Genomic DNA, 144179 nt, shown 5'->3' with positions numbered 1-144179 from the left:
ATCTTTTTCCCTCTCTCTCCTTCCCCCCTGCCACACTATATTAAGGAAGGAAAAATATAATAGGTGTACAATGCCTGTCTAATGAAGCTGTCAGGAAGCACCCTGGATTTTCTGTATGTGTGTCTTTCCTTCCTCGACCTAATAAAATCTATTTATATATAAACAGATATTACAAAAGCCACCACATGTCTGTAGCCCTCTCTAATTTAGAATAATAATAAGATCTGTAGTGCTGAAAGAGGTTAATCACCAAAGGGTGGGCACCAAGGGCCCATTCACCCTACACAATTATAATACTGTTATTCCACTTTTATTGTGATCCTTCCATTCCATGGATTCATGGCACTTTGTAGTTGAGTGAGACTCTAGGTCACTTTAGCTGAGAATTTTAAATGCCCCTTTTCCCTAAAGTGCCGATCCCAAGATTCCATATGATGCAGCCATAGTAGTTAAAGCAGAATAATCACACTGTAATTTTGCAGTGTGGCTGGGCCTTAAGTGATGAATCAGACACATGTAACTATGAACACTATGACAGTGTAGAATAGTTGTAATCTGGACCAGTTGAAGGACAACAAAAAACAGTGGTCTTATGGTTCTTCACAGTAATCAAGCTATATATTTGATATGAATATACTATATCTTTCTTCTATTACTGAGCTTGTGGGAATATTCCCAAGCTAGCCTAAAACAATGAGGACCACAGATCCCATCATTCCCACTCAGAAGAGCCCATGGTAAAGGGTATGAGAGAGGAAAACAAAAGCAATCAATTTGGCCACTAACCATATCTATACCTGCTTAGATTTAGTGACATAACTACACCAGATGTGTTCAGAAGCCATGCCATGTACCCATTAAAGAGGAAGCACCCAAGGCCTTTTCGGCCTTTCCTAGTCTTGATATTTTGTTTTAGGTTTTTTCTTTTACAAAATGCTCTACAGTGTTGATAATTTCTTAATAATCCCAAAGAATAACTTCTTTGAAGAAATTAAATCAATTCTTATTGTTTGTGGTGGACCACACTTGGGCAAAATCATAACTATGTGTACTCAGCTTTTTATTGCTTGCACCTACTGTAGTTTAATTTCTGATTCAATTACAATTTAATTTCATTTCATTTAACTCCAATTTTTAACGCGGTCTTTGGTTCTGTGCATTTACATCTGCCAAAGACCTGCTTCCTGATTTATAATTTAAATGTGCTCCTTTTGAAGACCATGATAAAAATGCTCTCAAGGTACAGCCCAAATCCTCTTTTGAATAATAAGTTTGCGGCTTTGCCTTAACTATAATTCAGGCGTCTAACATGATTTTCACCTTGAATTACCACAATCTCTTTGTTAATGAACCAAAGGACAGTGATGTGAGTTAAGTGTCCCAACATTTTCCCAAAATGACTGCCATGCTCTCTGTTTCCCATTAGGTGTCAGTGTAGCCCAATGCAGTAGAATGAGAGTTGACTAAGGGTGGTTTCAGCTGAAGCTGCTTTTCTGTTCTATAAAAATACATCCTGGCAGACTTTATGAATGATGGCTAGTGAAGTGTCTATTATTATGTCTGAGGGGGAGAGAGGGAAAAGTGAGTGCCTATGCAGTGCAAGCAATAGTATCATAGAATCATAGGAGTTTATCGATTGTAGTTTTCACGCCGATCTGGACATGGGACGGGATTGGGCTGGAACGGGCCAAAACTGATTTTACCATATGCAAAATTGCTGCTGTGCTCCTGACCATCACCCATCCTCCAGCAGTGCTCTGGCGGCCGATTTTGGAATTATGTAAAGTTACATTAGCCTGTTGAGTCTGTAGAGTTGGGGGCTGGGGGGCTGCAGCCTGTGGCTTACCATATATACTTGACTATACGTCGAGAAATTTATGCCCCAAAATTGCCCCTAAAATCTTGGGTAGACTTATAGAAGGGTCAGTGCACCAGTAGTGCTTAGAAAGGACCTATAGCAAGCAAGCCCAGTCCTCCAATCTCCACTTAATTTCTTCCCCTTCCAGTCCATTTGCAAGCCTTTGCTTCCTATCCTATCAGAAAACTCCCCTTTGAAAAGCACTTGCCTGGTCCGTTTGCAAGCCTTTGCTTCCAATGGGGAAAACTCCCCATTGAAAAGCACTTGCCTGGTCCATTTGCAAGCCCTTACTTCCAATGGGGAAAACTCCCGATTGAAAAGCACTTGCCTGGTCCGTTTGCAAGCCTTTGCTTCCCTGGTCCTTTTGCAAGCCTTTGCTTCCAATGGGGAAAACTCCCCATTGAAAAGCACTTGCCTGGTCCGTTTGCAAGCCTTTGCTTCCCTGGTCCTTTTGCAAGCCTTTGCTTCCAATGGGGAAAACTCCCCATTGAAAAGCACTTGCCTGGTCCATTTGCAAGCCCTTACTTCCAATGGGGAAAACTCCCCATTGAAAAGCACTTGCCTGGTCTGTTTGCAAGCCTTTGCTTCCCTGGTCCTTTTGCAAGCCTTTGCTTCCAATGGGGAAAACTCCCCATTGAAAAGCACTTGCCTGGTCCATTTGCAAGCCCTTACTTCCTATGGGGAAAACTCCCCATTGAAAAGCACTTTCTTGGTTCGTTTTGCAAGTCTTTGCTTCGTATGGCGGAAACTCTCCATTTAAAACCATCTCTCCAATCCCTTTTGCAAGACCTTGCTTTCTATGGAAACAACGCTCCATTTAAATCCACTTGCTTCCTAGAGGTCCAGAGAAGGAGACCGAGGGACAGGAGTGGGATTTCCCTCTTTCCATCCTTCCTTATGCCCCCCTAAGTTTTACCCTCGACTTATCCATGGGTCATATCAAAATCCAGGATTTTGACCCTGAAACCTTCCCTCAACTTATACATGAGGTTGACTTATACACAAGTATATACAGTAAATCCTACATACATGTGTAGCTCCACACATGCAGATCTGTGTTGCCCCACTGTCCAGAAACTGTCCAGAAGCCACAAGCACACCTCCTGCTGCTGTCACTTATTGGGAAAGAGAGGGAGTGGGAGGGCAATTTAGTCCATGACGAAGTAGCTGGTCTTGGATCAGTGGAGGAGGGAAATGAGAGCGCACTCTCCAATGCCTTTTTCTTCCTCCAGGAGCTCAAAGCAACTGGATTTTCATAGTCTGATGACTTTATTGCACACGTATTTTTAACAGTTTGGGGAACTGTAGGAGGAGCTTGTGTGCGTGCGCGTCCAGCAGAACACAGAGTTTATTGCACACGAATACGTCCTCCAACAGGCCCCATTCCATCCCCCAGCGTACACCCATTCCTGTCCAGTCCTGACGGGCGCCAGTTTTGCCTGATGGAGCCCCTTCCGTCAGGCAAAAATGGCACCTGTCAGTACTGGATGAGAATGGCTGCATGCTGGGGGATGGAACGGGGCCCGCTGGGGTACGTATTTGTGTGCGATAAACTCCGTTTTCTGCCAGACACGCGCACACACAAGCATCCTCCTACAGTTCCCCAAACGTTTAAAAATATGTGTGTGATAAGGTTCTGAATAAGTTCCCTCCCTTCCTTACTGGTACATGAGAGCAGCAGGGGCCTCTCCCAGAAACTGACAGGTGTTGAGCACTGGGAGGCTTTTGGCTGGAGCATAAGAGTGAGCAAATAGCGCTCTGCACCCTGTGCAGATGTACATAAGCATAAGCTGCATTTACATGGATGTAAGTCACTAATACTATGCCAACCTACAACTGCATTTGGTAGATTCAGTTTTCACCCTCTTGCAACTCTCGTGTGAATTGTGACCCATTTATTTTATACCACTGAATGAGTAATGTTGAGACTATGCTTTCTCCTTTATGCACATTTCTAACCTTTCATGTGAAGACCCACCAGAGATTTTTGGCTATATTAGTACATAAGCAACCAGAGTCTAGAAAAGCTACCTCTTTTTTACTACAACTCCTGGAATCCCTAGCCATGTTGGCCAGGTGGTTTTGGGCACTGTTGTCCAAAAGGAAACTTTTCCAAGAGAACAGCAAGAAACATTTGAAACCCAGGAATAGCGACGCCAATGTCACCTCGTTGTTTTGCTGGGGACCACTTTCAAATTGTGTGATAATGGATCCCAACTACCTACACCCCCACAAAGTTTCATTACTATTGCAGTCAGTGGTGACTGGAGAATTCCATGCCAGATGGGTGAGAAATGCACTCTGAGGCCCATTCCCACTCGCTCATTTGCTCTGGATAGAACTGGGCAGATCCGGTTGCCCCCACACCAAATCTCATCGGAAAGAAGTTCCGACTACCCTTTACCTCGATCAATGCAATTTGCCCCTCTGAAGTTCACATTTGCAGTACGGCTTTAAAATGGAGCCTCCTTTGTTGTCAATCAAATTCACTTCTGCTTTCGTCATAGGTGACATATCCTACAACCATTGGCCAACTGAATGGGTGCTTTCCCCCCTCCTTTTTAAAAAAACTGGCGGTATTGTGCGCATATTCTGTCAACTTGTCAAATTTAAAAACCTCCAGGTGCGTGTGTGTGTTGTGTGTATTTGGGTGATTACAGATTATGGCAACCCTAAAAGGACCCCATCCTGGGATTTTCTTGGCAAGATTGGTTCCGAGGAGATTTGTCATTGTCTTTCCCCTGAGGCTGAGAAAGTGTGACTCCCTCAAAGTCATGGGTTTCCACAGCCTTCCTTCCCTCTGAATACCAGCCTCTATCTTCTCCTTTGCTTCCAGCCCAGCATTTCCTCCTCTTTGGAACCTCTTCCTTTCCCTTCAAGCCCAATGCCACCTTCAAAGCCCTTGCCTCCCCCCCCCCATGCCAGCCTCTTCCCTTCCCTTCCAGCCCAAAGCATGAGCATAATCTGTCACAATAATAATAATAATAATAATAATAATAATACCTCGCCTCAGGTTGCCATCTCTGCATCCTCTTTCTTTGCTTTCTCTGAGATTGCCACCCCAGAATGCCTTACTTACAGTACATATATACATAAGTAGCAAAAGCTTTCACGCATTGTATCAATTTGCCAAATTTAAAAGGAAACACAAGCATTCACATATTCTGTCACTCACACACACACACACACACACACACACACACACACACACAATTTTTAAAATATGCCACTTGCAAAGTGATGTGCCATGCCAGCAGCAAGCAAATGAAAGGGAAATGTAGCACAAGCAGACAGATTCTATCAATATGTATCAACTTGTAGAACAAGCATTCGCATAATCTGTCACAAATAAAATTACAAAAAGAGAGAGAGAGAGAGAAAGCTGCCTGCAAGAGGGGAGGCATGTTCCACCCTCTGCCCTCCCTCTGCCTGAAATCTCTCCATTTGATGGTTCCCATTCCCTACGCATGCAGAAGATAAAGGTAAAAGTGGTGGAGTGTGGTGGCAATTCCAGAGCCCCTCTTGATTATTTCAACTATTAGAAAGAATCCCAAATAATTCTATGTGCTGTATCCATGGTGTTCAAACTGTGTTAAATGGAAGCTTAGGATTCTTTGCAAACTTACCTGAAGATCCCCACTGAGACGACCAATACAGATAGGCACCTTGCTTGCCATTATTGATGTATGTAGTTACCACAAGAAGCTGGGGTTCTGAATCTTTGGTCTCCAGATATTTTGGACTTTGCGTCCCAGAAGCGACAGCCAGTATCACTAATGCTAATAGATTCTCAGATCTGAAGTCCAAAATATCTGAGGAACCAACTGTTCAAACCACTCATCAGAACCATAGTTGTTATGAAGAGAAGGCAAAAATGAGGCCTTTAAAACCCGGTCTAATGGCTTGCCTCAGCTGAACACAAACTCTTGAATATTGGACCCAGGAGTTTTCTGCACCACACAGAGGGCCATCACAAATAGGGAATCCTCAGTAGTCAGTTGAGAAGTGGCAATAAATCCTTGATAGCAGAAGGTTAGACAACTCCTGGATTGTGTAATATGTAACCCTTTCCTTCTTTTAGCCCAATAGAAGAGGGGGAAGAATCAGTGTCATAGGATGCATTGATGAGATGGTGATTTTCAAGATGCCTACGTTGTCACGGGTACCTTGGCATTTACAGATATGCAAGCTGTGAATGAAGTGATGAGCTGATCTGACAGGAAATTTGCAGTTCATCAGGAAGGGTAAATAAATGTTCCACTCTTGATGTGTGGTTGTCCCTGCACCTACTACTACTACTGATGATGATGATGATGATGATATTAAAAACATATCTGTGTGTGTGTCTGTGTGCCTGTATGTGTCTGTAGAAGTAGGCAGGAATGAGAATGTTAAAACAATGTCAGGCTGCCTCCTTTCACAAGCAAATAAAAGCCAATTAATTTTAAGAAAAAGATGGGGGTAAAACCATGAAATGACTTGTGCAAAGACTGGATATATTTTATCACAAGGAATGATGAAGCTCCTGCATGGTCTGGCCTCCAGATTGCATGTCAAGGGGATAAAAAAGAGTAATAGTAACCTTTCAAAGCCATTAGTAAGTTGAATTGTCAAATCCAGCACTGCTGCCTTCACCCTCAGTGAGGAGACATTAAAGAAAGTGTTTTCATGTCTCCCTAGAAATGTATGTGAATTTGGCTTTTCAAAATAACACCCACCTAACCTTGTTGTTCTTGATGTGCCCCAAGAAACCATAAGTCCTGGATGCTGAAAGCATGAAATGAGTAATAGTTTGATGCATATTCAAGAGATAATTGTAGGGAGGAAATGGATGCAATACAAAGAAAGTGAGGTCCCTGCCCCTTATTCCACCACTATAGATGGATAGGGAAGTTGGCTGGGAGCACAGCAGTGAGTAAGAAGGGAGTGTTAGCTTACTCCTCTTTGCTTTTGTTTTTAGTAAAAGAAGATATGCAGAAAGCCTGAGGGGGAGGATGGAGATATCAGCAAACCCATTTAGCTCTTATCTTGGTATTACCTAGCTCCTTGACATGTCTTTGGGTCTATATGTCCTTCTTATGGTAAAGCTTCCTGGTGTTCCAAAGGTCATCATGACCTCTTAGGAACATGCCTGCCTCCAGATATGGAACTAGGAAAATATGGAAGCCGCATATACAAAACAGGATATGTCGGGTTTGCTAACAGCAGTGAATATCATGGCGGTACCAGAATCTTTGGCAGAGATATGGCGTATGCATCGTGGATGGTATCCTGTGCTACATAACAGAAGGAAAATAGCTGAAAGACACAAAAGACAAAAATTAAGTTGTACACATGTATTTTGCAACAAATATACAGTCACCCCTCTGTGTTCATGGACTTGGAGTCTGTGTTCCTTGTCCGTTCATGGGGGGCAAATGGAGGGGGACAAAATGGGGTGCACACTCATGGGCAGTTGTTGCTGTTCAAGCCATTGGGGCTTGAATATTGGTGATTTTCCATTTTAATGGGGGTGGAGGTGGTCCGGAATGGATCCTCCGTGAAAACTGAAGGGCAAATGTATACAGAATCAAAATAATTGTTAATTTGATGCCTTTGGATGTTTCTCCTGATCAAAAAGCAACAAAAAAAGAGGGAAAGGATGGAGGAAATTACATGTTCTTAAATAAAGATGGGGAACACCACAGGTGGGGAATGCTTTGGAAATCTAAGCACAATCTGGGAGAAACTTGAGGTTTAATAGTACAACACTGACCAGAAAAGAGGCAGAATAGATATAGCTTCAGAGCACTATCAAGAGGACAAGATAGAAATTAAGTTTGAATGGGTGTTTTTACTGTTTTAGAGAAGGGAAACAGGGGAGAAAGTTTCTCTTCTATTTAATAATAATAATAATAATAATAATAATAATAATAATAATTTGTTTGCAATTACTCAGAAAGTCATCATGAACACTGACTGGCTGCAATTCTTCCATGTAGTTGGCCCAATAAAGGTATCACTGTTTTGTGGATTTTAGATGATACTGTACTTTGCTATAGAGTGAGTCCTTACCTTATGTAGGTGATCTGTTCCCCCCTCCTGGTGTAAGGCAAAAAACGTGTATACTCGAGCCCAATTGAATATAAACGGGCTCGGGCTCGTGGTGTGGCACAGCATGCACACCATGGGCATATGCACCACTCTTTTAGTTACAGTGCAGCTTCAGCATAATCTGAAAGCCACATATGGTGCGGGCGCACTGTATGGCCAACATGGCTGCCTCTACATATGTTTCCTGGATGTGAAGATACCACATTTTAGCCATCCTAAAGAGAAAGTCAACGAACTGGGGCTTTACTATTTGAGTTTTCTACCTTGAACAAAGATAAAACTTTTTTTAAAAAATTGGACTATATTGGCATGGTTTACCTTAATACCTAAAGGTTTTCCTGATGCAAAACCATGGAGGCTTCCTGAGAAATTCAGTGTTCTTTTCCTAACAAAGGGGCTTGTGGCAAACTCGATCCCAAAAGCAGTAGCTTTTTTTGTTTTGCTAATGGAACTTAAATTTTATTTCCTGGACTGAATCTCCCAGTACCCACATGGCCAGAAGGAAGAGGGGCCCACCTGCATGAATACCCTTCCATACCACCTGAACTGAGGGCAACAGCCACATCGTCTTGACCAAATGCAGGGCTATGACTAAAATTATCAATTTTTCCCTTCCTGTATGATTTTTAACACCTTTGCCTGATGAAGAAGTCAGTGGAGCTTTGGAAGCTTGCAACATGTGTCATGTGCATTTTGGTTGGCCCAATAAAGCTATCACTGTTTTATTGATTTTGGATTACTGCATGGCCAACACAACTACCCCTGGATGTACAATTCCCTATGTTTCTGCTCACTTGTTCATAATGAGAATAAGTGGCTTGATTTAGAACAGGTCTACTCAAACTGCCAGTCCAAGAACCACTAGCTGCCAGTTCCTGCAGATTTTTAGAGAAAGAAAGAAACAGTTGTAGCCAATGGTCACAAATATAGCACAAATATCTGGTACACCGGGAAAAGGGGGGGGGGACTTCTGATCCACCACACCCAGATAGTTTGGGGAATACTGATTTAGACAACCATAGAGCACACTGCAGACTTTCTTCCTATTCCTTTTCATTCACGTGCAGTATTTCTACCCTTTGGTGAATCAATTCTGGCAGTCAACTCAAATACAAATAGTAGTCATTAGCTGATCTACATTAGCAGAGCCTGGGGAAAAAAATACTATGTTGGACTACAATTCCCAGAATGTCCAAAGAAATCAGTGAATTGTAGACCAACATTGTAACTTTTTTCTTCCTATATCCCTGGAATAAAAGAGAACCCTATGTGTGGTTTTCGCAGAGTCAGATAAGAGTATTCATTACAATGGCTTAATTATCTTTTTATCAATGACCACCTGGCTGGAAGTAGCCATAAGATGGAAGGATTCTGCTACCCTCTCAAAGGTTGATATAAAACAGGGGTGGGCAAGGTATGGCCCTGGGGTCATATGCTGTTCCCTAAAAGTTTGTACGTGTCTCCATCTCTCCAACAGCCGTTTTCTTGCCACCAGAGCAGCGTTGCCAATTTCCAGGGAATTTCTCAGAATCTGTGGAATTTAATTAGTTTCTTTCTGGGGATTTTGACTGAATATTCCAGTAAATATTGGTAATTCCAGGGATTTTCGTAAAACATTCTGGGGAATATTTTCAAGGCTTGTTAGCAACACTGCACCAGAGGTGAATTCTCTCTTCTTAAAGCCTCCAGGAGTAGCAATTTATTCTTTTTAAAAGGTATAGGACCACCACCACTCATGTTGTCTAACATGAAAAAATACTAATTTTTTTCAGACTAGAAATGAACTTCCAGCCACTTGTGGTTGGGCTTTGTTCAACGTTTGGTAGGACTGGTGGTTAATATAGCTCCCTGAGCAGAAAATGGGCCCCTGGCCTCACCAATGTTGCCCATCTTGGCGTAGCTGAGAATCTGATACAGAACAACAGACCAGCTGGAGGTGAATCAGATTCTGAAGCCTTTGTTATTTCTTGCTATGGCTTTATTAGTCATGCCAGCAACTCTTGCAAATGATGACTCTGGAAACTGCCTCCATCTTCCCATGGTTCAATGGAGAGGAATCCAAATATTCTGTCCAAGAAATTCAGAATTAATATAAAGCACAATACATCACTCTTTTAGCAAAAAGTGTGCATACCTTGCAAACAGGTCTCCTTGTTGTGTTTTACGTTCCTTCACTCTTTGTTTCATAATTTATTATGATTCCACTTTATACATGAGAATAATTATTTTCGATAAAGTATTATATAAACAGAGCCATTATGGTGTAGTGGTTGGAGCACTGGACTACATCTCTGGAGACCAGGGTTCAAATCCCAGCCCAACCCACACCCTCTCACCCTCAGAGGATGGCAATGACAAATCCCCTCCAAAGAAATGTGACAAGAAAACCCTTGATAGGTTTGTCTTAGGGTCACCTTAAGTAAAAATTGACTTGGTAGCACACAACAACAAAATTATATAATAAATGTTTTAAAGGTTTCTGAATGAAAATGGCCTTACCTTGGAATGAGGCCTCCCTCCAATTTGTCTGTCATGGAGACTGGGGATGAAGGACATTGTAGCCATACACATTTGAACAATAACACATTACCTGTGTAAATCCAATTGATTCCTGTCATGTAATGGCTGACTTAGCTCAGAAATCCAAATTCAGTGCAAAACAGCAAGTTTTATTCAGAAACCAAAGTAGTTCACTGTATGTTCACAAGGGTTGGGACAACAACAATTTCTGTTAATTTGTTTTGTTGTGTGCCTTCAAGTTGTTTGCAACTTCTGGCGACCCTAAACCTATCATGTGTTTTTTCTTGGCAAATTTTGTTCAGAGGAGGTTTGCCATCGCCTTCCCCTGAGGCTGAGAGAGTGTGACTTGTTCAAGGTCACCCACTGGGTTTCATGGCTGAGCTGGAAATCGAATCCTGGCCTCCAGAGTCACAGTCCAAAACTCAAACCACTGCATCATGCTGTACAGTTATACAGTACATTACAAGCACAATGCATTTCACACCTTTTGCATGCTCAATCCACATTTGTCCCTAAAGCAAAACATCCCTCTTCCCAGGACAGTTCCACTGTTTATTTTGTAGTAAGCCTTCCCAGAGTACCAACCTTGACAGATCGTGGTGCCTATTACCAGCCTTTACATCTGCTTCTTAACCAACTCCAGCATAGATAAATATTCTTTCCACCCAACAATACAACAGGTATGGCAATTCCCAGCATCCAGTAATACAAAGAAAAGCAGGTACAGCATAAAATGATTAACAAGCATGACAGAAACTCCAAGGGACTCAGATCCTGACAATTCCAGTTGATTCTATGGATAAATTCCCTGGTGTAGGAGGACATAGGAAAAGACTTTCTCTTAAAGACCCTCCTATTTCGAACTGCATTCCCCGAATGAAGTCCTAGATGGCCTCTCTCTCTTGCTGACGGCAATTTGGAGAGCTGACCGGGGGTTTTATGATTGTTTTTAAAATGTTTTACTGTATGTATTATTTGTATTATGTTGTTCACCGCCCTGATCAATGGAAGGGCGGTATATAAATAAAAGTTTTATTTATTTATTTATTTAACTGTTGCACCCCAGTTGTGAAATTCACTCCCCTTGGAGGTCTGACTGGCGCCAGTGTTGATTTCTTTCCAGTGCCAAGTCCAGATTTTACTTCTAATTAAAGCATTTAGACTCGAGTAGCTTTTAACTGTCGAAACCTTTGAAGTGTTTTCTCTTTCCGTCATGTTTAATGTGATTTGGTCATCTTTATAAAGTGTTTTATTGTTTTAATTTAGAATTGTTTTAAATGGTTTATTGTTTTGTCGGTAAGCCACCCTGAAGTCTCACAACAAAGGCTGAAACACAAATATTTAAATAAATAAAAACTCTAATTGGATCTATCAATAGGATTTTGGTCAGGGGTGGGAATCACATGTCCCTCCGGATGTTGGACTGCAACTTCCAGCAGCTCTACCCAGCATAGCCAATGCAAAGGAATGCAGTCCAGTAACATCTGGAGGAACATATGATGTGCATCTCTGGCTTCACTGGAACTGATAGGAAGATACATTTTAGAAAAGAAGAAGCATGAAGGACTAGAATAAACCTCCAAGAATGCTAAGATCTTCAGGGGAAGGCATTCTCTTGGTCCTGCCACAAGCAGAGGATCAACTTTCTCAGTGTCTGCTCCCATCCTTTCGAACTCCCTTCTTTTGGAGGCTAGGCTGGCAGGCTTTTAGTAGTTAAGGAGGGAAAGTTCATAGTTAAATGTGTGTTTTATTTCTTTGTAATGTTTGTATGTTTTTTAAATGATTTGATCATGTTAAATGTGTGGGGTTTTAATGGTTTTTTAAACTATTGTAAATGTCTTTAATTTGCTATTTCTGGAAGCCAACTTGGGTCAACTCTGAGAGAAAGGTGGCATATAAATGAAGTAACTAAATAAACACAATAAATAAAAAGATACGTCCGGCCTTTCCACATCCCACTGTTTGAATGTAGTAGATGATCCATTCCTTAATACAATCAATGTAGGTTTGCACTGTTAAATTGTTTAAACTTGCACCCCCAGATGTTGTTGAACTCCAGCTCCTAGAAGATGTTCTAGCCACCATGGCCTGAAGGTGTTTTGGTTTAACACATTCTTGACCCAAGTCTGGGAACCACTGACTGGTTCAAAGTCCACACATGCAGTTGGTTGCAGTGTTTTGAACAGGCAAAACATCATTTTTCCCTTCTTTTTCTTTTAACAAATGTTAATGTGTAGTTTATTTATACCATTGTGTCTGGATGTTCCCTGTTCTGGCCATGATCTGTTTGTTTCAGTTGTCAGGATGTCCAATCAATCAGCAGTTGTCTTGTTATTTCACTTTGCTTGTCAGCTTCTTCCTCTTTTGCTCAGATGGAAATATATACACACAACACTCCTTTTTACTGAAGGTCACTTGGGCTTCTTAATGGACATTTATCCTGCAAACAACACCGTGATCTTTGACCGTTTCTGCAGGCCATTGGCAAATCTGGCACATATTGAACCTTGCTGGACTCACAGTGACCAAACAGTCGGAAGGCACACAGTCCAGAGAGTACACAGCAGAGAGTGCAGCTTTCAGAGCCAGCACTGAAAATATTAGAAGAATTGCAGGAAAGAGAGAGGGGACAGATTATATAATCATAGAATCAGGGCTTTAATGAATTTACTGATCAATATTCTTTGCAATATTCCATAGCCTCATGGCAACAAACCTTGGTGATGTTTTTTTGTCAGTCTCTTTGGTTCCAACTCATTATGCTAGCCGGCTCATTAATTCTGTCATTTACTGGAGGTAAATAATGACCCAGCCTCCCTGAAAGCTATGAAAACTCAGTGGCCTATGAATTGTCCCCCCCCCCCCCATCCTTAGTATTTCCTATGTAATGGCAGAACCAAGCTTCTCTGTTGTGCAAAGATGATCCACTTCCCCAGGTTTTTGTCTGGCTTGATTGCTTGCCTAATCACCCTTGATAGCTGTTAGGCCTCTCTTATTCCACAAGGTGTTTAGGTTGGACTGGTTGAGCAGAATTTAAATGATCTTAATCAGCATCTCCCCATGATTTAACACTGCTGCTGGTGTTTGTGTGGCATCGCCCATGCCAACTGGTGGATTCTGAGTAGTCCAAAAAGTGCATTTCCTCAGTGGTGCCCTTGAGTCTCTCTATATGTGTTGTTTGTGTTGCTATGTGTTACTTTTATATTTTCATATTAAATTGTGTTTTGACTAATACCTTTTTAAACAAACGTGGAAACGAATAATGTGTGTGGGTGAATCCTCCTGACTTCTGAGAAATTTACTTGGCAGGGTTGTCAGTTCAGGATCATGCCAAGCCCCGACTGAGGTTTCTGGGCCAAAACATGAGACCTAGAGATAGGTAATGCATTAAGCACCGACTAATGCGCTCACAGCTTGCCAATAAAGCACACAGACAGAGAGAGTGCATTTTCTTGTTTGGAAATCAAGGCTGCAACTGCACTGCAGAAATAATGCCATTCGACACCGCTTTAATTGCCGTGGCTCAATCCTATGGAAATCTGGGATCTGTAGTTTTGTGAGATATTTAGTCTTCTCTGTCAGCTATCCCTGATGCCATAACAAATGACAAATCTCAGAATTCCATGGTACTGAGCCATGTCAGTTCAAGTTTAATGGCAGACTGCATTATTTCTGCAGTGCCAATGCAGCCCAAAACAGATATCTTATCTAAAGGAACTGCTTCCAGATCATGGTGAAATGAAGGGATTATTCTTCCTCACTCAGAGAGATAGCATGAGAAACATTTAATCTAGCCCACTTGCTTCTAGCCAGAAAGTGGATGCAGAGCAGAGCAGAGAGTAAGCCCTGACACTACAATGGCTGGGGGGAAAGGAGGAAGCTAACTATTTAGTTAGCTAAATAAACACATGACACCCCCCCTCCCCAAGCTTTGCAAGTTGTTGCCAGAAACCAATTAAGCCTTGCAAATTGTACTAAACTGGTGCTGTTATAGCTGAGCAGGAGATTTGCACACAGCTCTTTCCTTTTGCTTGAAGCTATGCACCTCCCTCCCCTCCAAAAACTAGAGAATTTACATCTTTGCCTGGAGATGACATCTGACAACTCTATTACTTAGGGATATTTCTATTGATGATTTTGCAAGATTTTAGCAGGGCTGTTAATAACAAGGTGTCTTGGAGAGCTCTCATTCATTCCCTCCTTAAATTAATCTCTCCTTAAATTGAAGCTGACTTATCAACTATGAACAACAATTTATTTAGCCAAGACTGTAGAAGAGTTCTGTCTGTCTGTCTGTCTACCTATCTGTCTGTCTGTCTATCCATCTATCTATCTATGAATGACCTGATGTCCCTCTGCCCCCCCCCCCCATGACATTTACAAGGTTGCCAAATCGACCCAAACTCGGGTGTCATGGCTGCAGTTAGAATTAAACCATGGGCAGAAAGCCATGGGTCAAGACTGAACAGTACATTAGAACTAATGGAAAAACAAAGAGGGAAAAATAGCAACCAGGAAATCTCCATTATGACTGGATTGAGTGCTACCAGAAATGCCCCCCACTCCAGCTACCAGTTGCCTCTATTGTGGGAAAGGATGCAGAGACCCTTCCTTTCAACCCAGCTATATGACTTGTAGGACTGAACTTACTACTTGCTGAGCTTCATAACCAATCCTGCCCGGGGTTTTTTTCTCCTCTCTCTCCCACAAGGTTTTAAACCTATGTATAGGGAATGTCTCATTTCTGATCTTTATAAGCAGATATGGGATCGTTGGGGTGAGGCTGAAGAACAGTGTAATTTTTTTAAATAAAATTAACCTGGAACAAGGAACAAGCCAGGAGGCAGGGCAAGTAAGAAATCAGGACAAATATGGATACAGGAGACACATGGGCCAGTTTCACATTAGTATAATTTTGCACTATGATTCCACTTTAATTTTCTTGTTGGCATCCCATGGAACCATGGAGCCTGTAGTGTCATGACAGTAGAGTTCCTTGGTTGAGAATTCTAACTATGGTACTCCCTCCACCTAAGTGGAAGTGTGATCCACTTGGCCTTTCCTGAATAGCTATCCTGGCCACCAACCAACTGAATTGCCCCTTGAATATGATATAGCCTTACTCACTCACTCTTGTTTTCATTAATGTATGACTTAATGGTTAATTGTTTAATTTGATGTTTTAGGGGAGAGTGGGAATTATTGGGACATGAGGGTTTGTATCTATCTTTTAATATGTAAGCCACCTCGATTTTCATGGATAGAGAGGCGAGATATACATTATTATTATTGGGCCCATATAGACAGGCCAAAATAAAGCTGCTTTGGGTTACTTTGGAGGTATGCTGTTTAGAGGATGCATGCATCCTAAGAGGCCAGAAGCCACGCCAAAGCCATGCTCCGGTCCTAAGGACTGGACCACAGCTATGGCACAGCTTCTGGTATCTTAGGACACATTCATCATTTAAACAGCATACCTCCAAAGTGACATGAAGCAGCCTTATTTTGGCCTGTCTGTAAGGGCCCATTATCATCATCATCATCATCATCATCATCATCATCATCATCATCATCCAGGGGGTACAGACTACACCAGGTGACACCCCAGACGGGTGGGACAGTATACCTAGAAGGACTGTCATGGCTACTTGGTACGTGAGAAATGTCTCTCTTTCTTGTTCACCCAGTAGGCTCACCAGACCCTAAATGGGTACTCCAGAGGTCACAGTGCTGCCCTACTCAGCAGTGGTGACTGCTGGGGACCCTGGTGTTTTTAGGGTCCTGCACAAACAGCCACACCAGACCCTGAAGCCCTTTCCAGGGGGCGGGGGCTGCCTCAAGGGGGGGCTGCCTTCAAAATTCAGTGCTGATGCATTCAAAAGGCCTTTCTGGGGGAAGCTGGCTGGAGTGTGTGGTGTGACTGCTCCTGACCTGCCTCCATTACTTGGCTCCCCATTTCCATGCCTCAATGGCTGTCTGCCTGGTGTATCTGCCATCTGAGGTCAGAATGAGGCACCCAATGATGGCTGGGAACCATCTGACCTCAGAACAAGTGATCCATGTTGGTGGCAGAGACATCAGGTGGCTCAGTGGGACACTCCTGAGTGCATAGAATCTGGAGCCTGAGTGCACTAGGTAACATTGTATGGGTTTGTATACCTGTCCTTTTTACTGGTGTCTAGTGCAGGATGAAGACCATCTGAGGAAAATGGAAGCAATATACTCTTCCCTTATTTCTACCCAAAATGAACTTTCTAACATTATTTCAAAAGTATCACGATGCATAAAAATGAGTTTTCTCTCTCTCTTTTCCATTTAGTTGGACTAGGATGGCCCTATGGTTCTATTTATTGATTTATTTGATTTATAACGCTCCTTTCTTCCAGTCTGATGCTTTCAAGGCAGCTTCTCATTTTCCCACATGCGATTTTACAGCTTAGTTTCAGAAATATAATCTCTCACTGGTTTGTGGATCCAGTGTCTCTTTTGTTCAATTTCAGTTTTACATCTTTCACAATTACCGAGTGTAAGTTGATGCTCCTGTGACCTCTTTGAGGAACTGAGACAGGGGAATGTAGTAAATGAAATGTAACTGCGATGTTTCAAAACAGGATCTAAAGATATACTCCCATCCATTAAATGTGTGTGTTGTTTCACCTTTCAAGTGGTTCCCAATTAATGGCAACCATAAAGTGAATGCACCACAGGGTTTTCTTGACAGGTTTCTTCAGCGTGGGTTTGCCATTGCCATCCTCTGAGGCTGAGGTTGCGTGGATTTGAACCCTGGTCTCCAGAGTCATAGTCCAATGCTCAAAACATTATGCCATGGTGGCTCCCATACACATACACACAATGCATATCATGAGACCTTGCCTCCAAGCATATGATAACCCATTGTCCTCAGGAGTACTGGAGGGAATATCTTCATTTTCAAGATTCAATGAGAATATGGTCTAACACAACTGTAGGGCATGAGGTCGAGAATGATTGATATGTATATCATATATTGGTGGGTTACAGATGGCCCTCTAGGGGCCGTTTTCCCGCCGTCGCCATTCGCTGCAGAGGGAAGCCCCAGCAGCCAGACCGCGAGGCTTCCCTCCGCAGTGCAAAAGGAGCGCTGAATTGGCGCTCCTTTTCGGAACGTGGAAGTGGCGCCGCGAGGGGCGGAGCGCGCCCTCGCGGCGTCACTTCCGCCGCGACACGTCTGGACGCACAGCGTCCAAGACGTCAAAATGGCGGTGCCCATGTGGATGGGCGCCGCCATTTACGACGTGCTCCGCGCATGTTGGGGCCAAGGCGGGTTAGGAAGGGGCAACTCTTCCTAACCCTAGGACACCCCTTTGTAACCCTAGCATGCACGGAGTGCGTCGGAAGTGGCGGTGTGTAACCCGCCATAGTTTGAATGATTACTTCATTTTCCCTTTATAGCATGTTTCCCTGCTTACTATATGTGGCAGTTTTACTTTGGGCTTAATTAATCTGTGGTTTCTCGTTACAAGGTCTGGATGGTACTGACTAGTGCCAGATACATCTTTTGAAAGTTTGTTAAAGACACCTACAAAATAATCATATGCAGTGTTATCTCCCAATCTGTCCTGTGAAATTACATGATTCAAACAGAAGTGGTTTGGGGTTTCTTCAAAATCTTCATTTTGGCTTTCGAAAATACTTGCAAATGTGCTTCCAATTTGACTTTAGATGAAATTGTGTGACATTCAAGGGTGGTTAAAAACACATGGTTTATACAAACAGAGAGTGTGAGCGAGAAAATTGCTAGTAGTCTTTTCTAAAATTAACTTTACAAAGTGGCTATTTTTCCTAAAGTGTATTCCCAGGATCCTCAGACCGCATACTCAGTGGGCTGTTTCTGGATTACTTTTTCTTGTCCTAAAATGTAACATTTCCAAGATTTTAATTTTTTCCTGAAGAACTCCCAAATTTGTTTCAAATTTCACTTTGTGAGAAATAGTGGCAGAAACCCTGTAGAAAACAGCTGGGAAAGGTAGGTGTTTTTTTTTTAAAGTGTATTACAGTAGCATTGTCTTTGACATGGCATCTATTCACTGTTCACATACAGGATGGAGTGGGGAAGATTGCACTTGAATATACACTTGATGTCAAATAGGAACTGTGCATTGGATGTACGACTATCCTTGTTGCTCCATCCAGTAGAACTAGTATTTCAAGGCCATTACTTATTAGGGAGGATTCCATAAATGACATGATTGCAGCAAGGAGGAGTGCAAACAGTGTTTGAGTACTGTTTGCTCAGTGTTTTAGCAGAACACTTTGTTGCTGGACTGGCTTATTCTAACTCAGTGGAGTCGTGGTATGGATCATTTATGTATCACGCATGAATAACTCATCAATTGCATTGTCTGGAAGTATCTTGGATGCTGATCAGTGATGCTTGCTTTTCACCTTTTATTTCTTACCTGCCACTGTTTTTGAAGCTTGGTGCATTCTAGAGCTAAAACCTCAGGCTGGCGGTGTGTCAGTGGTTGCAATAACAGACAAAGCAGCAAGTGAGAAGATGAAAGTTTTCCTGCAGATTTTGCTGGGTGAAATGAATTCAGGCCCTGCTCCAGCCGTGAATTCATGGAGTATGATTTAAGGCACATCTCAGGAAGAGGACTTTGATCGAGAAAAAAAAAATTAAAATACAAGTAAAGTTGTTTTTAAAAAATATCATTAATAATATAGCCCCATTAACATGTAACATTTCATGAAATATCCTCCAGATGGTTGAGGGATAGTTGATTATTGGCGCTGATTATTACCTGAAGTGTGTTTGTCGTCTGGATTACAATGAGACGGTAGACAAAGAACATTTGTCCTCGAAAGGAAACATGAGAGCAAGAACTGGGTATAACAACAGCAGATTAATACAAAATTTAAATATATGAAATTGCACTTTTTGCGTCTTCTTGTTCTTCTGCTGTCTTCAGCCATTTATCCAATTCTATCCAATTATGCACTGTAAAAATTGGAATGTGGACCTGTCTTTATTTCCGGAGGGTAAGCCAAGTAAGTCTGTTGCCAAAAAGAAAAGTTTTGTGGCATGATAAATACTAACACTGGTAGCATGGCATAAACCTTTGTGAGCTGGAGTTTTGTGATATACATGAAGTGTTGACTTGAGTTACAGATGTAGATACACTTCTTTGTAGGCAGTGAAGATTGTAGAGGGTGAGGTCACATGGAAGATGAATGGGTAGGATTTCAACACTATCTCCTAAAGAAGGAAAGACAAGACTAGTAGAAGACATTTAAAAGGGAGTGAAGAAATCAAACAAATAGTAAGTTTAGGCAAGGCTTGATAATTAACAGAATGAGGAATTAAAAAGGAAGAATTGGGATGACACCAAGCACTCATAGTTGGTGCAGGGCAGACTAAAGCCTTCTGAAAGTGAAAAGGGTAGATGATTGTTAAAAAAAACAAAACAAAATAAGCAAAGATAGAAATGCTATTCTAATCACATTTATTCTAGGAAACAAGCCATACTAAACTCCTGTGATGCTTATTTATAAACATATATGCTTATGATCCCATTGAGGAGCCCTTTACAATTACAGGTTGAGTTATTAAACAGTGCAATATGGGACAGAAAATATTTGGATAAAGAAATAAGTGATTGATGGAAAGGTCAGGAATGAGAACCCAGAATTTGGAGTCATTGATATGGTGATTAAAACAATGAGTATGAAAGACAGTACCACAGGTCAAATGAAGGACGACACAATAGTTTCCTTCACATCTAATCCCTAGTGTAAACTATGTGTAAACTGAAATCATTTCTATTTAAATGTAAATATTTGAATAATTTAAAGATGCTTCACACCCTGCTTCCATTCAAGCTTGCAGCTCTTGTATTTCAACTTATAGAGTAAGAAGGAATTGGACATGTGAAAGATCACCATGAAGTGATACTTCTGCATCATTTTTCTCTATCATTTTTCCAAAGAGAAAATTCCATTAGGATTGATGCAGAATGGTTACAATGTTACCACTGTTTTTCTTAGGATGCAATGAATAATTGCATTGCATTTGGGGCACATTCAGTGAAACTTCTGTACAATGAGTGAAGTAGGATAGCCCTCTGTCTAAACTGTCCACTCAGATTTGTTTTTACAAGACTGAATAATGGACATACATTTCTTTCCAGAAAAGAGATTGAGATAGTCTGATCATATGATAGTGTGTGCAGCATACAATCTATAGTAAAATATTGATATTTGCAAGGCTGGTGCTCATTGTAGATGCTCTAGCAGCAACATTCCTTCGCTGATGTACGCACACATTTGCGTTTTTCAGTAAGAGAGTTTCATTCCTCTCCCCACACACAATACTGATGGCAATAATATAAAGGCATACACTGCTGTTACATGAAATCCTGTTGAAATCATTATTCTTGGCCTGTTTCAGGGGTGGAGAAGGAAAAAAGGGGGAAAGGTCCAGTCCATATAGTCCCTATAGTCATCTCTGAAAGGATGCTTGCTTGTCCATGTCATTTATGCTCCTCTGGTGTTGTGCCCATGTCTGAACCTCAATCCTGTGGTAAATAAGACTTGTGTATTAGGAGATTCTATCTAGAAGCCAAAATGACAAGACTGATACGATCATTCTTTGGCCACATCACGAGATGACATGACTCACTGAGAAAGACAATAGTGCTCAATAAAGGTTAAAGCCCTAGAAAAAGAGGAAGTCTGCACTGCAGACGGACTGAATCGATCAGAGAAGCCACTGCCGTGAGTTTGCAAGACCTGAGCAGAGGATGACCAGAATTCTTGGAAGATTCTTGGAAGTTGCATTCACAGGGCTGCTATAAGCAAAAGCCAACATGACAGCAAATAACCACAATTTTGAGATGTTAGGCCAACAGCAGTTTCCATCTCCATCTGCTGTCAAAATCAGTTGGCTAGTACTTGCTATAATGCTTCAGCCATTAGCTGAGTGCTGCCACCAAAAGAAGCCCTCTTGTTCTTTGATTATTAGGTCAAAGTAATCTATAGCAAGATTAGTTCCCTTCAGCATACTTTGAGGATAATGTTCCTACTGCCAAATTAAAATGACTGTACAGGCTGATTAAGCAAAAGTACTAAGTAGAAGATTATACTAGATTCTAATTCTAATAATAAGAAACTTACGATTCAAACAATTGTTAACATATAAGCAGAGATAAGGAGTTATGACTCAGGTATTGTTTGCCTAAACTCTGCAGCATCCTTTGCCACTGTCTATGCTTGCTAGGGCTGATGGGAGCTGCAGTCCAACAATATCTCTAAGGCTGCAATTATTCAGCCATGCAATAAAGGCCACCAAACAAACATCCCTGTCTCCAGGTAATCTTGGTATAATGAAAAATGTGTTAGTCCACGAAGGACAAATCTGTGGTAGACATGGTAGAAAGGAGACCTGGTGGTTTGTTCCACATGCCTGAGGACAGGCAATATGGGTTGAGATTGTTTATACAGTCAGCCAGCCTTATCCATGGATTTTTTATCCACGGATTCAAGCATCCACGGCTTTAATTTTGTTTTTTAAAAAAGTATAAATTCCAAATAGCAAACCTTGACTTTCCATTTTATATAAGGGACACTATTTTGCTATGCTATTATATTTAATGGGACTTGAGCATCCACAGATTTTGTTATCCACTGGGGATCCTGGAACCAAACCCCAGGGATAACAATGTCCCACTGTATAACTTCACACCAGTTCCTGACCCCCAAATCTTATGACAGGACTGAAATCCCAGCCTTTGTTAAATCTAGTAAAATCTCTTTCTCTGGTGTTTAACAGCTCAATTACTTCAGCTGTTGTGATTCGAGATTCCTCATCAGACCCTTCTAAAGGGAATGTAGAGAGGTGCTGCTTCCCTTGCATTGTTCTCCCCTTAGAGAAGTGGTGTGAGTGCAATCATATATTTGGTCTCACATTATCTGCAATGATTTGTTGTTCTTTTATCCCTTCCCATCATCTTCAATTTATGGTGACCTCCATCATAGGGTTTTTCTTGACAAGATTTATCCTGGAGAGCTTTGTCACTGCCTTGCTCTGTGGCTGAGAGTATAACTTGCCCAAGTCACACAATGGGTTTCAATGGCTAAGTGGGAATGTGAACTTTGGTCTCTTGGAGCTCTAGTCTAACACTCAACACTATACAATGCTGGCTCTCTCCCATGAGAATCAAATTCATTTAATTAATTAAAAAAACATTAAGGGAGACAAACACTGAAAAACACTATGAAATTTTCATAGAATCATAGAATCATAGAGTTGGAAGAGACCGCAAGGGCCATCCAGTCCAACCCCATTCTGCCATGCAGGAAATCTAAATCAAAGCATCCCTGACAGATGGCCATCCAGCCTCTGTTTAAAGACCTCTAAGGAAGGAGACTCCATTACACTCCAAGGGAGTTTGTTCCACTGTTGAACAGCCCTTACTGTCAGGAAGTTCTTCCTAATGTTGAGGTGGAATCTCTTTTCCTGTAGCTTGCATCCATTGCTCTGGGTCCTAGTCTCTGGAGCAGCAGAAAACAAGTTAGCTCCCTCCTCAATATAGTGATCCTTTCAAGTATTTAAACAGGACTATCATATCACCTCTTAACCTTCTTTTCTCCAGGCTAAACATCCCCAGCTCCCTAAGTTGTTCCTATAGGGCATGGTTTCCAGACCCTTCACCATTTTAGTCACCCTCCTTTGGACACACTATAGTTTCTCAATGTCCCCTTTTTGAATTGTGGTGCTCAGAACTGGACACAATATTCCAGGTGGGGCCTGACCAAAGCAGAATAGAGTGGCACTATTACTTCCCTTGATCTAGACACTATACTTCTATTGAGGCAGCCTAAAATCGCATTGGCCTTATCTTTCAGTCAGTGCTGAACTAAGAATGATTTGACTGGAGCTGTTGTCGCTTAATGATGATTGCTTCAGTCTGCATCTGTCATCTTACTGCAGAAATCATCTTGTCTTTTCTGCTATTTAGGGGTCAAGCCAGCTTACAACAGTTAAAATAGATATAGTTAAAAATTCACAATATACAAAAGTTGAAAAACAAACTATCAGAAAATTAAAATGAGTTAGAAACAATTATAAAAAATAATTTTCAAAGGCCTGCTGGAATAATTTTTTTAAAAAGCTGTGTGTGTGTGTGTCTTCACTTGCTGCAGAAAGACAGCAAGGAAGGTGCCAGTCTAACATCTCTTGGAAGAGAGTTCCAGAGTCTCGGAGCAGTCACAGAGAAGGCCATCTGCCATGTTCTCACCAGGTTTAATCGTGATCGAACAGAGGGAAAGGCCTCTCTTGAAGATCACAAAACATAGGCCAGTTAGGATGGGAGAATATGATCTTTCAAATAACTTGATGTGAGCATTATAGAGCTGTGTATGTCATAACCAGCACTTTGAAACAAACTCAGTAGGTGGCCATAGGCAAGCCACTGTTCTCTCAGCATTAGCATTAATGCCAACAACATAGGGATTATAAACTGATGTATCTCAAAGGGTAAATGTAAAAATTATAGTTCTTTGGATATTTGAAACATGCAGCATAATAGCTAACTATTATTGTTTCCAGGTGCTTGTTCAATCCTACTTTATAAAGCTCTGAAAATCATGTTATGCATACAAGTGCTGTAAGCAGGCTAGACTTTATTTCCGTTTCATCATTAGTACTCTGAATACACTATCTTTTAATTAAATTCGATAGCACACAAACTCAATTTATTCCATGGAGGCAGGAGTGGGTCTTATACAGCAATATCTGTGTATGTATCTCATGTCAATTAAAAAAAACAACAACAGAAAAATGATAGGCCAAAAATCAAAATACACAAATATAAATGATTTGCATCAGGAACCACAATCTGGATATAATTAATTACATGCTCAATTCTACTTAGTCTACTGGACACTGGTTTGCTTACTGGAGACACAGTTTTTCTTCTTTCAGATCCTTCAGAGGTCATATTCATCGGGTCCCAACACAAGTGAGATTTATAGTAAGAATAAAGTTATACAAACCAATACGTGGGACAGGAGTATGATAAGCTATATAGAAGAGGAAAGAGGAAAATGTGGGTTTGTGCAGAATGAAAAAACATGTCACCACAGACTAAGAGTTACGATCTGCTCCTCTGTTCATTGCTTCCTGGTGCCTGTGGCAGGCCCCCACCTGAAACTAACCTTCTAAATAGGTACAATAACACCCCAAACCCACAAAATAGTGATTCCGTTATTGGGCCAACCAAAATGCACAACATACATGTTGCAATATACATACGTTCTGCATTTTGGCTGGCCCCAAAAAGGGCCCATTGTTTTGTGGATTTTAGATGTTATTGTATTTCGATATATGGTCAACGTGTCTACTCCTTGATATGTCTTCTAAACAGGATTATTGTGAGGGTAGAATGCTGCTTTAAGTTCTTTTCAGTAAGGGTAACATGTATAAAAGCAAAATTTAATGCAACCTGTCCCAGAGTAGTTTCAAGTAGACCTAGGAATCCAGTTTTAAACAGCTAAGAATCAGAAATGCCTCTCTCATGCCCAAATGAATATTTTTAGGCTTCCTGCAAATGACATAGGATAGTCTTATTTTTGTCATACACATCTTATTGGAGGTATAGTGCATAACTCAGATAAAACTCTCTCCTTGAAGACGTCATTCGTGTTATCATGATACTCACCACTTGCCACAGACTTTAAAACAAATATTCCTGCAGAAACTCCCAGGAAGAGTGTGTCCAGTTTTCAAGGCACAGAAGGCAAATGAAGACATGGGCCTGTTACATACGGGCTCTTCTGGTGCCCCCGTTACGTGCTAGGGGTTGGCCGAGGACCTAGCGTCCATACTGGCCTCACCCCTAGCACGTGATGGGGGCATAAACATGGGGGCGCCTTATACACACGGGCACCGCCATCTTTACATGCTAGACGCGTCGCGTCCGCACATGTCACCCCGGAAATGACGCCGCAAATGCACCCATTGCACTTTGCGGCATCTTTTCCGGGGCGCGAGAAGGAGCGCGATTTCCGCGCTCCTTCTCGGCAGCGTCCGGGAGCCTCGCGGTGTGGCCACTATGGCTCCCGGACGCTGCAACCGGCGGCAGAGCCAGACCGCCGCTTTCAGGCAGTATGTAACCCGCCATAGAAACTTGGTTCTAAGGTTTTCCATTTTGAAGAACAAAGGCATGTTACAGACTGCCAAAATAAAGCTGCTTCGGGTCTCTTTGGAGGTATGGCATTTAAATGATGCATGGGTCCTAAGAGTCCGAAGCCATGCCAAACCCACGCTCCAGCCCTAAGGACTGGAGTGCAGCTTTGGCACAACTTCTGGCCTCTTAAGATGCATGTGTCATTTAAAGAGCATACCTCCAAAGAGACCTGAAGCAGCTTTATTTTGGCCTGTCTGTTTGGGCCCTTAGGATGCATGCATCATTTAAATAGCATACCTCCAAAGAGACCCGAAGCAGCTTTATTTTGGCAGTCTGTAACAGGCCTAAATTTGCAAGTGCATAGTTTATAACAACAACCACATCAACCATGGATTTATTTTATATTCTTTAACTCTCTCTCACTCTCTCTCTAGTTTAACTAGCCAAAGTTAAATTTCATTAAGTCTGTGTCTTAGTGAAGCTTGATCCTATACTTATGTGGATATTAAATTCCACAGAGTTAAGTAGATCTTATATTTATATTGCAGTACAAAACTTACCTGAGAGTAAGAACCTTTCAGCATGCAATGATATGGAAGTAGTGGCAAATAATGTCAGGCAGTAGCTTTCCTGGTGAATTCTCTGTGATTGAACACTTAATTTTTGATGGATTATGCTCACAGCAGAAAATACCAGGTACTCCCAGAGAGACAGATATTTTAGTTGGTTGCTATTTTAATGAGCTGTCCAGAGAACTTGAATATTTATTTATTTATTTATTTATTTATTTATTTATTTATATCCCGCTCTTTTCCCAGGACTGGGACTCAGAGCGGCTTTACAGCAATTAAAGAACAAACAAACAAACAAACAAAAAGTACAATTAAAACATTTTTAAAAATAAATAGATAAATGACATGCATTAAACAGAATGATTAAATTAAATTAAATTACGGAAAATCTATATAAATACACTCACAATACTGATAATTATTACTGTGTGGCATAGTGGTTTGAGTGTTGGACTACAACTTTGCAGACAAGGGTTCAATTCCCAGCTCAGCCATAAAACCTACTGGGTGATCTTGGACAAGACACATACTCCCAGCCTTAGAAGAAGGCAATGGCAAACCACCTCTAAACATATCTTGCCAGAAAACCCCATGATAGGTTTGCCTTAAGGTCGCCATAAGTTGGGAAAGACTTGAAAGGCACACAACGATGATAATAGAAAAGAAAATACAGGCCTGTTACAGACTGCCAAAATAAAGCTGCTTCGGGTCTCTTTGAAGGTATGCTATTTAAATGTTGCATGCATCCTAAGAATCCGGAAGCTGCACCAAAGCTGCACTCCAGTGCTTAGGAATGGAGTGTGGCTTTGGCGCAACCTCCAGACTCTTAGGACCCATGCATCATTTAAATAGCATACTTCCAAAGAGACCCGAAGCAGCTTTATTTTGGCAGTCTGTAACAGGCCACAGAAGATATTTTCTACATTTAATATTCAGTCTGTAGCAGAGAAGATAAGCAGTTAAATCACAGTGGGAAAGGATGTTGAAGAAGCAAACAGCCAGCATATTATTTTTCCTTATGTTGTTGTTAGCTGCCCTTGAGTCGAACTCATGGAGGATGATATACCTCCAAGGAGTTTATCGCACACGCGTTTTTAAACGATCCGAGGTCTGTACGGTAACGGAACGGAACGGATTTTATCGCACAGCCTCGTTAACGAAACATTTACAGTGCGTACCCGTTCCGTTCCGTTCGCGTAAAATGTCCCCAACGATTTGTTTCCGTCCTCCCTCTCCAGTAAACGTTATGAGAACGTAAAATCCCCCGTGTGCGATATCCTACGCGTTCCAATTCCATTCCTGTCCAGTCCCTACAGTAACGATGGTCCATCATGACATCTTTCCTATACCTGGTCCCCTTGCAAGATGTTTTAACGACTTTCATCAGTGAAAATTATAGAACATGTAGACATGTTTGTATATGGAAAAAAAAACAGGGAACTGTGTTTGATACCAGGTAACGATCTCGGGTAGGTATGTTAGGTTTTGAATAATTGTCCCGCTGCAACAAGACAACTGAAGACCTAAAGTAAGCCATGACTTTAGGACCTAAAATGTCCAACATTTTGTGCTTTAGTTTGGTGCTGCATTTGTCCTACTGTTTGTTCTACATTTTGTCCTACATTTATTCCCTGGCAATAGTGGACTATAATGGCAACATAATGGTAGCTTTGCCTGAAATATCCAATTAATTCAGGGACAAATGAAAGAACAAAGCTATGGAGAAAATCTACCTTGTTCTTATAACATTTAAAAAAAAATTTTAACATTGATAGCTATATTTTGTCCTACTGTATGCACTAGTTTTCCAAGGACATTTACAGCAGTTCTAGATGGAGGGACATCACGTAATAGATAAATATTTCCTTTCGTTACTGTTGTGGATTTTTTTATCAGTGATTACAACTCTGTAGTGGCATTACATAAAGAACTTTGAATTAATATTTCGTGTTTTGTTGTGGGATTGACAGTTTTAAGGAGTGGTATAGTGATTTCTCAGTCAGAGAACTTCCCTGCCTACGAATTCTATACACCCCTCCTTAAAACTGTCAACCCCATAACGTGACAGGAGGCGGCTGCAATGTCTCTTCCGCGTTTTTGCAGAGAGGGACAGCGAGTTTCCCAATATACCTAGAGTGTACAGGAAATGGCTGTACGTGTTTCCGGTACAATTAGCCAATAGGAATCCACCATCCTTATTGTGGCGGCGGATTTTCAAAGAGGTTTCCTGTGGAGCGTTGGTGATCTAAAGGGAAAAATGGAGGGAGACATGTCACAATCTCTGTCCGGGACGGACGTGCAAAACACCGTATGCAGTAATGAGAAAGTAACAAAGGGTGTCCCTTGGTGTCGAAACGAGATTTTGGACTTGCTTGATATTTGGGGGGCAGCGCGTTTCCAAGACAGACTGAGGGAATCTCATCGGAATCTGGACATATTCAAAGACATTGCCGAAGAGATGAAGAAGCGGAATCATGCTAGAACAGGGCAGGAGTGCAGAAACAAAACCAAACACATGCGTTTCGAATACAAAAAGGTGGTAAACTATAACAAAATGAGTGGGCGAGACCCCATTAGTTGCCCCTATTTTAAAGAACTAGATAACATTTTGCATGGAGACGCAAGTATTGTTGTGAATAGGTTGTCCAGGAGTATTGCTCTAACTAGAGGAAACCAGACTGCAAAGTCCAGACGTTCCGATCCCAGTGGAAAAAATAGGAAGGGTTTACAGAAATCAGTCCCATCCAACATCCCCATGGTACCTCCATGTGAGAGAAGGAACACAAACGGTGAGTATCAAGTAGTGTCAAGCTATCGTTGAATCATTACTGTTACTACAGGAACAGTACATTTACCCTTTTATTTTTTATGGTGCTTGAATGTGGTTGGCTGTGTGTGTGTGTGCGTGTGAGAGAGGGGGAGAGAGAGAGAGAGAGAGAGAGAGAAAATGAGAGAGAGAGAGTGCGTGGGAGGGAGGGAGGGAGGGAGAGTGGGTGTGTGTGTGTGTGTGTGTGAGAGAGAGAGAGTGGGAGTGTGTCCACGCGTGAGGGAGGGGGGGAGAGAGAGAGAGAGAGAGTGTGTGTGTGTGTGTGTGTGTGTGTGTGTGTATGTGCCAAGATTTCCATAGGTTACTGTTGAGGTAATGATTTGTCCAATGACATTTCGGCAAAGAATCATGGATAGTTATTATTCTGGTCCACCTAATATTTCATTGCTATATTTAAATATTGTCTAATTGCTAGATTACAGGCAACAGAACAGAAGTTGCGTTGGCCAAGTCATCTCATTCCTTTCTTGCCAATTCCATAACAATTGTGAATAGTGAATAGCTTTTCATTTCCACCAGGGTCTAAATTCATGTTCAACATTCCTGTGAATCTTTGACAAATCAAGTAAATTTTTCATAGAAAACTGTTTCTGAACCTAAAGTATTTATTTTCCTTTTATTTGAAACACTGAAAACAGCTTGCTACACAACTATGGACACAAGTGAAGGAGCCTTACGTCATGCTTCGGAGACTGGAAATAATTCATTCACCAACACAAGACCAGATAACAGTCCACAAGGTAATGCATGTATGTAGTGGTCTGCAGCTCCATTCATTGACAGAACTTGATATGTTACAGGTAATTCCTAAAAAAATAGCACAACAGTATGCAATGAGTCCTCCTCTACCCTCGGGACTCAAACATATCCTTAAAAGTAGATAGAGATATATGTGTAATGGAGAGCAGTATGAGTTTAAAACTAATATTTGTAGTATGTACTACTTAGTGTTTCTTTCAGAGAGCTGCTGTCCTGTTGTGTGTTTAACTTTGTTTTTTATTGTTTATCCAGCTGCAGATAACAATGATTCCAGCTGTAACTCACCAGAACAAGAGAACGAAATTTCGGATGGAAGAGAAGGTTAGTGTCCATCATCCGGTGACTATCACCTATTTCTTTCGGCATGTTGCGCTTGCTAAGAAATACAGGAATAATAATGTGTGGATAACGATCAATATTAATGAAAAGAAAGTCTTCCATTCCCCTATATATTTCTACGATTGTTTTGGTGTCTTCCGTTACAAGTGTCTATGCCATTGCAAATATGCGCGACGTGTGATACCCAGTATAGTGATTTCCGTACCTTGAGGAAACTTTCCAGTATTATTAGATGTTATGGGTATCTCTGATATAGAGAATGTGAACACTACATGGTCAATGGGATTAATAAGATGAAACTTGGGCACCAATATTATTTATCTAGGTCTTATTTTAAGAACACAAGGAAGCTGAATAGAAAATTTTCAAAAGAACATATAGAATGCTTGCTTAACAAAAATAGATCCTTACAGGTAATCCATTATCTGAAAGGGGTGCCTAATTTTAATCTCCCTGTTACACTTGCAAGAAATGGTTTATCAATGATATAAATGAACAATATTTCCTTTATCTCCCCTACAGAAAATCAAGAGGATGACATCTTTACAGTGGTGAACATGTCTCCAAATACACGTCTGCAAAGAATAAGGAACAGAAGTAGAAGAGCGGTGAGGGGTGAACTAATAGCGAGAACCATCATGGAAAATACCAACCAGCAAACGGAAATTAGTAGACAGCAGCGAGAGAATCTGCAGAAAGATATTTTACTAAGGATGGATGAAAGTGCCCGTAAGGAGAGCGAGTTGATAAATATAATGAAAGAGGATGTGCTTTTGAGCAAAGAGGACAGAAAACAATTACTTCGTTGCATGTCTACTATTGTTGATCTATTAAGTAAGAGCAGACCACCCACTAGCCTAAACATTGACAATTGCCATGCTGACAATTCAGGAGCTCATTCTCAAACCTCTGAAATCCTGGTTCCAGAAACTTTGCCACAGCTACAAGGAGGACCACATTCAAGCAAATATACAAGGATCAAAGAACATGTTAACTACCATAACAGTCGTCCTACTCTGGACTGACAATGTATAATAATAGCAGTGATAGTGAAACAGATGATGACCTAGTACCCCTACATAATAATGTAGACATTGAATATGCAGCACCAGAGAAAAATAGGAGCAGCACTGGTAAAGACCAAGATGATAATCAAATTCCAGAAAGCAGTATGTCGTCTGTCACGCATGTGGATTCTGTAATTCAGGGAAATTACTCACATCGGGAAATTGAACCACAAACACAAAGCCAATGGTTGTTAACCCAGTCAGAAGAATGTTCTCAGTTTGCTAATACACGATCTCGCAGATGTATTAAAAAAAGGCAAAGGCACCTTAGAACTGTGGGTTAGGGAAAGAATATTCCTCTTACACGTAATTCTGCACTGCTTTCCTGTGGCACCACATTTAAATGTTTGTCCCTATAGTTAATATTATATAATATTAATATGATATTAATATAGTTAATATATTAATATATTAATATAGTTAATATAATATCATGCATGCAGCAAGTAATAATATATAGAAATGATGGGCCATATCCCCTGGTTATAGGGATCTGTTTAAAAAGCTTACAATCAAATATATACGGTCAAGAGATATCAGAATAGAAATATGAAGGGTTTGCTATTTGTTGGTATTGTTTATATAGTTACATAATGTACTGACACATGTTGCCAGCATTTTTCCTATAATAACAAAGAAAAATGGATGTTTATCACACTGATCTTTTATTGTGCTACTATTCCACTGTGGCAGGTCAAGCTGCCTCCTGTTGCAATCTTGGATCGGAAGAGTTAAAGATTTTTTTTTGGAATTCCCAGGAAGACATCTTCTCTGCCTGAGAGTTCTACATTCCCCTCCCTAAACTAGCTAATCTTAGGCCTGTTACAGACTGCCAAAATAAAGCTGCTTCGGGTCTCTTTGGAGGTATGCTATTTAAATGATGCATGGGTCCAAAGAGTCCAGAGGTCGCACCAAAGTCACACCCCATTCCTAAGCACCGGAGTGCAGTTTTTGGTGCAGCTTGTGGATTCTAAGGATGCATGCATCATTTAAATAGCATACCTCCAAAGACACCCAAAGCAGCATTATTTTTGCAGTCTGTAACAGGCCCTAGTCTGCAACATGAGGTAGCAGGAGCACGCATAGTGGAATAGTAGCACTCCAAGATTATACCGTGACAAGCACCGTTATTGCAGTAACATGCATTACAACGTTGCCCGTATATGTTCTCGTTTGATAGTTGAATGTTCCCAATGTGGGATTTCTAAACTAATAAACTGCAGCTAACACAATCTCTGTGAAATCAAAAAATGAATCTAAGCAATCTAAGTGTTCGAGATATTTCAATGTTGTTCTATATAGAAATGGGTGGACTGCATGGTTGTCTATAGTAATGTAGTACAACAGGGCACTGGGTGTACCGTACTCTGTAGTACTAAATGTTGTTGTCCTTGATGTGAACAAGCGTGCATTACAAGCACTGCCGTGTGGATTGTTGAAGAACCATTCCTGTCTGATTGGTTTTAGAAAGTGCTTAACTGTACCGTCAGAATAGCTAGAAATGGAAATTTTTACTAAACCGGATCCCATGTTAATTTGGATAGGTATGGCAATTCTATACATATTCGCACCTTACAACGTGACCTAGCTGATGTAAAGGCTACGGAAAGTTAAAGGGAAAATGTGTGTAAGGTGTGTGTATGGAGATTAATCTGGGATGTTATTGTATATGTATCGCAAGGTAGGAGTCCGTCTCCAGGTAGTTCTTAAGTAATGTCAAGCCTATATACGATATGCAGAGTTTACGATATTAGCATGTGATCAGATACAAATCGTTAACCAATGATATTGTTCACAGACTTTGCAGTCTACCTTTTTTCTTTTTTAAAAAAAATGTTTCGATTACATTTTACTGCCATATTTCTAACTATGCTGTTTATCGCACCAATCTCTTAAACTGCAACTATTCCACTTTCATTCCTGTAGCTGCCTCATGTTGCATTCTTGGATTGGCAACTTTAAGGAGTAGTATTTTGAATTCTCATGAAGACATGTGGTCTGCCTGCGAATTCTAAATTCCCCTCCCTGGGACGGCTACTCCAAGAATGCAACAACAGGAGGCAGCTACAGCAGTCAAAGTGGGATTGTACCAAGTTAATAGTATTTTGAGAGAAACAGCGAATTATAAATGCATTCATTCCCCGTTTTCTAGGAAAAACTACATAGTTAATTCCTCAAAACCTTTATTGTTCTTTCATGTGGAGAACTAGAAATAAAAACATGTAATGTTCCAAATATACTGCTGCATATGTACACATGAACAGAGACATGCACTAACTGTTCTTTATTGTTGTTCTATTTTTTTAAATACATAACTGTTAATGGTTAACAATATCGTTGTGTTTGCTTTCTTTGACATAAACATATTTGTGTTGAACAATACAATAACCCTACAGAAACATATACATTTTCTGTAGCTGAAATAGATTGAACAGTAAGGTTCAGCAACGCTATTTACACTATGACAGGCTACCTGTCCCATATTATTCCAGGAATTAATTATTAGGAAATGTTGAGATCGCATCATGTGAAACGTAAAGAATGTTACATTTGAATATGAAAAGGGAGTAATGTCACAATAGGCACATTGATGACGATATTCTTTTTTCTTAGCTTCCAGTAGTAAAAACTTTATCGCCGCAAATTCGTAAACATCCATCCAGCAATTGCATTTCTTATCTGTTTGCCCTCCCTTTTCCTGTTAATATCATACTGTTTCTGATTGGCATGCATGGGTGGTAGAACAATAGGAGCTGGTGCCTCAATGTCATCATGCAGCACCTCTCCGTTAGTAACACAAATGTTGTGCAAAACAAAGCAAGCCGCAGTCACAGTAACAAAGTTTTCTTCTTTCACTGTGAGTCTGCCAGCAAGGCAGCCCCATCTGCTTTTCAAATGGCCAAAAGCTTTTTCCACAATGTTTCTTGCCCTCCTTAATAATTTGTTAAAGTACACCTGTTCAGGGCAGTTCGGAGCAGGAAACGGCCTCATGAGCCACGGCTGTATAGGGTATGCTCCATCCCCAATTATCAATGGTGGAACACACACATCAGCAATATTGATGGTGGGATTGCCAGGAACAAAGTATCCTTCATCCATGGCATGCCACAAAGCAGAGTGCCTGAAAATGTGGCTATCATGCGCTCTCCCAGTATGTCCCAGTTCCACGTCGATGAATCTTCCGCGATGGTCAACTGTCCCTTGTACCGTGATGGAGTATCCCTGCTTACGATCGAGGTATTCTTCCTCCCTTCCACGTGGTGGGCTAACTGGAATATGCGTTCCATCAATTGCCCCAATGCAATGAGGGAAGCCCTTGTTAAGGAAACCGTCCATTATCTGAGTGAACAATAAAGAAAAATAACCGTTGCTGTATGTTACGCTGTGATATACACGCGAAATAAACATTGCTGTTTTGGGGCAGCCAGTCATGCACATTACATGTCTAGTTGTCAGCTGCAGAACATGTGACATTAACATTTGTATACTATTGCTTTTAAAATTTAAATGTTATATAATCTTTCCAAAAAAATAGACATATAATCATGGAGTTGGAAGACACCCCAAGGGCTATCCAGTCCAACCCCCTGCCATGCAGGAAATCAAGATCTAAGCATCCCCCTACCAAAACTAGGGACAGGTTTCATGAAGTAACTGCAGCAATCAGTGTAAATTTTCTTTACACGTAAAATATAAAAACATTACCCTACAGCGTTCTATCTAAATCATTGATGTTATTGATGTTTGTGTGCATGTACAGGTGTATATATGGTTGTAATTAAATCACTGTATGCGTGTATGCATGTCTGTGCTGGGATGCAGCATACACAAAGCAACATACACCCCCTCACACTGGTGCTTACCAGCTGCACCTGAGCCCAAGGCTGCAGAGGACTCAGGCTGGGGATATAAAAACCCTGCCCAGGCACCATCTCCTCAGTGGGGAAGTGGGTGGTGCTTAGCAGGCCCAAGACTATTTCCCCAACACAGCAGCATTCTTGGCTCTGGATTAGGGTGTGCATTCTGTTCTTCCCCCTGTATTTCCCTCAGAGTGTTATTTTAAGGGAAAATTGGAGGTCTGAGTGTATTATTGTAAGACCTGAGGGGTTGTGGGTTGGATATATAGGATTATACCATCAGCCATAAAGTCCTTTGTCATCTGAGATGGGGTTAAAGGACTTGGTTTATCCTATGTCCCAATTACCCCATCTTGACAGTGGCTCTAATTCCTATTACCACACCTGAGGCCGGGAATGGGACGGGGGCGGCTATTGGAGTTGTGTTGGGGGATGGGAGGTATGGATGTAACAGAGGGAACAGATGTTACAAAAGAAGACGGGATCGCTGTTTGAAAGCTATCCCGCCTTCAGTTCCCCCTGTTTCCCAGAATGGCTTGGAGAGCAGACCAACCATTCCACAGAACCTCACCTTGCTTCTTTGCAATGCCAGGTCGGTGAAAAATAAGACCTATATCATCCAGGATCTACTCCTGGATGAGGATGCCGACCTGGCTTGCTTCACAGAGACCTGGCTGGGGGAGGACAGTGCTGTTATATGGGCGCAGGCCCTCCCAGCCGGGTACTCTGTTAGTGAGCAGGTGAGGGGAAGTGGGCGGGGGGGGGCGGAGTGGCTCTGGTTCATAAGAACACCTTAACCTTGACCAGGATACCTGTCCGGAATACAATCCATTTCGAGTGTATGTACCTTAGCCTGAAGACCAGGGATAGATTGGGGATTTTGCTAGTCTACCGGCCACCCCGTTGTCTAGCAGACTCCCTGACCGAGCTGACACAGCTGGTCTCTGAGCTGCTGTTGGAGACCCCCAGACTCTTAGTTTTGGGGGACTTCAACATCCCACTCGAGACCAGCTTAACAGGTGCGGCTCGGGAGTTCATGGATACCATGACAAACATGGGCCTATTCCAATTGGTCAACGGGCCTACACATTGTGCGGGTCATACACTCGATGCGGTGTTTTGTACCGAACAGGCATATCCGTGGGTGGAGGTGGTAAGCACCTCCGCATTGTCATGGATGGATCATTTCCTGGTCAAGACAGAACTCAGAGCCATTTTCTGCTCCTCCGGGGGTGGTGGACCCATTCGAATGGTCCGCCCTCGAAGGCTGATGGAGCCCATTGGATTCCAGAAAGCCTTAGAGGGTTTAATGGTTGGGAATGCCAGGGATCCTGTTGATGCTCTGGTCAATACCTGGAACACCGATCTTACCAGGGCTATCGACACGATCGCTCCCAAGTGCCCTTGCCATCCTGGTTCTAATCGGAGGTGTTGGTATACACCAGAGCTGAGGAGGATGAAGCGGTTTGGACAACGGCTAGAGCGCAGGTGGCGGAAGACTCGCCTCTTATCTGACAGAACTCGCCATAGGAACTTCCTTTGTTCCTATCGGGAGGCAATACGTGCAGCGAAGAGAGCTTTCTCCTCTGCACGTATTGCGTCTGCAGAGTCTCGTCCAGCAGAGCTGTTTAAGGTGGTGAGGGAGATGACATAGGTGTCCCCTGCGCCAAATCCCTTACTTAACCCGACGACGGCCTGCTGTGACCCATTTAACAACTTCTTTGCAGACAAAATCTCTCAGATAAGAGCCGACTTAGATGCCACCATTGAAACAGAGTCGATAGGTGAGGGGTCCAGTGACTCCGCCGATGTAGTTATACTGGATCAGTGGCAATCTGTGAGTACCGAGGACGTGGACAAGCTGCTTGGTAAGGTGAGGAAGACGACCTGCCCTCTCGACCCTTGCCCATCATGGCTGGCCGTTCAGGGCGGGGGGATGCATTGATGAGATTCCTCACGGATATCATCAATGCGTCCTTCAGGGAAGGACATGTTCCATCTTGTCTAAAGGAAGCGGCTGTTAGGCCGCTTCTGAAAAAACCTTCCCTGGACCCCCTGGATATGAGAAACTATAGGCTTGTGTCACTGCTGCCATTTTTGAGCAAGGTGGTTGAGAGGGCGGTTGCTCTTCAGCTCCAAGCTGTCTTGGATGAAGCCGATTATCTAGACCCATTTCAAACCGGTTTTAGGACAGGCTTTGGGGTTGAGACTGCCATGGTTGCCTTGACCGACGATCTGCGTCTGAGCATCGACAGGGGTAGTGTGACCCTGTTGGTGCTCCTAGACCTCTCAGCAGCTTTCGATACTATAGATCACGGCATCCTCTTGGACCGCCTGAGGGGGTTAGGTATCAGGGGCACTGCTTTGCAGTGGTTCCGGTCCTTCCTCTCGGGTCGGTCCCAGAGGGTGCTGCTTGGGGACTGTAGCTCCAGTAAGAGGAACCTCATTTGTGGGGTTCCTCAGGGGGCTATTCTGTCCCCGATGTTATTCAACATCTATATGAAGCCGCTGGGTGAGATAATACGGAGTTATGGTGCTGGGTGTTATCAGTACGCTGATGACACCCAAATCTATTTCTCCATGTCTCGTTTGTCGGCCCCGAATTCCAATGGCATCTCTTCTCTCAATGAATGTCTTCAGGCGGTAATGGGCTGGATGAGGAAAAACAGATTGAAACTGAATCCAGACAAGACGGAGGTGCTCATGGTAGCGGCCCCGAAACCAAGAATTGGGTTGCAACCTCCAGTCCTGGATGGGGTCACACTCTCCTCCAGTGACTGTGTTCGCAGTCTGGGGGTGCTCCTTGACTCGTCGCTCCTGATGACAAATCAGGTTAATGCGACGGTCAGGAGCGCCTGCTATCAGCTTCGGCTGATACGCCAGCTGCGCCCTTTTCTGGAAGTAAGGGACCTTGAAACTGTAGTGCACGCACTGGTAACCTCACGCCTGGACTTCTGTAATGCACTCTACTTGGGGCTACCCTTGTGCTTGGTTCGGAAGCTTCAGCTGGTACAAAATATGGCAGCCAGGCTTATTTCTGGTACATCTAGGAGGGACCACATTACTCCGGTTTTGAGGTCCCTCCACTGGCTGCCTATCAGCTTCCGGGCCCAGTACAAGGTGTTGGTTATCACCTTTAAAGCCCTAAATGGCTTGGGTCCAAGCTATCTCAGGGACCGCCTCCTCCCATACAATCCTCCCCGCGCTCTCCGCTCCTCTGGGAGGAATTTACTACAGCCTTTAAAATCTAGGCTTGCGTCGACCTCCCAGAGGGCGTTCTCTGCTGTCGCCCCCAAACTCTGGAACAACCTGCCAGATGAGATCCGTCAGTTGACATCATTAGACAGCTTTAAAAAAGCGGTCAAGACGGATCTCTTCCGGCAGGCCTTTCCAGATTAACCATCCCGGCCCGGGCTCCCTGATCCCCTCTTTCCTCTCGTGGCCCCATCTTTAGTGATGGTTGAGGATCTCCAGAGGGACACCAGGGTTTTTAGTTTGTTTTAATTATGCTTTATGTTTTGATATTGTGTTTTTAATCTGTCATATTTTTTAATACTTTCATAAGGAGGGGAGGGATTATAATGTTTTTAATTTTATATTTTACTCTGTGATATTTACTGTTGTCAACCGCCCGGATTGGTTCGCCACAGGGCGGTATACAAATAAATATATTATTATTATTATTATTATTATTATTATTATTATTATTATTATTACACAATATAATAATATCTTACTTCCAATATTACAAATGCAATGATTTCTAGTTTGATAAAAATGGAAATAATTACCATGTGATAATTTCCAAGCTGAATAGCTTTTTTTAGAAGTCTCTTTTCAATCACCAGACAAACCTCCACAGCAATCTCGGCAACCGATGATCTCCCAACTTCAAATCTGGATGCCACTTTACGGTACAAAAGAGGGCTCGACAACCACCACAACGTCATTGCCACCCTCTCTTCTACAGATATTGGCTTCCTCATTCTACTGCAGCTTCTCTCAAGGTCGGGCTGGAGCACTTGTACCAGTTCAAAAAAAATGGCACGTTTCATTCTGAAATGTGTCTCCCACATGTCATCAGCCCACATTGTCAGAACCTCCTCACGCCACCAATTCTTTTTAAGAATTGGACGTAACCACCATCTCTGCGGTGATGGGAAGGTAGATAGCCATTCCAGCAGATCTGTGGGGGGAACGTCCTCTGCATTCATGAGCTCAGCAAGGGCATGCCTGAGAGCTATTTTTCTAAAATGCAAGCAGTAAAACAGTGCCCTCCTTCTTCTCCGTTCCCGCTCCATAAACAGGTAATGGGCAATGGCATGGAGAAGAACCAATACATGGGAATCCATGTCGACAGGGAATAAGGAGGGAAAGAGAATAACCCAAGCTCCCTTTTGAAACCGCGCACCAATTTTTTCCTGAACTGCGCATGCGCAAAGACAGGGGGTGTTCGGGGCGTCATCGGGATGCGACCCGGCTGTGTGGTGAAATCCATTCACAGCGAGGTCCACAAACGACAACAGGTCGTTCTATTGAAAAGCGGAGTGCGATAGCGATCGTTCTTGTTGCGATCGCATAACGCTGACAACACTTAATGCGATAGCGTTCGTCGTCAGCCCGTTTCCTGATCTGTCTGGCTTGTAGACATGAACGGAACGGGAAAACTGTAAGTGCGATAAGGTCCCAAGACTCCTCTGCTCAGGTCCTGCAGGCCCAAGCCTGTGTCCTCCCTGATTGAGTCTATACATCTGTTGTTAAGTCTTTGTCTCTTTCTGCTACCTTCTGCCTTTCCTAGCATTATTTACTTTTCTAGTGACCCATGCCTTCTCATGATGGGGCCAAAGTACAACAGCCTCAATTTGATCAACTTGGCTTCCAGGAAGAGTTCAATCTTGATCTGCTCAAGGACCTATTTCTTTGTCTTCTTGGCTGTTCACTGTTCTTGAAAAGCTGCAGAATAAGCCCACCTGGCATCCAGGCTGTATAAGGGTTGCATTTGCCCGGTCACAGGTGAATGCAATAAGATCTGTTTTTAAAATTAAACGTGCCTCTTTCCCGTCTGGGATAAGGCTCTTTAAACGGAACGTGATAATCTCCTATAATGCTGTTTTTAAAATCAGTCAGTTTTGAGCTGTTGCATCTCTTCCAGCAAGCCATTCCACAGTCTGGCGCCAGCGGATGAAAAGGTTCTCTGGGGAACCATTGCCAGTCTAGTCTTGGATAGCCGGAGAAAGCATTTCTCAGAGGACCTGAGCATACAGATTGTATGGGAGAAGGCAATCCTGTAGGTAACTTGGACCTAAATATAAGGTGTGTGTGTGTGTGTGTGTGTATACATATGTCTTATATATAGTCAGCCCTTCTTATCCACTGTTTTTTAATCCATGGATTCAAGCATCCACGACTTGAAAGTATAAATTCCAAATAGCAAACTTTGATTTTGCCATTTGATATAAGGGACACCATTTTGCTATGCCATTGTATTTAATGGGACTTGAGCATCCACGGATTTTGTTATCCATGGGGGGCTCTGGAACCAAACCCCAGCGGATAACAAGGGCCCGCTGTATATACATTTGCCTTTCAGTCCAGAGTCAAAAACTGCAGCGCACAAGAGATGGTGTAGAGGTGACATGAAGGGGCATGATATTGAGGATGGAGCAAGCTTGTTTACTGTAGCTTCAGAGGATCGCATCCATAGCAATGGATTCAAGGTACAGGAACAGAGATTCCACCTCAACATTAGGAGGAACTTCCTGACAGTAAGAACTGTTTGACATTGGAACACACTCCCTCAGAGTGTGGAGCCTCCTTCTTTGAGGGTCTCTAAACAGAGGCTGGATGGCCATTTGTTGTGGGTGCTTTGATTGAGAGTTCCTTTATGGCAGGGAGATTGGACTGGATGGCTGTTGGGGTCTCTTCCAACTCTATGATTGTATGCCAGGGTGCTTTGTGTATTCCTGCATGGCAAGGGGTTGGATCATGCCCCCTTGGGGTCTCTTCCAACTCTATGATTCTATGTTGGAGATGTTTCAATTGTGTATTCCTGCATGGCAGGGGGGTTGGGTGACCCTTAGGGCAGTGGTTCTCAACCTTGGCTCCTCCAGGCATTTTAGACTTCAGCTCCCAGAATCCCTGATCATTTGGTCAAGCTGGGTGAGACTTCTCTTCCGTCACTGCGCTTCGCACACACTCCGCGCACACACATGCTTTGAGTTGAAGTCCTAAACATTAGCAGAGCCAAAGGTTGAGAACCACTGCGTTAGGGTCTCTTCCAACTGTATAGTTTTATGTTGAGGTGCTTTGAGTGTGAATTCCTGCATGGCAGGGGACTGGCTGGCCCCTTGGGGTCTCTTCCAACTGTATAGATTTATGTTGAGGTGGTTTGATTGTGAGTTCCTGCATGGCAGGGGGTTTGAACTGGATGGCATTTGGAGATCTCTACTAGCCATATTCCACTTCTACTGGTGTGTTGCATTCTGAGGTTTGTAGTCCAGTGAGGCCTAAGACCTCTCTGGCTGAGGATTCTAAACTACAAATCCCAGAATGCAACAGGAGGAGGAGGCAAGCGGAATAGCGTAAGTAGAACGGCAGCTCTGTAAAAGAGGGAAGTGACGTAATGCATGCTGAAAATGCCGGAAGGCATTCTGAGGCAGTGGAGGGGGGAGGTCAGTTGCCAAGGGGAGGCGGCGAGTCAGCGGAAGTGCTCCGGAAATTCCCGAAAGGACCCGAACGGAGGAGGAAGAGCGCCTGGACGACGACGACGCGCATGCGCACTAGGCAAATCCTTGCCCTGGACGCATGCGCGCCGCCGCCCGGCTTGTCGGTTGAGTAAGGCGGGCTGTGATTGGCCGAGGCGGCGCGGAGTGTGTGCGAAGCGCAGTGACGGAAGGGAAGGGAAAGGAAGCGAAGGAAGGAAGGGGAGAGAGAGCGAGAGAGAGGGGCAAATGGCGGAGAGATGGTCCAGGGCCCTGTGCAGAGCGCAGCCGCTGTAGGAGTAGTAGTAATAGCAGTCTCCCTCGCCCAAAGCGTCCGGAGGAAGCGGCGCCGCAGGAGGAGGCGGCGGCGGAGGAGGAGGTGGTGGAGGAGGAGGAGGCCCTCGACCAAGCCGGCGCCGTAAGCCCAAGGGAGGCCCGGGGGCGTCGCCCGGAGAGAGAGAGGCACGCAGGGCCCGGAAGGCAGCCCCTGAGCACCCACCTCCCACCCTCGAGTTGGTAGGCCAAGGAGGGGAAGGGCCCGACGGCTCCCGAAGGGACGTGCGGGGAGGACCGGGCCCGATGGCTGCGCGCTGGCCTCGGAGTCACAGGTCCAGGGAGGAGGGGGCTGGGTGGGGAGGCCTTGCTCCCTCCTTCGCCCGGGAGAACCAGACCGGGATCCCGACGCCTCCTCCTCCTCCTGCTTCTCCTTTGCCTTCTTCTGCTTCTCTTCCTTCTGCTGCTTTTCCTTTCCTCTTCCTTCCCCTCCTTCTTTCCTTCCTTCTTCCCCTCCTTCTTTCCTTCCTTCCTTCTTTCCTTCCTTCTTTCCCTCCTTCTTTTCCTTCTCCTCGTCTTTCTCCTCCTCCTCCTTGTCGCCCATCTCCTGCTCTTTCATTTCCTTCTCCTTTCCTCCTCCTCTTCCTCCTCCTTGTTCTTATCCTCCTCTCCCCCCTTTCCTCCTCCTCCTCCTCCATCTCATTTCTTTTCCTCCTCCTTTTCCTCCTCAAAGAAACCGCTTCTTCTCTATACACCTCTTCATACTGGGTGCCTCCTTCTCCCCCTCCATCTCCTCCTCCTTCTCTTCCTTTTCCTTCTCCTCCTTCTCTTCTTCCTCCTCCTCTATCTCCTTCTTCCAGTCCTCCATCTTCTCCTTCCCTTCTTCCTCCTCCTCCTCCTTTCTCTTCTCCTTCCCTTCCAGGCCCTTCCAATCCTGGGAGGCCGTGAAAGATCAGGTGGCTCGGTGTCATCCGGGGAGGGAGACGTCCTCGTCGCCGCCGCCGCCTTGGTTGGCAGAGCCATGGAGGGGCCTCCCTCCTTCCCTCGCCTCCTGTTCCCCGGCGGCTTCGGCTCTCGGGGCCTCTCCTTCCAAACCTTCTTTCGGAGGAGGAGGACAGTTGCGAAAGGCTCCCTCCCTGGGGCCCAATCCCTCATCGTTCTCCGCTCTGGGCCCCACAACAGACTGCAGCTCCCAGAATTCCACAGCAAAGAGCTAAAGCACTGCCAAACTGGGTTATTTCTCCAACACTGAGGCCAATTCCGGCCTCTTTATCATTCATTCCTCCGTTTCAATACCATTATAAAGTATCGGCAGTTGGAAGCACCCAGTGACCCTTATATAGGGCCAGTGCTGGAAAGTATTCGCCAGGGTTAGGGGCACAAAACCCCTGCGAATACGGGAAAAGACACAAATAACATAAACACCATGTTTTAGCCTCTCTGGGAATCTCTAGGTCCTCCGGCGCAAACTCTGTGGTCAGCGTCCGGCAGACACTGGCCATAGAACAGCATGGGAGGAGCTACGAATAAATGCCTAGCAGAGCATGCTCTATAGGAATCTCTAGGTCTCTCAGTGCAACTTGTAGTTAATGTTGACCATAGAGTTGCACCAGAGGACCTAGATACCCCTAGAGAGAACGCATTAATCAAATCCGTGAATAATCAAAGTCGCATTTATGGAGGGATGAGTGTGATAACTTACCTAAGGAGCGCTCTCTTTACAGTGATATGGGGAAATCAACTCTCGGTACAGGGTTTGAGGAAAGCGTCTAACTTTAGTGCTCAGTAGTGGTCATGGAGAGCCAGTGTGTAGTGGTTCAAGCGTTGGCTTACAACAGGAGGCCAGGGTTTGCATCTGTGCTCCAGCACTGGGGTAACCTTGGGCAGGTCACACTCTCTCAGCCTCAGGGGAAGGCAATGGCAAGCCTCTGAAGAAATCTTGCCAAGAAAACCCTATGACAGGTTCACATTAGGGTCACCATATCTCAGAAACAACTTCAACAAAACAACTGAAATTGCTTTAGTCCTAGCAACATTGCCACACAGAATAAAATCTGCTGTTTTGCACTGGAGTTTGCGTTTCTGAGCTTAAAGGCAGCCATTACCACCCTGTGATATCCTACAACACACACAGAGTGGCTGTAGTAAACTTTGGTTGTCTTTCAGTGCCCAGTTTCAACTGATAGACTTAGTTGCAAGCAGCATGGAAGAGTTAGGGCCTGAACAGACAGGCCAAAATAAGGCTGCTTCGGGTCACTTTGGAGGTATGCTGTTTAAATAATGCATGCATCCTAAGAGGCCAGAAGCTGTGCCAAAGCCACACTCCAGACCTAAGGACTGGAGCCCAGCTTTGGTGCAGTTTCTGGCCTCTTAAGACGTGTGTGTCATTTAAACCACATACCTCCAAAGTGAACCGAAGCAGCTTTATTTTGGCCTGTCTGTTCAGGTCCTTAGCCTTTAAAGTAGGAAGTAAAACTAAAACAGTCCATGATAAGTAGAAGATGCAAAAGAGAAGTTATCAAAATGAACAGTTTTCTTGATCATCAGCAACAATCATGATATGTTTACTCTTACATACAGGTTCAGGCTGACTGGCCTGTGTGAATCTTTACTGCAATCCCTGCTAAACTGTAGGGAGAATGTAATGCAGTAAAAAAAAAAAATTAAAACAAGGCAAGCTATTCTTTAAATAGGGAATAATGTATATTTTTGTAATGATAAAAAAGTGCAGCTCTGAAAATGGGTGCATCCTGTTGACTGTATTATTTTCCTTAGCCAGTGATATTATTAATAGCAATAACAAGTACATTTCTATACTGCTCATCAATGCAGTTAAGCACTCCCTAAGCAGTTTACAATGTGTAAGCCAATTGCCCCCAACAAGCTGGGTACTCATTTCAGGGACCTTGGAAGGATGCCAGGCTGAGTCAACCTTGACCCCGAGCCTCTGGTTGGTATCGAACTCACAACCTTGTGGTTTGTGAATCAGTGGCTGCAGTATAGGCATTTAATAACTGCACCACCAGGGCTCTTTATTATTATTTGTTACCCATCTTAAAATTGTGTTTGTAAGTGGCACCGATGCAGAGTTACCTTAACTTTTTCTGGTACAATTGGAACTAATAGACCGGTCTTTTTCTGTTGTTTCATAAAATATTGCAGTTAACATGCAAGTATATAAAAGTGATTATCTTATTACATTTATGTTTTTGTTCTTCTGTCAAACAGTGATTGTATATTGGAAAAATACGGATGTTTTTTTTTAAAAAAAATAATAACCCAGAAACTACATGTATTTGAATTGTGAAACCTTTTGATAAGGGTTAGTGTTTACACAGTACTTGTCCTGCAGTTTCAGATTTATCGTATGTTTCACTCTACACTGAGGAGGTACATTATCTTAAGATATTATTGACTAGTCACACTACAAAGAGCATCAGGTTTCTAGTTTCTAAGGGATGCTTTTCACACTTTCTACTTGGGGAAGTTTTTTACTCTCTCTTCATGGCAAACCAGCATTAAGTCATGATTTAAGTCCTATAATGCAGTGCCTTGGAGTTCTTACGTTTGTGGCTGTCATGGCAAATCACTGACTCAGCTTGTACCTTGTGTAGTTTATGGCAAACAACTAGTTTTTCTTGTCTTAAAATCAAAACAACAAATAACAAGATGGGATATAAAGATAAAAATATTTTTCAAACCATTCCATTGGGTGCAGAGGAAAAAAAATCATGCTGAAAAGAGAGAGAAATTCATGTACACTCATCCCTCCATATTTGCAGATTTGATATTTGCGGATTTGATTATTCACAGTTTTGATTAATATGTTCTCTAGGAATATCTAGGTCTTCCAGTGCAACTCTATGGTCAACTTTAACTAAAAGTAGCACTGAAAGACCTAGAGAGTCCAAGAGAGAATGCTCTGCTAGGTATTTGTAGCTCCTCCAGCGCAGTTCTATGGTCAGCATCTGTCGGACATTGAACACAGAGTTGCACCGGAGGACCTAGAGATCCCTAGAGAGATGTCCTCTCAGGTTAAAATATGGTGTTTTTGTTATTTCTGGTTTTTCCATATTCACGGGGGTCTTGAACCCCCAACCCTAGCGAATATGGAAGGGCAAGTGTACTTTAATATCATACATACACACACATACATATTTATCTTAGATACATATGTGTTGGTACTGGGGAAACGTTTGTTCCTTAATGCCTGTGCTGATAGTCCTGCAGTAGAGCCAAAAGAGCATCATCATCATAGCTGTGGTTCAGACCTCAAGGAGAATAGGCCTTCTGGTCAGCGATGACCAAAGCTGCATAGTTTGGACACGACAGTGAGGGAGCAAGTCTCTGATGTTACATACAGTCCGCCCTCTCCTTACGCGGGGGATCCGTTCCAGACCCCTCCTCGTAAGGCGAATTCCGCCTATGCTCAAGCCCAGTTGGAAACAATGGGGCTCGTGCGCGGCAGCATGGCAGTGTGGCGGCGCGTGGGGCACAACAGGCACGCACGCCCATTCAATTGAATGGGACGTGCCGCCCCTTCTGCCCTGCGCGCGCCCCGTGGCTTGAGCGCGTAAGCTGAAGACCGCGTAAAGCGCACCCACGTATGATGCGGGCGCACTGTATTTTAGAAGTGATTACAGCCAAAGAGAGATGTCTGTATATTTGTTATTAATCGGTTAATAACCAGTCTTTAACACTGCTAATATCTATTATTAATATTTATGTTAACCATAAATTGTTAAAGCACCATCATATGTTGCCCTTTTCAAAGAATAATTATGTCCATATTCTTAGGGGTTGCAATCTAAAACAGACACCGTGAAACAATAGAAGTAGGATGCCTAGGAGCCCCTTCACCATTATTTAACATTGGAATCACTTATGGATGGCTCAGGTTTAGGATTTTCAGACCTGGCTTGTTTAAGACTTGATTAAAATGTTCTAATATGTTTATTGTTATTAAAAAATATCCTGAGGAAAATCATTTAATAATTAAGGCAACTTTCCCTTATCTGGTGCCTTGTAAATATGTTATATTACAGTTTTTATCATCTTCAGTCGGCATAGTATATGAGTTGGTGGTACAGTCTGGAGTCCAGTAAAACTTGCAATGTTCTTCAAAACAGATTTACTTAGGCACAGTTCGGTGATGGAACCTGGGCTGAGGGAGAAATTAAATGACTAATTTATCTAATATTGGGCCTGAACAGACAGGCCAAAATAAAGCTGCTTTGGGTCACTTTGGAGGTATGCTTTTTAAATGCTGCATTCGTCATAAGAGGCCAGAAGCTGCACCAAAGCCATGCTCCAGTCCTAAGGACTAGAGTGGAGCTTTGGTGCAGCTTCTGGCCTCTTAAGATGTATGTGTCATTTAAACAGCATACCTCCAAAGTGACCTGACGCAGCTTTATTTTGGCCTGTCAGTTCAGACCCTATGTTTCTGTCACAATTGTTTACTTCAAATGTTTTATAAACGTGATCTGAGCATTTGTAATAATTGTTAAAACAGAAAGAAATTTGTGTATGCTATTCTGTTTTGATTTTTTTTTCTTGTCTATCTTCTAAAATATATTTTCTTTCAACAGAGAATATGAAACAGGTGTCAAAATGACATCCAGGTTTGGGAAGACGTATAGCAGAAAAGGGGGCAATGGCAGTTCAAAATTTGATGAAGTTTTTTCCAACAAACGGACCACCCTTAGTACAAAATGGGGAGAAACTACCTTTATGGCCAAGCTAGGACAGAAGAGGCCCAACATCAAGCCAGACATTTCTGAAATTCCTAAAAAACCCAAAGTAGAAGAGGAAGTAATAGAAGATCCATTTGGATTTGACAGCGATGAAGAATCGCTGCCAGTATCTTCAAAGAACGTGTCACAGGCTAAAGGTTCTTCCCAGTTGGAGTCTGTTGAAGCATCTCAGTCTGGAGACTTCACTTCTGCACTTGAATCAAATAGCAAAATTACTCAGTCCGTCAATGAAGACATGCTGTCCATCAAATGGATCATGGAGGATGGTAAAATCAAAGGCAACAGTGCTGTTCCTGTCATTGCAGGTATGCTTGGATAAAATAGTTGTGTTGAGAGTTAATAGTTAGCCTTCCAAACATTTTTCACCAGTTATAGTTGCTTACCTCTGACCCACAGCTTAAATTTCTCCATGTCCTGGGTGTTTGTGAGAGGGAAAGGGGAGAAACCTTTAGAAAACTCTTATATTTGAGTTAGAGTGTTTGATCAAATCTGTTTTCACTTTATTCACTTTATATGGTATTAATGACTATCTTAAAATCCAAACAACAAGGAGTTCTTTTATAAAACAAGCTTTTGTAAGTAAAATAAAATTAGTTATATCTGCAGATGAGACATAAAATGTGGGCTTCGTTGTTTATAGAACACAAATAGAACAAATAGATACTTTATAAATAAATTGCATGCAGTGATTCTGCACAGTGAGTAAAATACCAACAAACACTTTCACAGGCTTAAAGTCTCAGTCCTCATATTGGGGGAAAGGTGGGATATAAATAAAATGTTATGTATCATATATTTCAGGCTGGCATTCCAGTACAGGGCTACCTACAGCCTCCACAGCTGGTCCAACAATTTTTTGTGGTACTTACTTTTGTGTATAGAATTGAAAGAGGTAATGAGACACAGACACAACTGTGCCATCCTTGGAAATGTTTGTAATTCTTTTAATCCTAGTATCTTAAAGTTGCTGCTAAAAGTATCGGAAGCCATCTATTGAAAAGGGACACTTGTTTTCCTGTATTCTTGTACAGAATATAGCTTATTGACACTGTTTCTGCTCCTATTTCAGCCAGTTTAGAGAAATTCAGTGCCAAAAAGTCTGGTGCTGATTTTGGGAATAGCATCTCTGAGTCAATGTGACTTGCCCAAGCCCTTCCAATGGGTTTCCATGTGGTTATTTGTCTATTTCCCCTAAAAAAGAAAGAAAGAAAGAAAGTCATGTCTGTATTCCTTGTCCATCCAGCAACATCAACTTTCATTGGCTGCTGCTTGAGTTTTATCCCATTTGATATTTTTTCCCCACTTCTTTTTTTAAAAACCCTTGCAAACCTTTGGGGTTACTCCAAGCCTTCTGATACTTTTCTCATATGTGGATGGTGTTATTTTAGGAAAGTAAAGAGCCATGCTAGTAGAATGAATTTGTTATTGGTAAACAGGATGTAAGGCTTTCCCCGTTATTTGGATGTTTGGGAAATGTTTAAGAAATGATATTTTCTCAGAATATCACCAAACATTGTACCCACTCCTTTGTTCTTGACTACTGTATGTTTGTAAATATAGGTTTATTTCATTCACATGGTAGAATTCTAAGTATGCATTTAAATATTCAGCATTTATCTTTTGTATAAGGCACTTCATGTTCGCTATTTTAGCAGTCCTTATAGCAGTCCTGCAACGTAGTATATTCAGTGTACAATTTGGTAAATTGCTGAAAAAAGTTAATTTTTCAAAATACAGTATAATCATATAACAGTTTTTAAACTCTACTCACTTAATAAAAATATTTTTTTAAAAAATAAAACTCCACCAGCTTAATTATGATAATGTGAATATTAGTAGTTTGTTCAATTTTTAAAGACAAAGAAATGTGAATAGTCTCTCTTTTGAAAACACTTTTATCTGAAGAACCATTCTGCATATTCAGAGAAGCTGCAAATGCAGAAATATCATTGATGCAGACTGCTCCTGTCACATGCAAAGTGGGAACTTGTCTATCCTGCTTTTAAAAAGCTCTAGGAGTCACCTGAAACCTTTATGTTTCAGCTGTAGATGAATTCTGGGAGTCACTACTATTTGTGTTCATGTTGAAGCAAGGGAAACAGAGGCCTCACTTGCATGTGATTGCATAGTTTTGCTCAGCTGAGTAGTTGTTATAGTGAGTTTATGGCTTACACTTTTTTGTTTGTTTCATGTAACCAATTTATGAAACTCCTGTGCATAAAAGTTGAAGAAATATGGGCCTGTTACAGACTGCCAAAATAAAGCTGCTTCGGATCTCTTTGGAGGTATGCTGTTTAAATGTGCATGCACCCTAAGAATCTGGAAGCTGCACCAAAGCTGCACTCCAGTGCTTAGGAATGGAGTGTGGCTTTGGCGCAACCTCCGGACTCTTAGGACCCATGCATCATTTAAAATAGCATACCTCCAAAGAGACCCGAAGCAGCTTTATTTTGACAGTCTGTAACAGGCCTTAGTTACAATGGGAGAAATGTGTCAGATGAAAATCATAGGGTAGTAATATTATTCATTAGCAAAATCCACCTGCTCAAGAAAGGAAGAAAAACAGATCGTGTTTACCAGAAATCTCTGGTGAACTTAAATGGAATCCCACAGGGTAATACTTCATAACATAACAAGTGTTTGTTCACTAGGCACGTACCTTCATAGATAATCAAATTGAGTCTACATATATGTTTGCATGATTAAGTGGTTTCTCTAAATGTGATATTTTAAAGTTATGATTGAGGAAATGGTTGACAAGTTATTATCTTAAATAGATGGTTGGGCATCTTGAGGAACCTGACTCACTTCAGAAATGTAGCACCCTCAGCAATTTGAATTTCAGACAACTATGCTAATAACTTTTGAGTTCATTGGCTCTGCTGCTCTTTCCTTATAACTGGTATCAATGAGTTGGAATTTCAGAGGGGGCATTTTACTTGACTATTAAGAGTTGTATTTTTACATCACACTAAATCATAGTTTGGGCTGTGTTTGCACATTATACTGAAGCCTCACTTAGCTTGACACTGGAAATCATGGCATCCTCTAGATCAGTGGTTCCCAACCTGTGGGTCGGGACCCCTTTGGGGGTCGAACGACCCTTTCACAGGGGTCGCCTAAGACCATCGTAAAACACATATTTGCATGTAGCAATAAAAATAATTGTATGGTTGGGGGTCGCCACAACATGAGGAACTGTATTAAAGGGTCGCGGCATTAGAAAGGTTGGGAACCATTGCTCTAGATGTTATTGGCTACCAGCAGCTCTAGGCAACATAGCCAGTGGTGAAGCATGCTGGAGAGTTGCAGTTCATCAGCATTTGGCAAGGTGGATGATTCCCATCCCTTAGTGTGACATAACATAGGCCCCATATAGACAGGCCAAAATAAAGCTGCTTCGGGTCACTTTGGAGGTATGCTGTTTAAATGATGCATGCGTCCAAAGAGTCTGGCAGCCATGCCAGAGCCACAATCTAGTCCTAAGCACTGGAGCATGGCTTTGGTGCAGCTTCCAGACTCTTAAGATGCATGCATCATTTAAACAACATACCTCCAAAGTGACCCGAAGCAACTTTATTTTGGCCTGTCTTTATGGGGCCATAGACAGCCTTAAGTGTATGTTCTGTCCTTCCTGTACATGTGTTTTGCTTTATGAAGTTTTCTCCCCACTAACAAACTGTTAACATGTGTAGTATGCTTAGTTTCAAGCAAGCCAATTTCAAACCATAGTTAGAAGTAGGCTTATTTTAATTAACCACATTTAAGATTAATATCAGGTTCAGATGCAGATTATTCAGCTGGCTGTACTGTTGTTAATGGAAAGCAGAAACAAATACTTCTGAACTTAATGCAGAAGGACTGGCTATGAGACTTGCTATGGTTCATTCATGTGCAAAACTGTGGCTTAGGGTGATCTATGAAATTACTTTTTCTGTGAATACCTACAGTGTAATTGAGCCATGAGTAGAATGTTACCATAGTTCCTGTCATTTTCATGTTGAATAGCAACGTTGCTTGGTTAAGCAATTAAAGCTATTGTAGATGTTCTTTCTTAAAGATATATCAAGTTAATAGTTTATGCAACAATATAAAAACTGTTGTTTTGCTGAATATCAAGGCTCTGGAGAGATCAGCTTCTAAGAAATGCCAGAATGGGCTTTATCATGTCTTCTGGGTTGATAGTGCTTGGATGTGGCAGTTGGGAAGAGTCTACTTAAAATTTGCCTCCTGACAGAACTTGTTCTCTGTAGAAAAATATAATACTTTTCAATAATAATAATAATAATAATAATAATAATAATAAATTTTATTTCTACCCCGCCCTTCCATGGAAATGATCAGGGCGGCTTACAAAATTTATAAAAAACATTTCAATACAGATTAAAAATTCAATATAACAATTAAAACCATTACTACAAAAAACAGGAACAGGAAACAGTGGAATAGAAAAATACACATATCAGGGGCAGAGGAAGAATGCAAAAAGGTACATCGATCCAGGGTCAGAAGGGAAAAAGGGGCAGGGAGAATAGGAAAACAAATTAAGGTGGGAAGGCCAGCCGGAATAGATATGTTTTCAGCTGTTTTTTGAAAACAGCTAATGAGGCGGCGGAGCGAAGCTCTGCAGGGAACTTATTCCAAAGTAGAGGGGCAGCAGTAGTAAAAGCCCTCTGTGAGGTCTGAGTAAGGTTAGACCTAGGTACCTCCAACAATTTAGTCCCGGATGTTCTGAGTGTGCGGGGTGGATTATATGGGGAGAGGCGGTCCTCCAAGTACCCTGGGCCCAAGCCATTTAGGGCTTTATAGGTCAAAACCAACACCTTGTATTGACCTATCACCAGTACTTCCGTTTTCCCTGGATTCACACTGAGTTTGTTCTCCCTCATCCAGCCCATTACTGACGCCAAGCAGGCATCTAGAGGAGAGATGCCATCCTTAGTTACTGCATCAGTCGGAGACATAGAGGAAAAATTGAAACATGAATAGCTTTCTGTGCCCTCCCTCTCCTCAAATCAATATGGCTTTGATGATAATAACTGTTTGGAAGGATCTGTATTGTGGGTAGTGGTTTGTATCTTGTTCACATTAATCTGGAGTCTGGGATAAGCAGTGGTGTGGTCAAACTTGAATATGACACCAAATTATTTAGAACAATTAAAATGAAAAGTCTGTTAAAAAACTCAAGAAGGATCTTACCAAACTGGGACAATAAGCATTAAAATGCTGTATGAGGCTCAGTTAGGCAAGTGTAAAGTGACACATACTGGGATAGATTTTCACTTACACGTTGATCAAATCTGAGCAGGCGCTGACTGTTGAAAAAAGGGAACTTATCATATATACTCATGTATAAGTTCACCTCATGTATAAGTTAAGGGGTAGTTTGGGGGGATTTCTTGTCATTGGTTACTTCATGGGCAATTAAGGTAAATTAAAGATGGAGATTATTAAAGTGGAATACAGAAGAGGAATTTATTAAGGACTCTATGGTGAGGCGAGACCAGAACATCAGTCATAAAATTGAATTAGGTAAATAGGAAAAGTTATGGAATAGAACAATAAACTTATTAGCTGAAAATATTAAGGAAAATTATATAAAATGCATTATAGATAGTGTCTCTGCCCAGAAAAGTAATCCAAAATATATAAATAATTAGATAACCAATGTTGGAAATGCCAAAAGGAATCAGGAACACTATACCATCAATGGTGGACTTACTGGATCTCCATACATCAAATAATTGAAGAAATCCTAAATTTGAAATTTAAAATGAAACCAGAAATTTACCTATTAGGAATGGTTGATGAGGAACTCGGCAAAAATATTGTAATGACTTTCACAAATCTGGAGCAAGACCACACTTGTTATGTTCTGTAGATTTAGAAGAGTAGCAAAAATGGTCAGGGCCTAGAGCAGCTCTCTTGGAAAAAAACAACAATTCTTGGGGCTTTTTGCATACAAAAATGTGAGAAAGTAAGATGATCATGGTAATACAGGTATAGGTCTTTTTAAATAATACTATAACCCAGTATCATCTTATAAAGTTAAATGGTGGGTAATTCAGGGCAGATAAAAGAAAGCTCTTTTTTTTAATACAGCATCAATTTTTTTTCATGCATTTTGGAGTATTTCCTTTCAGAGTGATAAATGAAATGTTTCAGACATGATGTTCACAGTTATTGCTTCAATATCATTTCTAAAACCTATGTAAGAGGAAGACCAGTTCCTGGTCTTGGGGGTGAAGCAGATAGGATAAAGGGAGCTGCCAGAGGCCTCTCTGACCCCAGTTGCTCTGGGACATCAGCAACTGGATGTTGCAGTCCCAAAGCTGGCCACTGCCGCAGACCCGAATGGCCTGACGGCAAGAGTGACTTTTTGTTGTTCCTTTTTGGACTGCTTTAGGTGGCCTTGGAGCACTTCTGGGCGATTTGGGGGCATAGATCGTTGGAACGCACGACCTCCAAAATGTCCAGATGGCGGTTTATTTGGTCCTTGGTTTCTTTTTTTCAGTTCTTTTTGTGAGGATAAATGTGTTCCATGTTCTGACACTACAGAGATCTAAAGGAGGCAGAATAATACTAATGCTCATAGTTTTGTCTATTTTATGGAGTAGAGTCACCTCTTCTTCAGATTACCAAAAACAAAGTTTTATTATTATTTAAGTATTGGTTGTATTTATGGATCCTGTAGGTCTGTTTATAACAAAAGAAAGTTCTGTAAAAATACTATATTGTGAATAATTGTCATATTTACTACAGGTTGAGTCTCCTGTATCCAGAATTCTGAAATGCTAAATATTCAAATGTCTCATTATGTATGTATATACAAATATAGGTACAGTGCGCCCGCGCCATACGCAGCCTTGAGCATACGTGCTCAAGCCGCGGGGCGGAAGGGGTGGCGCGTCCCATTCAATTGAATGGGCGCACGCGCCTCGTGCGCGCCCACGCCGCTGCGCACGAGCCCCATTGTTTCCAATGGGGCTTGAGCATAGGCGGAATTCACCTTACGCGGAGGGATCCGGAACGGATCCCCCGCGTAAGGCGAGGACAGACTGTATTCCAAAATCCAAAACGGTTGTAGTCCCAAGGAACACTCAACCTGTATATCAGACAATATGTTCATGCAAATCCAAGTTATATATAAAGTAGTATATGTTGTGTAAGTTTTTAAAAAGTCTTCCAATGTGCAAAGAGTGCTAATCTGAATCCCATGCCTCTGTTTGTTTGTTTTTTAAATCAATATTGTATTCAATTCTACCCATCTGTTTTTTTGGGGTGGTGGAGGTGGTATTATTTTCCATGGGCTCTAGAATTTCTGGAAATGTTATGTCTATTGAAAACAGCTTCTTAGCTTAAAAGGGTGCCAGGAAGGCTGTGTGTAGCATACAGCCCTTTCTATGTAGTCAAATGGGAGAGCTAGAGGAATGTGTTCATGCTCCTCATCCTCTGCCACCAGATATGGTTGCCTAACAGATGGATGTTAGTTTTGAATCTGAGCCTGCATCTGCACTACAGCAATAATCCTGATTGACACCACTTTAACTGCCATGTCTTACAGCTGTGGAATCCTGAGATTTGTAGTTTGTTGTGGCACCAGAATATGCTTTGACAGAGAAGGCTAAGCATCATACAAAGCTACAAATCCAAGAATGTATTGAACCATGGCAGTTAAGGGGGTGTCAACACGGATTATTTCTGTAGTGTGGATGCAGTCTGAGACAACTACAAGCATCTGTCCTAACAACCTTATTCATTCCTACTTCTGTTTTGCTTTCAGTCAGTCACTTCAATCATATCCATATCATTGTTGATTGACTATTTTGTTATTACTAACTGATCGCTGATCATTGCTGTTTTTAGATGTTAACATTTTATACAATTCCTGAATTGTAATAAAATAAAATTTGAAAAAAGAACAAAGCAACAACAAAAAAACATGAGGGACTCTAGGTTTTTCTATAGGTAGGGAACCTAGGTAGCAGTTTTGTGTTGTTACATGATTTTCTTTCAGCCCTTGCTAATACAGATTGGGTCTCCCTTATCCAGAATTCCAAAATTTGAAATATTCCAAAATCTTGTCCATAGTGATGAGGCGGTAGATACCTTTGTTTTCTGCTTGTTCAGTGTATACAAACTTTGATTCATGCACCAAATTATTAAAATATCATGTATATAATTACTTTCAATGTGTGTGTGTGTATATATATATATACATGGTGTGTGTGTGTGTGTGTGTGTGTGTGTGTGTGTGTGTGTATATATATATATGAGAATGTCATGTTTAGACTGGGCCCCATCTTCTTTATGTATATGCAATTATTCCAAAATCCATAAAATTCTAAAATCCAAAACACTTCTGGAAGACTCATATTGTATCTAAGTGTAGTTAAAAGAGATGTATAGTGACTTATTTTTTCTATCAGTTTTCGTAACAACAGTGTTATTCTGCTGATAGACGTAATTCTGTCAGTGAAACTGAGAGAAAGACTATCTATACTCAGAGGTCCATTGGATGTACTCAAATTCTGCACTGGAGAACTGGAAAATGCTCTAGAGCAGATCTTTGGGTAATGTGGAAGGCCACAGTTAAAGAAGAACAATCCTATTGTGCTAATGGAAGTACACTTGTCCCTCCACATTTGCGGATTTGACTTTGGTGGATTTGATTAATCATGGATTTTATTAATATGTTCTGTCTAAGAATCTCTAGGTCCTCCAGTGCAACTCTGTGATCAACTTTAACAAAAAGTCACACTGAAGGACTGAGAGATTCCTAGAGGGAATGCTCCATTAGGAATTTGTAGCTCCTTCGGCGCAATTCTGTGGTCAATGTCTGGCAGATATTGGCTAGAGTTGCACTGGAGGACCTAGAGATTCCTACAGAGGTGTTCTCTCAGGTAAAAACATAGTGCTTTTGTTATTTTTTGTTTTTCCACGTTCATGGAGAGCCTATGCCCCTAACCCCAGTGAATGTGGAGGGATGAGTGTATACTATTTATTCCAATTGGAAGTTGGCGTTAGTCCTGTAAATAAAATGTATAATACAATATATTAATGATAATCACCTTATTGAGCTTTCCATGAAATATCCACCCATCACGCTGTAAAAAGCAAACATGTTATGGCATGGATGAAGTTAAGAACAGCTGCTTGGGAGGATTCTAGATTGAAGGTTATGCAAAGGTTACTTGAAGATTAGAGCAGCTAGCATAGTAAGGGTTGCTAAAGAGGCAGTTTTGATAAAAGTGATTGGAAATGATCAAAGGGCACCCTAGAACTAGCTAGCTGATTTCAGTTATTGTTACCGCATATGTTCAAAGTTTTGTACCTGCTGTTATTGTATGTTACCATGACACTTCTGATTTATATTACTAGCAGTGTGAAACAAATTTGATAGGAGTTGAAGTGAAGTTTCCATTCACCTACATGCAAAATATCTCTAAATACTGTAAAGTAGGGGAGAAAGTGCTCTCAACCCCAGGTTTGACTCAGTCTGCTAGGTTTCCCCATGTAGCCTGCTGGGAATCATGCCATGGCCCTTTCCATTCCCCAGGCTTCTCCTTGTCCCCTGTTCCACAGATTCCTCTTCATGCCACCAGCCTTTGGGTAGGTGAAAGATACACGAAAGTTTTGCTTTAAGTTTTGCTTTTATCTTTGATCACAGATTAGAAAAAAGTTTTCCCTCTCTATTTCCCCTTGCCTTCCCACTTGGAAAAGCAAATGAGCACTAGGAATTCCTGCTGTTATTTCTGATCTGTAATTGGCAGTTATAAGGACCTTGCTTTGCCTTCCCCCCCTCAAGAGGGGAGGGTATGGTGCAAATGAAGCAACTGTAATGCAAGCATTGGCTAACACAGATTTAATTGTGTCATGTGGCCAAGGAGGTTTCTTGTCTTGGGGAAGGTTATTTGGCTCACACCTCAAGATTGTTCCACAGCATTATCCTGTATCCTTCATATAGAATGTGAAAACTTGTCATCTGCAGGTAATTACTGTTCTTCATGTAAGGTAGCTATTTCTCAATATTTTAATAGCGCCTGTCAACCTGGAATGGTGGGTCTTCTGAGTGTCATGGAAAAGTTCTTTCTTTTTTGAAATTATAGACATCAAGATTCCAGTTTGCTGCCAATGCACCTATAAATTGTGTCACATTTTTACTGGAAATCCTTTGTATCCAATATAGTGGTTTAAGACCTTGTCCTTTCACTTCTGTTCCTTTCCTGAGGAATATAGTTTGAAATTGAAGATAAAATGTATGCAGCTACTAACTAGTCAGAAGATACCAACATGAATTATGCCAAAACTGTGAAACTAACTTTAATTCAGCTGTCTGGTAGTCTGGGGTTGAAGGATTTATGGCTTTGGGAATGATCTCCCCTTCATTCAGCCTCTCTGTGACACCTTTAAAAGCGTTTTGCATTGAGTCGGCAGTAGGCCTAGGTTGAAGCAGGAAAGCCCAGTTCTTTTCTCAGAGGTGTTTAGAGTTTGTTGGGTCCAAACCAAGGTTGAAAAAGAGCTGGTGGGGTCATGAGAAATGTTAGGTGAGATCAGAACAGGAGAGAATGCATAATACACCTATGTGAACTTTTCGGTTATGAGAACAGAATGAACTGCCTTTTTCACCTGCCATCTTCTCACCCACCCTTCTTTCTGCTTGCATAATTTATTGTCACTCTTGAAGAAATGAAAATAACAGTCCTTCTCAGTATAACTTTGCAAATAATTCTGTTACTGAATGGTTGATGCTGCTTATAGTGCGTAGGATTTTTTCGAGCTTTCTCTGTCAGAGAACTCTGGTACCACAATAACTATAAATCCCAGGATTCCCTAGCACTGAGCAAGGGCAGTTAAAGTGGTCTCACACTGGATTACTTCTGCAGTGTGTTTTGGACCTGTGTTTAAGGGTGTGCAACCCCATTCTTCTTGAATGTCATCTCTGTTTTTCAAATTGTCTTTAAGTCCAGAAATTTTAATTAAAAACTTGACCCAAAAATGTGGTCGACTTACCTACCAGCCAATGTAAATACTGTACTTTAGCTCTTACATACAAAAGAAACCATTCCCTGGTGGAAGGCAAGAGTCTATCCTGGAAGCACTGACCCACTCTCTCATCCATCCAGTCTTTAGCATGAGCGCAAACAGTTATGTCATCATTTTCCTTTGCTTCATTCTTTACTTACTTTGTTACATACCCCCAAGTTTTACCCTCAACTTATCCATGGGTCATATCAAAAGCTATAATTTTTCCCCAAAACCTGCCCTTAACTTAACACTTACAATCGAGTATATATGATATATTTATTTGAAAGCAGATGAGCTTTGAGTTAGTGCTTCAGTTAAATTTGTCCAACCTAATACTTGTTTTATGATTAAACTAATTCTTAAAGTGGATATTGGTGATTGCCATAAAAATTTAGTATGAGATGTTATTTTTGCACCATCATTAACAGTGATACTATGCAAGTGTTACAATTCTGGTGCAAAAGAAAATGTTAAGTAATTTAAATGTTACAAAGCAATATTTGTGAAGCATCTGTTTGAGCTCTGTAGTTCTGCATAAATGTTTATTCATAGACTGTGAGTCTATAACGTTACAGTGGTATAAAATGGTAAATGCATAATGCTTATATCTAAATGTCTGGGGGAAATCCATTGAAAATAACCCTAGAAAGGAAATGTTGGGCTTGGTGTAGATGTATTGATGCTCTGAGTAGAGGCATTGAAATAATTCTGAGGTCAGGCAGTCATGACTGATATGTTCCATTGATTTTGTTTGCTATACTCTAAGCATGGCTGAGTTTAGTATTTAATTTTTCCAACCTACCTATAATAGTTCTACAATAAAATATAAAACAAATTCCATGAAAGCCAAATGAAATAGGGCCGGATGCAGTGATGGACTAACGTTGATGGAGTGGCAGAATCTAGTACAGTGATAGAATCCAGCAAAATCAGGTTGAGAATGATACCCTCCTCCACACTGTAGGCCCTGGTATGCCCCCAAAACTATATCTAGAAGGCTGTAACATCTTTGGGGCTAGTTTTCAGGTAGTGTGGAGGGCTGCAGGAAGAAGGGAAATAAAATTTTGAGTGCCCCCCACGCTGATGATAGGAAAAATAGTTTGGATCATAATAATGTTAATGTAGCTTGGCCTTAGGATAAAAAATATTAAGAGTACAATCAGACCTTCATATCTTTGGGGGGTTCCGTTCTGCCCCCCGCGGATATAAAAATGCATGACCTCAAGTCCCATTGTTCTTAGTGGTGGCGTGATGTGTTTGTGGGTGCTAGTGTGGATGCATGCATGTGCCACCATTGGGGACAACGAGGCTTGCCTTCCATGGATGCTTAAATGCATGGATGGCAAGCCTGTAGATGGCAAGGCCCCACTGTAGTCATATGCAAAGCTGTGTCAGGCAGCTCCATAACATTCTACTTCACACTGATATATGTTTAATTATCAGGTAGTTATAGTGTAATATATGTGGGTGGAGCTACAGTAGCAAATATAATTAACCAGCCCAAGATATGTTACATAAATCTGTTTTTCAGTTTTTGTAGAGAAAACCTTGAGCTATGGAGTGACTGTATTTTCAGCCATGCCAGTTGTTTAGATTGTTTTGCAAATGGACATCTTTTATTCTTTATCTCAAGAGAGAGAAATATATGAACTTAGATTATAGTATCAAATCAGTGTGCTATTAAGACAACAAAAAAGCTATTAGTACAGTACCTTTTTTCTTTTCTGTAGGTGAAAATGTTGTTAACTGCAAATCTCTGGTATATCTTCTGTACTCATTTGATTGTTGGTGTTTGTTTTGTAGATACAGTACAAAATTTTAGTGAGGACAATGAGAACAGTCACTTCATCTACAAGAATGCTGACGACAATAATACAATTAATGCTGGAATAACAGAAATCTCTAGGTACAACATTGAAGTCAAGGAATCACCTGATTCTTGGGACTCCCATATTGAGAAGAAAGACTCGTTATCAGAAGCCTCACATCCTAAAGAATCATTATTAACTGACTTATATGAATGGGAAGATGAAAATGAGGATACCCGAAGAGGAGAATATTTGTTAGGTTTTGATGATGAATCACTTTCAGAAATAAAAAACAAGGATGAAGATCTAGTCAAAGAAGAACTGGAGACTCCAAAGGAAACCATTAGTGAAGAACTGATGCAAACCGTTCTCAGGCCAAGTAATTGTCGGACATACTGTAGATCTAACAAAACAAAATCACAGGGAATGACAAATTTTGATAAGCTACTGGATGGCACTCTTGAGCCTCTAGCCAAAGCAAATAGTGATTCAAATACTGATGGTTTCAACCCAGTAAGAAAAGTTGCTTTAAGCAGTGGGACCAGTTTTAGAGGGACAGTTGGAAGGACTAGAGACTACACTGTTCTTCATCCATCATGCTTATCAGTGTGTAATGTTACAATACAAGACACAATGGATCGTATTGATGAATTTGCCACAGCTGCACCTACTGATCTGGGAGAAGCAGGACGTCTCAGAAAGAAAGCAGACATGGCTACAACAAAGGCTACTACTAGATTTCGACCTAGCAATACCAAATCCAAAAAAGATGTCAAATTGGAATTTTTTGGTTTTGATGACAATGATGAAGGAGGGGGTGGTGAAGGTGGATCTAGAACCTCTGGAAGCTCAAACTATAAAATTAAATACTTTGGTTTTGATGATTTAAGTGAAAGTGAGGATGATGATGAAGATCGGCAGTTAGAAAGGAAAATTAATAAAAGAAGAACAGCACCATCTTCTTCCTCACTTCAGTCCAGTTCTGATGGAAGTGAGAACTATTCACAAGACAGCCAATCAAGCAGTAATCCAGGTAATGTTACTTGGATACCCTTGTTTCATAACTTACTAGATCTGCATTGGTAGTTTTACTTTAAAATATGAACATTATTGTGATCCAGTGTACCCCTTTAAAGTTGTAGTCAGTCAGGAACTAAATGTGTAATTTAACATTACAAACAACCAAACAGATTTTTTTGATGTTGTATTCCAAAAACACACATTTGCTATATTGGAACCCCAAATGTTAGTTTACATTTTTAGCAGCAAACCAGTTAGGCAGTCCTGTTGCTTTTTGGACTGTAAAAAAGCCCTGGAAGAGAAAATAGAAAATGAAATGCCAAGATAGATTATATGACTCATAGTAAATGAGGTTCAATGGAAGGGGTCTTGCTTACCACATTAGCCTAATAGGATTTCTGTCCTCAGCGTATACTGCAAATAAGAAATCAGCATTGGAAGTTAATACTATTCCTTTTAACTGCATATTAGCAAAAGGTAGAACTGGAGTGAGATTGGCCCCATAGGGTAAAATGTATTCATGGGAACTAATGGTACATAAAGAAATGTGTTTTTGTTGGGGTTTTTTTAGAAAACGGAACAATTTATTAAAGTGTTCTTGAAGATGTATTATCCTTAAAAACTTGACAGTTACAATACAAGCAAAATGCTAAGTTAATTTTATTTTTTGTTCATGAAATTGGGACTGAGCCTGTTTGGTTGTCTCTTTTTCCCCTTTCAGTAAGAATAAGTCAGGATTAAGTCCCTGGTAGTTTGGTACATAAAACCTAAATGTTAGAAAAGGGGGAAAAGAAGATGAAACATCACTGATCTAATATGTGGAAGAATGCATGGGGTATGAAGTGGTTCAGGTGCTTAATCCGTTACCAATATTTAAAACTGTTACTGAATTCCACAGCAGCCTCATGCAATTTCTGTTAAATTGAAACCAGAAAACTGGCTAAGTTGCTGCTTACTGACCTGAATCCCATCCAAGTTGGTAAGATTAGGTTATAAAGTGTTATTAAAATATTACAACCTTCATGTAATTGCATTGTACTGTGTCTCAGGCTGTCTTGGAAATCTAAAGAACAAATCCTCAGACTTAGTAACTGCCTCTGCCTTTCTGGAAAAAAATCAAGGTACTGAATTTCTTTAAAAGTCTCTAATGGTAAATATGAAGAAATTAATATTTGAAGGGTGGGAAACTTCCTGTGAACAGGAGGTCTCCATTCAGCCCTCCTGCTTCTCACCCAGTTTCCATCTCATCCTCCTCAGTTTCACTGAGTTGACAGAGAAATGGTCTCTAGTGCTGAGCAGATAAAATACTCTTGTCCTAATCTGATCTTCATGCATTTGCTGAAAATGGTGGCGGAAAGGGTGTGAGTGTTTGAGTATATGTGTATGGAATTGATTGATGTGTGGGAGTGAGTATTGTGGAAAATGGGGTGTGTGTTAGTGGGTTAGTAGCATCTGCTTCGGCCTCTGGCTATACCCACTGCTTACATTAAGTGTCTAGAGCAGACCTGCACAACTTGGCAGTAGGAAGGGGCCAAGATTAAAATAGGTTAACTTATTTGGGCTTCTGATAGTTTTTAATTAATTAATCATAATGATAATGATGATAATAATAATAATAAATATTATCAATATTCCATCCTCCTCCTCTGCCTGGCCCTTTCCTCACAAGAAAGCCGACCAGCGAAGGAACATTGCAAATGTTCACCTATCCCCATCCAGTCTTCGCTTCAGGAGAAAGCCAAGCTGCGGAGGAGCCTTGTAGGGCAAGTATTTGCCCATCCTCCTCCTCCTCCTCCTCTGCTGCCTTGTCTTTTCCTCAGCATGGTGGAGGAGCCTTGCTCGGCAAGAATTTGCCTATCCTTCTCCTCTCCTACCTCACCTTCTTTTCAGGAGACGGCTGAACAGTGGAGGGGCTTTGAAATAGTTCCACACCCTTGTGGGCCACCCAAACTCCTTTGGCGGGCCATGTGTGGCACCTGGGCCATTTGTTGTGCACGCCTGCTCTAGAGTTTCCTGGGTAACAATGTTAATTTTGAGTGGGCATAGTTCTGAATATGTTATAGATTGTTCTAGTAAATATTAGAAATCTTCAGGCCTGCAGGCCTAAGATACAAAACAAAACTAATTAAGTTAAAGCAACTTTGTATTCCTTCCTAGTGTTAACGTATATATAGAGAGAGATCTTGTAGCACCTTTGAGGTTAATTCAAGACAGAGGTTGGCAGCATGAGCTTTCATAGACCCAAATCTACTTTCTCAGATGCATTTGGTGGAGTGGTAAGCCAGGGACAGACTTATGCCCTACATATGCCATCTGTGTCGTGAGGGGGACACAGGTACTAAGCCTTGTCACAAACCAAGATGCCAACTCTGTCCACACATTTATCCAGGAAATGTCATCACAAGACTTAATGGCATCACTCACAATATTAGGGGGACCTTCACACGCTCATCCTCCAATGTGATTTATGCCATATTATGTCATTAATGCCCGTCAGCCCTCTACATAGAGCAAACAGGCCAGTCCCTGTGGCAGGACTTAAGTCTACGAAAGCTCATGCTCCCAACTTCTTTCTTTAGTTAATCTCAAAGCTGCTATAAAATCTCTTTACATACTGATTCTACAGACTAAAATGGTGGTATCTTTGAATTCTAGTGTTAACATGGTGCAGGTAACAACAAAATGAAATTAATCTCTGAATAGTTTATATAGTCAGTATAGCAATTATCTGTCTGTTTTTAGCTAGGTGTTCTGTATACCAACATTTGGAATTATGGCTTTCCTAATGCTATTGGTCCACATCTAGCCAGTAAAGGTAATGGTGAAGAATTACTATGAAAATCTGACAGTGCTGTTGTGCACTTGGAATTGGTGCTATAATCTTAACGTTTGAATGTTTCAGTACAAATATCTATAAGTTGAACCACTTTCAATAGTATGGGGAATCCTAGATTCATGCAGTAAAATGCAAGAAATACAGCGGTATCTCCTTGATATCTTCCTGGGTTTGGTTCTAGGACCCCCTATGGATATCAAAATCCAGGGTACTCAAGTTCCATTATATACAGTGGCATAGTAAAATGATATCCCTTACATAAAATGGCAGAATCAAGATTTGCTTTTTGGATTCATTCATATACATACATACATAATTGACACTGTGAATGGTCACATCTGTGGATGCAGAATCGATGGATATGGAGGGCTGGCTGTATACTTGAATTGCAAGGCAGACAGGACAAAGAGGTTAATCATTGTGGGATGATGTCTCCCAAATAAATATGAATTAATCATAGAGTAGGAGAGAATTACAGAAAATAAGTAGCAGAGATAAGAACAAACTTCTACAAAGGTCCTTTGCCATATCCAGTTAGATTATCCCAATGAAAATTGAATCATAGGCACTTTACAGACCGCCCAAAAGGGCCGCCCTTGTTTGCTGCGTGTTTTTTTCCGGCGCGGTTGTGATGCCGCAAGGTGCCAATGGCGCCCTTGCGGCGTCACAAGGGCACTGAGACGTGCAGACGCTAGGCGTCCTTCACGTCAAAATGTTGGCGCCCATGTGTATAGGGTGCCGCCATTTTGACGTCCGCGTCAGGTGCGAGGGGCGTCTAAAAGCACGTGACGACGGCGCCTCTGTGGGCCCGTCTATAAAGCGCCATAGAATCATAGAGTTGGAAAAGACCTGACGGGCCATCCAATCCAACCCCCTGCCATGCTGGAATACCCAGTCAAAGCAGATGGCCATCCAGCCTTTGTTTAAAGACCTCCAAAGAAGGAGACTCCACACTCTCCAAAGGAGTGTGTTCCATTGTTGAACAGCTCTTACTGTCAGGAGGTTATTCCTTAAGTTTAGGTGGAATCTTTTTTCCTGTAGTTTGCATCTGTTGGTCTGTGTCCTAAGCCTGAAGCATATGGGCCAAAAGCTTCCAGCCATTTTGGGGGTGTGGCATTCACATGGTTTATATCCTTAAAGCTGCTGGAAGCTGCTCCACAACTCAGTCCTTTGGACCAGATGAAAAAGGAGCAGAAATAATCGGGCTCCTGGTGGCAGATCGCTGTGGTCCTGGGCTGATCACAGCTGGAAAGACTAGTCCTTGCCGCCTGTCTGCTTCACCCCCTAGTCTCTGGAGCAGAAGAAAACAAGCTTTCTCCATCTGACATCCCTTCAAATATTTAAACAGGGCTATCATATTACCTCTTAACCTTTCTCTTCGCCAGGCTAAACATACCCATCTCCCTAAGTGTCTCCTCATAAGGCATGATTTCCAGACCTTTCACCATTTGATCACCCTCCTTTTTGAACTGTGGTGTCCAGAACTGGGCAGAGTCACATTCTGCTTATTTTTGACCTTATTGTGAGATGCTTTTACTAACTGATTGAGAGAAGTGCATATTAACTAAATTCCTTTCTGAATTACAACTTTTACTGGTTATAAAACCCACCCTCAGTCAGTTGTATTCTTAAATTTCCAAAAGGATGGTCCCAAACATAAAATGTTAACATTAAATGTTAAAAAATTATAATTGTTATTTTCTTAAAGTTAAATGCTTATATGTGAATCCTTCCCCCCCCCCCGGGGGGGGGGGCTGTGACAGATCACCCTAGTGTGAGGTGAAAGCATTACAAGCACCTTTGTAAAGCATATGGAGTGATATGTAAAATTAACTCAAAAAGTTGTAAAGCTGCTCTATACTCTATATCATTGGAAGGACCTCTGATTCTCCAAGCAGTGAAGCCGAGAATTTTAAGACTCTTCCAAGTATCTTAAAATAGTACATTTTTAAGCAGTCCTGCAAATCAAAATGTGATGACTAATGTGTAGCTTCTTCAATATCACAGTTGGCTTAGTATTCAGGTGATCCATTTGATTTGGCAAATCAGGCGGTCAGATACTTTTGTTATCTTGTGTAAGTGGCAACCTTTCTAATTGTGTCAGAAGGCTGTCTGATGGCAAGAGTGGGAGTAAGGGGTCCCCCCTCCCCCCGAATTGTTGGGGAAGCACATCCCTTTAACCTTTTTGTCAGGGCAGACATTCTTTGCTTCAACAGCTTTTTCTAGAGTGCTACTCTACTCTTCTCTCCCAGTTAATCCATGTAGCCTGCTCTTTCTTGCTGACTTTATGCTGTAACTACAGGCATCTTTCAACAGAAACATAGCAGTTAGGAGGAAACAAGCACTTAAATAATTATCACAGAATCTGTTGCATTTTGTTGCAATAATTATCACAGAGTCTGTTGTAGAGAGGAGTAGCCTTGTGGCATGGAATGATGGTCCACTCAAGATTGGGGTCTTCTGTTGAATCACTAATAAGCATGGCAGGTTGCCATCTGAAGGATTATTGCCTCTCTTCCTATACAACAAGAGTCCCCTCTGCTTGCAAGGAGGATTGTTAATTCCCTCTGCAGGTTTATGGGAGTCAGTTGGATATCAGATCTGTGTAAATAGTATCCAACACTGGTATCTTCAGGTTAAATTTTTAAGCAGGCATGTTTTCCCCATCTTCTACTTTGAGAAAGTGTGGGTTATTAAAGGAAATTTAGAGTGAAATTACAGTGGAACCTCGCCATAGGCGGGCGCGCCATACGTGGCCTTGAGCATACGCGCTCAAGCCGCGGGGCGCAGGGGCGGCGCATCCCATTCAGTTGAATGGGCGCGCGCGCCTGTTGCGCCGCACGTGCGCCCGTTGCGCCCCGCGCACCTCCGCGCCGCCGTGCACGAGCCCCATTGTTTACAATGGGGCTCGAGCATAGGCAGAAATCGCCATACGCGGCGGGATCCGGAACGGATCCCCCGCGTATGGCAAGGTTCCACTGTACTTAGTGTAAAGTGTGCAAGATTGATTTGTAAGGATTTGTTCAGTTTTTGGGTGTGAACATTTTGCTCTAAAATCATGTAACCGAGTGCATGAGAAATATAAGGCAAATTGAGTGGCGTTTTTTGAAGCAGGCACACCAAATTAACTTTGAACACTAAGAAACCTGGGTTGTATATTTTTTTGTGTCTGAAGTGTTAAATAATGACATCTTTATCTCTATGGGATATAATCACTGATCAAGCTTGCTAAGCACTTCCAGATTGCCATCATAATTATTTTGGTTTACCAGATTTAATGGCTGAAACGAGACTGCTTGATTACAGTACATCAGACATTTTACATTAGGCTGTGCACTGTGCGCTGATTTTCCTCTTGTAGCTGCAGCTTAATTACAGCTGATCATATCTTTTTCTATCTCATTATTTTATTAAATAGTAGTTTGTTATAGGCTGGTGCACATTTTTTTCAAACACAGTGAAAATTGCTTGTTTGTGTTTTTGTAAAACTTAAGGACTCTCACGCAGGTATACTCCTCCCCTCTATCAACTCTGGAAAGGGAAGTGGAGTTTCTGAAAATGTGCTGATCTGTATAGTAGGCGGGCGTAATAAGAGATGCTACTTTTGCCTGATCCAAAGCCCAGTATGGCATGAAGCCTCTTTTCACTATTCTCTAGCACAGGGGTTTCCAACCTCTTTGACTTGTGGAGCCCTAAGGGCTCCATGGAGCACAGGTTAGGAACTGCTGCTCTATCACATTCAGAAGCAGAGTGGATAAAATGTCTAATTTTAACCAATTTTAAATTAATGGACATATTTTTAAAAATGCAATTATTTCAGTTAAATCTCATGATAAGTATACTATGCCTGCTGTCTTACAGAAATGAAGTGGTGGTTTTGTCACATTCATACATTATCTACAAATCAAACATGAGCATTAATTTCATTTTTTAATGTAATGAAAATGGTTTTATCCAGCCTGAATGTCAACTTTTGCATCTTGGAAGTTTAAGAGTTTATTCCCCTGACCAAAGTAAGCCTGAGGGAAGCAGGGAAATGTCTAATTAACAGTTCGTAAGCTGCTCCGATAGCCTTTTGGCTGAAGAGCTGTGTGTGTGTGTGTGTGTGTACACACACGTAGAATAAGGTAGTTTAGGTGGAACTAGGTCAAGAAAGGCAGAGAAGTCAGTGTTTCCTGATGCAAAAGGATTTTAAAAAAACATGCATTGCATGATTTCTGTGTATTATATGACCTGAATGGGAATTCCATTCCTTTACAGGATATAAAAATGTCCAATGACCAAAAGAGTCATTAGTTGTAGGAGATGAAAATGGAATATCCTTGTGCACGAGAGAAGATGGAGAGGACTAAATCTAATTTTCGTTCCTCTTGGAGTACGCCCATTAAAATCAAAACGGCTTCCCTAAAAGATGACACGTTAGTCCTATTCATTTCAGTAGCTCTCCTCTGTTTGGGACTAAAATTGGATTTAGTCTAGAGTTAATAATAAAGCAAGCTGGGGAAAATGGATGTTCTTCAATTAGGTTTTAAAATGTTAAGTTGTAATTTTTTTTAAAAAGGTAAACATGTAAATGGTAACTTTCTCTTAAACAAATAACCAGATTCCAGTCAGCCTTCCATATCTATGGATTCTGCACCCATGGATTTAACCATCCATGGCCTGAAAATACTTAAAAATAAAATAAAAAAGGAAACCTCGATTTTGCCATTTTATAGCAGGGGCACTATTTTTCTATGCCATTAGTAATGACAAACTGATGTGGTTAGTAAGCCTAGAGTTGACTTGTGGACATCTGTTCTTATTATGATATAACAGTATCATAACATCTCGTAATATGTTCTCTGTTTATTGTGTCTCAACTGACCTAAACCTTTTTGTGTGTATGTGGCCATGATGAAGCTTGGAAGGAAGACCCATACAGTCTTATCAAATGCTTTTTGCTGCTGTCAGCTTAAATCAGCTAGTGCCTTCTAGATATTTTGACTACAGCGCCAAGATCTTGTGTTCATTAGTTTTAATGGCTGGAACCATCATTTGAAAGAGATGAATAAATTAGTAATGTCCACTTTGACTCAGTGAAATAAGTGTCATAAAACTCCATCTTGAAGCATGAAAAAAATACAGTTTAATTTCTTATCTTATCCTTGTACTTGTAGAGCTATTGGATTTTTCAGAAGATCTATCCAGTATTCCTGAAAGCAATAAGAAATCCACAAATTCTCAAGGTGATAAGTCTAAGGAAAACACAAGAAAAATATTTAGTGGACCAAAGAGGGTAAGCAGTTACATTGAAATTAGCTTGTCATGATTTAATCGGTGCTTTATTAAGAGGCATTTGTAATATGTAGTAGTAAAGTTGGATGTATCAAGTCTACATGAAAGAATGTGTGAGGTTAGTGTAATAAAAGGATGAAAATTAAGGAGTTTTATTGTGCCACAGTCCTTCTGGTTACTATTCAGGTTTTTTTTAAACTGCATGTGGTGTGCTACACACTTCATTTCATGGAACATTTTTCTTGTGTTCTCCTGTGTGACCTGAACTGGTCCACTTTGTTTTTGTTTTGTTTCTTTAAGAAGCTGGGTACACTGTAATAGCTGTGTCTTAATATACATCACAAGCATATTTAGTGTTAAACTTGGATAAATGTTGAGTTCATGATATTGACTGGTTATTTTGATTTGTGTGAAATCACTTTTATTATTAATTAAAATTATCTGCCTAGACTTGTATGGCTTGAAGCCTGCTTTTTTGGAATCTGGAACTGTTTTCTATTGAGTTGTTGATGATCCATGTACTCATCATTGCCTACTCTGACCAGTAGCGGCAATACAATACAGTCTTAACTAGATACGATTATGGCACTTCCAGTATCCAAAGTATCTATTAGAGTCATGCCATTGCATTATAGTTCTGTCAGTGAACTGTGATGCTTCCATTCCCATTTTTGCTATTATGTATTCTAGGGTTTCTGTAGAGAAAGCATAGCATGTTTGGAGAGCTTTCATGTTTAGTTGCCTGGCAGTGCTTATATATAGACATGGAAGGACTCTTGGGTTTTGGGTGACTTAAGTTTATTTGACAGTAGATATCACATAGAATTTTAAATCATTTCAAGTATTTAAAGGTTCAGTCTGGAGACCTGGGGAATGACAGGGGAGAAAATTCATGCTACATTTGATGTTCTTGTAAGAAGTTCCTCCTACTTTGTTTGGCTTTTTAGAGATGGCTACTTCACAATTTAAAGTTGTACCATGTTTTTAATGCACTTTCATCATATCTTTTGTCTTGTATTTTGAATATAGGAAGAAAATGACTTTACTGTTGTTCAAATTAAAAGTTTTGATGAACAGAAAAAAATAAAGAAATTGAGATAAAGAAATTGAGAAAAGTCAGTTGCTTTGAAAACAGTTTATTAACAAAGAATGAACTGCTTATAGTCTAAGTAATCATATATAACTGTTCTGTTTTACAGTCACCAACAAAGGCTGTATACAATGCTAGGCATTGGAATCAGCCAGAATCTGAGACTCTTCCAGCACCACAAGTGTTGAAAAATCCAAGTGTCCCAGTGAGTACAGTGTCTTCACATCCTTTTCCCTAAAGTTTCTAAAAATCAATTGAAGATCATTCTTCAGGTGGAGAAGAAATCTAGAAAAATCTAAACTTAGGGCTAGTATAGCTGGATATTATTCTAAATAAAATAAAACAAAATAAAATTAGTCAATAAGACTTTGATTATGACATATACGTATTTAGTATAACAGCCATCCTGTATTTGACAAGGAAGAAAATTCAACTTTTCTGTATTGCAAAGTGAATGTCGTTATTTGACCTGTGTACATAGGTTGTTTGTTTCCTACTGTTCTGTACCTAGATATGCAGTGGAAACCATGCATACATGATGGTATGTTTATATATCTTAGCCTACAAGCTAGGTGAAACACAGTTAATACAGTTCTCTCTATTAATCTTAAATCTTCCATAAGAATTTTGATTTGTTTAAATGTGTTCTTCTCTGGTAGCTAGCTTCCTCACTTGCATAATGCATTCAAGCAACATTCTTGGTCCATAAGGAGCCCTGGTGGCACAGTGGTTAAATGGCAATATTGCAGCCATTCACAGACACAAGTTTGTGAGTTTGATCCCAGCCAGGGCTCCAGGGTCCATGCAGCCTTGCAGCCTTCCGTAGGTCACTAAAATGAATACCCAGCTTGTTGGGGGCAATTAGCTTACACATTGTAAACCACTTAGGGAGTGCTTAAGTGTATTGATGAGTGGTATAGAAACATACTTGCTATTTCTATTGCTACTTGCTATAAACATTATACATTAGCCCATCAAGGCTTTCTTCTCAGTCCATGGTACTGCTATGTAATGGTTCACACACTAATGGGCCATTCTGAAGGGAAAGCCTTTGTATACCTCAATTGATCCCTCAGAGGGAGTCTGGTCTATATTATATTATGTTATATAACCATATTATATAAAATTTACCCAAAAGTTCAAGGTAAAGGATAAATGGCAACATACTGATTGTAGGATCCTAGAACAGATGCATGCAACAAAACAGTTGTGTGTGTTAATCATTCAAGCTTTGCTTGCTTCTTCTTTTGCTGAGGTGCTGAATCTATTTGAAAATAACCCTAGTATAATAAATCTTGGTACAATACCAAACATCAGGTGTCCATTTCTGTATTATTAAAGTCTTATTTACAGCAGAAATTTGAATAAATCCAGAATTACTGACCTACTTTTTAATAAGTACTTTAAAATATTCATTCAGGGCTCTTTCCTTAACAACTTTTTGCCTGTCTTATCCTTACGTTTTGAATCTGAGATCAGCAAATTAGTAGGTCTGCATACATTTGCTTGTGGCTTCTTCAGAAAACAATACATTCTTTTAGAAATCCTGCAAACTATAGAGGTTTTGCAATTGGAGCCTCTTTAAACAGGATGGCTGTACACATTTTCTAGAACAGGACATGTCACAGACTTAAATGAATGGTGATATGGCATGTTGATCATTTAAGGGAAATCTGCTGGGAAGTGAAAAGGAAGTGAAAAATACCAGCTATAATGGAGTTTGATACAGTAGTGAAATATGCTAAATGTAAAGAAAGTAATTAAGCTACACAGTGTGTTACATCAAAAATGTTACTGGTCAAATATCCTGTGAAAGACATCCCCTAAAATCTGCATCTGTTCATACAGTGGCCTGATAGAGGTGAGAACTGTAAGTGGAAAATGTTTCCATCCTGCAGCCAAGATTGAAAATACAAAACAGCTCTGTTAGAGTAAGAATGTTTTGAATGGCTTGATTCTTTGACTATCTTGGCATGAATAAGGATTTCTGGGAAATAAAAGGAGACAGTAGCTAGCAGCTGCAGATGTTTTTAAATGTATTTTGTTTATGCATCTGTTTGTTTTTCAAATGTTTAAATGTGGTTCCGTTAGCCTGGAGTCTTAAGATAAACTGGGAGAATGTTGCTGTACTTTCATTTCATCTGTAAACTAAAAGTAAAATCCTCACAAACTTGAAATTTAATAATTTTCCTTCAGACAGTTCATTTGTGCCTTTGAGGATTTGTAGCTATATCTTTGTAAATCTCAGTATGTGAATACAACAGTATACATAATTTCTGTTATCTTTTTCATGTTTAAACACTTACTCATTGTAATCCTTTTTATTAATAGGTAAGACTATCTTCTAAGGAGGCAATTCATAAAGATGATGGAGTGTTTAAAGCTCCTGCACCACCTCCAAAAGTGATCAAAACTGTGACCTTACCCACTCAACCCTATCAGGAGATAGTAACTGCCTTGAAATGTAGGAAAGAAGACAAAGAAGTAAGTGGGATGTCTGAAACTTTCCCCAATATGCTTGATGATAGGTGTTCTTCAAAATAAGCTAAATTACAAAGTAAAGAATTAGTAAAAAACCGGAATAAGCTCCCTGTCTGTAACGAAGAACTTGCCAATCTGAGCTGGCCAATTGATTTTTTATGCTTTCAGAAAAAAAATTACCTATCAATTGTCAGATATAAAAACGAATCACATGTTTGTATGCTTTACTTTCAGTTATACACTGTTGTTCAACATGTGAAGCACTTCAATGATGTAGTAGAATTTGGAGAGAATCAAGAGTTCACAGATGACATTGAATACTTGTTAAGTGGACTGAAGAGCAATCAGCCCCTAAACACCCGTTGCCTTAGGTAAACTATTTCAGTTACGGTATAATACTTACTCTGACCAAAACACATATTTGTCTGCTTACATATATTCTGTCCATACAGAGTGGTAAGACATGGTGCCATTGGGGAAGTGAGGCCAGACATGCATCTATTCATATGTCAGATGTGGAGATAGTCCATTTACAAATTAACATTTAGCAATTTATTTTCTAAAGCAATTTACTTTCTAAATTTATCCAGCTTCAGTTGGAACTGTAGTCGGACAAAACTATTGCTGATGTTACTATAAAAACATTTCCAATTTATGTCTTAAAGAAATCATTCTGTATAGATTGACATATACTTACTAATAAAACAGGGCTGTTTGTTCACCCTGAAATTATGCATTTTCAACAGGTGGTATAGCAACACTTCCAATAGTTAAAAAAAGAGCAATGAAGTAATGCCTAGTGTTCAGCCAAATATGTGATGAATAATTAACTTCCCTTACTGGTGGTAAAGATTTTTTAATATGTATTTTTTAAAAAAAATAATGTACAGTGGACCCTTGGTATCCACTCCATTTTGGTTCTAGGGCCTCCTGTGGATACCAAAATCTGTGGATGCTCAAGTCCCGTTATATACAGTGGCATAGTAAAATGGTGATTATTCTGTAAAATGGCAAAATTAAGGTTTGCTTTTTTATATATATATATATATATATATATATATATATATATATATATTTTCAAGCTGTGGCTGATTGCATCCATGGATAAAGAATCCATGGACATGGAGGGCTGACTGATCCACGAGCTGTTCTTTGAGTATACTCAGCCAGTCTATGCCTTATTTTGCTGATACTTAAATGGTGGCAAGTGCTGTGTTGTTCATATATTGTTGGGAAAGTAACATGACTGGTTTTTGTAAATTTGATTTCTCCATATTGCTTTGATAGAGGTGTCTTGTTTATGGATTTTTACCCCACCTTTCTTCTTTAAAGAGGGCTCAAAGTGGCTTAACAATATTTTAAAATAAAAACAGCAAAACATTAAAATTATTAAAATCTTAAGAGCAATAAAAATGTCACAACAGCTGACTAGTATTGGTTCATATTTGGAATTTTGAGGTAGATCAAAGTGTCCCAACACTGCACAGACTACTTGTAAAAGTAATAATTCGTCATCTTAATTGCTATGTTGGCAGCAGGTCTCCGTAGACACATGAAGCAGCATACATTCTGATGGGTAGTGTATTCCTGGAGAGAGGCTGCTGCTTTTGGGCAGGTCTCACACTTTCACAAGATACTTCACCACCACCACTGTGACCATAATCTGAATATAGCTTACTTATGAAACAGTCTGTTATTAATGAGATCAGGGTTCTTGTTTTTTTAAAAAAAGTGAAATAGTTTGGAGCATACTGATTCAGAAGCAGAATTGTTAATAGTGAATGCCAGATCGGTAAATGGTAAAAATAACTACCATCTAGGACTTGAATAACAACCAAATTTGTATTACAAAAACTTTATTTTTGGGGAACAAAGTGGGGAAGGTTAGTCTGACTCAGCTTTGCCCACCAGGATTTTCTGTGCAGCAGCAGCAGGTGAGATCTGGAGGTGTGGATGTGATTGCATCTTCCTTATCAGGTTCCCTATCCCATAGTTGACTCGGTTTGACGGTATGTATTTGAAAGTGGATGGCTAGGGTAGATTAAAGGTTCTGTTGATGTACAACTCACCCTGCTACTTAACAGTTCCTCTTCCTGAACTAGGCAGGGTTTTTCCAGAGTTTGTGTTGGAATCCCTCTTGGCTTATGCTGGGGGATTTCATACGCTGAGAGTTTCCACTTGGGAGTGGCTTATATGACATCCATGGATCTATCCCAAGGGGTATTTGATTGTACTCAGGCAATTGGACACACTGGATCTCCTTTGACTTTGCTAGCTTGGTTAATGGTGATCTGGGAATGAAGGGACTATATATTTGTTGCCATGGCCAGATCACTACCAGGTGATGTTAAATTTGCTACAACTTAGAACGTCCACAGGTGTGGGACACTGATTAAGATAGACTATCACAGGAAGCTAATGGATACAAATATCTTTCCTATGGTTCTTGGGAGAGTTTCATGTTGCCTCAGCAGGTTATTATGTCAATGTCCTGGTTAATCTCTGGAGTGGAGAAATGTCTGGGGCAGTGGACGTGATTACCTCGGAGCATCCTCTCTTGCAGAATAGAGCCAAACTAACCCCTGAATGGCTGAGATAGTGGTAGAACGATATTAGTGGAAAACGGGAAGCCCAGTAGAATGCAGGCTAGAGGGCAGCAGTAAATGATTACAAAACGATTTCAAAACAGTTGAATTGCTGAATTCTGATATATCAACGTTTTAAGAACACTAACAGCCTCATATGAAAATCTTTTGGAATCACCTATCTGTTATGACAATTCCACTACACTTTGGGATGATAAACAATATAATGATGTCGTGTGAAAATCTTCATAGTCAGCATTCTTGGGAGAGGTGAGAACCACCATGTTTTTTGCTGGACCCTTGTCGTTCCTAGCTTATTGAATTAGCCAAAGTTTGACTGGTAGAATTGATGGAAAGAATAGTCAGTGCCTCTTTGCATTAATATAGAATTCCATCGTGCCTTAAGGAAGCAGTTATACAACCATTGTTCAAAAAGCTATCTCTGGATCCACCATTTTGAATAGCTGTCAGTTACTTCATCACACTTCTGGGAGTGTGATGGCTCAGCTCCAGAAATTGCTGGGTGAGGCAAGTAACCTAGACCCATTTTAGTGTGAGTTAAGGCCTTGCTGTGGAACAAAGACAGATTGGATTCCCTTGGTCGATGATCTGTGCCAGGTACTGGACAAGGGAAATATGTGTCTGCTTATTCTTCTGGACCTCTCAGCAGCTTTCAGTGCCATAATCAAACATAGTATCCTTCTAAATTGCTTGTTGAGAAGCAACCACAGATACAAAATTGATGTCCATTCCTTTCTAGAATGGCAATCCAAGAATGTGTTGCTGGAGGACTGCTAGTTGACTTCTTGCGCTGAGGGGACTTTTAAGGGTTTGGTTTTGTCCACCATGCTATTTAGACATTTTCAAGAAAATGCTGGGTTTGGTTGTCCGTAGATCTGGGATCTGGCCCCATTTGTATTGGATAACATCCAACTTTATTATTACTCGGCGCCCAATTTTATTACTCTGTTCCATCAAACTCAAAGAAAGCTGTTTCAGTGTTTTGTTGGATAGGGACAAACAAATTGAAGCTTTGCTGAGCTGACTGTTTATGTGCTGCATAATATTGTGCTGCATTGTCTATACTTGTTGCTTTTTAATGACTATGCTTTTAAACAACTGTTACATGGCTTTTAATTCTGTTGATTAATTATATTTTAAGCTTTTTATCTTTTCAGTGATGTGACCTTTTATTTGTAGCTATATCTGTCAATTTTTGTAAGGATCCTTCAATTCCAGAACTGGGGAAAAGGTGGGATATCCAAATAAGTTTGGATTAAAAGAAAACTTAAATGGTGAAGCTTAAAGCTGTGCAAATAAACACTTTGCGATAGCTCGGTTTCCTTGAGGTTGAATACTGTCCATGACTGGGATATCTCTAATGCTGTCACTGTGCTTACATACAATTCCTATAAGAACCTGCTTCACTAAAACTGCATACTCCCTTGGCTGAAATAAGCTTTGGTAATTGTTTCTAGAAGTCTGATCTTTTACAGACCACCCTAGCGTGATGATTGTGAGACCAGGCTGCATATAATTAATGGAACCCATGCAAGTGGGAGCTTTACCACCACTTTGTGTGTCATCCTCTAGCATAAATAGCTGATTGAAAATACAGTTGGGTCAGGAGGGACCACAGCATCACTGGTGATTTTGCATCTGTCAGTATCCTAGCTTTGCCTGCTTCACTGGGCCTCAGAGTACAGTAGGGGAGATAAGAAAAAACTGGAGGAAGGGGAATTTGAGGAACATGGGAGTGGATTCCTTGAGGATAAGAAAGGCAGCCAGAAAAGAGGAAACAGAAGGAGAATCAATGAGTTGGTCTCTGGGTTCTCTAACCTGGCTGGGTTACAGCGTTGGATCATGCAGTTCATCCAGTTGCCGCTAAGCAAGATTGCTAGAAATGAGAATCCCTCTCTCCTGATTTCTTTACCATCTCCTGACTGGAGGAAGCACAGAGTATTTGCTTGGCACTAGACATAGAACAGGGGCTGTATTCTGTGTGGTGTGCAAAGAAAATTCTGTGAGAGTCCCAACATGCATCCTAAGACAGTTCACATGTATGTAACTGATCATCTTGATTACTTGAAAGGATGAAACAGTCCAAGCAAGCAGAGGATGAGGTAGCTAATGACACTGATAGGGTTCTTTCTCCACTGCAGCTACTCAAGGCAGATTGAAATTTAAATTAGTTTGTACTTAAGGCATTTTGAAAAGATGCTGTAGAAGAGTACAGATAATTCTTTGTTAGAATGATCAGTACCAGGTAGATTGGTTCTAGTAATTATAGACTAAGGAAATTTATGCTTCTACCCTGAAGTCTTTCAGTCATTGTTTTGTAGTGTAGTTTGAGGTGAAGACATAGAGAGTGGCAGTTTAGAGGGAACAGGCTTCATTTGGAGTGAACTCCTGTAAATGTGCAGAGAAACTCTTTGTCCCACCCAAGATGGCTATGGCTGTGCCAAGCTTTAGATTCTCCTACAGGAACTGTTGAAAACATAGTAATAATGGAAAAGAACAAGCAACATGAACAGAATCTCTTATAAAACCATTGCTGTCACCAGTCACTATTGCTGGAACTACAGAAACACTTTGATGATAATTTGACCTACAACATAGATACACACCAGTACATGTAAAGCCATACAAAATGCATTGAAACATATACTGTGTATGCACATGTATAGAAACTCTAGAAATTTTAGTAAAAAAATTAAACCAAAAAGCCTGACTCAACTTATTCATAGGTCAGTGTAACTACTGTACTTTAAGACTTATTTAAAAAAAAATTAAGCAACTATCCCCTGGTGAAAGGCAAGAGTGTAATCTGTCCTGGAAGCACCGACTCCTCTCTGTTATCTCATCTATGCAGCCTTTAAAGTTAGCACAAACAGTTATGCCTGCTGGAATTTTGTAAGCTCTTTGGCATTGTTTTACTTGGCTTCATGCTTTAGATCCTTTATTCCATGCCCCTAAATTTACCCTTGAATTATCCATGGGTCATATCAAAATCCATAATTTTGGCCCTAAAACCTTCCCTCAACTTACACATAAGGCCTACAGTGGGCCCTCAGTATCCACAGGGGATCCGTTCCGGACCCCCCCTCCCCCAGTACTAAAATCCACAGATGCTCGAGTCCCATTGTCCTTAATGGTGGCGGGGCCATGTGGCTATACCACCATTGGGGACATTGGGACAGATGTTCCTTGCTCCTTCCCTCCTTATCGCCTTACCTGCTTTCTCTGGGGCTTCTGCCCCAACTTGGCTGTGGGGGTGGAGTCTGCCACCTAGTTAGTTGGGGCTGGGACCGGGGCCGGGCCTTGAGTCTTGGAGCTCTGTCCCTAGGCCTAGCATCCAGGACAGAACCTCTGGGCTCCGAAAGTCAAGCCCCGACCCTGGCTCCCTCTGGCCAATGGGTTTCTGAGGCTCTGTCCTGGGTACTAGGCCTGGGGACAGGGCTCTGAGATGAAGCTTTAGCCCCATCCCTGGCTGACTGGGTGGCAGACTCTGCCCCCACAGCCAAGTTGGGGCAAAAGGCTCAGAGAAAGCAGGTAAGGCGATAAGGAGGGATGAAGGGACAGGGGAAGGAAGGATGGATGGAGGGAGGAATGGAAGGAGGGGGGGGACTTTTGTCTGTATGCGCACCATCATTGGGGACAATACGGGCTTGCCATCCACGGTTGCTCAAAGCCGGGGATGGCAAATCCGTGTATAAGGAGGGCCCACTGTACTTACGGTCAAGTGTTTATGGTAATACACATTTAATGCAGTAGACAGTTGAAGTAAGGCAGAGAGAAGGGGAAAAGATGTTACTTGAAGTAGCTGGTTGTCTTAATTTGGAACATTTTCATTTTGGGCAGTTTCTTTGATCCTGTCATAAACCACCCCCAACCCTACATTTAGTTGATTACTCTTGCTTGTTGCTTCTTGAACCTGTAGAACTTGTTATGCCTCTTCTTACCTCCACCCAATATGCCCTGTAGCCCAGATGTGTTGATCATACTTGCAGTAACAAGACCTTGTGAGCTGAGAAGAGCTTGCAGCTTATTCATGTTGAAATGCAAGATGAACGAGATGCAGAGCTAGGCTCTTAAAGTAGCAGGGCTCTTATTGAGAATTCAATCCCAAAAGTAGCTAGGATAGGTTTACTATACAGTACACAGTCCTGTGAAAAACACAAGCTTTAAGTTATTAGTAACAGGGTGGGAAAAATCAGATGTATTATTTAAATTTCTATGTTCTACTTTCCCTCCAATTAGCCCAGGGTAGTATCCATGGCTGCCCTCCATACTTTATTCTCACAACAATCCTCTTAGAATGTGTGTCCCACAGTTGCTCAGTATATTTTACACTCATTGGTGGCTTCAGTGATGACTTGATCCAGGTTCAGCACCCTAATTAGTGTGCTGTATTTGCCCAGGATAACACTCTTGTTCAGCAGAGTTGTGCCTTAAAAGCTCCATGACAGCAAGGATATAGGGCCAGTGTTCACCACCAGCATCTCATCAGTACATAGACATACTAAGCATAGAATATGTACACAGAGGAATGACTTGTGTCTTGGTTACTGTTTTGTATATTACAGGTTTCTTGCTTTATTATGCTGGGAGTGGGGAATATCTTTGCCTCTGCCAGGCTTATAACTTCTGTTTTTTCCATCACCAAAATTTGTCCTATTCTCAGATTTTCCTTGAGAAGGATGTAAGGATAACAGATTTTCTTATCTGCGTTTGCCTGGCAAACATTTTTAAACTCTTGAAAATATAGTTGTCCCTCCATACCCATGGATTCTTTATCCACAGATTGAACCATTCACGGCTTGAAAATATTTAAAATACACATAAATTCCAAAAAAAAAATCTTGATTTTATCATTATATATAAGAGACACCATTTTACTATGCTTCTATTTAATGGGATGAGTATCCACAGTTTTTAGTATCCGCAGGCAGTCCTAGAATCAAACCCCAGCGGATACCAAGGGCCCACTGTAGTTTGATCAGAGACAAAGTTGACCAATGCTGTGTGGATCCTTCTCCGTGAGACTGAAGGAACAGTCCACAACCTTGACAGGCAGGATCCTCAAAATTCGAAACCATTACTACTGTTGCTTCCAACCCCTCTCTCTTCAGCTTTGAGTTTTCTGTCTTGCCAACTGGTCAGGCGTTAAGCCTTCTCTCTTTTCAATTAACTAGAAAATAAGTTAGCGTTAAGAAATAGGGAGGGATGGCGTCAGAAATAAGCCTTAAAAAATGGAAACAGCAGGAAATATAGGACTTAGCTGAGAATCGCAAGTGTCAGGTCGAAAGATGTTTAGTAAATGTGCCAAACTCCAAAGATACGAGTAAGCAGTATGGGGAGGGGGGGTACAGCCAGCTTAGTGTCTCCATTTAGTGTTACATGTTTCTGTTTGCAATACAGGCTATGATTTATCAAAAATTTTCTTTGTTTGCTTCAGTGTTATCAGTCTGGCGACAAAGTGCGCCATGCCCAGCTTCCGGATGCATTTGAGAGCACATGGAATGGTAGCTATGGTGTTCAAAACACTGGATGACTCACAACATCACCAGGTTTGCTTTTATTTCAAAATTATATAATCTCAGTTTTTCTTGGACCAAACTGTTTTTGCCACTATCTTTAGGATTATGTGTGGTAAGGACAAATGTACAATGGAGGGAATACCATACTTGGTGAAATGGAAATTATTACCGTATTTTCCAACGTATAAGACGACCGGGCGTATAAGACGACCCCCAACTTTTTATAGTAAAAATATAGAGTTTAGGATATACTCACCGTATAAGACTACCCCTCTTCCTGTGAAGCCTGCAGCTAGCAGTGTGCGCATGCAGGTTGCAGGGGGCCTCTGGAGGCCTCAGAAGCCGGCAGCCGCACGCAGGCTGCAAGGGGCCTCCGAATGCTTCAGAAGCCGGCAGCTGTCCTCGCGCACGCATACCAGCTTCCACAACCCTCAAGCAGCTTCCGGAGGCCTCAGAAGCTAGCAGCTTGCCTTGCTCACATGTGTGCTGGCTTCCAAAGGCTTCTGGAGGCCCCATAAACCGGCAGCCAGTAGTAGGAGGGCGGCAGTGCAGAACAGGGCAGGTAAGCGTGCCAGGCTGTGGGGCTCTCTTGTTGCCGGGATTCACCCGGCGTATAAGACGACCCCTGACTTTTGACCCAATTTTAGAGGGTCAAAAAGTCGTCTTATATGCCGGAAAATACGGTATCAAATATTGTTTCTTGAGGCTTCCTTTCTTTGGCATCACATATATGTACTTTAAAATTTTTAGAAGTAAAACCAACAAAAAATATTCCTAAATAAATGAAACTAGTTCTTTTGACATTTTGTGTCACCCTGGAAGAATCCATATGTGAATTCTTCAAAGATTTGGAATTACATTTGTTCATTGATGCCTATTGTTTTTACCTGCAGATCATTAACAGATTTACTGGATAATAAGACTGCCCACTTATCTAGATATAAATTTGCAGAACTGGTAGACAGTGAATATAAATGCCACCTTATTCTGACTTCTACATTTCCTGTACTAGTACTAGCTTGAGAATACAAAACTATGGATTTTATATGCCCTTGATTTAAATGTGTACAATGATTCTAGCCCCCTGGTGGATTTAACAATACTATTGCAGATCATATTTTGTGTTAATATGCTGAATGCTCCAGAATTTATTTATTTGAAGTATTTATATCCTGCTCTTCAGCCAAAAAGACTCTCCAGGTAGCTTACAAATTGCTACTTAGACAGTTCCCTGCCTTCAGGCTTACAATCTAAAACACAAAAAGGAGAAGGGAATGGCAGTGGGGAAGGGGTCAAGCCCAGCAGATCTTCTATTCCTCTGAGGTCTGGACCATGGCAGATGGACTGGGGGGAGGACCTTCCTCTTTCTCTGGCTAGGCCTGATGGAACTGGCCTGCTTCTCTTCATGAGTCAGAATAGTGAGGTGGATATAGACCCTTGCCCAACTTGCTTTTCTAGCAGCTGGCAAACACTGTATTAGTTAGGTATTGTACAGTATATTAGGGTATTTATGCTGACCTTCCATAAAAGAGGGTTTTAATCAGAGAGGTGCTGCTTTTAAAAATACTTTTAATTATTTTTACAATTTTTGTTTTAATTTATTTAACATTTATTTGTATTTTTTCATGAATTGCATTGAGTCCCATTGTGGGGGCTTGACAGGGCATAAATTGAATAAATTGTAAAGATGGGCAAACACAGGATTGAATGCATATGTATTATACATTTGGAGATGCACAGAGATGTATGTCCTCAGGAGTAGAAAGAGAAAAGGCATTAATAAGATTCTGAAAAGATGACTCAAAAAGTGAAAAGATGTTAGCAAGTGAGTTTTTTTTAAGACTTAGCAAGAGTGGTAAGAAAAATGTTTGTCCTTATCCTAATGTTAATTTATCTTCACAAATAAAGAGAGACAAGGACATATGCTCCAGCCCTGCCCTTCACTCTTGGCATGCTCTTTTCTCCCGCAAAGGCCTGGAAAGGAGCTGTAACCACATGCAAGCAAACATGACTACAGAGTTCTACACAGTTGATAGTCATGCCTTATCAGTCGGAGCTCTGTAATCACATTCAGCCACATGCAGTTACAATACAGTTACTTTTCAGACCTTCTCCACTGATAGAGCTGGAGCATGCTTCTCCAGTTCTCTTATTTGTGTGGTGAAAGGAATGCATATAAAGCTATGGCTGTGTCGTTTTCTAGTTAACCATTTTTGAATCGTGCACTGCTGACTTGCTATCTACAAATTATTGAATCACTTCACTTTTTTTAAAGCTAACATCCTTTTTTTAAAAGTCCCATCAAATTCAGTAGGGTGTGTTTTCTGGGTTGCTAAGAGGAGAAATCCACACAACTGAGGTTTTTCTCATTGCTGCCCAGAGACAGGCAGAAAGAAGTCATGAAGTCTAACAGTAGGTAATAAGAAAACTGAGTTGGATCCTCCCTGCCCAGCCATCTTACAGACCAGTTCTTCCTGCCTGTGCCCAGAGAACTTCTTTTCCTTTACTCCTGTTTTTTTTGTCTTAGTGCTTATCTGTCTTGTGCCTTTGGCTCCTCTTGCCTAAATTGTAATAATACTTCTTTCTGTTTCACACCTCCTGGCCTACAGAAAGGGCTTGACCTAGGTCTCAGACCTAATAGGTTAAAGAGGTGGGCAGCTAGTCTGTCTTCCCTCTTGCCAAATTCCCTTGAGGTTCCACTCATATAAGGAGCTTCTTCAATGAGGCAACTAACATTTCTTCTCCCATCAGTCACCATTTTCCATCATGGAACCTCCGTTGGTTCTGAAGCAGCTAACTAAACCACCATTTGAGCTGCTCCATAGGGTTCCCTTGAAGCTTCTCTCTCTGAAAGTAAGCCCTTTTGTTGACCATCATGTTTGCTCTCCATGTTATGAGAGCTTGTGGCCCTTTTGGTTGCAAAACAGCTGTTTCTGTCACAAAGACTGTGGCCCAAAACATATGGGCAGGAAAAAGCGGCTTCCAGCCACTTTGGGAACAGGACATGCAGATGACACACACCTCGAAAGCAGCCAGAAGCTGCGTAGGCAGCATGCCAAGAGCACTCAAACCTAGAAGAGCCAGCACAAAAAAGAGTCTCAAAAAGCTGCTCCTGCTGGTGGCCGGATTGGAGACCATTGCAGCAGCTTGGATTGGGACTGTGTGGTCACTATCGCCCCACCCTGATTAGGGGTTGACCAGCACTGGAGTGGCCAGAGGCCGCTCCAAGCTGCCAGTTTGCATGACCCCTATGTTTCTCTAGACCCTTTTTTAGACCAGAGGTGCTCTCCACCTTTCACATGTCTCAAAAACTCATTGTTCCTTCTATCTGTCCTAATTCATCATACCCACAAGAAAAGCTATGACACAACCTTGATGTATTTAAAGCACTGAAAATGTATATATGTAGGACGAGGGCATTCTGATATTTTGATTCCTTATTTGTGTTCTACAGTTCAGCCTCACCGGGATGTAGGGTGTCTTGTTGCATAACAGGCACATGGATCAAGGCATGAATCCTGAAGACATATGACTTGACTAAACTGCCCCACCATTGTAATGGCACACTTGACCAGGGCAGCTGCCACTCCTGCAGTTTCCCCCCTCTAATCTTCCCATCAGCAATATATGTAGGGCTGCAATCTGCAGTACTCTTTTCATTCACTGCTACAAGATTGAGAAGTTCAAGTTTGCAGATGCTACTTTTGGCAAAAGGGTACTCCAGGAGATCACTAAAATGCAGTCACTATCTTCTGCCCCCATTTTTTTTCCATGTTGAATTCTGATCAAGTCTCAGGTTGTATAGATTCCTCTTCCCATCAATCCAGAGAATGGCACATTTAGGCACTTACCATGAAAGGTGCATTCAGCATTGTTGAGAAGAGGAAGATGACTGAGCAGGGAGGAGCCAATTCATTTGTTCATTAGCTATTGGGAGACTTCATGTTCTTCCTGCTTGTCTCTGGGCAGTGATGGGAGCAAACTAGGTTGTCTGGATTCCTCCTCTCAACAACTCAGAATGCATCTTCACAGTAAATATCCAATGTGGCAAGCTGTCAGTTAAGCATGCTGTAGAGGGAGATACAGTTGTGACCTCTGTCACAGCTAAGAGACAATAGGAACTTGGGAAAGCTATTTTAAAAGCTACTGTGCTACTTGCATTAAAAGTAGGGATGCAAACATTGACTTATTTCATTCTCAAAAAAATAAAAAAAATCAATTTTTTCCACCCTGCTGGTTGAGATTACAAGCATTTTTGTTCATCCTGTGGGTTCTCAGATTGTGGAACTCTTGTGAAAATCCTATTTGTCCAAAAATGTTGTGTTTTGTAGTTTCTTAGACAAAATATTTTAATTTTTGCACAAAACTGTGTTTTCCCACCATTTTGCTCATTTGTTGCAAAATGTGAAAAACTGAAATGTGGAAAAACCCCATGATAATTAACACATTAGCAGTGTTTAATTATTACTTTAAAAAAAGAAAAATGCAAAATATGATAACTTCCCTCAAAATCTCCATAGTTATTATCACAAAACAATGTTAAATTTACTACATAAACTATTTCGAATATTGTATAACCATGGTTGGCAATTAAAATGATTAAAAACAGTGTCTAAGTTCATCACTAAGTGAAAAAAAGTTAAGTGTCATTCTTTTGAACATGGAGTGACTTCTGAAAGTTTAGACTGGTTACTGCTGAACAGCTTATGTTCAGATTATGCAGCCATGTATCTCGTCCCCCCCCCCCCCCCAAATTGCTTCCATAAATCATCCCTAGCAGCAGTATCTACAGAAGGCAGGGAACTATAGGTCAAAACTGAAATTGTGTGAGCTCTTGTCTTTACAGATTGTTGTGTATTGAAAAATTTTGAACTGCTTGAACAAATGCAAATTATTTAAATTCATTTCCCATGACACACAGAAAATCTGTTCTAAATATCGAAATGTAATTTTAAGTCTTACAGGATTTCTATTTTTCACAGATATTTATTACTTTTTTTTTTCTTCTCGGTTAAAGAACTTATCACTTTGTACAGCAGCTTTAATGTATATCTTGAGCAGAGATCGTTTGAACATGGATCTAGATAGAGCCAGCTTAGATCTAATGATTCGGCTTCTGGAACTAGAGCAAGACTCATCATCCAAGTTGTTCAATGAGAAGGATATGAACAAAATTAAGGAAAAAATCAGAAGACTCTGTGAAACTGTTCACAACAAACACCTTGATCTAGAAAATATAACGGTAAATATAATCTTGTTTTGCCTAATTTCCTATAATGTGAAATTGCATGGGAATTCTTGCTTTATCAAATGCAAAACTTGTGAACTTTTAAAATAGATCATGTAGGTACAGTGGGCCTACCATATCAATTTGGCTAGCCAACTGCACATTCAGGGGCTGTACAGACAGCCCTAAAGGAGTGGCATCCCACCGCCCCTTTCAGCACTGGATCGAGGCTGCAGCAACCGCAAACCACAGCCCCAATCCAGTGCTTTGCCAGCCCAAAATGGGCTGGCAAAAAGCCGCTCTTTCTTAAAGAGGTGAAAAGTTGCCCTTGCCGCTGCTGCAATGATGGCAGCTGCAGCTTTTCACCGATTCTTTGGTGCAGCACATCCAAACGCTGTGTCGAAGCAGGAGCATGACTGCCCACTGTGTAGTTGGGTGCCTGCATCAGGAAGGAGTTGGGGCATCCAGCGTGCAGTCACCACGCCCCCACTCCAGCCCGATGCCGGCGTTTAGCGCCAATCTGTTTAGCGCCTCAGACTTCTGCAAATTGCCCCACCCCATTATCAATGGTGGTCCTCACATACATTGCCACCCATAGACTATAATGGGGTTAAGCAGTCATATTTTTTTTCTCATTTGGGGACAGGGGAACTGAATCCTTGCAGATGGGAAGGAGTTTGGGGAATAAGCACTTTTCCTTGAACAAAACATTGGTACTTTCCATCACTATTTCTTATTTGAATCATGCCATTTTGATGCAGCTAATATCTGTACTGAAACAGACTGAGAAAGACAGAACTGAGGAGCTGATGTAATTAAAAGTGCAGTTTTCACTTCATTTTCTTTATTTGACAGTAAATGCAGAATTGGGGGATCATTTTAGTTAAGTCACTTGAAACTTAGCGGCATGCAGCCACCTCTTTACCGGCCGGACCAGGGCTGCAGTCACCGCACGCCGCGACCCTAATCCAGCCTCTGGAGGGCAGAAAAAGGAGCCACAAAATGCAGGTCCTTTTTGCGCCTTCTAAAAGGCGTCACAACCATGGCTTTGTGATGCCCTTTTGGCGCTGCATCATTTAGATGCAGTGCCAAGGTTGCGCCATGATGCTGTGTGCCGTCTAGAACTTAACACAGCATCATGGTGTGAGGGGGCAGAGTCACAGCGCTGAGCTCGCAGACACTGCACCATGACTCCGGCCACAGGCCGGCACTTTGTGCCCATCTGTACCAGGCCTGAGTTATAAAACAGCTACTGAATAACAATATTTTAATTGTACATATTTGTGTACAGTGCAACTCTACTAGGATTAAAGGCACAGTCCAATACTGACTTGAGAGTAGTAAAAGCATGCACATTTGGAACTTAATAGAAGATTTTGCAGTTGAATGCTCTTGTTCAGTAGAGCAGCTCTGCCCTATTCCATGATACCATGTTCCATCTTGCCTGTCTCAGTTCTCTGTCTCCCTTCAACCCAGACATTCAGCATTCTGAGCCCATTATGCATATATAATCCTATTTTGATGGCTCTCCTTGGGAAATTTGTTTGAAATACTCCCCCCCCCACACACAGCCATAGCATTTCCCCCAAAGCTTATGATAAAGGTTGCTACTGTAGCCTGATAATATTCTCACGTACATGTGACTGATATCTGTGAAACAGTCTTACTCTTATTTTTATCACTGAACAAATAACATAATCTGCCTTACCCATTTCAGCATACTTTTTGGCAGAGGGCAGGCCTTATTATTTACTGTCAGAAGTTTTCTATATTGTTGCTTCATATCATTTGTGAGATGGCTGAACAGAGATACAACTTCTGTGTGACTTCTGTTGTAATTCTACCAGCTTAAATTTTGAGATTCTCCACAGTCTGGAGCAGTGTCATATTGGCTTCAATTTGGGGTTTGAACAGCAGTCATACCATAACTCTTGAGTTATGTCTTGCAGAATGGTTAAGCATGGCATTATATTGTTTGTACAAGTTCAAATGGTGGAACACAATAAGCTAAAATTGCAAGAAGATTTTGCTCCACTGCAACAATAGCTTAGGAAGCACAGAGCAGTAAATCATTTTCATAGCTGCATGACCTGCAGTTTTAAACCTGCAATACAAAATTGTAATTGAGTTTCAAGTTAACAGGATTAATGGAAAAAGTATGTAGAGAGATCTTGTAGCACCTTTGAGACTAACTGAAATAAGGATATTTGCAACCTGAGCTTTCGTAGACTTCAGTCTACTTCCTCAGATGCATATAGTGGAGTAGAAACCAGGGACAGACAAATGTATGTCATTGGTCAATTCAAATTCAAAATACTTTGTGTATGGAAATGAAATAGCAAGCCCAGTTTTAACTATGTTCGTTAGTGAACGGTGCCCATCAGCACTCTACATTAGGCCAACAAGCCAGTCTCTGCACTTTTAAACCTGCAATACAAAATTGTTATCAATGCTCATCAGCACTCTACATAGGGCAAACAGGCCAGTCCCTGCACCAGAGGATAAATGGACATAAATCAGACATTCAGAATGGGAATACACAAAAACTGGTTGCAGAACATTTCAGTCTCGCTGGGCATTCCATTTCAGACCTCAGAAGAGCAGTCCTTGAACAAAAGAACTACAAAGGTAGATTGGAATGAAAAACAGCAGAATTAGAGATAAATCCATAAACTACAGTCCCTCAGTAGTGGATTGAATAGGGATAATGGTTTCCTTACTCACTACATACATTTCAACACTATCTGACCCCATCCTCAGGGGGGCATCCTACACTCATCTATTCTCATCACCTTGAGGTCAGTTTCCAATGCCAAACTGGCCCTGCCTTTTCCTTTCTATACACATTGGCCAGTTCACAATGTCTTTGCTCACTAATGATCATCATTAAAGCTGGACTTGCTACTTCATTTCCATACACAAAGCATTTTGAATTTGAATTGACATTGTCACATACCAATGGGATATATGTGTGTATGTCCCTGGTTTCCACTACACTATATGCATCTGAGGAAACTAACTGAAATAAAGAAGTTGGCAGCATGTGTTTTTGTAGACTTCAGTCTAAATCTACAAAAGCTCATGCTGCCAACTTTGTTATTTCAGTTAGTCTCAAAGGTGCTACATGATCTCTCTACATACTGATTCTACAGACTAATGCGTACTATATCTTTGCATTCTACCATTAATGGAAAAAGTAAATGATAGAATGTTGTTCTCACATGCAAACTGAAGATGTCTCTTTGTCCATTCTAGACTGGTCATCTTGCCATGGAAACGTTGCTATCTCTTACTTCAAAACGGGCAGGAGACTGGTTTAAAGAAGAGCTACGACTTCTTGGTGGTCTTGATCATATTGTAGATAAAGGTATACAATTTTCCTTAAAGTGAATCAAAGTACATAGATTGTTTAATAGTAGCGTGATAGAATGAAATGCATCAGCACACTCTTTTTGACAATACGTAATTTGAGGAGCAAAGACACACACACTTGGTTTATACAATACTTGTGAGAGCTTCAGTGAGTTAGGAGGGATTAGTAAATGGGAGATGGGTATGTAATGAGATTAGTCTTGTGAGGAGAAGCAGTAGACTATGTAAATGCTGTGTAGCCTGTGTAATTCTGGTTTACCTGTCAAAGATAACTGAGCAAGTTTTCTGATAGCTGTCTTTATCTCCCTGTGCCTCATCTCCCATTAGATTTAAAGCCTACCTTTTGAACTGCGTGTATTGGTTGTTACCTACTAGTTTCTGGGAGATCTATTACAGACAGGCTTTTGTGGGAATCATTCATGTAGATTATGTGTGGACGGGAATGTGTTTCTAGACCCTTACAGTTTTGTTTTCATTCATTATGTTTTGGTCATGCATTGATTCCATAGATTGGTTTGCAGTTTGGCTTTTATGTGCCACAAGTGTGAGGACAGTGCTTAGGGAGTATTGAAAGTGGTCCCAGAAGCAGTGATGCATTGTTAGCCCTTGTTTCTGATAGAGGTAATGTTTTTGACTCTACCAGACAAACACTGACTTGTAAGGATATTACTGTATCGTGTTGATATAGCAGCTGCTCATAGTGGAAGAATGATAGGAGACAAAGTCCCATGTGCTATGTGAGGGGCCAAAAACTTTTATTTCTTAAAAAACCCAACACATTTCAGTCTTCTCACCAATTGGCCTTCTTCAGGGGCTATTATAAAATAAAAAGCTGCTGCCATAGTGGGACTATAGAATTGGCCTACCCATTTGCACAAAATTACAGTTCAGAAATTTCACTTTTGACACTTTTATTTGCTAAACTAGGCCTAATTTAAGGGTAAATAAACTGATTTAATTTACCCATAAACTAATTCAAGGGAATTTTATTTATTTATTTATTTATTTATTTATTTATTTATTTATTTATTTGTGTATCTATTTTAAGTGAATAATAAAAGCTTTGTTCTGTGAAGCTCAGTTGAAGTATTTCTAAAGACTCAAGAGGAGCTAGGATTTGTCTTATGATAACAGCAAAGGGTAACTCTATTTTAAATCATGTGTATTTATTAATAGCCCAGGCTGCCTGTGCATAGGTAAATCATACTAGTAGAATTTAGATTAGTAGAGACAATTACGTTCTTTGCCACTCCATTAGATTTTCTTGTTCTAAGTGCAGCTGCAATCTTCATAGTAGTTTTGAAGCTCAGCTACAATATATTGCAAAGAATTTTTAGGTGGTTTAGGCTTAAACAGATAAGTAAGACTCATGAGCTTTACAAAAGACTTCCTTTTTGTAAAGACTAAAATTGCTAGAATCAGTTTGTTGATATAAATGAACACAACTGCTTGCATTTTTAAGACTCTTTGGACTGTAGCTTAGAGTATTGTAACTAGGTCATGTATCTCAAAATTCATCACTAGGCCTCTGGTCTTAACACTTCATTAACAGCATATGCTCTTGCTTTATTTCTTAGTTAAAGAATGTGTGGATCACTTAAGCAGTGATGAAAATGAAGAGAAATTGGTTGCTTCATTATGGGGAGCAGAAAGATGTTTACGGGTTTTAGAAAGTGTAAGTATAACAATCTGAAGTCAAATGACACAGTTCTATTCGAGTGACTGTCTTGTGTACCAAATGGCTTTAAAAACTTTGGAAGCTATTGTTTACAGTAGAGAGAAATGTGGAGAGGAAAACTTTCTTGGATCACTTTTTCAATACTGCATTTTCATTTGGGAGAGAAAAGTAGAGTCCTGTAGCTGCATTCTTTGGCTGACAAGGAACTTGCGTATTTATTTACATAAAAGCTTTAAATCTAATACTTCATCCAAAAATGGCATCCTGGAATGGCTTGCTAAGATTAATAATGGGACAGTCCCTGAAAGTTTACAATCTAAAACACACAGTGCAAGCAAAATGATGGGCTGAAGGAGGGAAGGAGCAACTTTATGTATAGTTACAACCCACTATGGTGGAAATAATTCAGGTAGTTTAATTGAATGGCTGCTATTTGTAATAATGAGGGAGAGGAGGGGCCAAAGGTACCTGGTTTGTCATTAGAGCTAGTGAAATAACACCAGTTCCTTTCTCACTTTGTGCTGCAGTCACAAAACCTTGAGTGGGTTTATACATTTTGTGTGAAGGAAACTAGCTGAGCACTTGCTGAGTTGTTCTGTGGCATGGCTCACTGCTTTTGGCCTGAAGCCTAAAATGAACTAGCTTAGAAACACCACCACTTCCTTTTAACCACTTTCTGGAAATGCATAGTTATTTCAGCCCATGCTGTTCAGCATCTTTCGGGTGTGTCCTTCTAACGTTAACAAGAAGATTGCACAGCTTTTTCAGTTGGATCTGTACAGTCTTCCTGTATAATCTTCCTCATGCTTATTAGGGCTGATGAGAGCTACAGTCCAACGTATGTTAGAGGGCACAATGTTGGGGAAAGTTGCAACAGGGCTTGTTTTGGGTATGTATGGCCCTCTTGAAATTAAGGAAGCTTTTTGGAGCAGGGATTCTGAGGGACATAGAACATCCACAAACTCAGAATTCTGCTACACTTAAGTAAAACTGATCAGATGTTCTCCTGTGCTCAGTGTAATTTTTGTGTGTTCTGTTCAATTCACAAGTATTATTTTTGTTGTTTCATTCGTGGATTATTATACGTGCCCTGGATACTGCTGTAGAAAGGCAGCTTCTTCATCATGGTCTCTGTGCCTCACACAAATAGGTTTTGTCCATTTGGAAAGTTCTAGAGCTGAGTGCCGTGGTGACAGTACCCTACCCATCTACCATGCATGTCCTAGCTCACCAAGCTACTGTCCCTTCAGTTTCTTTCTGTCCGCTGGTAGAACAACTTGATTTTGGACATACTCCTTCTGAGTGGTTACCTTCACTATTTCTCTTTTATTTCTCTTTCATTTTCTTCAGCGTCTGACGTTCATATTTGTTTTCCTATTCTTATACTTTTTATCTCTGTCTACCACCTAAATAAAAGAATAAAAATCTTTCACTTTACCTCAGAGCCTTCGCTGTGGCTTCCCTTTTTTTCTTCTTGCTATTTTATGCTTATGTGTCCTCTGCTTCTCTTTTTAAGTTGAACTCTACTTGCAGCTAGAAAGTTTAACTTTCTAACATTCATTCTGAGTTCCTGTTTCATTTGAGGAAAGGCATTTTGTAGAATACTGTATTATCTGCATAGATTTTACTTCTTAAGCCCCTAAAAACTGGGCACAACATCTCAAGATTCATTGTTGGGAGAAGTCTCTACAAATGGTTGACCAAGTGGCATCCAACAAGCTGCTTTTCTGTATGTCATTTTTGGTCTCTAAACCTAAGAAGGAAAAATCAACTTCAGTATTATTGACTGCCATTTTGATGCCAACATCCCAAGCTTCATCTTATGGAACCTGCTTTGACATTAGCTGCTCTGAAACCAGAAGCTCCTCCTCAAACACTGGAATTGGCATTGTTGCACAGGCAGAAGCCTATCAAGAAGACACATTAGAAATCTAAGGAAAAGAGGGCAGCCTCCCTTGATTGCCACTCAGAATCTCAAGATGGTGGGATACAGTGGACTCTTGTTATATGCTGGGGTTTGGTTCCAAGATCCCCCGTGTATAACAAAATCCGTGGATGCTTAAGTCCCATTCAATATAATGACATAGCGAAATGGTGTCCTTTATAAAAAATGGAAAATAAAGGTTTGTTATTTGAAATTTATACTTTTTTGAACATTTTCAAACCGTGTATGCTTGAATCCGTGTATAAAAAATCTGTGTATAAGAAGGGCTAACTGTACTTCCACAGTCACACAGTACTTGGGCACCTCATTGTTATTGCCGTTGATGGCTCCTACTTCCAAGGTGACTGTTCCAGCTCATCCTGCTCCCTCCATTCTAATGACTATCCCAGATATGCTCCTGGGTCTTCAGATGGAGCCTTCTGAGCAAAACGTGCCAGTTGAAAACAATGAACAATGCACCAACACCATATGCGGATTTGCCATACGTAAACATGAGGTCACGTGGACAGCAAGCCCTAATATGGTGAATGAGGCATGTGCCCCTTGATCATATGTGTAGTTTTCCGTATGGGGAGGCGGATTCCCCGTGTAAGGCGAGGGAGGACTGTATATGCCATGGTTTTTCAACATTACTACCATTACCTCAATTGGAGAGATATTTCTTTGCACTGGAATAGTCATGTTTGTCTTCACTCCAAGGCTATCCACGTAGAAAAGTTTCATCCTACACTTCAATGTCCTACGTCAGTAGATGCCAACTTGAAGATCTTTGGAGAGAGTGACCTGCCTCATCAGCCTCCATCGCCACCATCTCTTGACAACAGCTACACTTTCTAAGTCTTCTCCTTCTCTGTCATTATCATCAAGAACTCTCCTGGTATCCACGGTCCTCACAACAGTTATGTCTTCACCAACACCAAATGTGCTTCCTGGTCCACCTGCTCTTTGGCTGTCCCAGTTGGCATTGATACCAATGACTTCTACCTCCTTCATTACCACAGGAACAGCTTTCCATGAAAGAATCTGAAGGCTAGGTTTCTGATGCTTCATCCCTAGACTTCATCTCCTCTCAGTTCTTCACTGTTCTTCACCACTGGGAGAAGTGGAGGATACTGGACTTTCATCACCATCTGAGGATGTTAAGCTGTTTGCTGCTCTGGCTCTGAGGGTAGCGAAGATGCTCAGTATCAAAGTTAAGGCTCCACCTGCTCCAGCGAATGACCGTGTGCCAGTATTAAATGAAGTCATGAGGCAATCCTGGGTAAAGTCTCTATCAACAGTTTCAAAAAGACTAGAAGAACCTATACAGGAGACAGCCTGAATGTGCATCCTGTCTTTTTAAATTACTCAGTGCCTAATTCAGTAGTTATGGAAGCTTCCCAGACCAAATCTAGTGGGAAAAGACACATCACATTGGTGGATAAAGAAGGGAAATGGCTTGATGTTTTTGGTAGCAGGTGGGTAACATGCAAGCCTGCGTATCTCCCTACAAGAAGTTTCTATGGAATAAAATGATTGCATTTATTTCCAACCTCCCTGAAGAGTAGAGAAGCACAGCATTATCATTCTATCAGGAAGTGAAGACCTTGGCTATGCGGCAAATCCATTTGACTTGACACATGGTGGATAGCACATCAAAGGTTATGTTGGGGTGTGTGACTTTTGTTGCTGCACATGGCATTGGTTCACAAACCTATCTGATGATACTTGTCACAAAGGGGAAGACCTCTGATGTTAAGGGCTTGTTTAATGCAAAGACTGACAAGTCCCTTCACCATCTCTGTAAAGCCAAGAAAATGAGTCACATGTCATTCAAAGACTGCTTGGACATTACCGTTCTTTCAGTTGTGTGTGACATCGTCAGTCTTCCTCATCATCTTTTCCCTAGGTCCAAGTCATTGGTGAGATCATCTTGCCCTTCTTCACAACACTCATCTGATTTTCAGAAGTGCCTTTTCAAACAGCAAACATACCAGCTCTTAATATGAGAGAAATTCTCAAGTCAAAGTTTCATTTTTGACTTGACGCTCAGGATGACACTAGGTTGGTGAGAGGTTGGTTACCTGTAACTGTTCTTTGAGCAATCATCTATGCACTCACACAAACCTGCCCTACCTCCCCACTTTCGGGTCCCTGTAGCTTTCACAGCGGACTTGGAAACAGAGGGAACAGTAACTTAGTGGATCAGCACGTGTGTGATAGGCAGGAGGAGTGGCATATTCCCGGCAAGCTGCTCAGCTCTAGAACTTTCAGAATGGAGTGCCTGTGTAGTTGCAAAACCCATTTGTGTGCATGCACAGATGACCACTTGAAGAACCATAGTTAGAGGTAAGCAACTTGTTGTTATATCTCCATAGATGACATTGATAAAAAGAATAATTAATTAATATGTTGCAGCTTTGGTGACTGCAACATAAACAGTTTAGGGGCAGAAACATTTTATAGCCGCAACTAGTATTTTCTTTGTCTTTGTGGTTTCTATGTAAGTGCACACATGAGTAGAACACTTGGATGTTTATCTCCTTCCTGCTCAAATGGACAGAGAACCATACCTTCCCTAGTTTTCTTTCAGCATACAGTGAAAATATTGATTGCATCATGGTACCCCCTTTTGCAGTACAAATCCTATATTTCAACCTTCTGTCCAGAAGGAATTTCAAAATGTCCTCCATTTTGAGCATGACTAAGAAGCATGAATTTACATTTATGTTAGTGCATTTAGCTTTTATTTTGTAAACTTCTACATTTTTCTTGAATGTCCTATATTTTGCGGTGCCTTGTCCTCCTTCATGGTTATAACATCTGGTCACCCTGGATAAGCACTGGCGAAGTCCCAAGATGCGAATGTCAAAAAAGATGATAGGAGTGTAAGAATGGATTTCTGACATTTGGGTTTATGTTTTTTTTTTTTAATTTAGGTAACAGTCCATAATCCAGAGAATCAAAGTTACTTGATAGCATATAAGGATTCACAGCTCATAGTCTCTTCAGCTAAGTAAGTTCTAAGAAATGTGTATTTCAATAAAGTATTGTGTAATTTTCAGAATGTTTTTAGAGTCATTTCATGGTTGTAATAGCAGTTTCATATTGAAATTGTCTACCCTACCTTCTATCAAAGTGTATGCATTGCAGCTTAATATTTCCACATGGGAACTAAATTAGTGAGGCTTTTTGCTTCCACTTCATAATAATTTTGCAGTAACTATTCTACTAATAATTCTGCTTATATGATAAAGGTTTATTAGTAGTTTCTGATAAGCATGTTACATTATATATACATTGGATTAGCTACCATACCAAAGTCCTACAGTATATGTGCACATTTGGTAGCTGATTTGATTAATTATTTCTGATGCCTTCGCTGGGAGTGAAAACATTGATAGCAACCACCCCCCACCCTCTTCTTTGAGAATTCTACTGGCTTCCAGTGATGAATGTTTTTTGAAAGCAACTTGATGTACATATGCTTTTGTTTGGATCATAGCTGTCAGAATTAATTATATATACGACATAGAGTGAGGCATACTTTCTGTATAACTCTTTAGATTTTGTGGCTGTGAGAAAAAACTTAATATTTAACTATGTTTAGTGAAGATTCACATCTGTTTGAATATATTCAAGTAGCATTTGGATATGACATTTTGTTCATGAGAAACATCTGATGCTCCCATAGTCTGTCAGATCTGTCTACTTACCCACTCTGTATATCTACTAAAAGGCATGTGAAATTACATTTTTGAAGATAATATTGGAGATTATGCTGTTCTTGTGGACACTTAATGGCCATTGCTTTTTCTTAGCATAGTTCATATCATAACAATTAAGCTTGCTGTTCAGAACATGTTTTGTTTATTGTGATATGAAGATGATTTGTGTTATGTGTTCTTGGCATTTTTTACTTCAGAGCATTGCAGCATTGTGAGGAGCTGATCCAGAGATACAACCGTGCTGAAGACACCATCTGTCTTCCAGACAGTAAGCCGCTGCCTCACCAGAATGTAACAAACCATGTGGGTAAGGCAGTAGAAGACTGTATGAGAGCTATCATTGGCGTCTTACTCAATTTAACAAATGATAATGGTAAGTATCACTTCCTGTTAGCAAGATTTACACAGTGAAACATAAAATCCAATGGCCAATTGTCCAAACAGATAGTTCCCCAGGGTAACTGGAAACAAGTATTTCTGTGTTGATGCTCATGTCAGATGGTTGGTAATAAAGTAAGTGGTACAGTCAGTCCTTCTTATACACGGATTCAAGCATCCATGGTTGGAAAACGTTCAAAATATATATATAAATTTCAAATATCAAACCTTGATTTTCCATTTTTTATAAGGGACACCATTTTGCTATGTCATTATATTTAATGGGACTTGAGCATACACAGATTTTCTTATCCATGGGGAATCTTGGAACCAAACCCCAGCATGTAACAAGGGTCCACTGTAAAAGACATGATAAGGTCATCATAGGTTCAGCAAAATGATCCTATAAACTTGAAATTTCAGGTTATTCTGATTTGACTACTGGAGACACTGATGATGCCCATATTACAAAAGGATGCAATGCAGAGTGGCATCTAAAGTAAAGCAATGGAAAATAATAATAATAATAATAATAATAATAATAATAATAATAATATCCCGCCTCTCCCTACGGATCGAGGCGGGTTTACTACATAAAGTACACAGTACAACCATCATCAACATAATACATCCATCCCTCTGCCCCCCAACCCTCTACCCTCAACATAACCATTAAAACAAGTTAAGCAATAAAACAGTTAAAAAACAATTTAAAACAGCAGATAGGAGTGAGATAACTTGGGGCAGGTGGGATAGTCCTTTTAATGGGAGGTCAGTCTGGGAGGTGATATGATGGGTCTCTTCCAACAGATCATTCCAAATTTTTGGAGTGGCAGCTGAAAAGGTCCTCTGGGAAACAGTAGCCAACCTAGTCGTCTTTGGCTGCAATAGATTCTTCCCAGAGGAATGTGCGGGGTGGATTGTATGGAAAGAGGCGTTCCTGCAACTAAAATGAGTGCAAGCCATGTAGGTAGTAGAGCTTTAAAGGTAATAACCAATACCTTGTACTGTGACTGGAATCTGATTGGCAGCCAGTTTTAAAATAGGTTATGAGTGAATCTGGATTTCCCAGTGACCAGTTGAAGCTTCCAAACTTGGCAGAAGGGTAGTACCCTTGGATTGAGATGAGAGGTTACCAGTGCGTGTACAACCGTTTCTAGGTCCCCCAGCTCCAGGTAGGGTCGCAACTGGCATATCAGCTGAAGCTGATTGCAAGCACTCCTGACTGTCACATCTATCTTTGATGACAACTGGAGTGACGAATCCAGGAGCACTCCCAAGCTGAGAACACAGTCCTTTAGGGAAAGTGTGACCCTGTCCAGAACTGGTTGACATATCTCCATACCTGGATTAGCGGTCCCTATAGCAAGTACCTCTGTATTATTAGGATTCAATTTATGTCTATTTTTCCATTACCACCTTAAGACATTAATTCAGAAGAGAGATGCCTTCCTTAGTCACTGCAGTAGTCTGAGACATGGAGAAACAGATCTGGGTGTCACCAGCATACTGATAACACCCCACCCCATGTCTCCAGATGATCACACCCAGCGGCTTCATGTAAATGTTAAATAGCATAGGAAACCAAATGGTGCCCTGAGGGACACCAGATTTTAGCTCTCTTTTAGAAGAGCAACTGTCTCCCAGCATCACCATCTGGAATCTGCGTGAGAGATAGGAATGGAACCACTGCAATGCAGTGCCCCTAGTTCCCAACTCTCCCAGGCGTTCCAGAAGGATACCATGGTCAATAGTGGTTTAACCGCAGCTTCTTTTAACAAATTAGTTGTGTTTCTTCATTTTAACATGACTCCGTTATAAATCATTACAGAAGTTTTGGATTAATATGGTAAATGTCACATGAAGAATGAAATGTAGAAAAGAAATGGCAAATACATTGTTTTATCTGTCATCTGACTTTTTTCCAGTTGCAGAATTCTTGACAAAGTCAAAATTCAATGTCTTCCATGCCCATTGACTCACCATTCAACAACTGATTAAGTGCATCTATCCTAATTGGGATTACTAATAGGATTCAGGCCAGGGTGATTTCTGGCCATTGAACCCCATCTTTTAAAAATGTTGCAAATACTGTATCTTAAAATATCTGATTAAGTTTTCTGTATTTTTGCAGAGTGGGGTAGCACTAAAACTGGTGAGCAAGATGGCCTTATCAGCACAGCTCTGAATTGTGTGCTTCAGGTTCCAAAGTTCCTACCTCAAGAACAGAGATTTGACATTCGGGTTCTGGTAGGTAAAAATAGTCCTTTATAAAGTCTAGAGAACAAAAATATATTTTGTAAAACTAAAAAACCAAAACTTATTAATGTTATCTCACACTGAAATGTTATGTCACATTGAAAAAGAATTTGGAAATTATGCCTCTATTACAGGTTTAGTATTGTGTGCATTTTGCAACAAAATGTCATCTGGGGGACTAAAATGTTCTATTGTAGTGCAACAGGGTTAAGTTAATCTCATTTCAGCAAGTAGCCTATTACATGAGTTGGGGTTTTGATTTGTATTATAAATGAGCAGTTTATAGTTGACATTATCCCATTTGAGTTACAAAGGACAGCATAAGTTCTGTAAGCAAGAATGAATATATCTTACAGCTACTCTTACCAAAAAGGCCATATCTGTGAGCTATGTATTTCATATTAGAGATTACAGTTTATTCCTCCAAACTCATTTGTTTTTCTGCAGGGATTGGGCCTCCTGATCAATTTGGTAGAATACAGTGCAAGAAATAGACATTGTCTTGTGAATATGGAAACATCATGTTCTTTTGATTCCTTCTGTTTGGGAGAAGCTGACGATAGCATAACTACATCTGGACAGATGGCTGCTGTTCAAGCTTTAGTACAGGTAAATCATGCATTTTAATCCAAAAGATGTGCAGCATAGCAACAATAAAGTCATTTATTTGAAAGCTGTCCATCAAAGAAAAAACATGTAGTATTACAAGATCTAATATTCATAAGTATTGTTTCCTGCTCTCATCTCCTTTCATATGAATGTAATTAACAGTGCACATTGGTCATTGATGGATACATAGGGAGCCCTGGTGGCACAGTGGTTAAATCCCTGTACTGCAGCCACAAGGTTGTGAGTTCGATCCTAGAGGAAAGCTCCAAGGTCCACTCAGCCTTTCATCCTTTTGTAGGTCGATAAAATGAATACCCAGCTTGTTGGGGGCAAGAAGCTTACAGTTTGTAACCCACTTACAGAGTGCTAGTTCACTATGAAGTGGTATAGAAATGTACATGCTATTGCTGCTATTGCTATACATGTGCAACAGCTCAGGTCAGCATGCAAGTTTTTGCCCTGGTTGAGGGAATAGCCATGAGGGATTCACATGCAGTTTGCCTTTTTTTTTTTTGCTAGAAGATGGAAATCTTGGAAGGGAGTACCCCCAAAGTGTTGAGATCCGCATTTTGTCTCAAGAACATCTAACAAGCAGCAGTGAACTGCACCCTCAGTTTAATAGTTAGGATGAGTGATTATACTTTTTGTGCCATCTGTACCAATACAATGATTAACATACATTATAGTTGTTTCAGGCAAGCCAGCTTTTGTAATTCCTGAAACTGTCTTGACTAATCTAAACACAGTTTAAGCTCCAACCAATTTAACAAGTTCTGGTTAAGCAAAAGCTCTCAGATTGCTCCCAGGCTTGTGGGGAGAGAGAAGGGGTAAGCAGGTGAGCCCAAGGCTCAGTGCAGTCCATTCATAATCTTTCATGTTGTGCTACACTGTGGTTCAGCATGACAGATGTGGTTGCTGGAGCTTGTCAAATTGCATCGTATAAATGGCCCAGTTTTTGTGGTCGTTTTTTTGGGGGGGAAATGTTGGGAGACCATAAGAAGAGCTTTGCTTTTGCCTCTGAACATGAAAATTCTTTTTAGTTACCATTGCTTACGGTATTTGATATGTAAACTTACAGAGGATAGGTCTAATTTTTATGGGGTTTGGATTCTCTCATCTTTGAGTTTTGACCCAAACCATGGTTGTTGCCTTCTATAGGATTTAGCATTGTTTGGTGCTGCGTGTGACATGAATTGAAAATTTGTATCTGTTGAGTAAGATACAAGATTCATCCTATGCACTATTGAATGTTTTTGCATAAGCTTTGTACCTTAGGGTTGAATATGATCTTTATGATGTAATCCTGGAATACTTTTATGAAATGTTTAATAGAAACAGGAATGGTTACAGAAACACTGGAAGGTGCATAGTGCAAATGAGATGTTTCCTAGTGTTGTTTAAGAAGTGCATATAATTTGGGCTCATGATTCAGCATCAGTGAAATATTTTCTCTCAGTTGTTCCTTGAGCGTGAGCGAGCAGCCCAGTTGGCAGAGAGTCAAACGGATGAGCTGATTAAAGAAGCTCCAACAGCACAACATGACAAGAGTGGGGAGTGGCAGGAGACAAGTGGAGAAATTCAGTGGGTCTCGACAGAAAAGCCAGAGAATGCAGAGGAAAAGGAAAAGAAAGAAGAAGATGAGGAAGAGCTGGATCTGAATAAAGGTGGGTGTGTACCCCTCGGGAAGGTACAAGCAGTAGACCTGATGACAGTCAATTAAATAGATGCCTAAATCGTCACTGCTTGACTTTAGAGCTCTGTAATTCTCTCACAAAATTGTGGGCTCCTTTTGGTTTAGGCCAGAAGTCAAGCAGCTTGTGCATCAGATCATAAGTTGGCACTTTTGACATTTTGCTGCTTGCTCAGCAAGCCATCCAGAAATGATTGTGCAAACAGACGTTGTGTGTTCTGAAAGGGAATTGTCACAGGCACAGTGGCAAGCGGTTGGAAGGGGCGGGTGAGGAACGACCTTGCTTTGCTCACATTCAGTGGGGTCTTAGATTTAGTGCCTCTTAGTACCTAAACGGCAGTTGTGTTCACAAGTTACTGGTTCTAGTTCATTTTTGTCCTCAAAACTAAATTCCCTTTATGAATTGAAGGCACCTGCTCCTTGGAGCTGCTTCTTCATATTTAGTTGTATTAACTGAAATGAAACTTAACCATACCTTTTCATACTGACATAATAATTTCTTCTTGTCTTTGTACTGTTAGCTCAAATCTTGTGTCAGAATGTTGTTTTCTTGAACATTATTTTTCAGGTTTAACCTTGTTTTCTTGCTTCTTCAAAGATAATAATAATCCATTTTTCTTCTACAAATGTTCCTTTCTTTGACTTCCTTCTTACTTTTGCCCATCTCCAAATTATTTTACTGCCCCACATCTGTGAGGGCTACTCATGTCTGTTATACTTGACAATATTTTCATTGGATATATGGGTTAATGCTAGTACTCTGGGCAAAATTAGCATTCTACAGCACTTTGATTGCCAGGCTAGTGGATTAGAAAAATTGGAGGTCACTTACACTGGATTTTACTCTAATTTACTAGCAGGTATGTGTACGCAATTAATTCTTTTGTAAGTATTCAGGAAATACACTAGATTTTGCTTAGTAATGATGATAACCAGAAACACAAAGTTGAAATGTAGTTTATTAACATTCTGTTGTTTGCTTGCAGCCCTTCAGCATGCCGGGAAACACATGGAAGATTGCATTGTAGCCTCATACACAGCATTACTTCTGGGATGCCTCTGCCAGGAGAGTCCAGTAAGGAGATCATAATTGCATGCCTATTCAGTAGATCTATAATACTGAATAAAATAGGCTTACTAGAAGACATAAAGTATGTCTTTAAAGCTACATTGGCCATGTTCTAGAAGAGTTTATTCCTGGTGTTTTTCCAGCATCTGTAGCCGGCATTTCTCTGAAGATGCCAGCCACAGATGCTGGCAAAACGTCAGAAAGAAACTCTGCTAGAACATGGCCACATGGCCCAAAAAACCCACAAAAAACTATGGATGCTGGCCATGAAAGCCTTCGACTTTACATATGGTGAAATAAGTTAAGAGTTTTGGCTACAACATACAGATGGATCAATGGGATTTGTATTTTGTCATGATTTTAGTAGGATTTTGATAAAATGGATTGCTAGTGATGGATTATTGTTACAAGGTATTAGATAAATTACAGTCGGCCCTTCTTATACACGGATTTTTTATACACGGATTCAAGCATACACGGTTTGAAAATGTTCCAAAAAAGTATAAATTTACCTTGATTTTCCATTTTTTATAAGGGACACCATTTTGCTACGTCATTATATTTAATGGGACTTGAAGCATACACGGGTTTTGTTATACGCGGGGGATCTTGGAACCAAACCCCAGCATATAACAAGGGTCCACTGTACTTAGGATGTATAAAGGGATTTAAGATGTGTGTTATGAAGGGATGTTGGATATGTTTCTTTAAAAGGCATAGAGGATTTTAAAAATTAAAAGTTAATTAATACCGAAACTTTTCCCTCCTGGAATGATGGATGGACAGTTGGAAAAGAGCCCTGGACTATTACTCTAGTATAAGATTATAGCAGCAGTATTGTTACATGCAAAAAGATGGGGAAATTCAACATTACTCACTATGGAGGAATAGTATTGGAAGATGGTAAAATTAGTAAAAATGGGCCAGTTGTTTGATCTGATTAGCAATATTAGTAATATTTCTTAAATGTCAGAATCCCTTTATAGACTTTATATAAAAAAAGAAAAGACAATGAATTGGTAATTTTTGGTTTTGATACTTAGAGAAAATAATTTTTCAGAAAGGTATGATTAACTACAGTGCGCCCGCTACATACGGGGGAATAATATGCATAGAATAGTGTGTGAACAGATACTGACTCTGTTGTCATGTTTACAAAACAGTAATTTTGGAAACTTTCTAATTCAAATCTTTTTTTCCCCTTAGATCAATGTGACTAGTGTGAGGACATACTTACCAGAAGGGGATTTCTCAATCATGACAGAAATGCTCAAAAAGTTTCTTAGTTTTATGAACCTTACTGTAAGTAGTATATCACATACTGTTATGTAACATTCTCTGACCAGCTTCATTAGAGTTTCACTTCAAAACATTTGAGATGATTCCTTCCTCCTCCTGTGTTGTTATTATTCTTACTCCACATTGGCTTACAAAGATCAGCAATAAGCAATGCAGTCACCTTAAAGATGGTCACCTGTAAAAGGCAACACAAAAGCAAAAGGGTTGGGAGAGAGGAAGGGGGAAAAGCAAACTGCACTAATCTCTTATTTGCAACATGTTCTTTCTGACAAGGAAAGGGGAGGCAAACGTCTTGCTGCTGCTTCTTTTTTCATGGTGGATATAGCTACCTCAGTCTGTTATCCAGTACTAGAGATCTGAGCATGCAACCTTTCAGCTGTGGTGTTCAAAAGCAGCTGGCAGTTGGAGCTGAATGTTATTTCTGGCAGTAGTCAGTATAGTGTCATGTAGTTTGGAGGTGAGCAGGCTTCAGGATTGTAGATTCTCCTCTCTTTTTCTCGAGAACACCAGAGATCAATCAGTCAAAACTAATGGCTCTAGAGTTGGACATACACTTGGAAATAAGCAACAGGATGATTCTGAGCATATGCTCAGCCACATAATTTGTTATTTGTACCAAGATAGTGCTCACAGTTTCACACAAAAATCCATTCACACCTTTCCCTCCAACCTTTGTTTCAGCAACTTAATTTCCCCCAGATTTGGACTTAGAATTGGCTTAAAACTATTAAACATGGTTTAAAATCCACAAAACACAAAAATTAAAAGACAATTAAACAGTTTAAATAAACTCGGGTTGAAACATACATTTTTGGTGCTGTTTTAAAAAAAAAGTTCAGGAACCCTGCAGGTCCCTGGTGAAACTCTAGTATACATTCTTTCTGCTTCTGAGGTTACAGTCTAGACTGGGAGAAGCACTGGCATGATAGATCCTCCTTATTGCCACCTCTTTTCATGAGCTGACAGTGGCCTCCATGCCCTCCTGCCACCCTCCACAATTGAGTCACAAGTGAACACGATGAGACTGATATTGTACTTGTCTATATGCCACTGCCAGAATTGCATCTGTTATTACGTGTACAAAGTAGCCAGACCCCATCCCAAAGTCCATGATTGGCATGTACCAAACTCTGCTAGCTGAGCAGTTGTGGCAAATTTATATATATTTATATATAAATAATATTTTATAAGGCTGAATGTTATAAGATAATGATTTCTTATTTGTAAATGGAAAAATGTTTTTCAAATGGTGGGGGGTGGAATCCTATTTCTTTTTTGTAAGTGGAAAATGCTTCAACTGCAGTCAATGCTTCAACTGCAATCAATATTATAGATTCTATAGTCTTGTAATTCTTAGGTCAGGGCAAAAAAACCCATCTTATTTGTTAAACTTTCCCTGTTCTTTTTCTTGTCACCCAAACAGTGTGCTGTCGGAACAACAGGCCAGAAATCTATCTCTAGAGTGATTGAATACTTGGAACATTGCTAGATACTCAAGTTCTGCAGCTGGCACTTGAATGCTGGAGCTCTACTCTTTAGATTAAGGAAGAAGTTGTGAAAGAAGTTGTTGAGGATGCACCAAGAGCATTCATCAGTCTCATTCGTATTTGGATTTTTAAGGCTACCTGGTCTCTTAAACATACACTCAGCATTTTATGAAAGACAGTTACCACATCAATCTGCAACTATCAAAAATGAGAGGAAAAACATCTGAGGAAAGTAAATCAAGAATTTATGGTGTTTATAATAATGCAGAGAGCAGTATTTAAATACATTTCGCAGGGGTTACTCTCCATCTTTATTTTTCTGGCTTTGTTTGTGACAACTTTAAAGGGGACAAACTTGCTGCTGGTAGTGCAACTGCTGTTTTACTGTTGAGCCACTGTTTTTCATGCCAGCCAGGTGCAAAGGCAGCTTTAGCTACTGAAGTATCAAATCTTCTAATAAAGATGCTCTGGGCAGCACCATTGCTCTGATTTGAGTTTAATTTGCTCTTGCTTTTTAAAGAGATTATTCCAAATCATAAAAAATAGAAAATTTTTAAATACTTTTTTGTGATTTTAACTACTGTCTATATTTAAAATGTGTTGGAATCCAAAGAGGTTGAGGCTTGGATAGTTTATTTTTTATACTGTTTTGATTGAAAAATTGGGTTGTTGGAAACTACTTCTCAGTTTTTAAAACTGTTGTGGCCTATGTACTGTAAACTGATTGACCATAACACTTCATAGCTCTTAAGAGAGGCATGCAGGAAGAAAACTCCTCCCAGCTAATGGCTGTATCTATATTTTTTTAATAATGCAGTAACTGTAAAACATGCCCTGTTCAAAGGAGAGTATGAAACAAAGTCCAATGCCAGGGTAGTTTACACTTCTTAATAAGCAAAAACATTTAAATGCTATCAGTTTTGTTTCAAGAAATAAATGTGGAGCGGAGCTAAAACACCAATGGGGATTCATGTTTCCAGTTGACGTAATCTTTCTATTTCTTCTTTAGTATTGCGCAGGTAAATGCATACAATACAAAGCCTTAAATAGCTCAATATAGCGAAAATTTTGTTCTGTGTGGGGTCTGGTTCACAGCAAAGGATTGTGTTGAGACTTTAGTGGAACAAAAATCCCTGCAAATACCTTTCTTTTCTTTCTTTCTTTGGAGGTTTTGAGCATTAGTGACTTTTATTGCACTCATTGTTTCAACTAACAGAACTGTTCATAATTTTTATTAAGCTGGTCTTGAATAGTCACAAAACTTCTCGGAACATTTGTGTAACAGACACTTTTCACATTTCCTGTGTAGGTAGTTGCATCATGTTACTTCATTGAATTTGTAAAACTTGAAGCCATAAAAATATTAGTTCTGTGTATAATGAGGGGTGAGAGAAATAACAGAAAATCTAACCTGCTTTTTGGATCTTGTGTTATATCTCCATGTATAAAGTTACAGACTTGTGCTTTTGTATCAGTGCCAGCTGTATTTTTTTTACATACAGTGGCTGCCTTCTATGTCTTCCTATTTTTGATAATGCAGATTGCTGGGAATTCAGTAAGGAAGTAAATGAGTAGACGCAAAATCCTATATTGGTCCTACTTTTTTGTTTTATTTTTTCTCATCACCTGAAAAGGAATTTCCACACATCAAATAATATACCAGTGTAACTGAGAAAGATGCTGAGGCTATGTTTGCCCTTGGATGGAAAACCTTCCATATGAAAAGGTAGATAAACTTATAAAAACTGTACTTGTAAATTATTTTTGAGATACAAGATTTCCTGGATATATATTTTTTGGCATTTTAGTTTTAACAATGTTAGAGCAATGGCTTCCATTTTTAGCTGGACTTCACGTAGATTTAAGTTGGGCTTTTTCTATGTTTATGCACAGTGGCAAGGGATGATTAAAATTTGATGCAATGAGGGGGGAATCAGGAAGGAATAATACTTCTCTGTTACACTGGTAATGGTCTGAATGAGAATTGATTAAACTCTTGTGTTGACATAGTTTTTAAATTAACAAGCACTGAAACATGCAGACTAGTTGGTTTTTATGTGGGGAGGGTCTGAAGACCTTCAGCTTGCGGTCTTGTTAAACCCTCATCAAACACTGCATTTGAATGGGTACTTGAGGCCAACTGTCAGATTTAAAGTTTTAAAGTAACTTTTTTTCCACTGTAAATATGTGTAAATAAGCGCAATTGGAGACTAGAATAGTAGAGTACTTTTCTGAATCCAATCCTATTTTTATTTTATACAGTATTTCTCAGCTGTGATCTTTGGAGCAAAAGCCAACGGCAGGAATAATAGTTTGTACCAGTTTCATGAAGTATGTCTTTTGGTTTTTGTAAATAATTTTAACTCGAATAAAAATTGCTACTTTCAATACATAACATATGTAATGAGCATAGTTTCTTGACATTGCAAAACAAGACAACAAAAAGTATGGCTTAATATTCTCTTATACAGTAAAGTGGAGATACCGTTCTATGGCACACTGATTGCCCTGTGGGGATGTCAGTAAATGTGGTGTCTCCATATGAGGGATCTACAGTTAACCCTATATTATTTAAGAGCACTTTTCTATCAGGCTGCATGACTGGGAAGCTGAAAAGGATAATGGAGGAGTATGTACTGATTTCGGCAGGGATCACTACTTGGGTCAGAAAATAATAAACCTTTCTGTTTTGCTCCTGTCTCCCTAGCAGAAGGAACTAAACATTATCAGCTGCTAACTCTTGTGTATCAAACCTTTCTCAAAGAGGCAGTAACAGGGGTCATTTTAAATATTGGCGCATTTACTAGTCACAGTACACATCAAAGTTATGACTTAAGCCCTCTTTTGAGAGAACTCAGTCTTGCCCTACTTGATGTAATTTGTCTGCACTTTGGTAAAAGAAGATCTTACACTAGGATGCTCAGGATTAAATACTGGATACTTCACCCATCACATGCCTTTTGTAAGTACTAACATCATTGGGAGAATGCACTTTTGAGCCCAATTACATTAACAGGGCAACTGACATACTCTGCTGGAAGCAAGACCAAACGTATGACAGTACAGCACTGACTCATTTGTGGACAACTTGAATTATAAAGCAGCTAACTCTGTTGGAGAAATGTTGTATATATTCATTTTTATTTTATTTTATTTTTGAATATGTAAGCTCTGGAAACTGCTCCAACTGAGAATCTGAAATGCAGATAGAGAGACTTGTTTTCTCTGCATGAAGCCCATCTTCAATTATTTCATGGAATATTTACAGCTATGTCAGTTCCTAGGCACATCTTTTTGAGTTAGATTTCATTTTTTAAAAAAATACATTTCACTGCACATGGAACTAGAAGAAGCTGGACTGTAACACCTAAGCTATTTTGAAAAACCTCTTTAATTTTGTCTCTGTACGTATGAGATAAATATAAACACTAAAATCATAACATCAACATTAATAAAACAGAATATTATTTTGTCTCTACTATTTTTCCACTAAGCAGAAATAATGTGCTCACTCCCATAAAATGAACTAAAATTACTAAGGCCAGGAATTGCAGTGATCCGATACTGTACATAATCATGTAAAAGTCTTCCTGTTGCATAGTTTTTAGAAATGGTTTTGAGCAATAAATGCACAAGCATCTTGTCTTTAGCATGTTATTCATCTTCAAAAGAAAGTACTTCACAATCCGTTTTCTTTACAATTTCTCAGGGTAAAAAAATGGAAAAAACTTTTTCCCCATGAATTGTTCGTGTTTTGTTTTGTTTTGTTTTTTACAGGCCTTCACATCTCTCGTTTCAGCACAGATAATGTAATGAGTTCAAGCCATGTCCAGAGCACAGCTACAATTCCCCATTAGTTATGCTATGTGTGAGGAGAGATTCCTGTACTAAATACTGTACTGCCTTTAAGTTACTTAGCATCGACAAACACAACTACTTGTATAAGCAATGCAGCCAGACTGTGAATCAGGTATCAGATTTTTTTTCTATTGGCATCCCAGTGGCAAAGGTGCAAGTGGGAGATAAAACAGTTCAGTAAAAAAAGTTGTTGCTACTAGAGGCTACTATAATTGCTTCATTGAACAATTACATTGCTCCCATAAGACACACTACTACCGTAGCAACTTGCAATAATTTTCTGTAGCAAGATAACTTTCTCAAATCACATGAACAACATTTTGTATGCCGCTCTTAGAATAATGTTAGTACCTTCCATGCTTGGGAATGTCACTTCTGCATTTTCTACAGTTAAAAGTGCTTTTTAGTAATGCTTATAATGGTACAATTGTCTCCTTACATACATGGAGTGGGCCTGAGAATGATAGTGGCTTGCTCAAAACTAATTGGTGTGTTAAGCAGAGACAAAATTCACATGTTGATCTTCCAGGCTCACATCTCTCTCACAATTATGTAACGTAATGGCTGTCAAAATATATGGAAATGGAAATTATTTTTTCCTTGAGCAGTGAAATTTTGGGCTTTGAATTATATTTTAAGTGCTGCTTAGAGAAGTTCCATTTGGACACCAAGAAGTTTTCGCAGGCGCGCTGTTCTTTCTTCTCTGATACACAAAATGATTATTTCTGAAAAAATATGCTGACATCTGTGCAATGTTGGAAAGGCAAGTTATAAGCACTTCCAGCAAATCCACTTAACTGGAACATTGCTGAGAAGTGCCACCTTCAGCAGTTATGAGGGACCCTTTATTATTTTAATAGGAGAACAAAAGCAAATAGCTTCAGTAATTCAACTCTGATTTACTTAGAAAATGCACATGCTTGCTATCCCAAATTTCTGGAAGGCGAAAGCTCAGTGTCGTAACAGCCTAACATTTGGACAATGCATCACTAATGTAGTAAGTCATTCAGGGATAATAAAAAAGGGCTCAGAGATTATTTGGGTGAGATAGGGAATGAAGTTTTGTTGCTCCCATGGGGGAAATTGTACAAGTCTTTTTGACGGCCTTCTAATGTTGCAGCTTTAGTATACAAAAGACTCCCCCGTGCAGACTTCTAACATGTGTTCATGTTGCTGAGGGGCCATAGTTCTTAGATAGAGCAATTGACTTGCAGACATATGATCAAAGATTCAGTCTTTAGCACAGGGGTGCAACTCTGGACTGCCAGTTATTAGACTGATCACCTGACCCAGCCATCATAACTAGTAGGCAGAGATAGAAGTTGTAATCCCATCTATAAAGGAAACTGCATTGCTGCTTGCTCTTGCTGTAGCAAAAGCTCAAAGCAGCAAGGCTGATAGCATGCAAAGGTATTAGTCCAGCTGGTCCAACTGACAGTCTCACTAGTTGGAGGGCAATTGAATTTATTATACGATTTACCTGCCATCTTGTGTGTACCTTGATTTTGGACATTTGCCTTTTCATTAAAAATAATAAAGCTACCCAAATATGAATCGATAATGCAAGAATGTCAAAATCCATAAACTTTTTTTAAAAGTCGCCTTCATACTATTAGAAACACTAGCTGAATTACATAGCATTAATAAGCAGTAACACCCCCCCCCCCCAAAAAAAAAGCTGCTGAAGAAAAAACATAGTTTTTGCTTGCAGAGATGCCGCATGGATAATTTCTGAGAATGGTGCATAATCTTAGCATCAGACCAGAAAGGGCCCTGTACATCTTGCTCTTTGTCTTACGGAAGCAGGAAGGCCCAGAGTAGGACTCGAAAGCCATCCTCTGTCCCACGTTAGGCTCCTGTAGGAGAAAGAAGTTTTTTCTGGTCTTAGCTGGTTTGGGTCTTTAACAATCAAAACCACGTAATTTGAATTGAGCAGAGAAACAGGTTATGCTTGCTGTCATCTGCAAGCAAGGATGGAGGTATGTGGTAGGGCAAAATGAGGGCATTGTCCCCAAATAAGTGTTACCCCCCACCAAGTTTTCCTTATGTCCCCAAATCACAATGGCATTGCAGAGACAGACACTAACAATCATTCACACCTAGCATTCTTACATTTTCTTTGTTCACATTACCTTGTTCATTTATCTGCTCCTTTTCTTTGGATGCCTAAACTGTATTTCTAAGGGCTCAACTAAGTCTGAAGTTCCTGCAGTGCTAGGAATTTAGGGATTTAAGGAAAATTTTGAGGGGCAGAATTCTTCCGGGGGGGGGACGATGGTGCCCTCATTTGCCCAAACCCGCTTTTGCTACACTCCTTATCACCCTCAGAGCTGCATTTCAGATCATCTTCAAAAACTAGTTTCCCTCCCCAATGCCACATTACAGCAACAACTTTAATCTTGATGTGACTTTAATATAACTGGTTAAAGCTGTGAAGTGCTAAATTAATTTTGTGTTTATATTATAAAAATCAAATATTTTTGGTATGATAGGCAAGATGGCCCTCATGTCACCCTGTAAAAGTGAAGCCACAGAGAGCAGCAGCAATCTGCCATCATCATCATTTGAAACAGATCCTCCAGAAAAACTTTATCCACAGCAATATAGCATGCCAATAGTTCTGAACATAGCCGTTGTTGCAATGCCAACAACAGATAGCTACAAAGGCCTAGTAGAGTATTCTCTCTAGGAATCTCTAGGTCTTTCAGTGCAATTTTTAGTTAACGTTGACCATAGAGTTGCACTGGAGGACCTGGATATTCCTAGAGAGAACATGTTAATCAAATCTATGAATAATCACATGCGCCAATATCAAAGCTGCAAATATGGAGGGATGAGTGTATTTTGAAAGCTTGGAAACCACGTATTTATGGACCTTTTAAGCAATAAGAAATCTAATGATGCAATAATTTGTGGCTAAAATGACTAGTAATTTAATAGTAGGATTATTTAGTTGAAACTGTTATGGTAGAATAATACATCTTTTTTGCTTTCATTATAACCCGGATTAAGGGATCAGAGCCCTTTTGTGTATTAGTTACTGCTTAGTGATTTAATTAGTGTTAAGTGTTTTAGTGTTTTAGTATTATGTATTAATTTTACTGCCAATTTACGTTATATATGTACATAGCTTTTTCTTTATTTGCCTCTTTTTTGGATTTTCATATATATATATATATATATATATATATATATATAAAATATTTATGGTTTGGGTTATAATTAGATCGTTTGTGTTAAAATTAATAAATATATAATTCTAAAAAGAAATGAGTTTTTAAGTCCAATGAGATCTGCTCCCAGGTAAATGTGCAGAAGACTACAGCTGGAGAGACTCATGTGAAGCTAATGGACAAAGTGAAACAGGTATAAGGTCCCCCTCTTTGCTTCTTAGCATTTTTCAACCATGTAGACTGTGTTAGTACAAAGAGGTTCTCTAATGTCACTGCTGTTAGATATTTCTGTTAATTTGTCTTAAATGTTTCAACCGTCAAGACCATCTGTCTTGTGATAGTTAATTATTCTTAGCATGAAGCTGTTGCTTCAAATATTTCATTTGGAAGAAGTGTACAGCAAACATCAGAAGCTAGTTCAGTTTAAATAATCAGTAGACCCTAAAAAAATGCACGGTTACTTTTTTCCTTATTTCAGTATAAGGATGAGTCTCTCTTATCCTAAGTGCTTGGGGCCAGAGATGTTTTGTATTTTGGATTTTTGGGGATTTTGGAATACCTGTATGTATGTAGACATACATAATGAGATATATTGGAGACGAGATTCAACTCTAAACACAAAATGCATTTGTGTTGTATATGTACCTTATACACATAGCCTGAAGGTAATTATACACAACGTTTTTAATAATTTTGTGCATGAACCAAAGCTTATGTACACTGAACCATCAGGAAGCAAAGGTGTCACTATCTCAGCCACCCATGAAAAATGTTTTGGTTGTTGGAATATTTTGGATTTCAGAATTCCAGATAAGGGAGATTCATCTAGGTACAAGTCAACTTGGCACAATACAACAAATTGAACTCTTTGTGAACTACCTGTAATAGAAACTGGAGTAAGCTATTCCATTATCAGAGTAATACTAATGTAATAGAGCAGGGAAATTAGAGACATAGCCATGTTAGTCTGGAACAGTGTGCCAAGGGATCTTGCAGCACCTTTGAGACTACCTTTAGAAAACAGTTTGTAGCCTAAGCTTTTGTAGACTTGGTCTACTTCCTTGGTCTAGTTGGAAGTAGACCAAAACTACAAAATCTCTTATATTCTAAAACAAAAAAGATAGAGTTCCTTTGATTAACAATCATTCCTTCCCATCTGAGAGACCTTTAAATCTAGGTAGGTAACAGTTCTCAGGGAGGAAACCTGTTTTGTACCTGCTCAAGTGTATATAAAATGTATATAAAGGTTATTCTCAGTTTTAATGTGTTTTGCTGTTCTGTCCTCCCATCTTTTGCGACTACCTTTCTCCCAGTCACATACCAGCAAGAGGCTACCTGGAAGACCAAGAACCCCTATTGCTGCATAAATTTGACCCCAAAAAAATCAATATATCTTTAACATAAGGCCAGGAGACTTGCTTTTGAGCAGACATGTACAGAATTATTAACTCTAGTGAGTCGACATGGTGGAGTGGCTTGAGCATTGGACTATGACTGGCTTGGCCATAAAAAAAAACCCTGGGTGACCTTGGGCACGTCATAGTCTCTCAGCCTCAGAAGATGACAATGGCAAACCCTCTCTGAAGAAACCTGCCAAGAAAAAACTGTGATGGGTTGTCATAAATCAGAAATGACTTGAAGGCACACAACAACAAAGAGAGGCTATTCCCAAAATCAGATCCAGTCTTATTGGCACCAAGTTTCACTAAACTGGCTGAAACAGCAGCAGAAACAGTCTCAGTTGTCAGTCAGTCACATTCTGCAGAAAAATATAGAGGTGGCCAAAAGCATAGGGTGACTAGAAGTCACAAATTACTTAAAGACACACAACAACAAAGTGTCAGTTTTTTTTTATTTATTTAAAACAAAGAGCCCACAAAAGTAGCTGTATTGCTTCTTTAGAGAGAAACAGAAAGAAAGAGAAAAAGAAACCTCCACACAACCTCAAATCCACAGTTATCAAGTATAAATAAATATGTATTATTATTATTATCATTATTATTTAAATTGATTATGTACAGAATAATATATAACTTAAGTATCAACATTCTAGCATTACATTAACAACAAACAAACTATCCAATTTAAAAAAACAACCCCATTATTTCTCCCTCCGTTTGTCCATCGCACATAAGCGAGGGACACAGGTTCCAAAACTGCAAGAACGGAGGGATGACTGTATATACTTCCACAACCAGAGGCAGTATGTTGGGGAACATGAACAGGGATGAGCAGTTGCATTTGTGCCCTGTGTAGCCTTCCCAAAGGCATCTGGCTATCTACTTTGAAAACAGAAGGCTGGACTAGATTAGGCCCTTGCTTGCTTAAGGACAGATACTCATTACTGATAACCATACTCCCATTAGACACATCACGCCAAGACTACAGAGCAACAACAAATTCACTTGTACAGAATGGTTGGCAAACCCAAGATTAGGCTTGAATGTTCCATATAGTGCCTTAGTTGGGTGTTAGATACATTTGGGGGTTTGTTAACAGAGAATCAAGGAGTTTACCCTGCTATATTTGATTCCCAGCTTCTTTCATGTCTTCCTTTCCAGGCCTTGTCATCAACTCCTCTTTGTTTTCTTCACAGCAAAACCAGAAGTTTTCATGGCCACCAGAAAATAGGGGAGGTTGATGTGATCAAGGACAAGAGCAGATCTTGGAAATGTTAAGAATAACACGATAATGCTAATCTGTCTCAGGTTTTCAAATTATGAGAGGAAATGATTTCACATTTTACATCTCATTTAATAAGATCAGTCACTGCAACAAAAGTAACTCATTGTTTATTATGTTATTCTCATTATAGATCAGAGATAAGGGCCTATTTAAAGTCTAGGATGGTTTGTAGAAAAATGAACTCTTATTTGCATCTCTGGGAAGCTTTACATGAAACAGGTGCCTCTGCTATGCAGAGTGGCAAGAGTTTGAATAGGAAGGAGCTGTTCTCTGTAGGCTGCCTATGGTTTCTTACAATGCTTAATGCAGCAGGTATTATGGAATGGAATAATTCCTCTACAATGTTAATGTAAATTAATTACATTTTTTATTTCAGTAATGATTAACAAATCAATTTAGGTTTGGTTTTTTTTTTTTTAATATCTGATGTTCCAAGGATGTGGGTGGCATTTAATAAAAGTGATGAATAATATGACAATGGGTTTTCTGCAGGACCGGCCTGCAGGTGGCTTAAGGCAATGTTTGTGGTACCAGATTCCTCTGGGTCACCCTGTTTTCAAATAAAAAAAATAAGTCGACGGCCTGTCCTGGAAATCTTGAGGATGGCAGCTCAGCTTTCAAAAATAGATCACAAGATCTCCCCTACATTGCACATTTTAAAACCAAAGTGGATTTCTGGGGCCCTTTTACACAACACTTGGTTGGAGGGCCACTGTTCTGCCCCAGGATTCTCATAGTTTTGCCCTGGGAGGGCAAACAAGGAAGGGGAAAAAATGGAAGTTGCCAGGGGCTCTTTGTTATTACGCAGCTATAGCACTATGATTCCACTTTAACTGCCATTGCTGCATCCTATAGAACCCCTCCCTAAACTCTGAATCTCAGGATTCCATAGGATGTCACCAGTTAACACTTTTCTTGAAACAAAACCATCCTGTTTAACAGATCCAGCTCTCAGAGTCTCTGCTGCAACCAAATCAACAGGAGAACTTTGAGGTGCTTTAAAGACCAGAGTGGGCAACTTGAAGGGTAACTGTGGTCTTCCAAATGTGTTTGGACTGCATATCCCATAATACATCATTGTTGGGTGCGCTATCTAGGCCTGATGGAAGTTGTAAGGGTTAGGGTACCCAGTGTCCACTCCTGTCCTAGAGAGAGATCCTTCTTCCTTCTATTCCTTCCCAGAGATGGATGATGCTCAAAAAGTGCATGCAGGTGTCCCTGGCTCAAATATGCTTACCCCTACGCCTGCCGTTTACTTTGTGTCCTTTGCTATCTGCTCCATCCTTGCATACCTTCATCAGCAGAAGTGCTCCAGTTAACCAAAGCTAATATTGGCTACCCAAAGGAGCTTATTAAGGCAGACCTGGAAGGGAGACAAGTTTGAAAGGTCAGTATTTCCAATCTTTCATGGACATGTGGGAAAGGAAATGATGGGTGCAGATATGCACACAACGGGTGGACTGAGTGCGGAACCTGTTGGAATTCTCTCTAATTCCAACACATTGGCTTCTTTCTTTTGATATATGTTCCATTACTTCTCCTCCAGAGAATTTGGGCTTGAAAACATATGCAGTTGCAAGTGATCAGCAGCTGCAACTAGACATTCAGGAGCAAGCACAGGTGAGTTCCTGTGTTCAATGCGACTCACTGGGAACAGAGAAGTCAGGAATGGCCAGAGACATTTTACTATGTGTCCAAAAGGTCTAAATACCCAGAAGCTAAACAGGGTCAGGCCTGGTTAATATTTGAAAGGGAGATTGCCAAGGAATACCATGTACTGTAAAACATATTTCAGAGGAAGGCAATGGCAAACCATTTCTTGGCAAGAAAACCACTGATGAGGTTGCCATAAATTGGAACCAGCTTGAAGGCACATGCCAACAACTGCAGAAAGCCAGCAGGAATCAATGTAAAATTGTATTTCAGCAATGGCAGTGGGATAAGAGACTTTTGCCTCATATGTGGACAGCATGCTAGTTTAAGGACTACAGTACAGGCCAAGAGTGACACACAGTCAAGAGGGAGGGAGCCCTAACTCAAAAAACAGGGGACACAAGAACAACCAGCCGACACTGTCAGAGGCAACTGTCATGCTGGGAATCCCATCATGAATGCTGCTAAATATCTGTTTGCCATCTTAGCTTGCAATGGGAGACATTGGACTAGTCCTTGCTGCCTATCCCCCTCTGTGCAATTTGAAGATCCTCTTTAATGTGTTTCTTAATCTTTTTGCATTTTATTTTTAACACAAAGTTGTTGATGTTTGTCAGATTTGTCCCAGCAATGGCAGAGAAACATAAAAGAGCAGTGCAGAGGGAATAGGGCGTGTGTGGGGGGAGGGACATGTTTTCTTTCTCCTGTGGTTTGTTAAGAAGACCATAACGCAGCAGAAATCAGGCATCTCTGCAGGAAGCCTGCATTAATGAAAGGTCATTCCAGGACCGGATTCCATATTAGACACTTTGAAAAGCTTTTGCACTTTCTTGGATCACTTTCAAACGTCTATTAAAAATTAAGAGCTCAGCAGGATAAAGCGTGAGTCTCTCCAAAGGCTTCCATTAGAAAAAGACTAATGATAGAAAATGCTAGGTCCCAGACGGTGGGGTTTGTCAATGTCTAGAACTTACAAAAGTTACTCTGTTGGACAGCTACGACCAGAATTCTCCAGTCAGCGCAGGGGAATCCTGGCAATTGTTCCTCCAAAACCTTTCTGAGGTTTTGTGCCCCCTGCTAATCTTTGATAGTCCATGGGAGAGGGAGAGTCTAGTGTATTTTCTGTATAATCCAACACAAGAATAGCCTTGCTGCATGAGATCAATGCCTATTTTGTCCAATATTTCCAATAACTGTCAATATCATAAACCCATGTTCCTTCCTGTTGTTTCACATCAGCACCTGGTATTCAACTGTATGTGGGATGCGTTGGCTCAAGTGGTTAAGACGCTGACTCTGTTGATTGCGAGATCGGCAGGTTGGCAGTTCGAGATCCGGGTGCTGCATGATGGGGTGAGCTCCCATCACTAGTCCCAGCTTCTGAAAACCTAGCAGTTCGAAAGCATGCAAATGCAAGTAGATAAATAGGGACCACTTCACTGGGGAGGTAAACAGCGTTCTGTGCAGTCATGTTGCCACATGATCATAGAGTAGTCTCTGATAATGCTGGTTTTTCAGCTTAGTAACAGTGATGAGCACCACCCCCTATGGTTGGATTCAACTTGACAACTTTGTCAGCAGGTAATACCTTTACCTTTACCTTCATTCAACTGTATACTCACTTTGTACAGCTTATTTATATATTGCTTACTTGCTTTCCTCCACTGAAGATGAGCTCTCTTCCTCCCTGGTCTTTTCCTTCTTACTGTGTTCTCACAATAGCCCTGTGAGGCAAGTATGGCCGAAAAAGACGATCGGCCTAAGATCGTCATGTTGTAAGGTTAATGACTAGCAGGATCAGATTATTTGAAAGACTGTATCTTCCATATGAAACTGTCTGAGGCTGCTGCCACACTGCAGAATTACCATATATACTCAACTATAAGTCAACCTCATGTATAAGTCAAGGGCAGGCCTTGGGACCAGAATTACGGATTTTGCTATGACCCGTGGATAAGTAAAACTTGAGGGATGTAATAAAGGATGTAAAGGAAGAAGCAAAGGAATGCCAAAGAACTACAAAATTTCTGCAGGCATAACTGTGCCCACAGTAACATCTGGATGGATGAGAGAGTAAAGGGGGGGGGGGGGGTCAGTGCTTCTATAACAGTCCAACCCCCTGCCATGCAGGAAATCTCAATCAGAGCAACCCCAACAGATGGTTATCCAGCCTCTGTTTAAAGACTTCCAAAGAAGGAGACTCCACCACTCTCCATTGAGGAAGTGTGTTCCACTGTCAAACAGCCCTTACTGTCAGGAGGTTCCTCCTAATGTTGAGGTGGAATCTCTTTTCCTGCAGTTTGCATCCATTGTTCTGCGTTCTAGTTTCTGAAGCAGCAGAAAACAAGCTTGCTCCCTCCTCAGTTTGACATCCCTTCAAATGTTGATAGTGGCTGAGGCCAGAGGAAAAATGGGAGGACAACATACAACACTTATGTTGTAATCCAGCCTATTATTATTATTATTATTATTATTATTATTATTATTATTATTCCCCTTTACTGTCTGTTTTTGGCATTTATCTCTCCCTTCCTTCCTGCTCAGCAGGCTGGGCTCTTCCCAGAGCTCTGAATTGAACTGATGGCTTGCAAAGGGCTTTGCAAATTAGGCTAATGGTTACATGTGTTATGAGGGCCCACCTTTGGGGTGAAAGACCTGATCTAAAGAGATGTGCTCTGTGGGAGAAGGAGGTATAATTAAAAATGCCTAGTAACAAAGACAGTGACATGCTTTTAGGCTTCATTTCATCAGGTAGCCTTAGGGGCTTTGAGAAGGAATCAGAGGCGCAATAATTGTGTTGTTCTTGGAATGCAGAGGTCCGTGAGGCATGCTTTGAAAAATCTATATGGTAATATTGTAATATTCATCTGCCTGCAATCTCTTCCTGTTCTCATCTGGCACAGTGTGTGGCATGAGGCGGCCTCTTAAAGGTGAATGCGCCATCAATGTTATGACAGGTGTCAAAGGCTAGACATTTTGAAGACTTTTTGGAAGTGGTCTGAAACATTTCCCCAAGCAAAACTTCACAATTTCTTTTGTGGCATGGTGTGCCTAGCAGAGATGATCTAGACAGTTTTGAATGAGAGCCACAGAGTCTGAAATAAAGCACAGCGGGTGGAAGATGAATTCAGCAAGACCTTGGAACAGTATTAATATCCATGGACAAACCCAAGACACATCTCTCTCTCTCTCTCTCTCTCTCTCTCTCTCTCTCTCTCTCTCTCACTTACTTTCAAGGTCCTCTCTTTGCCATACAAATACTTCAATACAAATTGAAGTGTTGTGATACCTCATAGATTTTCAATTTAGAAGTTTTATGTTGAAATTACTGGTCCTGCTGGAGGCAGGATAAAGCTGGCATACGCTTAACTCTCCAAGACAGGCTTTGCATGATGCGTCTAAAAAACACACCCATGCAGAAATACACACAGTGTCTCCTTTCTACCTTCTTATATTAATGTTACTTTTTAAAAAATGTCGGTTTACTATGTAAGATCTTGTTTTGAAAAATTTGTCAGCAGCATCTACAACCATAATAGATTGGGTGAATCTGAGCATGCTCAGCCTAAACTAGGAAGGCTTTTCTTGTTGTCAGCTTGCGTTGATGGGGATATAAGGGGCGTTGTTGCTGTTGTTTGTAGTGTCTGCGTTCTTGTCTGGATTTAACACCTTTGTGATGTAACTGCTTTGTACAGACTCATGGGACCATAGCCCTTTCGTGATGAACCATCTCATAATAATTCCAGTGAATCCTATGATGTCACTAGCAACTGAGAGTGAAAACACTTGTGTGAGATAGTGTGCATGCAGTTTTAATACTCTTTAAGTCCTATGAACCCTATCATTAAAGTTTATTTTAATCTTTTACTTTGTTTGGAGGAAGTGGTCTCAGGGATTTGTTTCTTATGTCACATTCAGAAGGTTGCACTGGACGACAAACTCAGAAACCTGTATAGTTCTTGTATTTATCTTTTACATGGACACCGAAAAAACAGAAAAAAGAATAAAGTGAATTTATTTCTTCCACAAATATCCTACTGGTTCCTGCAAAGTTCACCTCTTTTCCTATTTACTTTTGTGGGGTGAAATTTTAGTTTCTCAGGGTGTTAACCCTTTTAAAGGGAAACAAAAATATGCAGCAAGTTAAACTTGTTGGACTTCAGCTTTCATCATCAGAACAGCAAAGGTCAGACTATTGTTTTAATATGCCTTCCTAAATAACAAAGACTTACTCATCTGTAGTTTAAAAAACAAATACTAATGGCTTTAATAAATAAATGATTAACAAACTAAATCCTATCCCATCTGGTGATGGTTTAGGAAAAGAGATGAAATCTCATCATCTTTAGATAGCAGGAAGATGGGGCAGGCTACTGACTGCTGACTGCATTTACTAGCAGTTTAGAGAATCATAGGAGAGAGCTGTTAAACTGCCTCCAAGACCGAGTGACAAGAACCACATAATAGATAGAATGAGAGAGGGAGCGAGGGAGTCCCTATCTATATAAGGAGGGAAAGGATAATGTAATGCATAAATTTTCCAACAACTTTCCTTGCCTGCATACAACTGCTGGGAAAGATACTTCAATAGCCAGTGATATCCGTATGCTGAAGATGCTCACTTATATCTTTCAGCAAATGAACCCCTGAATGTGGTTATGTTGATTATGGTTACGTTGACTGTGTAATTGATATGCCACTTTTCTGCCACTAGCAGCCACAACCACTGTTTTGTTTTGTTTTTTCCCTCCTGAAGGATTCTGGTGCTGTTATTTCCTTTGAAGGTGGTGCCAGTGGGTTATTTTCTCTCACTGCAAATACAGCTTCAGAGGAGGATTTCTGGTATGTGAAGTGAAAAGGAGTGCCATCAAACCCTTTGCTCCATTCAGGGTCCGTTTGTGAAGAGGTTACCACTTAATAGTTCCCTGACTTTTTGAATGGGCATGAGTGTGCAAGTTGTGAGGGGAAGATGGCCTGCTCTCCAGCTTTTTGAAGATGGGACTCTAGAAAGAGGAGGAAAACCTAGCCTGCCTTGTAACCAATTCATCAACATGCAGGAAAAAGAAGGCAGGTGAGATCAAAATAAGTTGTCACTGGACTACAAGGATCCCCAATGTGTCCAGGGACTTCATGTAGACAAACTGGTTTTCGGCTGAGGGAGAACTTTCTTTTCACATAGTTGAATTTCCCCCAATTGCTCTCTGTCCAAGTGTCAGTTCCTCTCCAAATGTCTTCCCCAGCTAAGTGAATTAGACACCGACAAGACACAACAAATTTTTTAAAAAGATACTCAGCAGTTATATTAGTGTTCTGGCAATTTGCTCCTTGCCTTCTGTCTGCCGTTATTATTATTTTAATCCCACACTGACATCTCAAGAATACAAGGAACAATATGGGAGTTGTAGCCTGAGCAGAATTGACATAAGATAGGTTTTTTGACTGAAGCAAAATATAAAATGGTACTCTCCTTCTATTCAGTGTACAATTGCCAGCAAAAATTGCAATCCATCATGACAAGAGGATGCATCTTCCATTCAGTGGTGTCACTAAGGTTGGTGTCACCTGGTGATAACTCATGGTGTCACCCCCTCATTGACTTCCTACCATACCACACCATACAGAATCCTTAGTAATGTTTTTCTGTAGTAATGTGTTTTGTACTTATTAATTGTAATTCCTGTATATCTCTCAATGGCAGTTTACAGACCGCTCCTTTGGGGCGGCCTGTTCCCGCCCCTTTCCCCGTCATATCGGGGCCTCAGCTGCCACAGCGGCAGCCTCTGAGGCCCCGATCTGCTGCTTTCCAGGCCGCAGGGAAGCAGCAAAAGGCCACTTCCCCGCAGCCTGGAAAGGGGTGTCCTTGGGGCTTCATGCCCCAAGGACACCCGATGGTGGCGGGGACAAAGAGAAAGGGGCTGCTTGGCCCCTTTCTGCTTTGCATCACTGGCGCAGCCATCTAAAGGCAGCGACACAAAGCTGGAAGGAGCTCCGTATCAGCGCTCTTTCCTGCGCTGCAGAAAGGGCGCCCCAGGTGCCCTCGTGCGGCATGAGGACGTCACTTCCACACTGCTCCGTTTGGAGGCAGCGTGATCATGACATCCCAATGGCAGCGCCCATGTGTATAGGGTGCCGCCATTTTGTACGTACTAGGTACATACTAGGGTTAGGGCATCCAGAAGGGACGCCCTTTCCTAACCCTAGTACGTACCTGGTACGTACTTTGCGTACGTCTGGGACGCGCCAAAGTAATGGTAATAGTTGTGACATAAACAAATCGCAAACTTAAAATTATATGCCTAGTTTAAATTAATTTACATATACAAAGTTTCATGTGGTTGAAGTAAAAATTTGGTAGAAAGTGAGGTTTTTAAAGAAAATCTGTCTGTTTGTCTGTCTGTCTATCTATCTAAATGGCCTATTTTTTCCTCCTCCATCTTCAGCAGTTTAAAGGGACACTGGCAAATGTCACAGTCCCTTTCTGGTAAAAGGGAGATGTTTGGTGTCACCCCCTTAGGATGGTAACTGGTGTGGTCAACACCAACACCCCTCAATCCTCCATATGAAACCACTGCTTGCACCATAAAAGCAAAGAGGAGTGGGATGTTTAAGCCATATGGCACACACAGCTTGGTTCTCCAAGAGAGAAGCCATGACACACACAAACACTGATGGCTTGATTTAGTAGTTGGAAACCATTATTTTAATGGACAATGAGTACTGGATCACAAAGATGAGTACCCACTGGATCCTAGCCTACATTCCTGTACTAGTTTTTAGAGGGATTTCACTTTAAAAACCTTTTGTAAGTCATCATGGGGTTGTCCACACAGGCCAAATAGAACATTCTCCCCTGTCCTTCCTATGAGCAGACTGGACAAATAGGCTCAAATCGTGGGTTCTGGTGCAAACTGTCTGCATGATATATGGACAATTCAGCACTGATCCCAAAGTATATCTCTTCCCTTACAATGGTTTAAAAATAAATCACCTTTTGCTCTGGAGGTAATGGAGAAGTTGCAGCAGCTTTAGAGCCAGAATACTCAGGGCTGCTCCTGGAGTATCCTGGCCTGTCCTTGAGAATTTCTGAGAGCTATAAAAGTGGGACATCAATATTTTATGCAAGTAAATAAGATAAATACATATTCCTCTTTGGAAATGAAAAATCCATTCCATTAGACATTGGAAATGTTATTTTTAGATGAAAACTCTCAGAATGCATCAGTTTTGCCTAGTGTTGGTGGGTATCTGGGAATTGTAGTCCAAAAAAATAACACTCCAAACTCTGTATATAGCCACACCTACTGTGTTTGTGAAGCTGACGATCTACAGCAAAGGGGGATGGAAAAGTCCTGCCACAGAACAAATGAGCCAGGGAACTTAGGAGGAGGAATCTGAATGATGGTGGAAGCCGAGGAAAGAAGATGCCAAAATGGGTTTACTTGAGACAAGTGAACATTTGAACTATTGGCTGGTGGTGAGGGAATAGATGAGAGAGAAGTTTGTGCGTCCCAAATAAGATTCATTCCCCCATGAAATTTTCCTCCAGTCCCCAATTTTATAACACTGCAATGACTTAAAACCTCTATTGAGTATAAAACTTTTAAGCTGCCAAAAAAATTGAGCAGGCAAAGTTACGAAGGGAATCTGAATAAAGGGAACGTACGCTCAGTGTATTTCTGATCATTGTTGTCTCATTCTCTGCAATGGTAGAAATGTAGGGAAAGATGGAAAATATCATTTCTGAGGGCAAAATTCTTGTGTGGCAGGGATAACACCTTTATTTGCCCTGGAGTAGCGGAAAGCTGAAGGGACATGGAGGCTTAAAAGCTCTAAATATTCACGTTTTTTATTTCCATCTGTGGAAATAATAACTGAAATGAATGATCTTTGCACTTTACTGGAAGAGTAAATGGACACAATACTAGACTGCAGTCTTTGCGATCTCTTTTAACAGAGATGAACAGTGTGCGTTGTGATGGATTTTCAGAAGGCTGGCAGTGCATTAATACTTGCCAGTGCCCTCTAGAGGACATTAAGGTGCAGAGAGAGCATAAGTGGGCTCCTTCTGAAAAGAAAAACCAGAAGTTTAAAGGGAGAATTCATTCAATGTTAAGGAAGGCGCCAAATATTTTGTACAAGAAATATGTTGACAAGCTAATGAACGGAATTATTCATTTGTCTTGATACATTTTAGCTTGTTAATGATTATGCACAAAGTGGGCCTGGCAGCACAATTTTGTAAATAAATCCATGGTTCTGCTACATTTTAATAGGCCACGCAAATCATGAATAGATAATTGGCCTTCCTCTCTAATAACACACTTCTTGTATGGCAATTCTGTTTTATTTGAGCATTTGCTGTTTGTTGTTATGTGCTTTCAAGCTGACGCTGATTTATAGCAATCCCCACTACAGGGTTTTCTTGGCAAGATTTATTTGGAGGAGGTTTGCCCTTGCCTTCTTCTGAGACTGAGAGAATGCGGTTCGCTCAAGGCTGCCCAGTTAGTTTTTGTGCTTGTGTGAAAATTCAAACCCTGGTCTCCCAGAGTCGCAGTCCAACATTCAAACCAGCACATCACACCTGCTCTCCTATCTGAGCATACACAGTAAATGTGCACGTTCGTGCGCGTGCACACACAAATCTAAGCCTGTGCCCTGCTTTCTATGTCTGCCTAGTCTTCATCAGAGATTTTCTTTTAATGTCAATCCTGTAGCCTTCACATTTGGAACACTTGAAAATGCTTGGTCAATGACGCTTGTTTACTACCTAGGTATAATTATGACTCAACCGGTTAATTTTTCCCCCTTGTGGATGTTGCCTATTAGGTAATACCAGTGGCATCATCAACTTGTGTTTCTTTCCATCCTTTGATCTCTTTTACGTGTATTTTTTTAAAAAAATGTTTGTAATATAAATGCAAAGGACAAATATACATTAGATGGCCAACTCAACAGAAGCACAAGGGAAGTTATAGCAAATGAAAACTAAACAGCATTTGACTTTCAGTTACATATATGTGTATAATTAGAGATCAGGGTTGACCTGTGGACTGAAAGTGCCTCATATGTTGTTCCTCTGTTTGGACTACAAACCCTCTAGGGATGGATGACTATGCCTTTTTTTTGTTTCTATAGCCATCAAAGATCTTGAAGCAGATTCTCATTCTGTACTTTCCCCTTAAAGGATTAAGAGTTGTTTTCTTTAAATGATTCACAAGTGACAACTAACCCACTTCTAGTTATCAAGAATGCTAAAGAAAATGCCTCATTCTATGCTAGAGGGGATGTAAACAGATTGGCTCCTATATCCATTTGTGGATAGACTGTGCTAAAGTCAAAACCTTTTGGATAGTGTTTATAAAACAATTTTTTTTCTTACCACCAAACAAACCATTCATTTTTTGTCTCGCAATCCTGTTAATCTATCTATAAAGACAACAGTACATTAAAACACAGAAACCTCATCACCTTCTTTCTGGCTGCAGCAAGAGCAGAAATAGCTACCTACTGGAAGACTGGTGATCTTGCTCTTGAAAAGTGGTGGACAAAAGTCTGGAGTACATGGTTACTTGAACATCTTTTATACAACATCAGCTCCAGTAATGGACACAAGAAATTACACTCTTTCAGTGAAGGTTGGTCAACTTTCGTTGACTATGTTCACACTGGCTCACATCCGCCTTGACCACCATCAGGACATTCAACTTATGGAAAGATATCCTCTGTATATCCTCAAATGCAACATAACAAGACCCTTATAGAATTTGTGCTCATTCTGGACAGTAGTATCCAACTGGATATCTCATGCCAAAGACAGGGAAAACTCAATTAGGCTACAGACTCTCTGAACTTTCACCAAATTTATTTGGTTACATTTATACAGTCTACTTTTCCTTCAATTACTTTATGGGGGCAGCCATGGTTTCTCTTTCCCTTTCAGTCCAATAACTGAGCTGGGGCATTCCCGAGGTAGCAGAATGAAGGCCTTTTTTAGGCCTGCATGGAGGCCTTTCTCAGTAAGAAGGCTGGAATTGGACAAGTTCTATAATGGAGACTAGACTCGTAACGAAAACAATTTTTCGGAGAACAAGTTTTCAGAATACAGTTGGCCCTCCATATCTGTGGGCTAGCAATCCGAGGATTGGAGCATCCACAGATGCCCCCCCCCCCCCATTATCATCAATGGTAGCATATAATCACAGCCACATTGATGCAACCATGCACATGTCAGCATCCATTGACACTAATGAGACTTGAGGTCTCATGTCATTTGGTATCCACTAGTGTGTGTATCCAAAACTGAACTCCCACCGATATGGAGAGACGACTGTAAAATCATCCATTTCCATCTATGTCTATTTTGTCCTGGACTTCGACTGCCAGAAGACTTTTGAGTCATCTGAAAAAACCACTCCTAACCCGAAGCTACCCTTACAGGATTACAATGAATGTGTAATCACAACACATTTGATCGATAACATTAGAGCCCTCCTAAATCTATTTTTCTCCTGGATTCTTTGTTTAGCTTGAACTAAAACAAGTGTGTTTCCAGAAGCAAATTATGATAAAGCAATAAAAAAAAGTTTGTTTTGCAAAAGCTAGAACTGTTCCTCTTTTGTTCTTGTAGGCAATGGACTCCCTTTGCATTTTCCTTTTCAACACCTCTAACTAAAGAGCAACCGTGTTGAACCTACCTCTTGCTATAGCGGGGAAGAAAAACAAGAAAAACTGCACAGGAAATAGCTATATATCCATCATGCCACATCATTAAGGGAGCAGACTGATAAAAGGTGTCATTCTAATGCCAGACAGTGAGGTAGATAAATTGACATTGACCCTGAATCACCTTCAGTGACCCATCTTTCTTTAGTGGGGAGGGAATGACTAGATACAATTTCTATTTTCCAGAAAGATATATTGTCATGGGGAGTGTGGCCAGAGAAAATGTCAACCAGTCTTATTACTGCTTATTTCCTGGTCACTTTCAATTCTCAGACTACTCTGTATTGGAGGCATTACCCTCTTCCCTCCCAGATATTCTTGACAGGGCTGTGTGTTTTCCCCTCCTAACATCTTCACCTCCATTACAGCATTTCACTAAAAGCAGTCTGCTGATGATTGGAATATATGTGCAGTGGGGGGTTGAGATAATATCATCCTTTTTTATAGTTTAATTTTTATTTATTTCACTTATAAAATATACTGCTTTAGTACAGTTTGTTCCATCCGCCAATTCTCTACTTTTCTTATCTTACATACATTTGGTTTTATATTTCTGAATTATTATTGCACTCTTCTTACATTGACTTATCTCCAAAGAGTGTTCATTTCCCCCCATTTCTTTTTATTGTTGATTTGATTTCCCATTGATGAACATTGTCAATTTATCCATTGATGCTAGCTCATTTAGTTTTATTGTCAATTCTTCAACTGAACGACTACCCTCTTCTTTCCAATGATTTGCATAAGTTACAACTGGCTTTGTAGTCATATATAATAAGACATTTGTTTCCTGTTGATCTAGTTTGTCTTTTAGTTCATCTGTTATGTTTAACAAATATAGTTTTGGGCTCATTCTAAAGTCCGTTTGTTATGTGTCAGATATGTTTTTCTGGAATTCTTTTCCAGATTTCTTTAAAGCTTTTTCGCTATGAAAAAACGTTCTGTTTGCTTATTTGCATTTCCAACTGTTGTTATTTTTGTTATTTTGAATCTTTGCTAATTTCGATGGTGACATGTACCACCTATAAAATAGCTTATAATTGTTTTCTTTAAGATAGTTGCATTTAGTAAGTTTTACATTATATTTTCGAACTCTTTCCCAACTGTCTAGTGGGATTTGCTTACCAAGGTCTTGCATCCTTTCTATCATATTTTCTTGACTGTTTCTTCTTTCAATTCTATGTCTAGTAACAACTTGTAATTTTTTTGTTTTCATATGTTTTTCCCCTTGTGCTGTGATCTTTTCTAATTCTCTAGATTCTTTTCAATTTCCCACATCTCCCGAAGACTTGAGGCAGGGCACATGTTGAAATACAAAACACCATTTAAAAGAAAATCAACAGTTAAAATACAATAGTAAAAAACCATTAAAATACACTCATACAATACATTTGTTAAAATATACCAATTAAAATTCATGATTTAAAATTGTCTGGGTAGGCTTGTTAGAAGAGATGTGTTTTTAATGTTGTTTCAAATGCTGTCAGCATTTTCAGCTGTCGTATTTCTTCCAGGAGCTCATTCCATAGTCAGGGGGCAGCAGACTAAAAGCAGACTGGGAAACCATTGCCAGACTATCCTGGCCAGTTGGAGCAAACATTTCCCACAGGATCTGAGTGTACTGGGCAGATTGTATGGGAGAAGGGGATCCTGTAGGTAAACTGGATGCAAACCATGTAGCACTGTAAAGGTATTAATCAACACTTTGTACTTTTCCTGAAAACTAATGCAGCCAGTGGAGTGATTTTAAGATTGGTGTGATGTGACCACTCCTGGATGTACCTGCAATGAATCTAATTGCCATATTCTGAAGCAATTGGAGTTTCCAGACTTGGTACAAATGTAGCCCAGTGTAGAGTGCATCGCACAAGTCCAGTCTAGAAGTTACCAGCACATGCATGACCAGCCAAGAGAGACAGAGATCAGGAAAGCAAGTTGTGTTCCTTACTTGACCCAGCAACTTGTACACACAAACAGTACTCACCAATTGAAAGTGATCCAGTGTAATCCCACTCAGAGAGTCACTGGACACCTCCTTATTGACTTCCACTCCAAAGATGGCATTGGACCATTGTCAGTTGCCAGAAAGGTCTCTGTAAAGTATTCCAGGGAGCCCCTTCTTCTTTGAGGAGATCATAGATGCTATGTGATTTATTTTTAACTGACCTGGCATTACATAAGAGAAAAATTGAGGTTTTGTGGGTGGTTTGGCTCACTCTCCAGGTTCCCTGAGTTGGCTGGATGACTGGAAAGTGAGATAGCTGTGTAAATTTACAGCGCTTTATAAATAAATACCACAAACCCTGTCTCTGCTCCTGTGCAATGCCAGGTCTGTTAAAAACAAAACCCATATAATATATGACCTGCTTGAGGATAACAACTGTGACCTGGCTTGCATTACTGAGACCTGGCTTGGGCCTGAGGGAGAAGCTGTATGGGCTCAGGCCCTACCTGCTGGGTTCTCAGTGAAGGACCAGACCAGGTTAGGTGGGCGGGGAGGGGGTGTTGCCTTGGTGCATAAGAACACCTTGTCTCTAACCAGGAACCATGTGCGTCAAACGTCCTATATTGAGTGTATTTACCTGACCCTGAAGGCCAGAGACAGTCTAGGGATTCTGTTGGTCTATCGGCCACCCCGTGCGCTAACAGACTCCCTTAACGAGCTGACACAGTTGGTCTCGGAGCTGATGCTGGAGTCCCCCAGGCTTTTAGTCCTGGGAGACTTCAACATCTCCCTCGCGGCCAACTATGTTCCATCCGGTGCGGCTCGGGAATTCATGGAGACCATGACAGCCATGGGCCTGTCACAACTGGTCTCAGGGCGTACGCATTCTGCGGGTAATACACTCGATTTGGTCTTTTGTACGGACATGGAAATTCCGTGGGCGGAAATATCGAATATTTCCCCCTTGTCATGGACGGATCATTTCCTGGTGGAGGCAAAAATCAAGGCTTCTACCCAGATCCTCCCCGGGGGTGGCGGACCTATTAAAATGGTCCACCCTCGAAGGCTGATGGAACCCAAAAGGTTCCAAGAAGCCCTAGAGGGGTATACGGTTGGAACCGACGGCGACTCTGTTGATGCCCTGACTGGTATCTGGGATACCAATCTTTCCAGGGCTATACACAGTATCGCTCCCAAGCGCCCTCTCAGACCTGCTTCCAAAAGGAAGCCCTGGTATACGGATGATCTCCGGGCAAGGAAGCGGGTTCTGCGACGGCTAGAGCACCGCTGGCGGAAACACCAGCGCTTATCCGACCAGACTCTCCTAGACCATCTTTTGAAGGACTATGGAGAGGCGATACGTGCAGCTAAGAACTCGTTCTGTGGTGCATGTGTCGCGTCCGTGGAGTCGCGTCCAGCAGAGTTGTTCAGGGTTGTGAGGGAGCTAACTCAGCTCCCTCCTGCCCTGAACCAGATCCTTGAACCTTCCAAGGCCTGCTGTGACCGATTTAACAACTTCTTCGCGGATAAAATCTCTCGGATAAGCGACGGTCTGGATGCCAGTATTAGAGCAGAAACCAGAGTAGAGGCGTCCAGAGCTTCCATGGACTTGGTTAAACTGGATCACTTTGAGTCTGTAAGTACCAAGGATGTGGACAGGATCCTTAGGAGTGTTAGGAAGATGACTTGCTCTCTCGATCCCTGTCCCTCATGGCTGGCGGCTCAGGGGGGACCGGTGGTAACTTCAATGTTACACCGGATTATTAATACATCTTTCAGGGATGGGCAATTTCCTTCGAATTTAAAATTGGCCACTGTAAGACCTTTATTAAAAAAGCCCTCCCTTGACCCCCTGATGCATAATAATTATCGGCCTGTATCGCTGTTGCCATTTTTGGGTAAGGTGATCGAGAGGGCGGTTGCGATCCAGCTCCAATCGATCCTGGATGAAACGGATTATCTAGACCCATTTCAAACCGGCTTTCGGGCGGGTTACGGGGTTGAGACTGCCATGGTCGCCTTGGTCGATGGCCTCCATCTGGGCATTGACAGGGGAAGCGTGTCCCTGTTGGTGCTCTTGGACATCTCAGCGGCTTTCGATACCATAGACCATGGTATCCTTCTGGAGCGCCTGGTAGAGGTGGGAGTCGGGGGCACTGCGCTCCAGTGGTTCCGGTCCTACCTTTCTGGGAGGTTCCAGATGGTGCAGCTGGGAGACGTGTGCTCCGACAAGAGACCCCTAACATCTGGGGTCCCTCAAGGAGCCATTCTGCCTCCCATGCTTTTCAACATTTACATGAAACCGCTGGGAGAGATCATCCAGAGACATGGGGCGCGGGGTTATCAGTACGCTGATGACACCCAAATAATTTTCTCTATGTCTCCGACTGATGCAGTGACCGGGGATGGCATCTCTCCTCTTGTGGCCTGTCTGGAATCAGTAATGGGCTGGATGAGGGAAAACAGACGCAGCTTGAATCCAGAGAAAACGGAAGTACTTGTGATAGGTTCTCCTGGCCCAGGGATGGCGGTGGTTCCACCTGTCCTGAATGGGATCACGCTTCCTGTGAGGGACTCTGTACACATTCTGGGGGTGCTCCTCGACTCGTCGCTCCACCTTACATCTCAGGTGGACGCGACGGTCAGGAGCACCTGTTATCAGCTTCGGCGGATACACCAGCTGCGTCCCTACCTGAGCCAGGGGGACCTAGAAACAGTGGTACACGCTCTGGTAACCTCTCAGTTGGATTTCTGCAATGCGCTCTACATGGGGCAACCCTTGTACCATACCCGGAAGCTGCAATTAGTGCAGAATATGGCAGCAAGACTGGTCACTAATACATCTAGGACCAGTCATATAACACCGGTCTTAAAAGACCTACATTGGCTGCCTATTCGCTTCCTGGCGCAATACAAGGTGTTGGTTATAACCTATAAAGCCCTAAATGGCTTGGGCCCAGGGTACTTAAAGGACCGCCTCTCTCCGTACAATCCGCCCTGCACACTCAGATCCACCGGGCAGCATTTGTTAAAAGTTCTGGAGGCTAGATTGGTTAACACCACTAGAAGGGCCTTTTCCATCTCAGCCCCCACCCTCTGGAACTTGCTGCCCATCGAGCTCCGTTCAGCAACCTCCCTGGCCCAATTTAAGAAGGGGCTAAAAACATTCTTTTTCAAGCAGGCTTACCCCTGATTCTTTGTCCTGAGAGTCCTCTTCCCCCCTCTGTCAGTTGTTTGTGATCTGGCACAATTTCTTTTATTACTGTTTTAATGGTATTGTTTTTATAAATTGTATTGAATATTGCTGTTAACCGCCCTGATGTTTCGAAGGGCGGTATATAAATAAAGTTATTTATTTAATAATAATAATAATAATAATAATAATAATAATAATAATAATAGCTATTAAACATATATCTCTCTTTCTTCAATAAGAGCACGTGACCCTGCCATTGCCATATCTTCCTCTGCCCTGTACAACTTGTATTGCCATCCCAATTTCCATGGTTAAAACCAAAACTAAATGCTCTAAAACAACCTTTAAAACAGTTAGCTTTTATTATTTACAAAAGGTAAAACACAATTACATTAGCATTCTACTTTAAAAACATGATCTAAAATACAGATTTACAGAACTGAGGTCTCATTCAAAACTCCAAACCAGAATCTCCTGTGGTGCTGTGGTGGAACATGAGCATGAGAATTGGAGTTAACATATTCTATAAAAGGTAACCACTTTTCCTTGAACTGGTTGCAGTTCCTTGCCTCAGAGGTTCTCCTGGCATCGTCTGCAAGCTTCTCCATTAACCATCCTTCCCAGAACTTCGTCCACCATTGATCCATGGACAGATGACCTGTTTTTCAGTTTCTGGCAATGAAATCTAGCTATAGTGACTGAAAAGGATATAATTTCTTTATGATGGAGAAATTTATTGTCAAGTTGAAATATTGACAAGAGAAGCAATTCTGGGGTTGGTTGAACCTTTTGCTAAGTGATGTCTGACATCAATTGGACAATTGGGCATTCCAACCACATGTGTAGCTATGTACCTCTTGCCCGACAACCCCTCCAGCATAAAGAAGATGTCTTCCTTGTCATTCGTGCTAGCTGGACAGGGGTCAGGTGCCATCTGTATACCACTTTCAATGTGTTTTCCCGTAGGGCAGGTGACTTAGACTTATAAGGAGGACATGACCATATATGTTGCCATTCTGCATCTGAAATAGCCGACTGTATATCCAACTTCCACTCTGTTTTATAAAAAGTACCCTTCCCATAGGAGTTTTCAACCATCCAGTTATACAATGCAGCTGAACCTCCCTTCACTGGTGGACCTGGGACTATACACATTTGTTCAAGTATGGTATCTATCGTATATATTAAACTATAAGTCAATCTCATGTATAAATTGAGGTTAGGTTTTGGGGCCCAAATTATGGATTTTGTCATGACCTCTGGATAGGGTAAAACTTCACTGTGTGTATGTGTGCGTATGGCAAGAGCAACTCTTCATTGTTTCAGCTTTTGTTTCAGCCAGATGCGCAAGTGGGAGAGGGACTCTTAAATAAACAGCAATATAAATCAATCACCCAGGAATCTTTCTGCTTGGCTCTTTCTTGCTAAACTCCTCTCCACAACACATGGGGAAATCTGAAAGAGCTGCTATCACGTTTCCATAGTGACCCATAAATAAGTTGACCTGGGATTTTGGGGTCAATTTTGGAGCATAAATTTTCAGACTTATAGATGCGTATATACAGTAATCAATGTTATTTAGACCTCTCAGCCAGAGTGCTCTAGTGCTTCACCAAACTACAAACCTCCTGAGACCATAAAAGTGTCTAGATCAAGGGAAGTAATAGTGCCACTCTATTCTGCTCTGGTCAGGCCCCACCTGAAATACTGTGTTCACCACAATTCAAAAAGGATGTTGTGAAACTAGAGCGTGTCCAAAAGAGGACCACCAAAATGGTAAAGGGCCTGGAAAGCATGCCATATGAGGAACAATTTAGGGAGATAGGGATGTCTAGCCTGGAGAAGAGAAGGTTAAGAGGTGATATGATAGCCCTGTTTAAATATTTGAAGGGATGTCATATTGAGGAGGGAGCTAGTTTGTTTTCTGCTGCTCCAGAGACTAGGACCTGGAGCAATGGATGCAAGCTCCAGGAAAAGAGATTCCACCTCAACATTAGGAGGAATGTCCTGAGAGTAAGGGCTGTTTGACAGTGGAACAAGCTCCCTCGGAGTGTAGTGGAGTCTCCTTCCTTGGAGGTCTTTAAACAGAGGCTGGATAGCCATTTCTTGGGGATGATTTAATTGAGAGTTCCTGCATGGCAGAATGAGGTTGGACTGGATGGCCCTTGCAGTCTCTTCCAACTCTCTGATTCTATAAGACGCATCATGCAGCCATGGCAGTTTAAGTGAAATCATAGTGGGGCTGAGCAGATGGGCCAGGAAAGCATGGGCTGAGCCTGGTGTGGGGCTCGACTTGGATTGGTCCCCGGGCTGGCACTAGGATGGGTGGGTGTTTATATGCATGTTCATCACAAATCAGGTACCCTTGCATACCCTTTAGTTCTGTCCATCATTGCTGCATGCAAGTAGACCCCCTTCGCTGCATCTAATATGGAAACAGGGCACCTGGCTACAATCACATGGCCAGGCACTCTGTGTGTCAGACATTGCACCAAGGATCTACTCATGTGCAGCAATGACAGATGGAGATAAGGGGTGCATGGAGCTATCTGATGAGCCAGGGTTTGTTGTGGAATTTCCAAGAAACTCTGTGGTAAACATCAGGCCAATTTGTAAACAGCAGGCCAATAACAGAATTGCAGAACTGTCTATGCAAAATACACTGTTTTCTGTTAAAGATGTTCCAAAAACATGTTTTTCATCTGAACATGGAGGTTTGTGTGTGCAAAAGAATTTTAAGTGTAAAAAGAAACACACAAAAGCTTTCATCTACTGGGGAGAACACCCTTGAAATACTTTTGTTTGCAAGAATAAAAGTGAAGATATGCATCCCTAGTCTGGAATCAAGAAGGTGCCTAACAAAAAACAAGTACATTTAAATCTAAATCGAGCCTTTATTGATCTTCCTTGCATTGCTAAACCCATATCAAAGAAATATTTCCTTTTCAGTTTAAGCCTCTAATCTGAGAAGTTACAATTTTTAAATAAAAAGCTACTGAATGTTCAACATCAAAGTGTCTAGTAACAGCTATTCAGATTTTGCACCACAAAGAAAATATTATCTGATAAATTAACTAGTAAATTGTATTTCACAGTCTCTATCACTTCCATCTGCCTATGGTAAGAGAAGAGAAACACAGACATTAAGGGGAGTGTTTTACAGAACAAATGGATCTGTTACAAACAGATCCGTTACAAATTGTCTCCTATATTTTCCTCATCATCAGTTTGACTGAAGACAAATTGTTCTAGGCCTTCTTCTTCAGTGCAATCAGATAATAATAATAAAAAATTCAAAAGAATTTTCTTTTTCAAAACTTTTGTTGTCCCTACCCCACTCCCTTGTACATGTCAAAAGCTGAGTTGACGAAGAGCTCTCCAAATGGACCTGGTCACAATGATTACTACCTGAAATAGCTATAATCCAGCCTCAGTCAAGCTCAGTTTTAAAAAGAGGTGTGCTTGAATGTCCTAAGGTTTTGTACATTATAAACATTTCTATATTTTTAAATATTTTAATAAAATATTTTGCCATTGTTAGCGCTACTGTTATGGATGTGCCAACATTTCACAAATGAAAACTGGGACCCATATGGCCAAGCAAGATCAGATTGTGGTCAAGAAGGCAAAGGTAGATTTATGGGAAGAAAAATGAAGGAGAAATAAGGAACAACAAACAAGGTAGAAGAGACTGCAGCAAGGTAGGAGAAATTCCTCTCCTCTCTCCTTGTTGAGTTAGGACCCAGACAGGCCAAAATAAAGTTGCTTCGGGTCACTTTGGAGGTATGCTGTTTAAATGACATACGCATCTTAAGAGGCCAGAAGCTGTGCCAAAGCTGCAGCCCAGTCCTAAGGACTGGGGCGCAGCTTTGGCATGGCTTACGGCTTCTTAGGATGCATGCATCATTTAAACAGCATACCTCCAAAGTGACTAGAAGCAGCTTTATTTTGGCCTGTCTGTTCGGGCCCTTAGTTAACTAGCTTGGCATTTTGAATTCAATTTGCAGCAATTTAACGAAGACTTAGGGGGAAAGTGGGAGGAAGAGAGAGAAACTGGGACGTTTTAAAAGCACCTGAAATAGAGGGATGATATTACCCCACGGACTAGCCCTCCTTCACCCCTAGTCAACCTTTGATATCAACTTAATATTAAAAGCGTAGCCAAAAAGCCTGCTCACATTAGGAGATCCAGTGAGCTCAGTTTGGAAGCACTGGTGCACATAGACAGGATAGGTCCATTGAGGCTGGAATCTGCATAATCCCTTCCATAAGAGTGTGATGGTGGGTGATGTACTGGGTACTTGCCAAAAGGTTGGGATTGAAAGGGCAGGTCCCTCTGGAGATGACACCTTTTTGTGTGAGACATTTGAATTAATTGCACTGACATTTCCATACACCTCTGGTCACTTTTCCTCCTGGAAAAATCCACTTAAACTCTTGAGAAATTGCCCCAGGACAAATTTCATCCTATAAATATGACCATTTGGCAGTCTCAGTTCAGTTTTGAGTTCAGACAGCCACCCCCATCTCTTTCTCCTTTGACTCCTTGTATGCCATGGCAGTTAAAGTGATGTCAAACTGCATTAATTCTTCAATGCAGATGTAGCTGTAGTCCAAACCATCTGAAGGGAATAAGATTTAGAAAGGCTTTGTTCATTTTCAAATTTAACACCCTTTCCTGCCTTTCACTGGTATCTAAATACCCTCAAAACACCAAATAATGTCTAATCCTGGAAGCTAAGCTGGGTCAGCTCTAGTTAATGTACTGCCAAGGAATAGCAGGTATTGTAGGCTACATTTCAGAGGAAGGAAACACCACTCCTGAGTATTTCTTGCCTAAGAAAACCTTGTTATATTAACGGGATCATCATAAGGTGATAGGCACAGATGCATCTCCTGGAGCAAAATCCCTGCATGGGAAAAATGAGATACGCAGCATAGCAATGGCCTCTAGGTCCAGTGGCCATGCTGGCTAGAGGATTCTGGAAGTAGTAGCCCAATGAAATGTTTTATCTAAGCCCTCTGATGGAAGCACTAGTCCAAAGTGAGGTTTATCAAGCTTTGTCTGTCATATGAAAATTGTCTTTTGAAACTTAGGGTGCATCTACACTGTAGAATTAGTGCAGTTTGGCAACACTTTAAGTGCTATAGCACCATCCTATTGAATGCTGGGATTTGCAGTTTTACAAGGTCTTTAACTTTCTCTGTCAAAGAGTGCTGGTGCCTCATAAAACTGCAAATCCTAGGATTCTGTAGGATGGAGCCATGGCAATTAAAGTGGTCTCAAACTGCATTACTTCTATGGAGTAGTTTCCAAGGTAGTTTGCAATATGTCATAGAGAGACCTGCTATTCAAATGAAACCAGAGGGTAGGATGTCAAAAGCTACATTCCCCAGACTACTAGGTGCACCTAAATTGGCTTTTTGGATCCCATGCTCTACTTTAATCCTGAATAGATCCATGAGGAGACCTTTGTCACCTCTTTTCAGAAGGCATACCACTGTTGCATAGCATACATTCTGCTAGATGCAAACTGGCAAGGAAAAAGCAGACATATTCAGAAATTGTTTAGGATTAAATGAATCCAGTGGTCCCAATGGGATCAATTATGAACTGTTAGTCATTTGAAACTTGGCAGGCAAGTAAGTAGTTAATCAGGCATGGTTGCTTATATATTGGCTGACCTCTGTGTCCTGGGCATGAGCTGGGCCATGTCCCACTTGAACAGCTCTTTCGTTTAAAAGGCATTGTTGCCAATTAGATTTGTTTTCTTTGACATCAATATGCCCATTGTGTCTTTTCTTGTCCTTTAATGACCTTACAATTGATCTAGTCCCTCTCTGATCACAGCTAGCTGAGCACAGAAGCTGGCACTCATCTCAGTTGCTTCACTTGTTGATTTCCATTGTTAAATATAATTTCCTTGAGTCTACTGTTGTTCATTTCCATGGATGAGGCTTAAATTAGCAGATCAGAGAGGGATAATTGCACCCAAATTCTTTGTGGTAATTAAGAGGAGGAGGAGATGAAATGCCTTTTTCTGTGATGGCTATAAAAGACATGACAAAATAACTGGCATTTTTTAAAAAACAGAGTGTTGTCATAAGGAGCTCTCAGTGCATCCCTATCTGGAGCTTTGAATCAGCCAAATTTTGTTTGTATTTTTTTCCCCTGAATTAAAACTGTTGTTAATAGAAAGTCATGTGAGAAACACAGGTAAATTTTTAAACAGGGATAGCCTAAATACCCCTAAAGGCACAGAACCAGGCTGATCTTGGAAGCTAAGCTGGGTCAACTATGGTTAGTACTTGAATGTGAGACTGACAAAGAATACTAGGTTCTGTAGGCTATATTTCAGAGGAAGGGACTGGCAAAACCACCTCTGAGTATTCCTTGCTTAAGAAAACCCTGTTATATTCATGGAGTTGCCATAAGTTGATAAGTGTGCACACACACCTGCATCTCCTGGAGCAAAATATATGAGTGGGAAAAAGGTGCATCTTGAGGACAGCACTGCATGGCCCACATCTGCAAGTCAAGCAGGGATGTGCCACTAATATAGTTTACAAAATTTTGTAAGCCATAGCACTAATATCTCATGCAAGCAAAATTATGCTCAAAATTCTACAACATAGACTTCAACCATTCATGGAGAGAGAAATCCCAGAGGTCCAAGCAGGGTTCAGGAAAGGAAGAGACACTAGGGACCACATTGCAAACATACGATGGCTAATGGATCGCGCCAGGGAATTCCAAAAGAAAATCAGCATGTGTTTTATAGACTATAGCAAAGCCTTTAACTGCATAGATCATGAAAGGCTATGGGATGCCTTTAAAGACATGGGAGTGCCAACACATCTGATAATCCTGATGAGGAATCTGTACTCAGGATAAGAGGCTACTGTCATGACAGAACACTGAGAAACACAATGGTTCCCAATTGGCAAAGGAGTCAGACAAGGCTGGGTCCTATCACCCTATCTGTTCAACTTGTATGCAGAACATATTATAAGAAAAGCAGACTTGGATACAGAATAAGGAGGAGTGAAAATAGGAGGAAGGAATATCAACAATCTGAGATACACAGATGACCCCATAAAACTAGCAGAAATCCTCAAAAACCTGGAACAACTACTAAGCAAGATCGAGGAAGAAATATTTATAGCCTATTCAATCACAAGGAATCAGGGTGGGTTACAACAGTAAAGAAAGTACAAAGCAAATAAACAACAATAATAAAATATTGAAACAATTCACAATAGCAATAAATAGCAAAAAATACATAGCAATTCACAACAGCAATAAAATTAACAAAGCAAATTACATAGCAATAAATAAGCAAAACAAGTAAAATAGAAAAATAATCCCCATTCTCAACCCCCCCTCCCATCCCAATCCTAAAAAGCAATATAAACGATACACAACCTTAAAACATTACAATCTTGGACCATTGGGGGAAAACAGCTTGGCTCCTGTGCCTCCAGAGTCTTTCTGCTGGTCCCCGGTGTTTCCTGGGAGAGGCAGGGTAGCTTTATTGACTAGATACTTAGCTGGTTAAAATCAGCAACACTTTCTTGTTTCTCGACCGCTTAATCTCTGTAACCCCTGGGCAGCTTACAAATGCAAATTTGAGACTGATTTTGAATTCAGATCATGGTTTGGGCTGGACAACCTCCACCCACTGAAAAAAGGTTTTTCTCCCCTCTGGATCCCAAAGGGGGATCTTATCCTGGTTGAACAGGGCAGAATTAGTGACCCCTTTCTCCTAGGCAGTGGGGCTCTATGGGTGAAGATGGGGGCCCAGGAACCAAGAAGAATCCCCTCAGGAAGAAAATGGCAGACCCAAAGGGTAGAGGGAGCTAGGAGCTGGCATGGGGCAGGGGAAGTGGGGAAGCCCTGTGGACCCCTGAAGCCCACAGTCCAATCTACTCACAGAGGATCTCCTTTGGGACCAAAGCCTTTGCCTAAAGGAAGGAAAACAAAAAATGTAAGACAGCAGCCTCCCTATCGTCCTTGGAAAGATTTCCAGAACAGCCACCTCTGCCTCTGAAGTCCTTCTCATGCCCAACTGCCAACTAGAATGCCCACCATGGGGAAGTCAGTTGGAGCTGTCAGAGCATTGTTGAGTAAGCGCAATTCACGGTGACCTCAGAGGCATTGTGGACACCAGGATTTTAAAGGCATATTTCTTTTTTTCACTGCAATGGTCCAAAATGCAGACATAGAATAAAGGCAAAGGGGAAACATTTTTACAGCAGCAGAGAAGCAGTCAGTGTGGCTGTCTTGCTGTTGGCCTGGTGGTTCCTCCAAAGCCCAAAGGAGGAGAGACTGGGGCAAGGATCAGGAGTATATGGCTTTTGAAGAAGTTGCTGGACTGGCCACACCAATCTGCCCAGGCCATAAGTGAAGAATAATGGGAGTAGCAATCCAGGAACAATGGAATTGGCTATGTATTCCTATTCCTGGGTTGGGGACTGTGCATTTCAGGGGAGGATTTGTGCCCAGCAAGACCAGAATTTGAATTTAAAAATGAGCAAATGCCACAGCCCATTACTGCCAAAAGGAGGGTGTCTGGGGATCAGTGCTGTGACCCCTGCCGAAGGGTGTCAACTGGTGCATTCAGGAAACTCCCCTTCCCCCGTACTGCCCTAGTGATGATCCTGCTGTTTAGATACTTGAAGGGCTGGCACACAGAAGGCAAGGTCTTCATGTATCTTATACAATGATATCCGACTCTTCTTCTACTGAGGATGGTATACATGCATCCCCCAGCCCTTTCCTTTTCCGAACCACTCTGTGAAATCAATTACGCTGGATCAAGATCATCCCATTATCTTCATTACCAAACAAGGATTAGAACCTGGGTCTCTTCAGCCCTAAAATAATACAAGTCCATGGATTTGTGCCAATCCCTGGCAAATTTCAGAAAAGAAAAAAAAAAAAAAGAAAGAAAGAAAGAAAAGGAAAGGAAAGGAAAGAAAAATGTAGCCAATTGGTACAGATATAGCATTGGTCCCTGGCACACTGGACAGAGAGGAAAAAATACAGTCGGCCCTTCTTATACACGGATCTTTTATACACGGATTCAAGCATCCACGGTTTGAAAATTTTCAAAAAAAGTATAAATTTCAAATATCAAACCTTGATTTTCCATTTTTTATAGAGGACACCATTTTGCTATGTCATATTTAATGGGACTTGAGCATCCACAGATTTTGTTATACACAGGCGATCTTGGAACCAAACCCCAGCATATAACAAGGGTCCACTGTAGTCCCCAACATCAGATCATTTGACATGCACTGCTCGACACCAAACACATTCTGTTTTAGGCTCTTCTTCAATGTTGCTTGTCTTGCTCAGAGAATAGGATTTTTCCTATTCTCTTTTCAGATGTCAGGTCAGTCTGTTTCTGGCTGTAATGTTATCTAATGTTATAAAGGTACACATGGGGGAAATGGACAGTATTTAAGTCCCTTTGTCTGACTGTTTTCTTATTTTATTCTTAATGATCTTTTTCTGTGCACCTAGTTGAAACCCCTTTAGCTCATTTGATATAAACTCATATTTGATGATCAATTGGGCAGCATGATGTACCCAGTTTTTAATAGGCATACCATTGGAAAATTCTATCAAACACTTTTTGGGTAGCCTAATATTATCCCTCCCCTGTATCTTAAGCCAATAACATATTTTTCTTTTGTCTACCTGGCTCTCTATACTCAACATACAAGTTTCCAACCGAATCATGGCAGTCAAAACATCTTTAGATAGGCTTAATGATCTCAGTTGTTCTTAGCAGTTGTTCTTTACAAAAGGTTGTGTCTGAGTAAACCAACCCCAAATATTTAAATGTTTTCACTTGTTTTATAATGTGATCGTCCAATTGCCAGATGTGCTTTTTGGGGCAATTCCCAAATACCATAAACTGAGTCTTATCATAATTTATTGTCAATGCATTTCTCTTACAATATGATGAGAGCTTCACAAGAAGTCACCTTTATCCCACCGGAGTTCTGGATACTAATATTAAATCAGATGCATACATCAACAATGAAAGTTTTAAGTCAAGAATTGTGACAGGAGCGTATTGTAAACTATCCAGTTCCTTTACTATATCATTGACGAAGTTAAACAGGGAAGGTGCTAGTATGCAACCTTGCTTAACTCCTACAAAAGTACTAACCTTTGAAGTAAGATGGCCTGTCAATTTGACTTTAACTTACAGTGATGTATCAGTGTACAATGATTTGATAAGAAATAACGAACGGCGATCAATATTTGTCCTTTCCAATTTCTGACATAATAAGTGTCAGGAAACTGAGTCAAATGCTGACTTCACATCAATGAAGGCAACATACAATGTTTGCCTCAAGTTATGGACATATTTACACATCAGGAAATTCAGCACAAAATACAGATCAATTGTTGACATTCCTTTTTGAAATCCAGCTTGTACTTTTGATAGTAGATTTTATCTATCTGCCCATTCTTCTACCTTTTGAAGAAGGAACCTGACATGTAATATAGAAGAGATGTCATAAAGACTAATGAGCCTATAGTTAGCTGGAGCCTTCTTCTCACCTTTTTATATATATAGGGGCGATAATACTCAACTTCCATCCCTCTGGTATACAGCCAGAAAGATTTATATGAGTAAACAATTCTGCAAGAATAGGAGCCCAATATTCTAATTTTGCATTATATAATACCATCGGGATCATATCTTCTCCAGGGGCTTTATTGGCTAATTGTCTAGCAATGATTCTTTTAAT

The 144179-nt window shown here is 40.8% G+C and overlaps 2 protein-coding genes across 6 annotated transcripts; both read left to right on the top strand.

The window, feature by feature from the left end:
* The first annotated feature begins 28891 nt into the window (after positions 1-28891).
* On the top strand, positions 28892-31745 carry LOC149318861 (uncharacterized). The gene is made up of 4 exons (XM_089507899.1): positions 28892-28999; positions 29676-29777; positions 30049-30117; positions 30658-31745. The coding sequence occupies exons 1-4, from the start codon at positions 28966-28968 to the stop codon at positions 31158-31160; spliced, it is 708 nt and encodes a 235-aa protein (XP_089364025.1). The 5' UTR covers positions 28892-28965; the 3' UTR covers positions 31161-31745.
* An 8581-nt stretch (positions 31746-40326) lies between these two features.
* On the top strand, positions 40327-108566 carry WAPL (WAPL cohesin release factor). Of its 5 annotated transcripts, none has more exons than XR_016280106.1 (21): positions 41897-42276; positions 47622-48091; positions 60618-61655; positions 62692-62763; positions 69638-69756; positions 70955-71050; positions 73177-73329; positions 73561-73697; positions 81370-81481; positions 86469-86693; positions 89934-90045; positions 91628-91725; positions 96592-96668; positions 97578-97753; positions 99893-100008; positions 100465-100626; positions 102083-102290; positions 103303-103391; positions 104592-104687; positions 106108-106403; positions 108434-108566. XR_016280106.1 is itself a non-coding variant. In XM_089510592.1 (20 exons), exons 2-20 carry the CDS (start codon positions 47644-47646, stop codon positions 106171-106173), a joined length of 3600 nt encoding a protein of 1199 aa, XP_089366718.1. In that variant the 5' UTR covers positions 40327-40346; positions 47622-47643; the 3' UTR covers positions 106174-108566. The 5 variants fall into 5 exon arrangements, 3 of the variants coding, with proteins under 3 accessions (XP_089366718.1, XP_089366717.1, XP_089366719.1); XR_016280105.1 differs by having other exon boundaries at positions 106108-107897; XM_089510592.1 differs by lacking the exon at positions 41897-42276 and adding an exon at positions 40327-40346 and having other exon boundaries at positions 106108-108566.
* Positions 108567-144179: the final 35613 nt, after the last annotated feature.

The sequence above is a fragment of the Sceloporus occidentalis genome, unplaced genomic scaffold (assembly GCF_023333645.1).
Source record: "Sceloporus occidentalis isolate IW3139 unplaced genomic scaffold, rSceOcc1.0.p SCAF_2, whole genome shotgun sequence".
NCBI lineage: Eukaryota > Metazoa > Chordata > Lepidosauria > Squamata > Phrynosomatidae > Sceloporus > Sceloporus occidentalis.
Note: the sequence above shows the minus strand (reverse complement) of the source record. Positions and strands in the feature narration are given on the sequence as shown.

Excerpts from the sequence above, each read along its gene's own strand:
- LOC149318861 (XM_089507899.1), top strand. The coding sequence starts at position 28,966 with ATGGTACCTCCATGTGAGAGAAGGAACACAAACG. Across the intron at positions 29,000-29,675 it reads TGAGAGAAGGAACACAAACG|CTTGCTACACAACTATGGAC; the intron begins GTGAGTATCAAG and ends CACTGAAAACAG. Across the intron at positions 30,118-30,657 it reads AATTTCGGATGGAAGAGAAG|AAAATCAAGAGGATGACATC; the intron begins GTTAGTGTCCAT and ends TCTCCCCTACAG.
- WAPL (XM_089510592.1), top strand. The coding sequence starts at position 47,644 with ATGACATCCAGGTTTGGGAAGACGTATAGCAGAAAAGGGGGCAATGGC. Across the intron at positions 48,092-60,617 it reads TGCTGTTCCTGTCATTGCAG|ATACAGTACAAAATTTTAGT; the intron begins GTATGCTTGGAT and ends TTTGTTTTGTAG. Across the intron at positions 104,688-106,107 it reads TTAGTTTTATGAACCTTACT|TGTGCTGTCGGAACAACAGG; the intron begins GTAAGTAGTATA and ends TCACCCAAACAG.